The sequence below is a fragment of the Dicentrarchus labrax genome, unplaced genomic scaffold (genome assembly GCF_905237075.1).
Source record: "Dicentrarchus labrax unplaced genomic scaffold, dlabrax2021, whole genome shotgun sequence".
Classification (NCBI taxonomy): Eukaryota; Metazoa; Chordata; class Actinopteri; family Moronidae; genus Dicentrarchus; species Dicentrarchus labrax.
The window spans coordinates 36798987-36918041 of NW_026136719.1; the positions used below are offsets into that span (position 1 = coordinate 36798987).

The window sequence follows — 119055 nt, forward strand, 5'->3', positions numbered from 1 at the left end:
TCTGAATGAGGCGGGTCCTTCCGTTGAAGACAGGGGTGTGTCTAGAGAGGACAGAGGGATGAGAGCTGCCACGCACGAATGTTTTAACACGCATAGATTTAGACGCACCTTCGCGGTGCCATCTCAGGGGAACGTACCTAATATAGCAGCGTTTTATAGAGATGTGATAGGGGTAATTAGAGAACTGTCTGACAATGCTTTACAGTTGGCTAACCGTAATGATGTGATACAGGTGGAGGTGGTGGGTGAAAATGTACAACATGTCTCAGTAGTTGGAGATGATGATGGTGATAATGTTCTACCAGTCTTTGAAGGGGTGCTTGACCAGTTAGTGCAATCTAACAATAACATTGTTCATGATGAGAATCTTGAATTAATCGTGCAGGTTGTACAGAACCCATCAGGGGGTACTAAACGTAACCTGGAGAAAACTTTAGATTGTGAAATAGTTGACAAGAAAAGAGGACACCTGTATGTTGTAGACAACAGGGGTGATCGGCTCTGTTTTATCATAAGCCTAGATCATATATTCGAACCCGTTTTCACAGATAGCCAGTGTGTGAAAATGGCTAGGTATTTGCAGCATCAGGTTGTGTAGAAAAGGCCCCAAAGTTGGGACATATTGTGTTTAGTGTGTGATGTTTCATAGATGTAGTGTTGGTCAGCTCATATAGGAGCGCCCCCCCCCCCGCTGGTTATGTAGTGTAACTGACGGTGCTTGGTCACAGAGGTGTGTGCTCCGGTGAGACGGCAGAGTGAGGGATTAACAGTTAATTAACGTCACGGCAAGTGGTCTGTGCGTGATATATTGTTGATGTACTGTATTTACTTTGCTGCAGCTATAGATTATTTCTGTTGTTTTGATGTGTAGCTTCCACACTTGCCATGTGATCATTGTTCAAGCTAGTTGTAGCATTTAGCTCACCTGCCTCTGATCGAGTGTACGTCACGTCACTTGTTATGTTATTGTTATCGCTCCGACTCGCTAGTGTAATGTTTACAGTGAGCGTTATGTAGGGCCTTGTCCTCGTCTTTCTCTACAAGAGACGCTTTATCCGTCTCTAAATTCAACAATCATTATATTATTTTGATTTTGTTCCACCAGGAGAGGTTTCAAGGCCTTCTTTCCCTTTGACCTTTTTGACCCAGGAGGGGAGGTGAGACTGTGGCGCCGACAGTCTCCTGCACAGAGAGCCTGGTTCTTTTCAGATTCTCAGACGGGATCTCTAGGTGTCAATTTGTTTTATCCTCTTTAACAGAACACTGACTCCTCCACAGATCAGAACGACACCCTACACCTAAAGTGGATCGTGTGTGATAATTTAAATGCCTTTTTGATTGTAAATCAGGGTTAGATATCCCTGAAATGTGTTTACATCTCTTTTAGTCTGACAGGTCCACCTCCAGAGAGAAACTCCTCTGGAATCCACATCTGGCATTCTGACACCCCTTGCTCTAAAGTGTGAATTACGATGTTTTCTTTTGATAGTGGACATTCCAATCTAGGAAGCAGAAACAGCATTTGGACTGATATAGATTTAGTTCTTATTTAGTACTATTGTAAAATTTCATCTTCTCAAAATTAACAGATTGCCATCCAGCATGAGAAGGTCGCAAATGTAATGTTTGTCTAATGTTTCTGTCTTCAGATTGGACTAAGTTACAAAATCATGTGTAAAATGTGTGAATGTTTGATGGAGCCACAGTGCCACCTTTTGGTAAGATTCTGGTATAGTTGTAAGAGGACTTTCAAAACGAACGTTGTTTTATAATTGTGTAGTATTCCAAATAGTAAATGCCTGAAACATAATTTTTGTAGCAAGGATTAAGCTAGCACTATACGAAACATGTACAATCCCTCAGTGCCACTTTATATGCAGGTTGATGATTAATGATTTAATGATTTTAATCAGTTCTACCTTTCCTTTACATTAAGTAATTTCGGTTATGTTACGTGAAAACATGTGAACTATGTATTAAGTCATGGTGGGTTCTGTGAACAGTGAATTATGATCTCGAAACTTTAAAACACGATAGGAGTAAGTTGATAAAGTTACGAATATCAAAATATCACCAGAGGAAGTGACACACGCGGTCAGCTCCTCTCGTCCAGTTCCGCCTCCAGAATAAAAGATATAAGAGATAGACTCCGGTCACTCCCTCTCTCTCTTACTCTTCTGATCTTGTCTTCCTTCTAAGAGTGTTGGATCCACTCGTTATTTATTCTCGTTCTTACTTTTAATTTCCGTACTTTATTTTACTTTGTTTGCGACACGTGTTGAATTTTTCCTCAAGTAATAACTTCCGGTGTTGAAGTACTTTCCTAAGTACTTTCATTTTGAAAGCTCAAGACACAAACGAATTTCTTCTTTTATATTTTTGTAGTCTTATCGTCAAGTATTGTCGCCTGATTCACAGAAAGTGAATTTAATCTAATTCTTGGACTTAGTGACGATGGAGAATTCGCCTGGCCAGCGTTTCATCCTCCAGTTAATTTCAAACAAGAAGCTGAATTAGTTTACAATCAAAGCTGAAGACCAACCACACTAAGACATTTATCATCAGCCAGAAGGATGTCGCAGTAGTTGACTGCTCAAGAAGACGTATAAACGTTTCCAGCCGAACAAAGACATTATTATCCAGCCACCTTGCCCCCAACGCTCACTAGCGCACACGCCACGCTGGGCCTTTTGGAGAGATTGCCACTGGTACCAGGGACGAGACGCAACTTCTTTCGGCCTGTTGGATCAGAGATGCAAAGCCGCAGTTGAGCTAGGAGTAAAGTCGAGGACCTGGAATCCTTCCAAGTTCTATCTACAAACAAAGTAGGCTGACTCTCCGTCTGTCTGTGAGCTTTGATTCCCATCTTTTAAGTTTAAGCTTAGAAGAATTTTCGATTAGGGCCTCGTAGTTTTAAAAGTTACTCCCGTAATATTTTAAAGTTACTGCCGTATCGCATAATCCACCATCGCTCCTGAATCACCTAATAGTAATAATTAATATATTGTCCACATATTCTGTTACTTGTTGTCATTTGTTTGCATTATCATTTCATACTATTTACTCTGCATTAGTTTAGTTAATAAACATATATAACCATATGTCCTTGTCGGTGCAGGTTTGATTTGATGCGGGGAAATCGATGAATCGTGTAAAAGAAATCACTACTTCAGAAATATGAGATTGAAGTTAGATTTTGAAATTTAATAAATTGATTTGAAATTGATTTGATTAAATCTGTGGAATAATTTCCTCCGGATTATTCCAGTAGCTAAACAACGGAGGTGGTGCCCCATTTACGAGTGTATTATTAATATTCAGTGATTAATTACCTTTCTAATTAAATAGTAGTGTAACCCCTACAGTTACGTAAATATTACCATGTGATGTTGTTTATATGTGTGTTAATATGCTAGTAAATCAGGTGAAGTGTGTTTCAGGACTGTTATAGTGATAATTAGAGGCAAATGGGGATGTAGTAATTTCAGTACTCCTTTATTATGTTTATTAGTGATTAAGAGCTTTATTCCTTGTTCATTTGTGTATTTGTTGTGAACATTTAATAGTCTTCCCACATAATCCTTTCCTATCTGACCATTATTTAATAACTTTTGAATTTATATTATTAGATTATAAGCCATTAGGCAAAACCTCCTACAGCAGATGTCTATCTGACAGTGCTGTAGCTAAATTTAAGGAGGAGATTCCTTCAGTGTTTAATTCAATGCCATGTCTGAATTTAACAGAGTCCTATAACGACTTCAGTCCCTCTGAAATTGATAATCTTGTCGATAGTGCTACAGGCTCACTACGATCAACATTAGACTCTATCGCGCCTATAAAAAGGAAATTATTAAAACATAGGACACTCGCACCCTGGTATAACCACCAAACCCGCCAGTTAAAACAAGTAGCTAGGAAATCTGAAAGGAAATGGCGCTCTTCCAAATTATCAGAATATCGCTCAATTTGGCATGATAATCTTAAAACTTATAGAAAGGCCCTCCGTAATGCCAGAGGAGCCTATTACTCAGCACTAATAGAAGAAAATAAGAATAACCCTAGGTTCCTCTTCAGCACTGTAGCCAGGTTGACAGAGAGTCACAACTCTATTGAGCCACATATCCCCATAAACATAAGTAGCAATGACTTATATAATAAAATTATTACTATTAGAGAGAAAATTAATCACCAACTGCCATCAATAGTTATCAGTGGCTCTCCAAGTTCAGGGACTTCTGCCAATGTAAACTTAGATATATATTTAGACTGTTTTTCTGCTATCGATCTTCATCAGTTAACTTCAATCATTTCTTCATCGAAGCCATCAACCTGTTTACTAGACCCGATCCCAACTAGGCTGCTTAAAGAAATTGTTCCCTTAATTGGCACTTCTTTACTGGATATGATTAATCTATCTTTATTATCAGGATATGTACCACAGTCCTTTAAAGTAGCTGTAATTAAACCCCTTCTTAAAAAGCCCACTCTTGACCCAGGGGTTTTAGCCAACTATAGACCGATTTCTAACCTCCCCTTCCTCTCTAAGATTCTGGAGAAAGTAGTCGCCAAAGAGTTGTGTGACTTTCTACATAACAATAGTTTATTTGAGGATTTTCAGTCAGGATTTAGAGTTCATCACAGCACAGAGACAGCTCTGGTTAAAGTTAATAATGACCTTCTGATTGCTTCTGACAATGGACTTGTCTCTGTACTTGTATTATTAGATCTTAGTGCTGCATTTGACACCATTGACCATAATATTATTTTACAGAGACTTGAGCATCAAATTGGCATTAAAGGAACCGCACTAAGCTGGTTAAAGTCATATTTATCAGATCGCTCGCAGTTTGTACATGTTAACGATGAATCTTCAATAAATACTACAGTTAGTCATGGAGTTCCACAAGGTTCTGTACTTGGACCAATACTATTTACTTTATATATGCTCCCTTTAGGCAACATTATTAGGAATCACTCCATTAACTTTCACTGTTATGCAGATGATACGCAGTTATATCTATCAATCAAGCCCGATGAAATTAATCAATTATCTAAATTACAAACATGTCTTAAGGACATAAAATCCTGGATGACCTGCAATTTTCTGATGTTAAACTCAGAAAAAAACGAAATTCTTGTTCTTGGCCCCAAAAACCTTAGAGACTCACTGTCTAAAGATATAGTTACTCTAGATGGCATTAACTTGGCCTCTAGCACCACTGTCAGGAATCTTGGAGTTATCTTTGATCAGGATTTGTCATTTAACTCCCACATAAAGCAGACCTCTAGGACTGCCTTCTTTCATTTACGTAATATTACAAAAATTAGACACATACTATCACAGACAGATGCAGAAAAACTAATCCATGCATTTGTTACTTCAAGGCTGGATTACTGCAACTCTTTATTATCAGGTTGCCCCAATAAGTCCATTAAAACACTCCAATTAATTCAGAACGCTGCAGCACGAGTACTGACAGGAACTAGAAAAAGAGATCACATCTCTCCTGTACTAGCTTCTCTGCATTGGCTCCCTGTAAAATGTAGAATAGAATTTAAAATCCTCCTCCTCACCTATAAAGCTCTTCATGGTCAGGCCCCTTCATATCTTAAAGAGCTCATAGTACCTTATTACCCCACTAGAACACTATGTTCTCTGAATGCTGGGCTACTTGTGGTTCCTATAGTCTCTAAAAGTAGAACAGGAGCCAGAGCCTTCAGTTACCAAGCTCCTCTCCTGTGGAACCAGCTTCCAGTTGTGGTTCGGGAGGCAGACACCCTCACCACATTCAAGAGTAGGCTTAAGACATTCCTCTTTGATAAAGCTTATAGTTAGGGCTGGATCAGGTGAGTCCTGAACCATCCCTTAGTTATGCTGCTATAGGCCTAGACTATCGGGGGATTTCCCATGGTGCACTGAGCTCCTCCCTTCCTCTCTCTTTCTGCACTCATTCATGTTCCATTAATGCATGTTACTAACTTCACTTCTTCCCCGGAGTTCTTGTGCTCGTCTTGCAGGTTCTTGTCGATCCTGGTGGAGCCTCCTGCCATGGTCCTGCTAGATTGCCATTGCCAATACTGTTGTTGCTGTGCACCTGTCTCTCGCTCTCTCTCTCTCTCTCTCTCTCACCCCAACTGGTCAAGACAGACGACCACCCACCTAGAGCAGAAGGATCTGTCCTAGGTTTCTGCCTTTTAACAGGCAGTTTTTCCTTGCCCTTGTCGCCAAGTGCTTGCTTATGGTGGTACTGTTGGGTCTCTGTAATTAATGTTTGAAAGAGTTTGGTCTAGACCTGCTCTATTTGAAAAGTGTCCTGAGATAACTTCTGTTATGAATTGGCGCTATACAAATAAAATTGAATTGAAATTGAATTGAACATAAAGAGGTAAAGTCGGGCGTTATGAACACACGACCGATAAGCCTATGTGATCAGGTGAAAAAATGTCAAAAGTGCCAGCTGTGTTACTACATCAACATGACCAGTGGTAAGAAGGTGCATTGCTGTGGCACACCAAAGTGCAAAATCTGTGGGGGTAAGTTACTGACTGACACTAAAACACATTTATGCTACATTCACCCCCTTCTCAAGGAGACAGAGCATCCTGATCTGGTCTTTTATGACTTTGAAACCTTTGTAGGTAAGAAAGGTGAGCATGTACCCTTTCTAGTGTGTGCAAAGACATTGGAGGGTGTGGAGAAAGTGTTTTACGGGGCAGAGTGTGTTAAACATTTTCTTTTGCATTTCAGGAGCAATAAATACAGGGGAAATGTTTTTATATAATAATTCTAGAGGCTTTGACAGTTACCTGATCCTACAGGGTATGCTGAAAGAGGGTGTAACACCGCAGCAGATTCTCATGACGGGGAGTAAAATTCTCAGTTTTGAGGAGCCTGATTATCAACTTAAATTCATAGACTCCCTCTCTTTTCTGCCTATGCGTCTTAGCGCTATGCCCAAAGCCTTAGGCTTTACTGACCAGTCCAAGGGGTATTTCCCGCACAAATTCAGCTCAGAGACACAGCTTAGGTATGTTGGGCCCTACCTGCCCCCCTCTGCCTATGGTGTGGAACGAATGGGGGCGCGTGAGCAGGAAGAGTTTCACAGGTGGTACACAGAAGCCTGTCAGGGTACCTTTAACTTTAGGGAGGAAGCTCCTAGAGGCCGAGTACAACGTACGTCCTACTGTCATGAGAGAGCATGATTGGGAGGAGATGAAAAAATCAAAAGATGCAGTAAAAAAACATTCTGTGTGATTTTCAACTCCCAGAGCCTCTCAGCCCACGCAAAGCTCTTTATGGCGGTAGAATGAGCGCTTTGAAGTTGAGATACACTGTGGGGCCTGGTGAAAATGTGGACTTCACTTCTCTGTAACCCTATGTAAATAGCACATGTTCTTACCCCCTAGGTCACCCCACCATCATCTACAGAGATTTTGGGGACCCCAGAGACTACTTTGGGTTAAACAAGGCCACCGTCTACCCCCCTCACGGTCACTTTTTCCCTGTTTTACCTTACAAAAGTTTAGGAGGTAAATTAACCTTTCCTCTCTGTCGCACCTGTGCAGAAACCAACAATCAGAGTGGTACCTGTACACACTGTGATGAGGAGAGATCCTTGACGGGTGTGTGGGTCACTGTAGAGTTTAACAAGGCCCTGGAGCTAGCTCAACAGTCTTTGGGGAAAGTTTGTGCAGAAGTTTGTATCGTACCAGCATCATCTCTGATCCTGATGAATTTTTCAGCTTCTTGTTTTCATGGTTATATGAAGTTGACTACTTTAATGTGCTTGCTGACAAAAAGGCTTTAATGTGATGGAGATACCGCGATAGCTGTGTACATCCCCCCGGTAAGCAGAGTAACATATTTGTTGCAGCATTCACCACCGCACATGCACGTCTCAAGCTGTACGAATGTTTGGAGAAGTTGCAAGAGAGAGTTCTCTACATTGACACAGACAGCTTAATATATGTAGTGAAGGAGGGTGAGACGCCTCTGGAAGTGGGTAACTATTTGGGGGATTTGACCGATGAATTGGATGGTGACAGTATTCAGGAGTTTGTAGCTGCGGGCCCCAAGAGTTACGCCTACCAAACTAGATCCAAGAGAAAGGTAGTGATGCGTGTAAAGGGCATTATGCAAACTCAGGAGTGTTGTGAGTTGGTAAACTTTGACAGCGTCAGAGAACTGGTGGAGTTGTACATCCAAAATTCACGACAAGGTGTGATTGAAGTTCCGCAGCACACAATCACTTGTGATAAAAGAGGCTTTGTGTTAAAAAAACTTGTCATTCCGGAAAAAGTTTAGGGTGGTGTCTGACAAAAGGCGTCTCTTTGCTGACGGTACAACTTTACCTTTTGGTCATTAAAACTAGATTTTTTTTATTTTAATTTTTTTCAGACGTTGTTATAGAGGAAATTGATTTTGAACCCCGATTCATATTCATTTTTTCCTGTATGATTGTATGTCCCAGTGGTTGTGGGAAAACCTACTTTGTAAAAAATGTATTACAAAACTGTGAACATGTGATGAATGTTGTACCTGAAAATATTGTATGGATTTATACCTCCTTTCAGCCTTTGTACAGTGAATTGCAAAGGATGAATAAAAAGATTAAATTTGTTCAAGGACTACCTGATTCTTTTGAAGATGAAAGCCTGTTTCCTCCCAATCAAACACATCTGATTATTTTGGACAATGTTATTTTTCAAGCCTCCAACCATCCTGAAGTGGTCAAGATTTTTACACAGTACAGGCATCACAGAAACATGAGCGTCATGATGTTGACACAAAATGTTTTTCATCAGGGCAAACACAGTCGCACCATTAGTTTGAACAGCAATTATTTGGTGATGTTTAAAAATCCCCGGGATAAATTACAAATGAATATATTAGCGCATCAAATCTTTCCATCCCAAAAGGCATATTTTGAAGTTTTGAAGATGCTACCAAAGATCCTCATGGGTATTTAATAGTAGATCTCACGGTCACCTCAGAACGTACAGACAGCGGTACTTCCTATCAACAGTCAACAGTGTGCAAAGTCATCAGCCAGACCATCATGTTGGCGCTATAAAGAAATGCCCCACACGGCTCGTCACGCACACCCAAGAAAGAAAACATTCAAACCCGGTCTCAGACTTTATTGAGGTTGCTCAAATCTTAAGGGTAACATTCCCTGTCCCGTCTCAGTTAAAAAAGAAAAGCAGAAAAGGCCATCAGACCCTGGCTAATAAGAATGCCAGTTTGAAAAGCAAACGCCAAACTCAAAAGAAGCAGTCCGACGGTTTCATTTTACCACTCCTGGCAGCCGTTGTACAAAATGTCTTTGAAGAAGGCGCAGTTTCTCGCCTCACCCCATCAGTTAAAACGTCTCACTCAACCGTCTGCATCTATCAGAGAAACGGCAGAGGAGGATTTGGATGCTAGAATGAGGGATGTATTAAATGAACGGGGATTGAGTTCTTATGAAAAAATTAAAAAGTACAACGCTTTACTGCCAAGATATTTGGCCTTCTCCAAGCAGGATCATAGAGAAGCAGCGGGTGACTGACTCTACAGCGGGGGCAGGAGAATGATCAGTCTTTAGACGCTGGCGTACATCCGTCTCAAGGTGTTCAGGTATCCGACGGCGTGGATCACACGGTCGATGAGGTTTTGAAAAGTCTACCACCGCGAGACTGCAAGAAAGCGGAATATGTCTTAAAGAAATTATCCCAAAGTGCAGATGGATGGAGTTCAAAGGGTGAATTTGTTTATAGGGGAAAGACAGTGAAAGGATCTCATATGATTGATTTATTCAAACATCTTTTGTTACCTTATAAAAAAACAAAACCCCAAACACCACCACCCGCAGGCTGGTTAGATTTTCTAAATACTCTGTCAGAACTGAACATCCCTTTAACCTCTGTGAATAATCCTCATGCTCGTGAACAGTACCGTAACATCAAAACGTACACGGACGGCTCTCAAAATATCAGTTTTGAAACTCCTCAAGACACAGCTCACGTTAAACAGACGAGGAAGAAGAAGAAGAAGAAATACACTACGAGCCCACCGAGGATTACAACCCCGGATAAAGATGAGGAGACAGAATTACTCGGCGCTAAAATGGATGGAAGGAAATTTCATAAATAATTGTAACGCAAAACATTTTTGTCTTTCATCAATAAAGTTTTTATTGAAACATTTTTCATAGTCTACAGTCTATTTTTTTTCTCAAAAACAAAAAGCACAAGAGTAAGCAAAATAATCTGTATCAAAATCTGTAACAATCCTTAAACAATTGTAAAGAACAACTATCCTGTTTAGAGGTAGTGTGGTCTTTACTTTTGACACAACGTTGATATTTTCTCACAAAGTTGAACACCATATCGTCATTTTTCAGAACATCATCGTTGTACAAAGATAGTACACCGTCGAGAGCTAATCCGCAGGCCCTATGGCAGAGATAAAAGATGCAGTGATGGCCGCAGACGTTTGACAGGATGTGTTGCAATTGTCTATCATGGTACATGATGTTTTCAGAGCGTTTTTCCAAAAACTGTAAGATACTTGAAGGGTATCGATCAGTGTCTGGTGAAAAACCATAAAAATCAAAAAAGGTAGCTCCGCCGTTCTTTTCCAGCGTTAAAGCTAACCAGTGCTCCCCAGGCATATGGGCCGGATGTGTGTTGACTAGGAAGTAGGGGGGACGCATAAAGGATGAATTCAACAAGGGAAGTTGATCAGATGCCCACACGCCACAAAATCCATATCCCAGCAAACAGTGTAAAATATTTTCTATTTGAAAAGTATCCATGTTTTTTTTTTTTTTATAATAATCCACCAGAACCTGTCTTTTAGAGTCGATCTCTAGAACAGAATCGCTTGAGACGGGGGAGATTAAACACAAACAACGTATACCCTGCATTAAATTCTTCACGGTTGATGCTCAGGGGTAAATCTTTAAAAAATTAAGATGTCTTCCGGTGGACAAAAACATGTTGTAAAACTCTCTGACGGCTTGTCCGTTGTTAAATTGAGGTTGGAGAGCCTTAGCAGGAATCTGTCTGCCATTCTGACAGAGAGCCAGATATTCTACATCATTGTGGATGAAATTGAAGGGGGACATGTCTCTTCTGCCGGTGAAAGCCTCGTGGTATACCATGGCCAAGACTATATATTTAGGCATGACACCCAGAAAGAGATTATCCTGGTTGCATATCCGAGAGTTCTCTGGGATATAGTAAGTTTTCACGTTAACTCGTGAAAGTGGATAGAGCGCACTGCCTTTCATTAAGGCTGCTGCATGGCCTAAACAGACGGCTGGAGCCACGGTGACTTTTTTAACAAACACAGAGGCCCCCATTATTTTCAGTTGGAAGGTAGAGTCGCGAGCCCCTGTGAGACAGAAAGCATCGCTGGCTCGGGTCAGCTTGATTCTCAAGTCAACAGAGTTTAACAAAAGTCTCTCGCAGAAAAATATGTCCCCATGCAGAGGACCCAGCAGTTGTACCTCTCTGGAAACTGCTGTGAAACCAGCTCTCTTTTTCAAACCTTCATTAGGGCCGTCATCGACGACTATGGAGTTCATAGCCCCCGCAGTATCTTTGTAAAATAGACCCGCGGTGAACTGACTCTTGAGAGTATCGTCTGAAAAGTTGAGCAGAGTCTCAATCATGGCTCTGTAGGGGTGTGTGGCGCTAGATTGTGAAATTAATCTATCCCCAGAATAACGTCGCATTGGCTGAAAAATGTATTTAGAGGGTAATTGATGGGGCCCACAGCCACATCGTTAGCCAGGTTTGAGCCATCAGCGTTGGTGATTTTCACACGGAGATGCAAAAGGGTGTCGTTTGGATCCAGGTATTTTTCACCATCTCCGGGTATGAAAAACTCTATAAGACTCCCCTCCGTGATGGCTGCCACTGGAGAAATTTCTGTATAGATTTTATCCTCGATAGAAAGCTGCGTCATAGGGGCTGAAAATAAATCCAGAGTGTACTCTGGAGATTTCTGATGCAAAAGCCATGTTTTGTTTTTTGAAATGTAATATTGTATTGATTATTCAAATAGATCAGAGCTCCGACCAGGGCTCCTCTTCAACGGTCTGCCACTCAAGACTGATCTTTTCTTATTAGAGCCTGTGTGTTTATTAGAACCGGAACGTGCCCCCGGGGGTCGCATCCTCTTCCTGCGTGACAATACCATAATACAGCCTGACCCCTCTTGCGTCTGATCGTTGGACGTCGCTCTCCCCACAGCACAGATAAACACATTCGTAGCAATGCTACCTGCAGCCGCCTTAAGATGAGGTTTAGCTATAGAAAAACCTCTTTTTACCAGAGGGTCCACAAAGCGAAACAATTTGGAGAATAGAGACTCTCATAATAATTTACAAAACGGTGAGGATCCTCTCTCATGCTTACCAATGCCATTTTTTAATGTGTGTAATGCGTCTTATTACTTGACACTATTACTGTCGCTGCTTGGACAATACTGAATGATGTACATGTAAACACTGCCTTTTTAAGTTTTTGGTCTAAAGTGAAGCGTCACGATAGTCTTCCCGTACATAAATCTTACTGGCTTGTTTTGATCCGTTTTTAGCTCAATCTGAAAGTTTTCAATGTGTTGCCTGGACACCGGTAAATAATAAGCACGGTTGAAGCGCTCTGTGATCATACCGTAAGACCCCTTGATATCTACCACTCTGAGGAGCGGAGCATAAGCATCACCGACCAGCTGGGGGCGTACAACATCGCTATAACAGTACATGTGGTAAAATCCTGCGTTCACATCCGCAGGCAGAGGTGGTTTTTATATATTTTTTAAAACGGAATCCTTGACCCAGCTGTTGAATTTTTCTGGCCAGTTTTTCCAGCGTACAAAAGCTTGTTCTTCACCTCTGACGGTATGTCGTTTCAATATCTCCTCTACAGTGTAGACTTTATACAATTTTACTTTTTGCAACTCTGCCTCGTAAAAGGAACCTTGTATGATCTGATCATCATAATCTTTTAGTTTGTAAACAGGTGGTTCACGAGGAATGCATTCGTGTATTGTGAACACTTCCTCCGTAAAACTCTGTTCATATTTTTTATCAAACACCCCTCACTTTTGATATTCTGACTTGATCCCCCTTTTTAAAATTCATTTTCAATTCACTTCTCTGAGTGGCTGAGGATGTACCGTACAAGTTTTGAAACACTTGGGAGGCATTCTCTGAGGTCACTTGCATAGGCCTCATTTTAATACTGCTGTGATAGCTGTGATTATAGCTGTTCAACAAGTCTTGTAAGACATCGAGGTAGCGCATGGTGTTGTTTGCCATAAAGTATCTCCACATTCTACTTTTCATCATTATATTCTGACAGAGCTTGCATATCACACAGATCTGCTTGAAATTGGTTTTAAAGGGCACTGTACAAAAACTCTGTTTCTAATAAAATGTACTCTAGCTGGTTTGTGTAGAGTGTAAGCATCCTGCTCAGATAAAAAGTCTTTGACATTTTCAACTCCTACCCTCTCACATGTTTCATCTTGAACACTTTTACGTAGCCGTTCTACACCTCCAAAGCTCCCCGGATGGCTAGGATTGTAATACACTTTTTTCATGAAACATCAGTTCTAATAACAAGTATAAAAATTTAAAGAGTAGTAAAAACATGCTATAAAAGTACAAGTTAAACTTTTCCAGTTCTAATAACAAGTATGAAAAATAAGTATATAAAAGTACAAGATCCATGAGAGTGCACACTACTTGTGGAGGAATCCTCCTTTTTTTTTTTTTTTTTTTTTTTTTATTTTTTTTGTTTTCATTTTGAAAATATTCAATTATATATCAGAATCAGTATCAGAAATACTTTAATAATCCCGGGGGTAAATTATTTAAAATCACCAACCCCAAAATCTGGTGACCGAATCGAGCTGCTTGCATATCACTTTGGTACATAAATGATCAAACATGCTGTCAGAGATCTCATCCGCAGCTTTCAGATGGTGTAGAATCATCTCTGCAGCGGTCCTGACTCTAACTTCATCTGATGGAAGGTTGCGCATATTCAACAGACACTGAATTACAGGGATAAATTTAGGCTTGTAAAGCATCTTCCCTTGAAAGCTGGTGTTGTAGTAGGTGTCTAATGACTCCAAACACTGATGCTCTTTCTGGCTGGGGTGGCTGATTTGACATCCGTAGCAGTTGGCAGTGGGGTACTTGCTGACGGTGAAGGCGAGCAGATGCAGCACAGCCGTTTTTACAGTGCCGTAGAAAGCCCTAGATAGCCAGCCGTTGTGATTCTCTCTCCTATTTCATACATATTTTCTAGCCAAGCAGCTAGCAGGATGGCTATCAGAGGCTGACACCGCAGTCTGTATTAAAATACTCTAGGACAAAATCCTCCTCAAGAGGCTTCTCCCTAGATGTTTGGATAGTGGCGCGTATTCCATTGACTGGAACCAGATATCTTCGCCTGCCAGATAGCCCTAGAAACAACAGCGGACGCTGGTACATTGGTGGAAGGGTCTGTTCTCACTTGTTTACAGGGTACCTCCTCATCCGAGGGTCATTCAGACATCACTAGCCTCAACACAGCCCAGTCGCCGGAGGTCAGCGTCAGTACATTTTTCATCAAATTCAATTTTTCAAGATCACCCAGCTGGTACAACCAGAGCTCGCCCTCTTCATCCTTGAACACATACCCCAAGCTTCCAGACAATCCATGCGGCACTAAAGACCATTCTTCTCTCAGAGATTCCTTTGGAGGAGCCTGTGTACGCTGTACATACACCATACTTTTCCTCTGTGCTGACGGAGGATGGTGACAGGTGGCTCGCAAATCACAGACATCTCATCTTCTGGTATATTCTCTTTTTCACAATCGTAAAACTTTTCTTGTAGCATTGTGAACTGGTGGTGAACTCTTTGCTGTCTCTGTACTTAGACACACCTCGTCCCTGGTCAACCCGAGAGGGGTAGGCGGAGGTTCAATTAACCGTGTATAATCTATTGAGGATTTTAAAAAGTTTAACATCTAGAGGGAGGGAGGGGTGGATGGGGGCTAAGACATCTGTAATATCAATCTATTAGACCCCTTAAAAAAAGTGTAGACTTGAAGTGTCAGATTTTGATTGATTGATTTGACCTTTTTGACCTGACACAGCAGGGGAGGCGGGGAAAGGGGCGTGGTACCTGTCACTTTTTATGTTTGACAAGAAGTGTATAGATCCCTCTCTCTTACCTGGCCCTTACTCTCAATTTTTAGAAGAGTTTAAGGTTGTTATTACTAATTCTGATTTTAATATTCACTGTAATAAGTCTTCCTGCTAACACTGGAGAATCAGTCGTATGCTTTTCATTTGCTGTTCCCCCTAGTCTTTCTTGGGATATCGTCTAACCTGGTTTTAGCTTTAAAACCAACATTCCCAAAAAGCTTCCCCCTTTTTCCCTCCTCATGAAACAAAGCTGTTCAGGTTGACCTTTTATGAGTATAGTGTTCCTAACTGAAGTCTTGATCATGACCTGGGCACAGAGTCCACATTATCGAATGGCAGTACGGACAGAGGAGCAATGTTGATTCATGCAACCTCAAGGAAATTAAACCCTGAGTTATTTCAGTCCACCTGACATCAACATGCCATCTTGGCTGCCACATACTTTGACAAGGCTGAATGGTCTGTACGATAACGAAATGTGTTTTGCAGCACTCACGTCTCAGAATAAGCAGTGTCAGGATTCTGAGGGGAACCCAAAAGCAGATCGGACAAGAGGTAGAGTGTAAACAGTTTATTAGACAAAGAGTGAATTAGTGAAAAGGGGGGAGCTGGCAGGTGAGAGTGGGAGTCCAGAGGTGGGGGTGATCCAGAGAGTGGCTGGCTGGCAAGCTTGGAGTGTGGGGATCCAGTGGCTGGCTTACTGGAGGCTTGGGCTGAGTGGACTGGGTTCCAGGGCTGAGTTCCAGGAATGATTCCTGAGGCAGAGAGACACGGTTAGTTACGGACAAAAAAAGACGACAATAGATTGGCTCAGGCAGGCAGAAGCAGACAGGCAACAAATGGTAGCAACGATAAATAACTGGCTGAAAAGCGGTGTAGACTGATTCTTTAGTACTAATACTTTTTTTGAGTGTGTATATACGACAGGTCTGGATCACTCATAAATTTAGCTCATACCCAAGAGAAAGTTCTAAAGACAAGGAAATGCCACAAATTATTTTAAATTGCTCGTGTCTCACTTGCCTGTGTTGCTATCGCAGCCTCTCTGTGGTTTGTTTCCATAGCCAGTTTGCTCCATGTGCAGCTGAGTACAGCGATGAAACAATACGATATGTATCACGATACAGAGGTTACACTTGAATATATTGCAATGTATTTGTAATACTGTAAGCAAGTATATTGCAATTGCATTTCTAAAAATCCCATTTTAAGAAAACTGTCATAGTATAAAGAACACACCACCATATGAATATGTTCACATGTAAATCTGGGAATTAAGGATTTATTTATTTTATTGTTGGAGAGACTAACGAATTTAATTTTTTTTTTGTTTTATTTTCTTTGGGTCCCATTCTTTTGGCCTGAGATGTATGGAGCCAGAACGGTGACTTTAAAATTTGGCATCCAAAAAAAATTGTCATTGAAAACAAAACCAGTACTGAAAAAGGAAACATTGGCATTGAAACATTTGTATTGAAAACAGTTGTATTGGCATTGAAACATTTGTATTGAAAACAGTTGTATTGGCATTGAAACAAGTATTGGCACTGAAAAAAGAAACTAATTAAAATAATTAAAATCTTAAAATCTTATTATTTTATTTTATTGGGAATCTTCAGATTTTTTCTTCATGTCACTTTTCTTTCAGTGACAGATTTTTTTACAATGTCAGTTTGTTTTCAGTGTCACTGATTTTCAGTTTCAACTTTCTGTCACTGTTTTGGCGTTGAGAGGGAGGGGTCTGAGGGGAGGGGCAAGTAGAGCGTGGTTTGCATATAGTTTGCATATTGGCATACTCAGTGGCGGACAGGCCATCGGGAGCACCGGGACATTTCCCGGTGGCCTGGCCGCCGAACTGGCCCGCTCGGCGATTGCCGATGGTCGGGACCAAAGGCTCGGTTCGGGTCGCGCTTGATTTTGAAATAAACAATCCGTCGTCCGGCTCATTAGGGTATCTGCCTCACTAAAGCTCACACAGACTGAGCAGCAACGTTAGGCACAAACACACCTCCTCTTTTTCTGAGGCTCTCTGTCACAGCACAGGCACACACACACACACACACACACACCAAGTTGTGTGTAACTAACATAGACACAACATAATACATTATATGAATATTGAAATCCTTGTATTATATTATTTAATTTAATCTTTATTTAACCCAGTAAAATCCCATTGAGATTAAGAACATATTTATTGTTATATGAACATAGCCAGTGCATATAAAAATGGTCAATTAGTGAACAGAAGCATTTATTTTGTAGGGGAAAGAAACAGAAAAAGCTGTGTGTGGGCGCATTTGGAGCCTTTGCTTTATTATTTTACACTCTTACATCAGTAGGCGCCCAACCTAACTCACTCTTGGTGTTTTGCGTTAATCGGGTGGTGGTGGCCTGGGATGGTGTCAAATTCCCGGCCTGAATCATTAACCCAGTCCGCCCCACTGAAGAAGTACGTCTCTTTTCCGGAACCCGCCGTCCGCTCTGAAGCCTCTGGAATGGTGGCATTGCTAAAATGTCCTGTTCACCGGGAACTTCCAAACGCTCTACTTGCCCCTCCCCTTAGACCCCTCCCCTCAAAAAAGTGAAAGAAAGTTGAAACTGAAAATCAGTGACACTGAAAAAAAACTGACATTGTAAAAAAATCTGTCACTGAAAAAAAATGACATGAAGAAAGAAATCTGAAGATTGTCATTGAAAAATACAAAAAAATCCCAATAAAATAGAATAATAAGATTTTAAGATTTTAATTATTTTAATTAGTTTCTTTTTTCAGTGCCAATACTTGTTTCAATGCCAATACAACTGTTTTCAATACAAATGTTTCAATGCCAATGTTTCCTTTTTCAGTACTGGTTTTGTTATCAATGCCAATTTTTTTTTTCACTTTTTTTTTTGGATGCCAAATTGTCACCGTTCTGGCTTCATAGAGATGCTGGTGTGCTTGTGTGACATTTAGTGGTAAGGATAGGGTGAATAAGAACCTTTAAGAATTAATCTGTTCATACATCTGATTCTTGCATGAAGCCCATAGTTCCATGATAAAATAATATACATTTGTGCGTTGCAAAAAAAGACAGAGAGTTGGGCCCATACAGGGGGAGAAATAATCTTACAGGATTTACATACATGTGTCAGACTTAAATTAAGAGGACCATCAAGCAGTAACAGATAAACATTTTGGCAAGAGCTTTGAGACAAAAATGCAACATTGTCTCTCACATAGACATGACACATTATTAAAAAAAAACAGAAAGGCAAACCGGCAATTGGAAAGGAATTCAATCTGCTAATTTTTGCAGGTTTTGTTGTGAAAAAAAGGTATACCCATTTGCAAAGATGGTCAGGAAGACACGACAAGACAAGAGAAGAAACAACAAAAAATAGTCTTGACGATCTGCATAAAATTCTTATTGTTTTTCACATATGGCCTCATGTGGTTTTTGGACAGTTCACATGTTGAAAACTCCTATAAAATGGCACAAAGGCAGATGTATAAGATTTTAAAGATACAGGCATATGTGTTTTTTAGTGTCAGTTTTAATATAGTCATGATTAATTATCAAAACCACAGTCACAATACAGAGCTGATCGATAATGACAGTTTTACCATCTTGGTTTTATGGTTATTCCTCCCTGTCCAATTATCAGTATAGAAGACATAAACTGAATTAGGTTGTATAGGTGTTGAGATCCCCAGTTAAGGAGTAATAAGGCCATGTGTGCTGACAGCAAATACCCAGATGTTATTTTTAGCCCTGATCCCTACCTTCTTCCATCTCTTTTTCATATCCTCTCTTTTTTTCTGCTCTATCCCTCACCCTTATTTCCTTATACTATAATCCCCACAGAAGCCAGCATAATGTCCCATCATCCCACCTGTCACTCCCACCTCTGCTGCTCAGGCCAATTCATGAGCTATTCAGATGATGCATCTGTGTGGCTGAATCATACTCTTTTTACTCCATGAGCCCTCCAAGGGCCTATGTGAACATGTACTTTCTCATTTCTTTATACTTACTTTATCTAAATCCACATATAGTTTCATAAATATCCATTCCTGTATAGTCCACATGAAGTCTGTTTCTTTTTCATATTACAGTTCAGGAACTGTTGGGTCTCTCTATAAATAGAGAGTATGGTCTAGACCTGCTCTATTTGAAAAGGTTCCTGATATAACTTTGGTTATGATTTGGAGCTATACAAATAAAATTGAATTGAATTGAATTGAATTTAAAGGGCCTTTTGACAGTACATGAAAATCAGTTTCTAGAACAGAAAATAATACTGAAAATCATTTCTTCACAATATTATCAATATGACATTCAAATTAAAGTTCAGAGTCAAGCCTTTTTTCCCTCATGCATATCATGCATACCCATTCTACTCTGCCTCTGATTGGCTGGTTGGTTAGGTTTAGACATGAGGATGGTTAGAGTTACCCCAAAATTCCACCGGGCATGGCTTAATGATGTGTTTCTGTGACCCAGACATTTTCAAATCCCACCAAAAGCATTTCAGAAGTCATCTTGCCTGCCCAACATGTTGTTCACTTGTGTACATGTTATAGCTATATGGTATGATATACACAGAGTAGGTAATATAAGCCCTGCCCAAAGCATTTGAGCAAACTTACAAGGTCAGATAAAAGTCAAAACTCCTAGGGTGACAGTAGCTCAGTTCAAGAAGACTTGGCTCGGGAAACAGAGTGTTGGCGGTTAAGTCCAGCTTGAGAAGGTGCCAGTTTTACCTCCTGGGCACTGCTGAAGTGTCCTTGAGCAAGGCCCTCGGTTAGGCTGAACCCATAACTTCTCGCAGAGTGCCGCTACGTGGCAGTATCAAAAGTCTGAAAAAGAAACTTTTGATGTTCTGTACCAAATTTGGTGCTCAAAATGTGTAGGAGGAAAAACAAAAAAATAGATTTGGATTAAATTCAAAATGTATGAAAAATTAACCTGAACCCACACAATCCAGGTCAAAATTGTTGTTGAGACTTTTGGTTTAAAATTTACAGACCAAAATGTAAAATGTGTTGATATAGCACCTCCATCTGGCCAAATTGCATATAGTGCACTCCCTTGGTTCCTCAACAATACACCTGGCAAGTGTAAACTCAATCGGATGTACGGTTCTGGAGATATGCAAAGGACAGACACACAGACAGGGATTCCTTGCATTATAGATGATTGCATCCAAATCACCATATGCAAATTCCCTTCTTATATATCTCTGATTGATCATGATTATTGTCTTTGCTATCTTTTTGATTTATTGAACTTCATATACATATTAAACTGTTAATGCATGGTGTGGTGGACAGTTTTTTCAGTTTGACTGTGAAGGTATATGTGTGTGATGTATTGTGTGGCCTCCTGTCATGTCGTCTCCATCAGGGCAGGACAGTGGCCTCCACAGCAGCACGGGGGGACTCATGATACGACTGAGCTCAGAGCTTCACACCAGGAGTCACAGAGTGTACATGCTGTGACCTTTACTGCACCTCCAACCATGTAGGAAACATGAGAGAAGCGATGAGGATCCTTCTGCATTATTATATTTACTCATCTGTGGCTGTGGAGCAAAGATGAGATGATACTGTGACTGCAGGAATAGAATATTTATGTCTGTGTTAAACTCTGAAAGCTCTATCTTATGGACATGCATGCCCTTCACTGTACAACACATTGAGAAGCTGTTTGAGTGAAAACAAGCAGGGAGTTTCTCAGAAGGTCAGATTATTCAGGGAACTTAATCCTTATTGGGCTGTACAGTCTAAGTGGATTAGTAAACACTGCATCACTATCACTACATATAGTAGCCATGCACTCTACCACTAATCGTGGTTGCTTTCCTAACTGCACACAGGCCACAGCAAGTTCATTTGTGCCTGTGTGTGTGTGTGTGTGTGTGGAGAGAGGAAGTATCAGCAGACAAAGACAGACTGTAGGACAGTTTCACCTGAGACTTCTCTGTATAAGTCTCATCAGCAGGTAACAGTCCAATTTCAGCTTCAGGGGCCCACCCTGCACTCTGGTTTGTGGAAAAGGATTAAAGTAGCAATAGAGGGACTTCCTTTGCTACATTGAGGTTCGAAAGATCCTTTTGTGGAGAATCCTCAAGTTTGGCATTATGGCCATCACCATGTGAGCCAGCGGAGGTGGGTATTGTGAGTTAAGCTGCTCTCATTGGCTGCGCAGTTTTAACTTGTCTGCAGCAGACAAAAATGGCAGCTCGCCTGTTAAAGAGAAAAGCCTTAGTGACTTTACGAAGGAAATATATGTTGGGTGATGTGGGAAAACGATGGGAACCTATCCTTTAAAGTAATCCTAAAACATGTATATGCAAATTCATAACATTTTACAGTATGAATGGTGCCGCATACCCTGAAAATAGCAATATAAAGGCATTCAGTTAAAATATGATGAATTTGCTAAAAGTCTGTAAATAAATTAAGCACAAAAATGAGTAAAGCTTTAAATTTAATTAAACTAAACTTTAAATTCAACAAATAAATCTACAAAAAGCACCGTAATGATATTTATGTTATCAGAGGAACCGGTAATCTCTAACTGGATCTGGTCTATTATGTAAAGTGTGTGTGGTTGAAATGCTGGGTATATGCTGGTGTATTTGATGTCATTGTTGGATGCTTTCCTCAGCCCTTTCATATGCGGTTCCACATTACTCATTCACCGTTTCACCCAAGCTGCTATCATCCTCATGTTCCATTTTGGTCCTTGTTTATCTCCTCTGTACTGCAAATAACTGGTTGACTAGTCTTTTCTTATTTCAAGAGCTTTAGCAATAAATCTGACGTGTCTGTCCTGAGGTCGCTGCCAAGGCCCCAAGCCTGGAGATACCAGAAGGCAAGTCCTGGCTTCTCACATTGACTTACTGTATTACCCACGGGTACTTTTGCAGAAATGTATAGCTTATTTCCAAGGTCCCTGTCAGAGTGGGGTCTTGATGAGACTTGTGCAATCAATAACAGAATAGCCAGTGCCGCAGGCAGGGTGGAATTTATTGAGGCACTGTACTGTATTTCCTGTGATCCTTTATTGAACACATCAGAAGTTTTCTATTAACACTTAAACAACCACACTGGTGCATCTGTGGTCTACAAGTGATGTGTGTGCATGAATACAAAACCATCAAAGAATGATACAATGATACACATTTTTAATCTCCAATTGCTGCAGTAATGCTGCATTCATTATCCAGCTCCACTAATCCTTCCATGTCGTTCTAATCTGATATATGGAAGAGTGAGGGTCTTCCTATTGAGGAATTAATGTTAAACACAGCAAACACACAGTGTGGACAATATTAAAACCATAGAGTCCTCCTCCCCTCCCCCAGTGTACTGGACCTTTCCGGCAAAGAGACATCATCCATGACAAACCACATGGCCGTCACATCAGTTCAACCCCCACCTCTGTATATAACCCTGTTGATGATGTTGCTAAAGGACAGCAGCCGCTCAGTGGATGTGGAAATAAGAGATAGAGGGCTGCATTGACAGCAGCAGAGGAGTGCAGGAGCACTTCTGTGGTGGCAATTTGTTTAATAAAGCATACAAAGTATGATCTTGTCTTTCTGTAAGGTTTTATTCAAGTCATCCATGAATGGTCTCAACGCAACCGTTACACACTCTTGTATGTGAAAGTCCGAAAGAGCCAAGATTGTAAGAAGCAGTATGGTTTTATCCCTGTTGGAGCGTCACTCTAACACAGTTACACATTCCTGAGTTCTGGGACAGTAAACAGACAGATACTGTGGTGAGATGATCATGTCCTTGGCTTTTTAGTGAAGTCTCAACATCCCGCTGTTTACTTGGACATAGAGTGCAGTTGGAAACAGGGCTAAAGGTTGAATGCATATAATAGCCTCTTTAACAGTTGTGTATGGTTTTACCATGACCAGGTCAAAGGATTGTATAGGTTCTTAAAAATTGCCATTACACTTCTAATCATATTTGTCTGAGAATAACTGAAAAGTCCAAACACCAGATTCAGATAAATCCCCCAGTTTTCTGTGCAGTTTCTCTTGTCTTTGTTTCCAAAAGTAAACGGTTATTGGCCAATTTTAAGGTGAAATACTGAATAAACTGACTTGATAAGTGGATATTTTTGCAGCACAGACAGTTGAGGCGAAGATTAATGTCTGGGCCAGCTGGTGATCCATCACAGGCTATAGGTCTCCATGGAGATATGGGCAACATGCTCAGTACTGTTCTGTCCCACCTCTGACAGATGATCCTTGAGAGTTCAGGGTCCCACTTGACAGGCCCTTTTGGAGCCTGGCCTCAGTGCTGGAAGACATATATTGCTGCGTTAACTAAGGTGCCACATGGCAGGCATGACAGGTACGACTGGCGACATCTTCACACATAACAAAATGTTTTGACCACACAAATATGCACCCAACTGTACCATCACTTTATTTCACTGTTAGATGTGCTGCAAGTCATTGCAGGGCCTTATCGGCTGGTGAACCCATGAAACAAGACAAAGGTTAACCACACAAACACACCTTTTATTCTTTTCAAGTTGATTCATGCACTGTTACTGCTATATGTCCTTGCCATCTGTGCTGAGTGGCTGTTGTTCCTTGATTTTATTTTACTTGGTGCTGATCAGTTCGTAATTGATCTTAAATGTGCCTTGATTACCTCATGTTGGATCTATCCTGAACCTTCCATTTCCTCCAGTCTGTCCAGCTTGGAAACAGATTTGTGGCATTGGGGAAGCTGTAGCAACATCAGTCTATTGACAACCTGGATCCAGTGAGCTACACTTGATTTCCTCTTCCACAGTAACTAGCTCCAATTTCACAAGTCTATGACAATTCACGAGCTTGGTTATAGTTCACTCTATTACCAGAAACCCTCTCACTCCTACCCTCTCACTATGTCCAGAAATGATGGGAGAGGGGTACCTACCACATCACATTTTGTTGTAGAGGGCCACTGATCAGGCACTAATATTTGAAAGGTTGAGAGACAGAGCATATTGTTTCGCAGGTGCCACTGTCTGTGATATAGCCAATAAAGTCCTTGAGATCCTAGCAAATGAACATGATATTACTATTGATATGGTCATTGGCACATTTATAACTTGTGGTAGCAATATTGGGTGGTTGAGCAAGCTATAGTCAGTGCATAACTGGCTCACGTCAACCCAATCAGCCCATAGTGTCTCCTGAATTGAAAACTTAATGTAACACAGTAAAATGTTTATCTCTAGAAGTTTCATTTTATTCTCATTCTTACTTTCTGTTTGCTAAAAAGCGTGTCAGACAAAGTAAGGTTGCTTAGCTTTGGTCCTTATTGACTGTATCAGTCAATACAGACATCTGATTGGAGAGGCAAATTAAGTCCCACCCCTCCAAGTTGAAGTTTGGCAATGCAGTTAAAGCGACAACACGAGCAGACAAGTGTTACTGGAGTTATAAACTAGTTAAGCTGAAACAAGTGAAAGTGGATAACTTAAATTAAGGCAACCTTGAGATGACACGTAGGTGAAGTGGAAGAGGTGATTCGATCTGTGCCAGGAGTTAACTGCTTTGGCAGAGTCTTTCAGAGATTTAAGCGAGTTTTGCTAATGCGGCTAACTATAGTAGCCAGTGCTGTCGGTCTTTTTTTTTTCTTATTGCTGATATGTTAAATTGACATTGTATTTACTGCTTTGATTTTGAGAGTATCAAAATATTAATATTACTGACAGTTAATGCAGTATATCTCTGCTAGAAGATATATAAAATTATGAGTGCAGCAGTCTTTTACTTTGATGGTGTATAAGATAACTTTTGTACTTTTGTTACAGTTAGCTGTTTACACTTGAAGCGTGGCTGCCAAGTTATGCACTAGTTATGCTAGTGCTAATAATAATATGTAGTGTTTGCATTTGCATGTGGGCGGCTGGGCTCAGAGGCAGAGGGGGTCGTCCACTAATTGGAAGGTTGTTAGTTAGATCCCCGGCTCCTCCCACCATGTGTCGAAGTATCCTTGAGCAAGATACTGAACCCCTAATTGCTCGCGATGCTGTGCATCTGTGTGTGAATGTGTGTGAAAGGGTGAATGTGGCATGTAGTGTAAAAGCACTTTGAGTGGTCGGAAGACTAGAAAGGCGCTATACAAGTACAGGTCCATTTACCATTTACTATTAGGCAAAACTTCCTACAGCAGATGTCTATCTGACAGTGCTGTAGCTAAATTTAAGGAGGAGATTCCATCAGTGTTTAATTCAATGCCATGTCTGAATTTAACAGAGTCCTAAAATAACTGTAGTCCTTCCCAAATTGATCATCTTGTTAACAGTGCTGAAGGCTCACCGCAAACAACATTAGATTCTATCGCCCCTATAAAGAGGAAAATATTAAAACATAGGAGACTAGCACTGTGGTACAACCACTAAACCCGCCAGTTAAAGCAAAAAGCTAGGAAATCTGAAAGGAAATGGTGCTCTTCCAGAAATTAGAATATCGCTCAATTTGGCAAGATCTTAAAACCTATAGAAAGGCCCTCCCTAATGCCAGAGGAGCCTATTATTCAGCACTAATAGAAGAAAATAAGAACAACCCTAGGTTCCTCTTCAGCAGTCACAGTTCTATTGAGCCACATATCCCCATAACCCTCAGTAGCAGCGACTTTATGAGCTTCTTTTATGATAAAAATGATTACTATTAGAGACAAAATGCCCTCAACCGGTATCGCTGTCTCTCCAAGTTCAGGAACTTTAACAAATGTAAAATCAGATATATATCTAGACTGTTTTTCTGCTATCGATCTTCATCACCTAACTTCAATAATTTCTACACCAATTCAATTAAATTTTATTTGTATAGCGACAATTCATAACAGAAGTTATCTCAGGACACTTTTCAAATAGAGCAGGTCTAGACCGAACTCCTTATAGCACTTTGATATTCTTTTATGAAAAGTGCTTTACAAATAAAATGTATTATTATTATTATTATTATTATTATTATTATTATTATTATTATTATTATTATTATAGCATTATTTACAGAGACCCTACAATTCCCACCATGGCGACGGGGGCAAGGAAAAACTTCCTTTTAAGAGGCAGAAACCTAGGACAGACCCTTCGGCTCTAGGTGGGTGGTCGTCTGTCTCGACTAGTTGGGGTGAGAGAGAGAGACAGACAGACAGACAGACAGAAAGAGGTGCACAGCAACAACAGTAGCAACAACTACACTAATAGTAGTGACTGATAATGATGAACATGAAGAAGATGATCACAGCGACGACAACAACGATGGGGGACAATGAGCAGTGACTATAGTAATAAAAAGAAAAGCACAGGAACTCTGGGGAAGAAGTGAAGTTAGTAACATGCATTAATGGGACATGAATGAGTGCAGAAAGAGAGAAAGAGGAAGAGAGAAGCTCAGTGCATCATGGAAAATCCCCCTCCTTATTCCAAGGAGTTGGAACAAGACCATTTTTAACAGAGGAGGAGACCCTCCCGCCCTTCATTCCCCATTACTTGAGTAATCTCTCTCTCTCTCTCTCTCTCTCTCTCTCTCTCTCTCTCTCTCTCTCTCACCCCAACTGGTCGAGACAGACGACCACCCACCTAGAGCCGGAGGATCTGTCCTAGGTTTCTGCCTTTTAACAGGCAGTTTTTCCTTGCCCTTGTCGCCAAGTGCTTGCTCATGGTGGTACTGTTGGGTCTCTGTAATTAATGTTAAAGAGTTCGGTCTAGACCTGCTCTATTTGAAAAGTGTCCTGAGATAACTTCTGTTATGAATTGGCGCTATACAAATAAAATTGAATTGAATTGAATTGAATTGAATATAACAGAGCATGGTAGGACTGTTGTAGGACACCTTACCATATGACTTTTGACAGAACTAAAGCACTTTGAAACTGACTATCTGACTAAAGCTAGCTGAATGGACGACAACTAAGGAATAAACTTGAACTTGAGTGGATGAAAGGAATCCTAAACTCTATTAATCCTGAACTCTTTTCCATATAAAAGACATTTCCTGTTGTTGTTGTTGTTGTTGTTGTTGTTGTTGTGAACTGTGTTGAGTACTGCCCTTCTCAGGTGTTTTATGTTCATTTGTACCCTAAAACACTGTAAAACTATATTTTTGTTCCAGAGTGCTGGGTTAGAAAAGAACTTCTGTTATAATACAACTTTCAATACATTCACATTTGAAGTTAAAGTACCCTGTGGTTCCAGTTGCTTATTGTGTCTGTCATTGTCTTCAACTCCTCCTACAAACCTAGACACTGGTCCTAAATATATTTGAGTATTCTGTTCACTATACGTGGTTTACATTAAGCAGTAAAGAGGCAATATCAGTCTATTTTACAGACATAATACCACAAAATAATCCCAAGGTCTTATTTAAGGTGATCATTCTTCTCAATGGACCAACCTATTGAATCTGGTAATGATTTTAGAGAGATTCACTGCTCCTTTTATTGGGAAGAGGCCATTTGGTTTCAAATTTCACCTGATCCTAATCTTGTTTCCCCTCAAAAACTGTTAACAGAAATAAAGTCCTGTGCACAGTATTTGTATGACTTTTATTAAAACTGGACCTCATTGTTGCTGTTGGAGGTGGTTTGGACACAAATTATCTGAATTGTGTGCATTCTGCCTTGAGGTCAGGTTTTATGTTTGTGCTGGTCCTCTGTCAGGTCCGTGGTTTGGTGTGACAGCATTCCCAGCCACCTAAAAGATTAGACACAAATAGCAAAACAAACAAACAAAGAGAGAGCAGTGTTTGTTGTTATGGTTGATCTGTGCATTCTTGAGTTGCAGTGTCAAAGATGTCATCGTGTTCCATTTAACTGACAAATGTCTGCTTTCGATGATTAACAACCTAAAAGGGTTTTGCTGGAACTCCTCTCTAACAGACTCTGTCCTTGTTACATCGGCTCCATCCCTCAATGGAGAGACCATTAAGAATATTTGGGATTGGTGTTATTGAGAGCAGAGAGTATGATTGTGTCTGGCCTCTTTAATCATCCAGCAGCGCAGCAGCATGTGTGGATTATGGGATTTGCAGCTGCCTCTCTGTCTCATTGTTTTTCAGGTGAAGTAGGCCAGTGGTTTGGAACACTGGGACTAAAGCTGGTCTGGCTGCCACAGCCCAGACTGAACTCAGCAGAGTTCTATGCAAAAAATATTGCAACAAATGTTACCACTCAGTCCTTACTTGGCTTCTGTGAGTCTGTAGCCTTTTTATTTGGATCAGTGTCCTCTCTCTATGACTGACATTGTAATGTCTAACAAAAACTCAAAACTAACACAATGTTTGACTGAAAGATGAGCTCATACTACTGACCACTAGGCACCAAAGATAGAGACAAAATATCAGTGATGTTGGTGTTGACATGTCAGAATACTTGGATCCAACCTTTTTTGGATCCAAGCATGCAGACCTGTTTTATTCTGCATTAGCATTTTATTTTGTAATCTCAGTAACAAACAAATTAAATTAATAGTTTGCAATCACCTTTCAAAGGGTTGGATGCTCCAGGCGCAGTTTGGGTAAGGTGCCTAGCTCAACGGCGCCTCGGCAGTGCACATGAATTGGAACTGATACCTCTATAGCTACCAGTCCACCCTCTATACTGTGGTCCCTGCAGGACTTGAACTGGCAACACATTCTGGCCAAGCCAAGTCCCTACAGAGTGAGCTACTGCTGCCCATTTTATTAATGGTATTGTTATTGTTTATTGCTTAGCATAAAGACTAGCGGCAGGGGAGGAAACAGTAGCAGCAGGCAGACACAGCTCAGTCCAAACACATTAAACTCCACGTCGGTCCACTCCATCAATCTGTCTTCCCCTATGTCCTCTCTTACGGAGCCTACAAAGTGACTTGAAGACCTGCAAGCACATTTTGCGTAGCAGGAACACATTTTGACATCATAGTACTCTGGTACGATATGTCACTTTAAACTACGCGAAAAGGCGACATCTAACCAAAACAACATGACCTCATGTCATAAAGGCCTAATTTTTAGACTTTCTTTTTAGACTTTCTAATATTTTATCTTTATGTGTTATTATTATCACTATACTGTCATAAATGGTTGGCTGTCATGAGATCATTATAATTGTGTCATGAATATTCACCACTACTATACCATGCCATTAGGAAGTCATTAAGTGTCATTACATTGCCAGATGCTTTTAAAACGGTGCCATGAATAATAATCTGATCTGAGCTGCAGTGCAGTGCAGTGAACTGTAAAAGTAAGAAACAAGGCTTTCCCCATTACCTACATTAAAATCGCTTTAGGAAGGAATCTTTTGTGTCCAGTCAGGACAGGATCAACAATTAAAGTGATCAGTGACCCGGTCAATGTACACACTATATGGCTTGAAATACCCAAAACCAATGCATAAAGAAGTTAGGATTAGAGCAGCCTTACATGGACCTTCTATACCACCACCTCCAGTTTTTATTTGTATTGCTCTCTAACCCCTATGTCTTACTGCACTAGTTGGGTCCTTTCACAGTGATAGTGTACATTTAGAGACATTGCTGTAAATGTGCCGACTCCTCCTTTCACTTCATTTTTTTTTTCTGCTTTTACTTTTTATTAACTTTATTAAATTTTACTTATTAAACATTATATATTATAAAACATTACATGACCATTTTCGAATGAAGTGTGTCTGAGAATAAAGTGCACCAGTAAACATTTTTAAAGTGCATACATTCTGAGAGTCCAAAGGAGTTCAATGTCTATAAAGTGCTGTATTATAAGCCAGAATGTCCCATGGGAGGCGCTGATTTTTGCCCAGGGTTTTCCTCCTCCAGAGTTCAGTGATTATTTGTTTAATTAGTGTAGGCCAAACTCCTTCAATCTGTCCCAGACTTCCCGAGCTCTGTAATAATCCATTAAAAGATGCTGTTGTGTCTCATTATCATTGCAGTTAATCATTGGACATTTTTTTGTTGTTACATAACAACTCCAAGACACAACAGCTCTAACAGGAAGTCTTCGTATCAGCCACTGAACATCCCGAATGCTCTCTGACAGGTTTCCTTTATCACCTCAGTGCTTTCAATAAGAGTTACATTTTTATATGTAATTAATCATTAATTATTTTATAGATCATTTTGGTTGGTAGACCTCCCCAGTCTATGTGTAAATGTGGATATTGGGTGATAAAATCTACATATATTAACTTATAATATGAACCAGTCCTTTTTTTTCCTCTTCTTTTTCTCCACATTAAAAGGTCTCCTATCCAGAGAGCACTCCTGCTGATAGCTGCAGATATGTTTTTTAACAAAAAGCATTTTTTTATTTGTCACCAAGCTCTACAGAACCTAAACCTCCATATTCTTTGCTTTTCTATTTTAGTGACCTCTCGGGTTGTTCCCCAGATTAAATTCACACACTGTTTGTTGAGTTGGATTATTGGTTTGTTGGTCAGAGGAAAGATGCTTGCTAGGAAAAGGAGTTTGGATAGGATGAAGGTTTTTGACAATATTTACTCTTGATTTATAATTAGTATTCTTATTTGCCCATTTCTTTTCCTATTCTTTAATTTCACACAGTTTGTTTCCCCAGTTTCTGTCATTATATTCACTGTTACAGATTACCGAGTATTTGAATTTCCTTTTTAACTTCAATATTAATGTTTTGTCTGTCTCTCTCCGCTCTGATCCAAACTCCTTCACTTTTGTTGTGGTTTAATTTAGCTCCAGATGCATTTTCACATAAAATTAAATGATTAGTTAAGACATCGATCTCAATCTGATTCTTTATAATAACTGTAATGTCATCAGCGTAAGCCACAGCAGTGACTTTATGAGCCTGGCCTACACATGTACCAGATAATAGATTGTCATTATTGATGCGTTTAATTAGAGGGCTGATTGCTAAAATAGGACAGCCCTTTTTCACACCTCTCTCAACTTCAAAAGACTCAGATAAATAACCATTAACATTAACACACACGGTCCGATTCGCACAAAATTTTTCACGTAGCATCTTGGGACCGTCCTGATAATAAAGTAATTCAAAGAATTTTGATATTTCAAAAAATAAGCACGTTATAAAATTAGCACCTCCTGTGGATTTTTCGTCAAAAAGGAAGTGGACGATTTCTCCACATTGGTATGTCTGATTGACACCAAGCTTGGTTCCATAGTTCCCCATGTCTTCCTTAGGCATCGTGCACAATCTCAGGCCTTTGCCACAAGGTGGCGCTCTTTAAAATGAAGAAGTTTATATCTCTACAACGGCACGTGTGATTTAAATGAAACTTGGTACGATGCTTGCCCATGGCTCCCTGAGGCTCGCTAATAAATGTGTCAACAATCTGCCAACAGGTGGCGCTCTGGTGGCATGATAAATCACTGTGCAGAGACCGTAATGCTATGAATATGAAATTCACAGGGCACGTGTAGAGTAGTGCCTATAGCTCACACACATTGGATTTTAAATACATACATCTTACCATGTAAATAAAAACTGCTGGAAAGCCGTATGCTTCCCTCTCCGTCACATTTGTATCTTACTCTTTTGTTCACATTTTTCTTTCTTCTCTTTCCCCTTACTCGCATTTATTTCCTCTTCTCCCTATTGTCTTCCTCGACTGTCTCCCATTTCTTTCTCCTGTGACTCTTTCTTCTTTTTCTGTCTCTCTTCCCTTAGTTTACTCTTTCTTTCTCTGTATCCTTTTCTATCTTCCCTCCCTTTCCCTCCTTGGTCTTGGCCTCAGGGTAAACTGCTGCTGACCCAAAACCACAGAGCTAAGCACTGCCCCCTGCTATCTGCTAAGGAAAATATATGCGCTGTGTGTTTGTGCGTGTGTGCTCTCTGTATCTCCACATGTGGTTGGTCTATTTTTGGTGGCAGTAGCAGGCTGGTGTTATTCTTCATCCAAATGTAAAGATAAAGCCAAGACCCGAGCACAATCTGTTACAGTAGCCAACTAGAGCAAACCTCTAACTGCAAGTCCTTTCTGAAGCACACATGAACTTATAGCAAGTAGTACATGAAGGGATACCCGGTTAGCTCCGTTGGTAGAGCTAGCATCTCATGTACTGAGGCTGAGTCCTTGCTGCAGCGGCCGAGGGTGCGAATCCAACCAGCGGCCATTTGCTGCGTGTCATCCCCTCTCTCTCTGCCCCCTTTCACTATCTTAAAGGCAATAAAAAGCCCCAAAAATACTTTTTTTTTTAATAAAAAGTGGAACATGAAGTAGTAATTACATCGGAAAAAACTAATAATTTGAATATATTTTTAACAGGATGGTTTTTAACACTAGTCATGTTTAAGTGTTTTGAATCTTTAAATAAAAGTGTCAGAACTCCACATTTAAAGCTGCAGTAGGTCATTTTTACTTTCACTATATCCTGACAGTAGCACACAAGACTTTAAAGTATTTCTGATTCTGAGACAGATGATCAGTGAAAAAATTAAAACAACCAATCAGTGCTACATTCTTTTCTGCCACAGGTGGCTCACACACACTGTGTTTTATTGTTTTAAGGATCAAGAGAACTTTAGTTCAATTCAATTCAATTTTATTTGTATAGCGCCAATTCATAACAGAAGTTATCTCAGGACACTTTTCAAAGAGAGACCGAACTCTTTAAAACATTATTTACAGAGACCCAACAGTACCACTATGAGCAAGCACTTGGCAACAAGGGCAAGGAAAAACTGCCTGTTAAAAGGCAGAAACCTAGGCTTTAGGTGGGTGGTCGTCTGTCTCGACCAGTTGGGGTGAGAGAGAGAGAGAGAGAGAGACAGACAGAGACAGAGACAGAGAGAGAGACAGACAGACCGACAGGTGCACAGCAACAACAGTATTGGCAATGGCAATCTAGCAGGACCATGGCAGGAGGCTCCACCAGGATCGATAAGAACCTGCGAGACGAGAAAGCACAAGAACTCCGGGGAAGAAGTGACGTTAGTAACATGTATTAATGGAACATGAATGAGTGCAGAAAGAGAGAGGAAGGGAGGAGCTCAGTGCACCATGGGAAATCCCCCGATAGTCTAGGCCTATAGCAGCATAACTAAGGGATGGTTCAGGACTCACCTGATCCAGCCCTAACTATAAGCTTTATCAAAGAGGAATGTCTTAAGCCTACTCTTGAATGTGGTGAGGGTGTCTGCCTCCCGAACCACAACTGGAAGCTGGTTCCACAGGAGAGGAGCTTGGTAACTGAAGGCTCTGGCTCCTGTTCTACTTTTAGAGACTATAGGAACCACAAGTAGCCCAGCATTCAGAGAACGTAGTGTTCTAGTGGGGTAATAGGGTACTATGAGCTCTTTAAGATATGAAGGGGCCTGACCATGAAGAGCTATATAGGTGAGGAGGAGGATTTTAAATTCTATTCTACATTTTACAGGGAGCCAATGCAGAGAAGCTAGTACAGGAGAGATATGATCTCTTTTTCTAGTTCCTGTCAGTACTCGTGCTGCAGCGTTCTGAATTAATTGGAGCGTTTTAATGGACTTATTGGGGCAACCTGATAATAAAGAGTTGCAGTAATGTTTTTTTTTTTTTTTTTTTTTTTTTTTTTTTTTTTTACCTAGGTTCTTCATGTGGGAGTTAAATGACAAATCCTGATCAAAGATAACTCCAAGATTCCTGACAGTGGTGCTAGAGGCCAAGGTAATGCCATCTAGAGTAACTATATCTTTAGACAGTGAGTCTCTAAGGTTTTTGGGGCTAGATTTTTTAGTTAAAGCAGGAATTGCAAACTTCCAGGCCAGGGGCCATTTCCGGCCCTCCATCCCCTTCTTTATTGCCCACAACATGATGTCAGAATATTGTATAATCCAGCTACTTATTTTTTATTTTTAGGGATCGAGCACTGAAAGTGCAAGACCCTATTATTCCTGTAGGAATTATTATTATTATTTTTCTGCCCCTAGAAAAGCATATTTGGAGGCTTACCCGTGCTCAAAAACTCATGAAACGTGGCACACATGTCAGGCTTGGCGAAAAATTCGATATTTTATGCGTCAATTTTGGGTTGGCCACTAGGTGGCGCTACTATCATGAAAAGTGCGTTTGGGCTAATAACTTTTGCATAGTTTGTCGCACATTCAAAAACCTTATATCCACGTGTTCGGTGAATGGAGCTGAATCTCGCCATATAGGCCACGCCCATTTCCGCCTAGCCTTTTTTTTTTCTAGAGCGTGAAATGTCCATAAACTACTTTTTTGTGTTACTCCTACACGCTTTGTCCGATTCGCACAGATTTTTTCACGTAGCATCTTGGGACCGTCCTGATAATAAAGTAATTCAAAGAATTTTGATATTTCAAAAAATAAGCACATTATAAAATTAGCACTTCCTGTGGATTTTTCGTCAAAAAGGAAGTGGACGATTTCTCCACATTGGTATGTCCGATTGACACCAAGCTTGGTTCCATAGTCCCCCATGTCTTCCTTAGGCATCGTGCACAATCTCAGGCCTTTGCCACAAGGTGGCGCTCTTTAAAATGAAGAAGTTTATATCTCTACAACGGCAAGTGTGATTTAAATGAAACTTGGTACGATGCTTGCCCATGGCTCCTTGAGGCTCGCTAATAAATGTGTCAACAATCTGCCAACAGGTGGCGTTGTGGTGGCATGATAAATCACGGTGCAGAGACCGTAATAGTTATGAATATGAAATTCACAGGGCACGTGTAGAGTTGTGCCTGTAGCTCACATACCAAAAGTCCTGTTTGTCGTGTTTGCAGCGCCCCCTACAGGATTTTAAAAAAGCAGCCCCGGCGCCACGTTTCACCGATATGTACGAAACTCAGTAGGCACGTTTAAAATGCCGGGTTGCACAAAAAAGCCTCTTAGACCTATACCCCAAATCCCACAGGAAGTCGGCCATTTCGATTTTTAATTTTCATCATTTTGTGGTCATTTTGACTTTTTGGGCTTGTATTTGAACGAACTCCTCCTAGGGAATTTCTGGGATCTGCTTCAAAATTGGTCAGTACAGTCACAAAATGGTGCTGAATGAACGTTGTTCATTTTTTCACTGTACGTTGTCAAAGTTGGCCATTTTGAACGAATGTCACACTGTGATGTCATTTTTGGCATTTCAGGGCTTCTATTTTAACTAACTCCTCCTACAGGTTTTATTGGATGTCCTTCAAAATTGGTCAGTCAGTTTTTTTCGTCCAACATTGTGCCCGTGGCGTCCCATGGCATCCAATTTCAAACCTTCGCCATGAAAGAGGGATTCGTCATAACTTCTGCGTACATGATCCGACTGCAACGAAACTTCACATGTTCGATAAGAGTCCCGCCCTGAACACGTCTACATGACAATATTACGTAAAAGTGAGAGCACCACCTAGTGGTCAAAGGAAGTGTCATTTTTTTATACTTTCATGTTCTACTCCTAGCAGGATGATCAGATCAAGCTGAAATTTACTTATGAAATGCAAAACACATTGTTGATGATATGTGATGAATGTGGTGAGTGGGCGTGTCTGTGGCGTGGTGGGAAGTTTTGATGTACTGCCACAAAACACGAATTCGCTATAACTTGAGTGTACATTGTCCAATCGGCTCCACACTTCACTTGTCTGATTCCTGAACACATCTACATGACAATATTCAGACATAGTGACAGCGCCACCTACTGGCAACAGGAAGCAACCGCTGCGTGGCCATTTTGAGCTGATTTACGTGAGATTTTCATGTTGTGGTCCGCATGTGTTACGACAGCACGTGACGCGGCCGCAACACGCCCCGAGTTGCGTGGATTGAGAGGTCCCGTCCATCGCTGCTTGCAGCTTTAATTTTTAATTGTTGCTTGTGGATTTAAACTACACCTTGATATACAATTAAAATAAAAAACAATTCTAATTTTAAAAATGTGTTTCACTTGGCACAAAATAATGGCAAAGGTCGCAGTTGCAAACAACAAAAATTATATAAAATAATGCTATAATAATTGTACAGAAACAGCAGTTTCTAAGGTGTAGTTCGGGATAGATACAGGTTCATGGGTTAAAAATCAATTGAGTGTGGATGAATGAATGTAAATATGTCTGTAAAGATGAAACTGGATGGATATAAGGGATTAAAAAAAACACAAGCATGCTAAAAGATATACAGCTAGTCATATCTTAATTTTCTTTCTTAAATATATTTTCTGTCCAAAAAAAGTATGAGACTGCAAAATGATTGATGGATATGTGAATGTATTTTACAATAAAAATTGAATTAAAAAAAGAAAAAAAATTGTGTGGCTCTCTTATGAGTTGATCCTAAATCAATCTGGGTTTGAGACCCCCGGGTTATATCCTGTCTCCTGTTTCAAGTTACCGCAGGATTTGCAGACCACCATCTTTTCTTAAAGTGTTGTGAGTCCTGAAACTCAATGAGAAAAGTTGCTGCAGGCAGATACTACTATACAGTACATTATTTGACTTTACTTAGTAATGTTTCCTAATTATGTAAACAATATTACATAATAACATAATCTGGTGCGGCATTACAATTCATTCAAAACATATTTGCTTTAAATTAGTTATATATAACGAAATGATAATTTGTGTTTTTTTCAAAATAGCTGATTTTTTCCTCCCACCCCATGCAGGACACCATCACTACACTGAGCAGCTCCTTCAGCGACAGACTCCTTCACCCCAAATGTGTGAAGGAGAGATATCGTAGGTCCTTCCTTCCTGCTGCTGTCAGACTGTTTAACAACCAGCACTGCTCCCAGTAGAACCTTTTATTACTAAAATAGTTCACCAAAATGTGTAATAGTAATAGTAACAGTACTTTCAACTTGTGTGCAGTTTCTGGCTTTTACTCTGCAGTACATGGTCAGTAGAGAGTGGGGTAAGATGAGCCAGTGGGTAAGTTGACCCACCTACTGTTTCTGGGAAACTGTGCACGTTAAAAGTTTCTGAACAATAAACTTTACTTTGTTGCTGTTAAAAGAAATTAATAAGACCATGTATTATTACATTTGTAAAAAGAGGTGAATTTTTTCATGAAACTTTGTCATATTTGAGATGGATAATCTGTGGAAAAAATCAGGTTCCTCTGGCTCTTGCTAGTGCTCCTAATGGCATTGCTAAAAATCCACTGGGCCAAACAAAAACAACCAATCAGACAAAAGAAAGACAGCTGATTGTTGAGTCTCATTCCCAGTATGTCAAATAACGCTTTGGGTTGGTGGCTTTAAGCTTTGGGACCCAAAGCATTGGTATCTTTTTATTTCAAGAACAATGTACTGACTGATAACCCATCATACCTTGGCTTAATTGCACTTTGATTGTTGAAATATATTTTCTGCTGTTAGCTACATTGTGGCTGCTGGTAGGAAATTAAACATCAGTCAATGTCAAGCAGATGTGACCAGAGCTTCCAGTCCATGACCAGCACACATGAGTGGACATGCTGTCTGCCTGCTCCTATACAAGTCATCCTTAAATATTTGATGACACAGCAGACGGTTCAGATAATGATTATACCACAGATATCCATAGACCAAGAGGAAGCACAATACAGTAAGTGTGACATATGATGAATTGCAAGATGGAGGTCTCAGTGCATGTTTGTGTGTTGTGTTTGTGAGTGTGAGTGTACGCGAGAGAGAGAGAGAGAGAGAGAGAGCGAGAGAGCTTGCATTCCTGTCATTGAAAGGAAAATAGAAAGCGAGCAAATGAACAAGGCACCTGTCATCAACTGTATTTATAATTACTTATTTTTCAGTCAGCACTGGGTTCAACCTCTTCTGAATAAATCCCCTGTGTTCTGTGAGCTGATTGTTTTTTCCTAGGATGGTGAATGCAAGACATAGTTGGATAGACTACAGAATAAGGAATACTTCACTCAAAATGCATAATTATATAGCTGTCTCACCCTTGTCACAGTAAGTCAGTCCTCATAATTTGCTTTTTTGTAAAGTTTCATTTTGTGTGCGTTTCCTGTTTTATTTTGTATTTACCTCTCCCTCTTGTTTCAGATCCCTTCACTTCCTGCCCTTGTGTGTTTTCTCGCCAGTTGTAATTGTTTTGCCCCACACTGAACCCTCACAATATTCAAGAGTAGGCTAAAGACGTTCCTCTTTGATAAAGCTTATAGTTAGGGCTGGATCAGGTGAGTCCTGAACCATCCCTTAGTTATGCTGCTATAGGCCTAGACTATCGGGGGATTTCCCATGGTGCACTGAGCTCCTCTCTTCCTCTCTCTTTTTGCACTCATTCATGTTCCATTAATGCATGTTACTAACTTCACTTCTTCCCCGGAGTTCTTGTGCTTTCTCGTCTCGCAGGTTCTTATCGATCCTGGTGGAGCCTCCTGCCATGGTCCTGCTAGATTGCCATTGCCAATACTGTTGTTGCTGTGCACCTGTCTGTCTGTCTGTCTGTCTGTCTGTCTGTCTGTCTGTCTGTCAGTCTGTCTGTCGGTCTCTCTCTCTGTCTCTGTCTGTCTCTCTCTCTCTCTCTCTCTCTCTCTCTATCTATCTATCTGTCTCTCTGTCTCTCTCTCTCTCACCCCAACTGGTCGAGACAGACGACCACCCACCTAGAGCCGGAGGATCTGTCCTAGGTTTCTGCCTTTTAACAGGCAGTTTTTCCTTGCCCTTGTCGCCAAGTGCTTGCTCATGGTGGTACTGTTGGGTCTCTGTAAATAATGTTATAAAGAGTTCGGTCTAGACCTGCTCTATTTGAAAAGTGTCCTGAGATAACTTCTGTTATGAATTGGCGCTATACAAATAAAATTGAATTGAATTGAATTGAATTGAATTGATCACCTGCACCTGATAACCCCACACCTGTTTAGTATATAGAAACTGTGTTTCCTCCCTTCTGTGCCAGTTCGTGTTTGGTTTTCTAGTCAGGTGTTCCAGCATTCCCTTGTGTTTCATGTGCCTTAGTTTTGGGATTTTTGCCTGCCTTTTGACTTTGCCCATTTGGATTTGTTTGATTAATGGATTTTATGCGTACAGGACTTTGCTAATAAAGGAACTGTTCATTCAACTAAATCCCTGTGTTGTGAGTTGTACGTTTGAGTCCTGTTTCTTGGTGCAGTTACAACAACTGTAGTCTATGGGCCAGTAGTGATGTAAAATATGCACCTCTTCTGAAGCTAATGTTTATTTCATAATGTTCTTTACTGTCTGAAGTCAAGCAGCAGAAGTGACAATTTGTAAATACTACTGGCCCATTTTTGGGTGAACTAAATATACAAGAGTAATCTTACATGACAATCCCACATGTTTATTACACAGGGGGTTATCATGTGTTTGACAGACTAACAAAAAAAAACAAAAAACAAGACAAAAAAATTTGTTGATGTATTGGAAAAAACAAACACCACCCAACCCTAGCACAGACTGACTGATGCTGATGTGGCAAGGATTTTACGCCTCTGTCTGGTGGGGGTAGGAGTGCAACATTGGTCCCCAATCCAAAGTCAAAACACTGAATGTAATTGTAATTTATTACCACAAACTGTATAAAAAGTGTAACAAACTAGAAGTGATGACATTAGGGTGAACCAAGGCCAAAAACAAAAGAGGTAACTATTGTTATAAGGAGTTCGGTGTAGACCTGCTCTATTTGAAAAGTGTCCTGAGATAACTTCTGTTATGAATTGACGCTATACAAATAAAATTGAATTGAATTGAATTGAATGGAATTGAATTGAACTATCTCCTCAAAGAAGCACTGCCAACCTAGGTGAAAATAAAACAAAAGACATTTACTAAACCTGGCTTCCTAAGATAAAGCAAAACAGGTCAATAAACACAGGGAAGAACTAGACAAAGGTCAGCAATATGGCCAGAGCCCTAACAGGAATGCAAACAAAGTAAATGGACCTGTACTTGTATAGCGCCTTTCTAGTCTTCTGACCACTCAAAGCGCTTTTACACTGCATGCAACATTCGCCGTTTCACACACATTCACACAGTGATGGCAAAGTCCATCAAACAGAAACTAACACATTCATAGACATACACACACTGATGCACAGCATCAGGAGCAATTCAGGGTTCAGTATCTTCCTCAAGGATACTTTGACATGTGGTGGGAGGAGCCAGGGATCGAACCAACAACCTTCCAATTGGTGGACGACCTGCTCTTCCTCTGAGCCACAGCCCCCCAAGTGGAAGTGTGGACAAACAAGATGTCATGAGAAAAGTTAGATTCAGCTTTAAAGTGTACCACAGTTACAACACAGTATCTGAACCCAACAATATTACAACATCTGCCTGTGAAGGTTCATCTATAGCCCCATCTATTTATCTTGATTCACCTCATTAGTGGAGAGAACCAAAGGAAAATAAAAACTGTACATCCGTTGCAATGTCGTACTCATGTATCATTTTTCAAAGAATTTTAAAGCAAATAGCCGTGCCCTAGTTGAGTCGGCAGTACCTGCCAAATAGCTTGCAGGGAATTTGTTAAAGAGCAGATGCATAGTTTGCCAGGTAATGAAGCAGAGAGCCTGACCTCGAGCCCATATGGCCTTCTCTGGACTGTCCATTTTTCAACAGCCTGTTTTTCTCTTAGTCCTGTCCATGAACCAACACTCCTCAAATAACCCCCCTCTGACACACACACACACACACACACACACACACACACACACACACACACACACACACACACACACGCACACACACCGCACACACAGAGTGAGATACCAGTTTCACAAATCAGCTCCTGTTAGATTGGGGATGTTCTCTGTAAAGCTGCTTAACACATCGTTATTTACCTCAACCATCCCAGTGCCAAACACCTGGACCTGGACCTAGAAACAAGTTGCCAAAGAAGTCCAGAGATGGTTGGCGTGTAATAATTTACTAAAGAGGCAGAAATGTGGAAAGAAAGATATATCAAAATCCTCACTGAGCTCCCTTTGGCATGAGAAGTATGCTGTATCCATGATATTTTCATTTCTGAATTTCTTGTGTAGAATTTAGATGATGGCCTTTGCTTTGTTCTATTGGTGCTCTGAGATGTTTGTGGTCTCTTATAGATCTGAAGCTCTTTATGACAGCTCAAGGTCAGATTGATTGAAAGGTTGGTAAATAAAGTAATATACAGCATGGATCTAAGTGTATGTAAATCTTTACTATCAGACTATCATTTTCCTCAGGCACCAGTCTATTTTGTTTTAAGTCTGTGTATGTTTTTTGTAACAGAGGTGTTCCTATCTTTTACAGCAAATCTTTAAACGGAACAGATTGTACTGAATCATCATGGTCACTTGATAAGTTGCTTTTAGCAGTGAAGTTCCTCATTACTGAATGAGTACCTTATACCTCCTTGTTAAAGTCTAATAAAAGATCATGTAAGCCACAGAATAAATCATAATTTCATAACTCTTTGCAAATAATAGGCTGCTGATTGATTGATATGCAGTGCTAGTATAGGCTGGTTTAGTACCAGGGAGGGAGCTAGAGGGGTGGCCGGGGTAGCACTGGCCACTGGGTATTTTTAATTTTCTGAATGAATGACGGTGCGCCGGTTTAATTGCTGCGCCAGAAACTGAAAGTACAACTTAGGTCCATTTCCTTCAGCCACTTTCCATTCGTCATAAAGCTATTTTTCCTGAGCTGGTGACCCATGTACCGAGTTGCTGCAGTGGCCCAGGTTCGAATCCGACCTGTGGTATCCCAGGATTTTCCTTTATTAGGCCTAGTATATGGCCCCCCTCATAAAGCCTTGACCACCCTCTGGCCACCCCTTGTATAAAAGTCTAGTTCCGCCACTGTTTAGTACTGAACTGAAAATGACAGGTTAGACCACAAATTGTTATGAGTTATTTTAATGCGTCACTTATGTTACCAAGATCATCACTAATTTTTCTTAACTCGTTACACGTGTTTCATTGTATTTACAGTGTCTTTCTGTGACTCCAGCACAGTGTCTGTGAGGACACGGCCAGACTGCTCTACTCTGGATCTGTCTCTATACAAATTGTGCTGTGTTTGTTTTCTCTTGGAATTTTAGAGGTGAAGCCTCTCTATGAATGGTAGGTGAAACTCACTTTCTCACTCATTCACCCACAGGATTTGGGTTTGCAGTCAGTTGAAATTCAGAATGAGGCAGGAAGTGAAAGGCAGAATGGAGGAGATGGAAAACTGAAAGCCTGTACTGTGCTACTTATTGTTTACATGTGTATAGTCAACATGTGTTTGAAATCTGGAATCCATTCTTACATTTTGGCTAAAAACCTATTTTGAGGTCCCAGTGACCTTTGACCTTTAAGTCAAAAGTGTCACCAATTCAGTGTCTGGCCAACTTTGAAATCTGGTCACAATGTGCCCTTCTGTTCCTGTGTTATGGTATTGGGAAAAAAATCCTTTTTCAGGACATTATGATGTCACAGTGAAGTTGACCTTTGACCTTTTGGTAAAAAAATCACTTCATCTTTGTATCTTATTAAACGTCTGTGAAATGTCATCATAATTACAGCAGTCAGTTCTTGACCTGTTTGTCAAGGTCATTATGAGGTCACATTGACCTTTGACCTTTGATCCAAAGTGTCACCAATTCCTTGTGGACGAACGACCCAAAGACACAACTGTGGCCAAAGAAATGACAGTTCAGTCTTATTATTGGATATTTTTGGTGGTGAGTCCAACCTGTATTGGGCTTTGTGGTAGAGGAATTTGGACCTCAGTGTATATAAAATCCTGACTATTGCAACTGCAGAGTTGGTAATAATTCTCTCTGTGAAACGCAATGGAGCCACAGTCATTTGATCCATTGTTGACATATAAAAAGTAATACAAATAATAATTTTGAGATTTGTTTCATTTAAATCAACTCCCTTGTGTTATTTATTTGAAATGAAACCTTCAATAACTGTCTTTTTGCCACTTGGGGCCAGTGGAAATTAGTTGTGAACACAAAATTGACTTGTGATCACCTCCACCATCTCCTGAGGAAAACTAGCTAGTCTCTAACTGTGTTCTGCCCTTTTTCACAGTGAGTTTTTTAAGCCTTTTTCTCTGAAAACAGCTGCCAGCTGTGGCCGAAAATTATGCTATGAGAGCAGTTAGAGTGAACCAAAACAGTAAAGCTGTGGCCGAACAAACATTCTATGAGGGGAGGTGCAAATTCAGCTGATTATTTTCTTTCTATGCTGTACAGATTGTAAAGCCCCCTGAGAATTATACATCATTACTGCCATTTGGATCATGTTCTCCATTTCTTGTCTTTTTAGCTGACTAAAACAGGTGGTGCTACCAGTCCGCAACCACAAAGACCTAATGCATGTGTACCGTTAACAGCACGAACTGTGGCTTTAAGCTAAGAAAAAAATAATTCTGGAGACGGCACATGCTACTAGAACTCATTCTGTCCTGAACCACAGTACATAAACACAAACACACACTTTCCTGCCTGTCCCACTTTCATCAGCTCCCAATAGTAATGTACATGTGTCCTTAATCCTCCTCCACAGTCACAGCACAGACCCCCACGTGTGTCCTTTTTACAATGAACTGCTTTTTCTGTCTCTCCTTGCACAATGGACCTCAGTCATAAACCTGCTCTCTGTCTGACAATTTTTTTTAACAAACTTGTAAGTTTCTTGTCTTGTTTGTTCCAAAAAGAGAATTTAAAGTTTCCTTCATCTCCTTGTTAGACAACAATGCAAAATAGATGGCCATCCAGATGTTCGATGACAGATGTTACTGTCATGCAAGAATGAACACGTTACTACAATGCAAATAAATGTTCTCTGCTTTAAAGAGATGTCTTTGGTGAGTGTGCGTGCATGTGTGTTACTGTGCCCCTGTGAACCTTATCTACAAGTGCGGGTAACCCAGACAACTGCAGCCCAGATGAAAATGTTGAGTTGTGGTCCTGAGAGGAAGACTCAGTTTTCTTTTGTGACCCACGGACCATTCCTCTAATCCCACAATCTAAAAGAAAATCACAGATATATTCAAATCTAATGGGCCGGTTTTTATTTATACCTGCTACCAAATCACTAATAAAGTTGTGTTATTGTACAGTAATCAACACTCAGAAACGCTCATGCTGCATCTGTGTTTAGAATGTAAGCAAGACTGTGTGTATCCTTGACAAATGTCTCCTTTCACTTGTCACTGACTAACTAGCTATAATGGACAAGAGAAGACAGGCGTTCAATTTTAACTTCAACGTTAGCGTTGAGTAAGGGAGACACTAGGAACACACTGAACTACTGTCACAACCAAAACATGTTACGTACAGACCTAACAACAGTAGTGTTGCCATTTTTGGCAGTTATTTTCTGTGGGTTGTAGAGGGCCTGACAGTTTTTGGAAGTTGGACTAACAAGAGAAAAATCCATGGTTTGATTATTGATTGTCTTTACTTTGTAATCTTGAAATCTAAAAATAATCAATTTATGATGTGCATCTACTGTGGGGGTCTTTGAAACAGTTTGGGATCCTGTGAATTAAGAGTTCCAAACTTAAGACATTTTTCAGTTAGAACAGATCGGTAACAACTAAATTAGGATTTGCAGTAAGTAAATAAGTTTCTTTAATATCAAAAATCCAAAATTTTATCCTCAAATCAGATAAGATGTATTTCTGACTTATGACGTTTTTGTAATGAGCCCTGATCATTCATGTAAGCATGAGCCATGATGAGTGATGAGCGTCGAGGTCAAACCTTCCAGGTCACACTCAGGCTCAGAGATTTGATAATGTTGGTCCGGCAGAGGATGGATACAGGTCTGATGCTTTCACTTTAGCTGTTCCGCCCCTCTGTCAATACGACACACTCCACACAGATGTGACCATGAATGTTAAAATGTATCAACTGGTCTCAAAGTGCAGTCGACGAGAATGTTACAGTACAGTGAGCAGTGCGACAAAGGGGTTTTTGTACTGATACTTCAATATTGCACCCCCCACTTCACCTGTCAGTCAAACCTTGTGGGCAGTATTTTAATTCCTGAATTTCTGTTTCTGTCATGGCCCCAGACATGGTAGTCATACTAACTATTCAGTTCTAGATTTATTAGCTTTATTAAAGAAAACAAAAGCAAATGTGAACCAATATGTAGCTGAATGGTTTCCTCATGTAAAAACTTTCCATGCCTGGGTTTAATCACTGTTGGTGATGACACTGCAAACAATTCCACATGCTTACAGTTTTTCCCAATTGTTTACACACAATTACTGGTACTTGAGACACAATGACCACAACATGTAACTAATGCACCAACACCCTGAACCAATCTGCTAAACCACAAACACAATTCCTGCTTTACACTCAATTTGCAGTTCTAAAACACACTTTTTTTTCAAAACACTAAACACAATTCTCTGCATTTGACACAATTATCTTCTGTCTCCTGAACAGGAAACTGAAATCATGAACATGGTCCTAGAAAATAACACCATAACATTAAGGCAAATACAAAGAAAAATAATAGAAAACAATCAGATATTTCAAAATATTGATAGGGTAAGCTTATCAACACTGGACCGTGTCTTGCGCAGAAATAATCTGAGGACGGAGCAGGTCTACAGGGTGCCATTTGAACGCAATTCAGAAAGAGTCAAAGAATTGAGATATAACTATGTGCAAGTGAGTCCTATACAAGCCCACAATTGATGCATACTCTCAACACTGTATAAATTATTCATATTTCAGTATTGTAATCATAATGATTGTGCTTCACAATAGTGACCACCACTGGTTCGTAACTGGTTCACTGCCCACCCACACTTTTTAGTTGATTATCTCCCTCCATATTCTCCATTCCTCAATCCTATTGAGGAATTTTTTTCTGCCTGGAGATGGAAAGTGTATGACCAAAATCCACAAAAGCATATACCCCTTCTCCAAGCTGTGGAAGACGCATGTGGCGTTATAGCAGTTGATACTTTTCATGGCTGGATTCGCCATGCTAGGCGATATTTCCCCCGCTGCTTGGCCAGGGAAAACATTGCTTGCTATGTGGATGAGGTGCTGTGGCCAGACCAAAATAGAAGAGAGGATGCAGCATAGTTTTTTTTTATTGTTTTACTGTAACTGTATACAGTAAATTCTTTTGTTTTGTATGTGCAAGTTTGTGTTGGTTGGGATGTAAGGTGTAAATTGTTTTTGTGGGAAAAATAAATATATTTGATCGTGTATTTGTGTGTTCTGAGTATAAAAACAATATTCTCAAATATTTTACAACACACTTATGTATGTACTGTCTGTACTAAGTGTAACACTGAACAAAAAAAGGCCTAAGCCATTATGATGAATGAAGAAGAAGTGTTTTCCATTCATCATAGTGTTTTACATTGAGCACATCAGTGTTCAACTGGTTCTTATAAATGTCTATTTATATGATGGTTTGTGTGTGTCATTTGAAAACAAAATACCATTTTGAGAAGAAAATACATTATTTTGAATGTAAAGTTTAATTTTGCAGGAGAATTGAGGGGTTTGGCCCATTGTGCGTGTTATTATGGATTTGTGTGTAGAGTTCTAAGAGTATGAGGCATGCTTTCAGAAAATGTGTGTAAACAATCGAGAAAAACTGTAATACAGTGTTGCGCTTGCTAACTAAAACTAACAACAATTGCATTGTTTAATTCAATGTTCTAGTGTTGTAATTATCTACGAGGTTTTGCAACATGGCCCACCCATCAAAATAAATGCTTTTATTCTTTAGTAAGTCGCAACGTTGTACTACATACTGAACGGAAAAACCAAGGTGATAATTTCCTTCTGTGATTTGACAAATAACACGCTGTAATTCAAGTCCTGGAATGGAATTTGTCAAACCAAATAAACGTCCATATCCAAGATCACTGTGATTGTTTTCTGACTTCAATTACGTCTATTAAATCTACTTCACTCGAAATAGACAGATGAAGTCCGCGTTTCTTGCCCGCCAGGTATCCAGGGTAACCACGTGACTGCAAAGTATGAATTGCGATTGGTCGATGAAACGCTACCAGGAACGCCCAATAGGCGTTCTTGTGTCATGACAGGAACGCCCAAGCCGCAGCTGGACCCTTCTTGATAAAGTGCCCTCAAGTGTGTTAATCCTAACTCTGACTAAGTTGTTTCACCTGAAATGCATCTGCGCGTTGGTGCCCTTTTATTTGTCCACCACCTCTCAATTCAATTAATGGTTGTCAAATACAGATGCTGGGAATGAGCCTCAACAATCAACTATCTTCAATTCAATTCAATTCAATTCAATTTTATTTGTATAGCGCCAATTCATAACAGAAGTTATCTCAGGACACTTTTCAAATAGAGCAGGTCTCAAGGTCTTCAAGCCTCTAACACAAAAGCTTCTTTATATCTTTTTGAGTTCTGATTGGTTGTTTTCATTCAGGCCTGGTGGATTCTTGCAAATACCATTAGGATCACTAGGAGGAGCCAGAGGAGCCAGATATTTTCACAGATTGTGTCTCATGTACTGTCAGGGTATTGTGAAAGTTTCAGCAAATGTGGAAAGTTCTTTTAATAAATATTACCTACTGCAGCTTTAAGGTTGCTCAATGTCCACTGGTATGAACTTTTAATTCTGAATAAATAGATTCCTATTCAGCCTGACTTCAGTGTTTGTCAACCTGATATTTATTTCTTAAAACAAATCTAAATTTCATCAGTTGTGTTTGTGTGGACTGTAATGGTGCTGAAGTGAGTCTCTTTTTTTTGCTCTGCGACTGCCATCTAGTGGTCAAAAGCTGAACTGCTGACATCCTGGATGAGTGTAAAAATAAGGCACAGCTCCGCATTCAGGTCCAGGCTTATTTAATTGGTTGAAAGACTTGATGGGATGGGAGCAAGTAATTGGGTTACATATATTATCCTGTACGCAAAAGCAATAAAAAAGTTTAAATCAGCTTACATAAAATTACTGAAAGATGACGCAAACATGAAGGGTTTCAACTAAAGTCAACATTTCCACCTTCTGAAGCAGTCCTGACATTTCTACACAGACCAGCTTCACTTGGGTTGCTCACTGTGGAACTCCTCAAAGAAAAAATACTCCAACTTACCCAGTCCACCTGATCCACCTTCACTCATCTCTTAAAGACAAAACCTCTAACACAGACTTAAAAACCACAATGACATACACAGAGCAGGAGACATGGTACAGAACACAACACATAAAGTGACATTTAGATGAAGGTCCAGGACACACTGATACAAGATAACACAAATATGATGACATGACACACATCAGGAACACATAATGGTGAAAACACATAGTGTTAACAAACTGCAGAGTAATGTCAGATCAAAGATTTAGTGTGATTAAATTCAAACCAAAAAAATACTATCCAACAATGTAATGAGTGCTGGGTAAAACAATTCATTGACTGTTACAGGAAGGTTGTCAGTGGCTTCAAAATAATTGTAACGAATTATACAAAATATAGTGTTAAACACCTGCAGCTTAAAAAAAATGTCTTTCTCCAAGTCATTTCGGAGAAAGAAAGTTGATTGTTGAGTTTTATTCCCAGGTCATGCAGTGGTATCTGACCACCTGGGAATAAGACTTAACAATCAACTCTCTTTCTCCAGAGTAACTGACACTACCTTTAAATCTACAAACCCAGCTTTCTTTCTCTCATAAAGTACAGGAGATTTATGTGACAACAGGCAAACCGTCAAACTGAACAAAGTGCAGATCATCCTTAGACCTTAACAGAGAGGTGTTTTTGACAAGAAAAGCACAGATCTAAATCAAGTAGTGGAATATTTAGCCATCGCAGTTATAAAAGAAGCACCTCAGCAATGCCTGAGAGTCACTCCTCTTTAGTCTTCTTCCCACAAACAGGCTTTCATGAGTTAGCTTTAATTAGTGTCCAGGTTACACTATTCATCCATTCATCTTCCAACAGATTCTACTTTGAATACTTCAGGGCCAGCTGCATGGGAAATAAAACAATGTCAAATATGGTTATTGTGAAGAAAAAAAACAAATGCATATTTAAATGTGCACTGTATTATCTTGTTTATATCTTTATTACACATATTTTAGTCCTTCCAGGATAAAATGTCACCACAGCTTTTTTTTTTTTTTAACTGTAATGTAAGTTGAGTGAAAATTGTTAAAATAGTTGTGTTTTTTTGTATATAATTCATTAAAAATCATGGCAACTGCACATAGCTTAGTGGCATATGGCTCTACATTTTGCGCAGGTGACTGCGATGATTGGTTAGACTCACAGGAAACTACCAGGATGAAATTTGCAGAAGGTTGCGGTGATTGGACAAAATGCAAGGCTGAACAGAATTCACAGGGATTGGTTGAATTTGTGTTAATTGTTATGATTGCAACATCGGAACTTCCTGGAGGGACTGTTATTATCAATTATTTATCTTGTAGAAAAGGTGTATGTTATAATAACAGCTGTATGTCACCTTGTGAGCAGTGTCTGCAAACTGCTGGGCTTTGTGCAACAGCTCCACAGTCTTGTCCTCGGCACGAGTCAGTCTGTCTCCACGTTCCCCTAGAGATACATTCACCCTCTGAACTACATTACCCATAGGGCTCCCTGTGACACGGTGCCCAGACTGACCTGTCCATACACACAGAAAAAATTAGAGAAAGCATGTAAAGAGAAATGTATTCAAGTGAGCAGTCAGCATAATGAAAGTAGGGAAATACTGTATACAGAACAGAAGCTCTACTGATACATACATTTTCCTCAAAGTATCAAAGGGAACGTTGTCCTGAAAGGTCAGGCTGACTGCAAATAGGTTAGCATTCATCCTCTGGTAATCATCAGTATCCACAGTAAGCACTCTGACCTGGTGGTGTGTCATGTGGACACAGCATTGGAAGCAGAGTTCCATTAATTCCTATGGAAGTAGCACATGAAGCCAAAAAAGAGCACCAGAAACATCTGCCGGCCAAGTGCAGCCGGACTGCTAACTTCTGGTTTAACCCTTTACTTACATGAATGGGGGTAAAATAAATTAATCGTGGTGCTCTTCTATACTTTCCAAAAGTTATCAGACTAAATGGATCAAATTCGGTTTTGTCATTTCACAGTTATAGTGATGCTCAAAAAATGTATCCACCGTTTAACAGCCACTTCTTTCTTCATGTAAGCTTATAAGATAAAGTCTTTAGGAACCCCTCTTTATCATGTGATATAATATTTCTATGTGGTGGTACTGTATGGTATGTTTCTACAGTAGCCCAGAACAGACAAATGGACACACCAAAAACTGGCTCTATAGGGGTGTCTGCGGTTTTCACACATTTTGTGGCCACTGTATTTCCTCCCTCATGCTTGGAAGGGGACGGTGAAGCAATTTGCAACTACACCACTAGATGCCACTAAACCCTCCACACTGGTCCTTTAACTGAAAAACCACCTGTTCAAGCCTTTTAGCATCACCCTGCTGAAGTGCCTGTAAGAAAGAACCCAGGCCCCAGAACTCTAAAGACAATTCACTGGAGCATCATTCTCAGCAGCACCACATGTCACAGGTTGACTGAGGTTAAGCATAAAGTGCTGTTGAACTGTAACTTGGTGACTTGCTGCAGCCTGGCACGTCTCCCACCCATTACACTGCCCCTTAAGTGGGTTCAATGGGGCGCCATGCTCCCTGTCAGTCACAGAGCCCCGGACTTCTTAAAGACCGGCTATTGTACGGGCCTCCCCGAAAATGAACAATGTCTCCTCTCATCTGACCGCTAAATCACAGAGAGGCCTTTCTGCTGCAGAGAGAGGTGCAGGACAGTGAGGACAATGGACAAAAAGACAGAGAGGAAAATAACCCGGAGAGACACAACAAGCCCAGGATGATATGACCTGAGGAGTCATGATGGTATACAGTGAGGGTAGAGAGGAAACCTGTGACAGGAAGTATGTTGTTTAGAATCCCAGGATATATTAGGAAATAGAGGAAGTTTTCTTTTAAAGCTCTAAATGTCCGAGAGAAGAAAGCAGAGACCAAATCAGTCTACCTGTTTAGTGAAGAAAAATGACCATTGACTCCACTGTGTATCTCCTTTCAGGAGTTAATTAATGGATTGGAGATGCTAAAGCACTATGATAGCTCCTCTTCTGCTAAACATCCCTTCCGGAGTGCTGCTAACAATTCTGAGCACCCTGAGAGAAAGAAAGTGTTTCAGCCGTGTTTTTCAATCATCCATCTCACACGTCTGACAGAACAACCTGGCCTCACTCCCTGTTCATGAAATACTAATGCTTTGTCAGTGGCACTTGCTTCCAAATATGATGTTGTAGGTGCCCCTCTAGTGTAATTTCTGGATGCACCGGGCCCTGCTAGACTTTCAAAATAAAGCTTGCATGCTTTACATTTTGAAACAGTCATGGTTTGGTTTAGTTAGGATTAGGAAAATATCATTACGTAACATACCTGACATATCTTAAGTAAGTTAAGAGAAAAGAGAAAGAAGTAAAACAAAACAAAACAAAACGTAAAAGACATGGGACAGAAACAGACGTCTCCTGTATTTGTTTGAGCCATCCATCATCCCCACCTCCATTTCACACTTTTTACACTGTGTCACCTGACTTTGATGGCGATGCATTAGGGATACCAACAGCATTGAAGAAAAAAGCGCTATACCAAGCAACATTATTTGATGACTTGGGAGTGAGACTGGGTGGACAGAACAGACGTTTCTATTTTAATCAGTACAGATCTCTACACAGGCCGTATAATGGCTCACAGTTCACTCGTGCTTCACACTCTAAAAAGTGACTAAAGGGGTATTGTTGTGCTGCAAGTCTATTTTTGTGCATTTCATGCATACAGTTGTATTACAGTGATTGTATGTGGGACTCATCAGTATCTCAGTACAGTCATTGCTCTCTGCTAACATGCTGTTATACACTGCCTGTGTGAACAAAAGGTGCAGCCATAATGCAATGAACTAACAAAAAACCGAACTCATCTGAATGAACTAAAAAAAGGTTATGGATCACATTACTTTTTTTCCCAGGCCTACAAACATTAACATTAAACCCCTCACTACCTGGTGAGTACCCACATATTTCAGTCTCCACACCTCCAGTTTATCACATATATAAATACCTAATATCCCAACCCAATTGGAGATAATCATGACGACACCATCAGGGTTATTTTCTCAGACTTAACAAAGCTCCCCCAGACTTAGACTGTTTTTACAGTCTAAGTTGTACTAACCGTGACTAATACATTTATGATCATGATTAGATGGTGTATTACGAATGTGGCTGTGGCTCAGAGGCAAAGCTCCTCCTGCCACATGTCGAAGTATCCTTGAACAAGATACTGAACCCCAAATTGCTCCCGATATTGTGCATCTGTGTGTGAATGTGTATGAAAGGGCGAATGTGGCATGTAGTGTAAAAGAGCTTTGAGTGGTTAGAAGACTAGAAAGGTGCTATACAAGTATAGGTCCATTTACCATTACCATTTTCCAATACTGTTTTTGAAAATAATTTGACCATAGGGACATATTAAACTAAGGTGTGTCCTGTAATTAGCATCACAGGTGTCTTCAAACTTGTAATCATAGGGACATATTAAACTAAGGTGTGTCCTGTAATTAGCATCACAGGTGTCTTCAAACTTGTAATCAGTCAGTCTGCCTATTTAAAGGGTGAAACGTAGTCACTGTTCTGATTGGTGTCATGGTGTGTACCACACTGAACATGGACCACAGAAAGGTAGGAGAGAGTTGTCTCAGGACATTAGAAAGAAAATTATAGACAAGCATGTTGAAGGTGAAGGCTATAAGACCATCTCTAAGCAGCTTGATGTTTCCTGTGACTACAGTTGCACATATTATTCAGAAGTTTAAGGTCCACAGGACTGTAGCCAACCTCCCTGTATGTGGCCTCAAGAGGACAATGATGACAAATTGAAGAGACTGATAATACGAATAGTAACCAAAGAGCCCAGAACTACTTCCAAAGAGATCAGAGGTGAACTCCAAGGTCAAGGTACATCAGTGTCAGATCGCACCATCTGTCACTGTTTGAGCCAAAGTGGACTGAATGGAAGACGACAAATCATAAAAAAGCGAGACTGGAATTTACCAAAATGCATATTGACAAGCCACAAGGCTTCTGGGAGAATATCCTTTGGACAGATGAGACAAAACTGGAGCTTTTTGGCAAGTCACATGAGCTCTATGTTCACAGACGCAAAAATGAAGCATACAAAGAAAAGAACACTGTACCTACTGTGAAACATGGAGGAGGCTTGGTTATCTTTTGGGGCTGCTTTGCCGCATCTGGCACAGGGTGTTTTGAATCTGTGCAGGGTACAATGAAATCTCAAGACTCAAGGCATTCTGGAGCGAAATGTGCTGCCCAGTGTCAGAAAGCTTGGTCTCAGTTGCAGGTCATGGGTCCTCCAACAGGATAATGACCCAAAACACACAGCTAAAATTACCCAAGAATGGCTAAGAGCAAAACATTGGACTATTCTGAAGTGGCCTTCTATGAGCCCTGATCTAAATCCTATTGAACATCTGTGGAAGGAGCTGAAACATGCAGTCTGGAGAAGGCACCCTTCAAACCTGAGACAGTTGGAGCAGTTTGCTCACGAGGAGTGGGCCAAAATACCTGTTGACAGGTGCAGAAGTCTCATTGAGAGTTACAGAAATCGCTTGATTGCAGTGATTGGCTCAAAAGGTTGTGCAACAAAATATTAAGTTCAGGGCACCATCATTTTTGTCCATGCCAGTTTCATTACTCTTTTTTTTTAAATGATTCTGTTGAACCACAATTCAAAAGCAATGTTTGATTTTCATTAGTTAATTTTCAGTACATTTTTATTTATTATTACTTTTGTCAGTTATTTCAGTGACCATTGTGGGTTTTTCTTTCTTTGATGGAAGGGTACCAACAATTTTGTCCATGTGTGTAGAGACAGTGATTGGCTCGTTATGTTTTTATAGAGTCCTGACCTCAGACCCTGCACCCTGACAAAGGTCGATGCCCTGAAATGTCCCGTACACTTTAAGTGGCTCATAAGTGATAATTGAGATGATTTAATCACTGCCTTACCTCGACCTGCTGATCTTTTGTTTGCGACCATCATATTCTTCATACGGTTCAAGAAGGCTTTGCAGCGGTAGATGATCAGATTCATTGTGCAGGCATCTGAAAGGACAACACATTACAACTGGGTTCATTCACATGAACTCAATGATTTCCAGAGTATCATAAACCTCAGTAATGATGTGACACTACCTCCTGTGAGTTTGGATTGGCAGTTGATGAACTCTGCCTTTTTGGGAGGAACGTAGCTCTTTCTCCGGGCCTGCAGGGTTCTGGATGCAGATCCTGGCAGGGAGTCACTGGAGCCAGGTCCGACTTTGTGAGGACTTGCTCTCCCCTGGCGGCCCACCTTGTCCAGCTTCCCAGGCTTTCCCAGACTCCCTGCTTTTCCCTCCCAGTAGGTCTGGCAGGCGTGGTACAGGATCTGGACAAAGATACACTTCTCTGCTGATGAGCTGGCCACCCACTGGTCCACAGTGTTGTCAAACACTAGGTCAAACTCTGGGGAGTCCTTCAAGAGCGGAGCAGAGGAGAACAAAGTTACAAACTGTTACATTTGCTTAGCTGTCGCTTTTATCCAAAGCGACTTACAATAACTACATTCAACAATGTGGTGACAACCCAAAGAATGCAAGAATCATCAACTACTTCAGATAAAATGGACTGTTTCAAGTGCTACATTTAAAAACAATAAAGAAGGGCCCAGAAAACTTTTGACTGAAAACTGCAGTCTGTGATAGATGTGCAGAGTTTCTGCAGTCCAGATGTCAAAGGGGAGGTCGTTCTACCATTGTGGAGCCATGACAGCAAATAGTCACCCTGTATATGACTTATTATTATCATAGAGCTGCTGATAGACCACTATGGGTAAAAAAAGAACATCAGAATTTTGCTGACCTTGTTTGGGTTGATACCATTGACCTGTCTGAGCTGCTCCACCGTCCACTGGGACCTCCTGGTGAAGGAGGAGGAGCCACCGAACCGCTTCACCTTTGTAATGAGGAGCTGATGGGGCCTTGTGTTGGTTACTAGGTAAACAAATCATTCATAAAAAATTACTATAGCAAACTAACAAAGCATTTATATTTGCACTCGGGAAACCCTGAGATGTATTGTGATGAATTTCCTTTATGGTAACAATCGTGAATATCCTCACATGCTCATCTTTGACATCTTTCCAGTCATTCCAAAATCCTAAGCCTGTCATGGCTGAAGGCTGTTGTATCCCCCCCCAAAAAAGTTAAACCAGATGAGTGGAAATAGTAGATTTCAAAAGGAAAGTTGATTATATCACATATAGCAATTATGTGAGATAATTGTGACATCAGATTTTCATATTGTCCCATGCCTAATTTCCACTATATTTTATAACACTCATATTATACATATCAGTGAACCTCCAGCCACCTAAGCCCTTTCTTACCAGATGAAAGTGGCCAATTAGAGCTTCAATCACTGATCTGAGGGTTGGACCTCCTCCTCTGTAAATGACAGGATGGGAGTGCTTCACCAAATAAAGAAAGCCAGATTTAACCTGAAACACAGATGAATGTGGCGTAGTCTGCTTTGGCTCCAGTAGGCAGGAAAGACATCCTCTTCCTCTTCCTCCTCCGTACCTCCACTGCCACCAGCATCCGCTCATTACGAGGGATGAAGACCTCTTTGTTGATGGCAGACTGAATGTTCATTGTAATCCTGAGACCTACAGGTGATAGATGGATGGAACTGTGCTTGGTACAAGTCCTGTGCAAACACTGGGCTAGGCTGTGTAGACGAACAAAGAGACTGAAAGAGCTGCAAGCTCAAAAGTCTGTGTGATTAAAACAACTGTAGGAGAAACCAAAGCTGACTCTGGATCAGAGCCCTCACAATATAGAAAAAGTCAATGAATTATCCTGTAAGGGTCACAGTATGCATGAGCTGACAATGATTTATCATACTGTACTTCATATGTTTGTTTTTCACATATAGTGACTTAATTTGTAAAAAAAACATTTTTCTGTTAGTATTTTCATGTGTGATAAGAAATATTAGTCAGTAACAACACATGACTTCCTTCTAGTATAAAATCTAGTGCTGAAATAATTTGTCGATTGATTGATTTGTCAACAAACGTTCATTCATTTTGGGAATAATAATTTAACAAAAATATGTTACAAGATTAGTAATGCTGTTCAGCCACGAGTGAAATTTAGTCATCCTAGGATGTTGGCTTTAGAGCATGATTTTTTCCAGGCAACAATTATGTTTTTCCGAAATGATATACAGATTTGTAGGCATTATATTATCTCACCTGTCTCAAAAAATGGTGCATATAACAAAAAAAAGCAGTGGTTTGGGTTAAGCACTGAATGTTTACAACATCTGGCTCCGCCCGTCTCACTCACTACCTAACCATCGCATTCTAGCTCCTAACTAATCATGGATGTATGTGCACACTACGTGCACAAACGTGACCAAGTAACAGGATGATATTGAAACTAAAAAACTTAGGGAACGCATACGTTTTTTAAAATCAGTTTTCAGTGATCTTCAAGTTAACACTTTTAAACAGTATTATGTTTTTAAATAAATGTATTTAATCTCTTAAAAATATTTCAGATTTCTCATCATACCACTGGTTTAAGTCACTTGTCAAGAACGAACAGCAATCTTTTCGAGCTGCAGCTTCTCCTTTTCTCTGTTTATATCTCAGTAAACATAATGTCTTTGCGCTTTGTTCTGTTGGTCAGAGGAAATAAAACGTGAGGATGCCATCTTGGGCTCAGAATGGCATCCTTTTGATTACTTTTCAGCATTAATCAAATATATATGATGAATTACAAAACTGGCCATAAAATCCCTAAAATGTAAATCTTTCTCCTCAGTAGAAGTAGCAACACCAGCATCTACAAATCTCCATGAAAAGTCCTGTGCTTAAAACATTTTCTACTAAAAATGTTGTCTCTGATTAATTTATTTTTTACTTTTTGTAGAGGGTATATTCCAGAAGTTGCTGCTAGGCAGAGCCAAGTGATAGGCTAAAACACACATTTCAGTACTTAAAGAGGCTAAAAAGAAGCTAATGATGTATTAATCTAGTAAATTAATGATTACAATAACAATTATAATGATAAGGATAGTGATCTACCTGTTTTTGTCCTCTTCTCCTCCCAAAAGCTTGACTCTTGTAGCACACTCTAGTTAGGTTGCAGAGACTGTATTGTTAGTTTAAAACTTGAATTAGTAGGCTGTTAAATTTATGAAATATTTCCCAGAATCCCGTCATGGATTTATACCCCCGCACACCAAACGGCGTGCCTTGCTGTGAAGGCGCAAGTAAACCACAGTCCATCCCATTTCAAAAGGCTTACATGCACGTGGTTACAGTCAGAGAACAGTCAGCAGCTGTCTCACAGGCAGAGCAGTGGCAGGGGCAGACCCAGAGGGTTGGCATGGGGTGGCACCTGCCACCCTAAAAAATGCCTGGCCACATTTAAGACTGAGTGATAGGCTTAAGTTCAATGAAAAAAGACATCTATTTGAAAAAATGTCTGAAGATTTGGAAATAAAAGATGTCTTAGAAATATACAGTATGCATCTCAGCATTTAGAAACTGCATATGTTGGACAATTAGCATAATTATCATTATTAATCATAATCACCTATGAACAATATTTCAGCAACTGCTTGGTTGATTTGGAAAGTGGTTTTGAGGGTTATTGAGGATGCTGTATCAGTTTCTGACATTTTCAAAGTATAAAATGGAAGTATCCATATGTTTAAAAATATATGCTTATTACACTGGACCTGTATTTTAGAATGAAGAGGGCTCATTTATTTCTGATATTTATTTATATTCCGCTCACGTGTTCTTGCTGCACAACATTGAGTCCGCTAGTTACTGCTACGGGAAGAATAGCGGCTACATGGAAAGACAGAGGAAACACAGCTCCTTACATACAGTTTACTGTCTCAGTGCAAGTGAGTTGATAAAAAAATAAAGTAAATTAAGTAAAATACAAAGCAAAACCTAATCCACATTAATTAATAAATCAACAATTAGTTTAACTACCAAGAGTTAGAAAATATGGTGAAATTTTAAATATCTTTTGATAGGTTACGTAAAAAGAAACCTGTTAACAACAAACAACAAAAATGCCATGGTGAATCAGCAGCTCATACTGGATTTGCTTATTAAGGGTTATATCCAGGGGAATTTAGAGCTTCTTTTGGTGAGATACAATGTTTTTCTCAAAATGACACTGTATCAGCCACGTGTCTTATTATTAAACAAAGTACAAAATCAAAAATGTGCTGGATTGATTTTGACAATGAGGTTCCAGAGAATGTTCTAACAGAGATGGAAACTAAATCAGACACCAAATGTATTATTTAGATTTGAAATATAAAAATAAAATTAAAAAAAAAAAAAAAAAAAAGATTAAATCTAAATGATTCAAAATCCACAGTGCTGCAGGACAGCGGAAATACTGAAATCTTTCTAGTTTGAATTTATTTTCCAGTCTCAAGATCATTACTGAACCGCAACGGTGCAACTGGCATCTGCATATTTTGGGAACGTGTTTTTCTTTGGGGCCTGTGCAGTCTCCTCACAGATCAGATTGAACAGGTTTCAACTATAAAACTGTACTTGTATAGCACCTTTCTAGTCTTCTTACCACTCAAAGCACGACATGCCTTGTTCACCCATTCACATACATCCATACACCAATGCACAGCATTAGTGGACAAGCTGTTCTACCTTCTGAGCACACAGCCACCCCTGTAGTGTGTTCAGTTTATATTCAAAAGTGTTAATCCTACACCAAACTTCTATTTCTATTTTGACCTCTCATAACATTCCATATAAATTACAAAAAACAAATCAATTAATCATTATGTGATTTGTAGTAAAATGAATAGTATACATTGAATAAATAATGCATTGCGAAGTTTGTAATCACAGTTATTGCCCAACTTGTTGATTGGCAGGTGTTTTTCTTGTTTAAAAATCAATGCAGAGGCAAGGGAGGTTTATATTAAGTATCTGATATCTTGAGTGTCTCATAACAAGAGGGTTCATTTTCATATTATAGACCCCCAGGACTTTGTCCTAAGTATTTTTTAAAAATAAAATAAAATAGGTTTGAAGACAATAGTCTTCATAGTCAATCAATAATCAAAGTAGGTTCACTATAAATTATCAATCAAAACAGTCAACCCTATTTCTTCCCTTGTTATTTCTCCTCCCAAAAAATTGCTAAGATTTTTTATATTTGAATCCTCCTTTTGCTGAGGACCCCCTACCACCTACTCAAGGACCCCTGTTGGTCCCTGGACCCCAATTTGAAAGTTACTGTCATAAACCAGGCTCATGAACAGGCCTGCTGTGACACACTGAACCTGAGTTAAAGTGTTTTATGAAGCCAACTTCGAGCTGATGAGATCAGACTGAATGAATGAATGGAGACCAGAAGGGAGGTGTAGATCCCCTTTATTTTAAAGAAAAATCAAAGATCTATGAAGGTAAAGCAACACATTATCCTGGATGGAACAGTACAACCAGGGTACAAAGGATAAGCGTGACGACAGAGTGACAGTGTCCTTGTGTGCAGTTGGACTCATTTAAGGAAGTGGACCTTTCTCCAAAAAAATGAAAAAAATGGCACAAAATGTAAACAGTATATTGTCATGTCTAATCACAGTATCTAATTAGGATTGGTGAATTCTATATGGAAACCCTTTTTCTGTCCAGAATAAATTGCTTAATACGTATTTAAGGTAGTGAAGAGAGTGACCTCCAGCCACAGTTCAAGGCAATACACATCACAGCACTACCTCTGTTCTCACAGGGCACACTACTCTGACCTAACAATGGATCTCTAGAGCATGCATTCATGTTGCTTTGATACAGCAGTGAAAATCCTACTGCAACCCAGTCTCAATGATTTAAAGTCATAAGCAACATTATGCATCATTAATTTATGTTTAGGAAGAACCGTTATCCCACTCATTATATATATATTTGGAAAGGCTATGCAAAAAGTAATGAGACTATCATACAGTGCAGCAAAGAGTGCTATGTGGCTTCTCTTTCCATCTCATAATAGTATCCCAGAATTGACATTTTACTATTTAACTAAACATCCAGCCTTTTTTCTACTGTTACCAAAAAGCTAGCTAACGATTGGTGAAGATTAGCTAGCTAGTTACATCTTAAAGGTAAAGTTAGAAAAACTTACATTAACTAACGTGCTAACTAATTGACATATTATTGGTATATAGGCATTATGTTTCCCCTAAAACTGCTACTGCACAATGGTGCAGTGGTTTTGTAGTTAAACAACCAGTCAAGCTTTGGAGATCCACTGTTGTTCCAGTAGCTGTCCATTAGAACAAAATGAAGACTGTGAGTGCAGTTGGTGGCCAGAGGGGAAGAATTAGACTATCACAGAATTCTTGGAGGCAGAGCTGACTGAATTGAACCTCACTGTGGAAAGCCAAGATCTCTATTCTTTCCATATTTCTGTGTCCAGACGCACTACCTCCAACAGACAGATGTGTTTATGCCTCCTCAAGAGATGTGAAAAACAGAACTGTAAATATGTATAACAACAAAACAATGAACATACAGGTCAAAATATAAAAGCTTCATTCATGGCAGGTTTGAATGTTTCTCAGTTTGTCAATGAAGTTATTTAATTGTAGAATCAGCAAGTTCTAAATGTTGGTCTGCATGCTCGTGTCTCCATGTCTCAGTTAAATCAAAACAAATCAAAGCCCATAATCTATGTACATGGCACATAACCGTATCATGCTTTGTTTGAGCCTTAAGTGTGGCTTTAATTCCTTAAAGAAATTCAAAATGCTTAAAGTTCACTTAATGAATGTGAAAAATATATTCTCAGATGATCCTTTATGGATACCCAGCCAGTATTCACAAACACTAAGAAATACTAGAAACTAGGTGTTGCTGTATTACACAATTTTAATCTGACTGTTTGACTCTGATCTGAGATATGAGTGATCATTTAAGTTGCATCAGTAAAAAGTGCAGTAAATTGTAGTATGATATTTTAGTTTTGGAGCACTGTGTGTCCAATGTTGGACTGAGATGGCAGTCAGCATCATGCCCTCATCTTGTCTTGCAATGAGTAAGAACTGTAACAGCTACAAGAACAACTGGTCTGTTGGCAAATCACAAATATTTGGCCACCTGAACGTCAGTATTGTCCTTTACTGCTGACAGGAACAACAATTCAGTTCATGTAAACATGATGATATGGGATGATATGAATAGAGTTAGAGTATCTCGGTAAAGTGATTTTGCTTATATTAAAGGAGAGTTTCTAGTTCTCATTCCTTCTGTCCTTAACGGCCAATGAGGTGGTCTAATCCTGAAGCCACTCCTCATACAACATCAATGCTGCAATGCTCTTGTATCTTATAGTGCTAGCTGAGCCTTTCTTACTCCCGCTCTTTTTTGCTCTGTGCTCAAATAACAGTTAAGGAAAGCCTTGGTAATGACCTCAGTCAACTTTATCATTTCCTGCACTTATGCTATGTGCTAGGCTAATCTGTGTTGAGAACACAACCGCATTTTGTAGATGGTTAAAAGATAAAAGTTAGACAATTAACTAGGGCTGGGCGATATGGCTTGAAAATAAAATCGCAGATTTTTTCACACCAAACCCGATTTACGATTTACATCGATTTTTTTGTACTGTTTTTTTAGCGGGTGTTTGTGGGCTGCGGTCCTGTATATCTCGCAGAGAGCAACATTTCTCCCACTCGGCTGCATGCCCTCTGCTTGAGGTGCTGGAATAAATTGGTCGTACTGCTACCTTTGGTTGCAACAGCTTTCAAACTAACTTTGCAGTGGGTCGTGGTTTGTTCGCTGTCAGACGCCACAAAACCAAACCAGTTCCAAACAACCGACAACACTGTGCCTTTTTTGGGGAGGAGCTCATCCTGGCTTGCTGCCATGTTGTGTGTATCTGTGGAGAGGCGGGGGGAGGGGTCAGCACACTCTGACCTACGGGAGCCCAAAGGGAGCGCCGGTGTTGTGGAAGTTCAAGAGAAAACCGATTTTAACTAAAAATAAATTGTGTTTAACAACAAATTTGAATTAATCGATAAAATCGATTTATCGCCCAGCCATACAGTTAACTAGTGTTTTGCCAAAATTAGCTTTCAGATATAACTAGCTAGTTAACGATTGATGTAGATTAGCTAGCTAGTATCTAGCATTTTTCTAACATTAGCTAGCTAACTTAAGCTAAAAGATATATATATATATATATATATATATATATATATATATATATATATATAGATACACAGACATATAGAAAAGGAGGAAGTTGACTGAAGTTCTGACTAAGGCTTGCTCAACTGTTATTGGAGCAGAGCAAAAAGGGGCAATGCTTCTGTCTTTTCCTCCATGTAGCATTACTCTATTACACAGCTGGTTATATTTTGTGCAACAAGTACCAGACAGTACAAAAAGCTCTATGTGTGTGTGCACATCTTTTGTCTTGTTATGATCAATTATACAGTCTCGACACAACTGTTCACAACTGGCTCTTCAACATGTTCGGAAAAGTGAATTCAACTTAAAAATGTGGTCATGAAGGGGAGAGCCCTGTAGTATAACGTGACTGCCTGTGATTGGCCCAGCCTCTAACATGTAATGTATGATATCCTTTCTGCTCCCACCTCCAACACACTGGACAGGGAAATGACAGCCCTTTGTCTTAGTTTCAGTCAGACGTTGGATTGAATTGATCCCTCCTGAGCTCAGCCCCTTTTTTCTCTGTGCTCAGACAGTTGAGTCTATGTTGAAAAGACAAACACATTGAAGATGGTTAACAGATAAAAGCCACATACATACATGGTCACATCTTACATACATAGGCACTAGCTAGCTGTTGTTAGAAAAGCGCTAGCTAACTAACTAGCTAATCCATATAATATGTATAAAAATACATTATTAAGAAGCTAGTTAGCTAGTGTTTGACTACAGAGCAAAACACTAGTTAACTAGCTAACTAATCTACATTTGTTAGCTGGGTAGTTACATCAGATAGCTAATGTTAGCAACATGTCCTTTGTCTGCAAACAGCATCGGAGAAACAGTGATTTTTATGGTGAAACTGCTTTATTCAGTGTTTTTACTGGTTTTAATCAGCGGGTCTGTTTGTTTTGGAGAAAAGAAGACCTCTGAGGAGGAGAAACTGAACTGAATGATGAACACAGAAGGAATCCTAACCAGGAGAAGAGGACTACAATGACAGCAATGGTGGTGAAGATAACAACTTCACCACGTGATCAAACTTCATCTTTTGTCATTTCTTTAATGTGAGAGAGCCCCTAGCAGCAGAATTTACATATTGTATGAAGATGTATATATACTATATATATATATGTCTCTTTTGTCTTTTTGTCATCTTCAAAATTTGGTTGTCTTTTCAACATGGATGAGCCTAGCACATTACAGGAAGTACAGGAAGGAAAGAGTTGGCTATAGTTCCAAAAGGGGCGGGACTTAGGAAGGGTTTGAAAACAAGGATGCTCCTTGTAACGATCCCTCCTTTCATCCAGCTGCACTACTGTCAAACCCACACTTGTTGTCATGTTAACCCGGCGTACACATTCCAGATATCATTTACTTGCAGTATACGCCCATAAATGCAGCATATTTTTATGCTTTAAGTCTATTTTCTTCCGTTTTACGCATGTAACCACAGTGACTGTGTGTTGGGCACTGAGTTCAGCCAAAACATGGGCAGCCTATATTAAATATTGGGCCTTAAAGGAGGACTGAAGCTGCTGCTGCTCACACTAGGCATCCTGGGTAGACAGTGTTAGGGTTAGGCCTAATGGTATATCAAGGCTCTGTTGCAGGGAGTTTGTTCTTTCTGCCCTCCACTGGTCAAAATAACTTAATGCTACTTACAGATACTGTTTCTGATAATCTGTATCTGGTTTTAAGATTTAATGTCTGTGTAGTGCATTGCGTTGGAAAAGAATTCCCTTCAGCCATCTCTATAAAATGACCTACTATGATCGCTTGTTCTCATCTGAACCATGAGATTATAAAGATTATTGAACATATTTCTCACGAGCACTGGCAACAGTTTCACCAGCACACAGCCAGTCACGGACCAACACAGCTTTTTGGTGAGTACAACCTTCAGCAGGACTTCACTGACATGGTCGAACACAGCAGGGTGCTTTGCACAGTAAACAGCTGCTGTTGAGAGAAGACCAGGAACCCTCTGAGGGCAGGGTCTGGGCACAGTGTCCACGAAGTCTGGGGCACATTGAGGTTTGTGTGTGTAAAGTGGGAGGAGTTTAAATGTTGTGTAAAACAGGTAAATGCTTTGTCTGTTGTTGTGTCTGTTGGGTCAGTTCATTTTCAATTCACTCAGTTATAACAGTCATATTAGTTAGATTGCTCTGCCAGTGGCATATGGAAGTCACCAAGACCAATTTTAAAATGATCAAATTTCAATCAGATTGAAATATAATTTGCCATTTGTGGGTGCAAATGAATAAAATTGTGTCACAAGTGTCACAATGTATTACAGCCAAAAGTAAAATTAAAACGCTTTAGATTACGGACCTCTTTTCTAAAGTCAAAATACTAATATAGGTATTTAGGAACTATGTAGTTATATCATATATGATTTTGTTATCATCTGTACTCGTCCATTGTTGGTAAGTTACTGAAAATTAGTAATTAGTTACAGTTACTTACAAAAGTAATTGTATTACCAATTACTGCATATGAAAGTAATTAGTTTTCTAGGGAAAGTAACTTTTGTGTTACTTTTAAATGCCTGATTTATTTTACTTATTAATGCACACAGATACTACTTTAGTGTTGCTGTGGGACAAGACAAATGTATTCAGTTATTAATACTCCTGACCACCAGAGGGCAGCAACAACTCGCATTCCCTCCTATGTCCACTTTATATATTACTTCATGTTGTTTACAAGGTTCATTATTAGAAGGTAGGTTAGCTCAGATAATGTGAATTGTTAAGGTTAAAATACCCTCTGCTCTACACTGTTGAACCAAACTCTATTCTAAAAGCAGCTGTTTTATGGTAGGGCCATATTTTTTACAATAAAAACTTTATTTACACCATCACTAAGATTCTTTTCTTATCGGCTTCGATCTACAAGCAAAATCAGCACACATGTAATTTACTCACTTAACATCATTAACTAACCTGTGATGAAGTGTTTTCCACAGATGGACACATACTGAGGTATGGTCCCACAGTTTACCCCTTTCATATTGAAACCACAGATCTCTTCTTTTACTGTCCTTCGCTAAACTGTTTTTTTTCAACTGTTTGATATACAAAATGTGACACTGCTGGGGGCAGCACTTCTACACAGCTTGTTTTCACCCATAAGGGGTTGTGGTTGATCTGAAGACACAAAAGTTAGGTATGCATGCTCTCATCTATTGCCTGACCCTTGGTCACTGTGAGGTCGGGTGACGTTAGATCATAAACCAGAAAATCAAGGGATAGGCTCCGATGAGCTGCGTTTTTCTGCCATCTTCTGCAGTTTCAGTAATACTGATTGCATTATTTAATTGTTAATCAGTATCCGTTATGGCCAAAAGTAGTGGAATTACACTAACATTATTTCCAACAAGTAAGTAGTATATGGTAATTTATAAGTCACTGCAGTTTCATAAAATCCTACACTGAGTTTATTATGTCTGTCATCTTCCCCCAGGTACCTGTTAAAAAATACTACAATATAAATTATTTTGAAAGGTCCAGTGTGTAACATTACTGAGGATCTATTGGCAGAAATGTAATATAATATTCATAGGTATATTTTCATTAGTGTATAATCACCTGAATATAAGAATCATTGTACTACCTTAGAATTAGCTGTTTTTATCTACATGTTAAAGCGCGATGTTTCTCCAGTAGCTAAGAACGGACAAACCAAACACTGGCTCTAACTAGGGCATTTATTTTGTGAGTTTTGCGGCCACCGTAGCTTCTCCTACATACTTTAAAGACGAGTGGTATTCAGTTGGTTGAATCCTACACACTAGTCCTTTAATTTCCCACACTTCACATGTTCTCTTGTACCTATGTACCTACCTTGTACGTATCTGTGCATACAGTACTAGTACACCATCAGTACAAATAATTACAAGAATATTGCTGTACGGTGAAGGTCGTAATCTAAAGCGTTGCCTCAAACATGAACATTGCAGCATTCAGGATACTAGCAGGACTTTAAGTGTAGCCTTTAAGTAACCTTTCTTCCAATCAAATCAACTAATAGTAAAAGAGAATTAGGTTGCATTAATCATGATTTGATCAAACAATATCTGACATTTCCAAAATGTATAATTAATAATATATTAAATAATCTTTTTATACTCTGTATTTCACGCGGACATTTTGTGAAGCAGGAAACCGTTTTATCTGAATTAAGAAATCAGAAAATGAAGAATGAAGTATGTTTCAGAAATGTAGCTTTCAGTTTGTATTTCAGAAGGTGTGAATAGAGAGTGAAGTGACCCCAGCTGTGATATGTCAGGTTGCACTTATGTTACGAGGTGTCAGGGTTGTCGTCTGCAGGTTCAGGCAGTTCCTGTGGTCTGTACATGAAGGTGAGGAGGAACAAAGCCACATCATAAGAGCACCAATAGGCCGTGTGTGACGTCACTGCTGACCAATAGCGGCTCTCCACCAAGCCCTCCCGCAGCTCAAAGTCAATGCGCCTCTCCAGTTCCACTGGAAGAGAGAAAGTGACGGGTCAGTAACACGCAAGCTGCCTCTAGTGGTACACAGAGGAATCTCGGAAATATCTTTTTGACATGTAAAAAATTAAAAAACAAAATACTATAAAAAAAATTTAATGAAAATACTATAACACTGAAATACAATTTCATATAGGTTTTGCATTTCCTGTCAAATTTGTTTCAATATCAGCCTGCTGTGGGCATACATCCATAATTTGTTGGGAGCTAAAATGTGATGTAAGATAGTAAGCAGAGGTAAAATGAATAGTTTGAGAAAAACACTGTCATTTACAGTGCTGTGAAAAAGTATTTGCCCCCTTCCTGAGTTCTTATTTTTTTGCATTTGTCACACTTAAATGTTTCAGATCATCAAACAAATTTTTATATTAGACAAAGACAACCTGAGTAAATACAAAATGCTGTTTTTAAATGATCATTTCATTTATTAAGGGAAAAAAGCTATCCAAACCCACCTGCCCCTATGTGAAAAAAAAAAGTATTTGCCACCTAATAACTGGTTGTGCCACCCTTAGCAGCAACAACTGCAATCAAGCGATTGTGATAACTGGCAATGAGTCTTTCACTTCGCTGTGGAGGAACTTTGGCTCTCTTCTTTGCAGGATTGTTTTAGTTCAGCCACATTGGAAGGTTTGAGCATTAACGGCCTGTTTAAGGCCATGCCACAGCATCTCAATCGGATTTAAGTCCGAACTTTGTCACTCCAAAACCTTAATTTTGTTTTTTTCAAGCCATTCAGAGGTGGACTTGCTGGTGTGTTTTGGATCATTGTCCTGCTGCATAACCCAAGTGCGCTTGAACTTGAGGTCACAAACTAATTTTGTATTTACTCGGGTTATCTTTGTCTAATATTTAAATTTGTTTGATGATCTGAAACATTTAAGTGTGACAAATATGCAAAAAAATAAGAAATCAGGACGGGTGCAAATACTTTTTCAAAGCACTGTATTAGTATGATTGATATCTAGTTTCAGGTGAATTTGGTAAATGATAAATGGACTGTACTTATATATACCTTTCTAGTCTTCCAACCACTCAAAGCACTGTACACTACAAGTCACATTCACCCTTTCACACACATTCATACACTGATGGCAGCAGCTGCCATGCAAGGTGCCAACAGCTCATCAGAAACAGAAACAATTTCTCACCAAAAGCACGGTACTTACACGAGGTATTGTCCATGACAGCTGAGGTGGACTGGGACATGGCAGGCTCCACCTCCCCCCTCTCCTCCTCTATCTGTTTGTCCTTGTCTTCGCTCTCTGTCACCGTTACCCCTTCCTCTCCTGATGCCACATTTTCCACCTCGGAGGCTCCGCTCTCTGAATCTGAAGGCTCCTCCTCCACTCCCCCTACCTGGCCACTGGAACGGGAAAAGCGGGAAAACAGGATTCCTCCGATTCCCTTTCCAAGGCTTGCAGCACCTGAGGGGCAGAAAGATTCATGCATCAATATGTGATTCATTCACTTCAGTTATCAATACTCTCCTATCACTATCAATGCATTCCTATTGAAGCCTAGTATTCATGTTAAATTAGGTTTTGACCTATCTCTTGGCCCTGCAGTGGGTATCAGGCTGTGCTGTCAGAAATCGACTGAGACCTCTGACAGACGACACCATCCTTTAGCCCTGACCTGAACCTTTAAGCCACCTTTAACTCCTACTGTCACCCAAGCAAAGACTGTGGCATGACCCGGCCTTATATCTACATTGTATCTGCTCAGGTTAAACTTCAGTGGCCTGATAGGCAACTTCAGCTCAGTTGTCCATCCACCATCTGTGTTTAACTGGTTACACGAGTCCAGGGATGTCAAACTGTCGGCCCGTTGGCCATTTCAGGCCCTTCATCCCTCTCCCTCCTGACATGATGTCCAAAATATAATATGCTATATAAGATTTTTATTATTATATGACAGCAGGTAGGTTTGGTAGACGGCTGTGGTTTACAAACGTAAATATAGTAAGATTGTTATCCACGTCGGCGGTAATGACACCCGTTTAACAATTAAAACCAACTCCTCAGTAGCACAAAATAAGAGAATGAAATGTGTCATGTCCAGGAAACTTTGTTAAGTTTATTTATTCTGTTTTGTCACGTGCCTATGTTGTCTTGTAATTTCCTGTTTTATTTTGGTTCTACTTCCTGTCTGTCTCTTGTCACCAGCTTTACTTTCTCCCTTTGTCTCTTTTCCTGCTCCTGGGATTACCTGTCTCCGCCCTGATTGTTTCCACCTGTGCCCTTACCTTGTGTGTGTATATATAGTCCGTGTCTCCCTTTGTCCTGTGCCAGTTTGTCTTGTCCCATGCACCAGAGAACCAGCGCTTTATTGATCCATGTCCAATTGTCAGGTCTTGTTGTTTTGTTACTTTGTTTGCTCGTGATCTTCTGTTTGTTGTCTTAGTCTTAGCATTTCCTCGCAAGAGTGATTTTCTGTTTGTTTTAGTCCTAGTATTTCCTCGCAAGAGTGTTTATTGTTTTGTTAATAAAACTTTATTTTGATACTTTTGTCTGAGTTGTGCAATTGGGTTCTAGTCCATAGTTCGGTCGTGACAGAACGAACTGGCCAGCATGAACCCAGCCAGCTCAGACCACCTGTCGGCAGCCATACGCTCACAAGGCGCCCGCCTTAATCTGCAGGAGGACCAGATGTCCGCCCTGCAACAAGGAGTGAGAATGCTGGGAGGCAGTCAAGAAGAATTTAGGTCTGGCATGACTGCCCAAGTGACTATCTTGACTACCCAGATTGAGCAGGTGCTTGCTCACCTGACCAAGAACCCCTCAGCCACGCCTTCCCCGGCGACCGCCGCAGCACCACCAGTTCCGGCTACCCACGCCCTGACTCCTCATCTTGCTCCACCCGAAAAAATTTCTGGTGAGTCTGGAGAATGCCGTTCATTCATTGTGGACTGTGAAATGCACTATGAACAATTGCCATCAGCCTTCCCCACAGAAAAATCCAAGGTGGCTTTCATGATCTCCCATCTCACTGGGAGAGCACGGGATTGGGCTACGGCAGAATGGTCCCGTGGATCACCGATCTGTCAATCCGGGGATTGGTTCATAGAGGCGTTGAGAGTTTTCGACCCTACCACGTCAGGCAGAGAAACGGCACGCAAGCTGAGCAGCATCAGGCAAGGCAAGGACTCTGTTTCTGATTATGCCATCCGCTTCCGCACCTTAGCCACAGATAGCGGATGGAATTCCACAGCACTGTATGATGCTTTTATCAAAGGACTTGCTGAGTCCATACAAGATTTGTTGGTTCCTCTCGATCTGCCTGAGGATCTTGACTCTCTGATCGCATTAGCGGTCAGAACTGACCATCGCCTGACAGAGCGGAAGAGAGACAAGTCCCAAGCTACAGTTTTCCTGGACCACGCCAGAGGTCGTCCTTCGCCTGCCTCACACGGATGGAGGGATTCTATCCGTTCGTCATCGCCAGTCCCGAGGAGAGCAACACCCCCCAGCTACTCGGAGGAGCCCATGCAGCTAGGAAGGGCCAAGTTGTCTGCAGAGGAGCGACGACGACGTCGCCTACAGGAAGGGAGGTGCTTCTATTGTGGACAGGGACATCTGCTGGCAGCATGCCCAGTCAAAGGGAGAGCCCACCAGCTGGAGAAGGGATTCTGGGTGAGTCACTCCTCCACCTCTGACAGCCCCTCCCACTCCCTGACTGACATCCAGGTAAAACACCATGACATTACGGTTTCTCTGGGAGTATTAATTGACTCTGGGGCAGATGAAAGCTTCATGGATTGGGATTTTGCTCAAAAGCTAAATGTTAAGACTGAACCTTTATCGCTGCCCTTGGAGGCTAGTGCCTTAGATGGCAGCTTCATTTTTAAAGTAACCCATGTAACTGAGCCAGTAGAAGTGACCATTGAGGATCACCATGAACTGATGTCTTTTCACCTGATGCACTCTGCCCAACACCCTCTGATCCTGGGGTTCCCCTGGCTCAAGAGACATAACCCCCACATTGACTGGTGTTCAGGGAAAGTTATGGGATGGGGAAGGCCTGGGGTAGGAGCAGGGCTTGACCTGAACAAAAAGGTGGAAATTGGGGTGGTTGCTGACCTTAACTCTGCTTCTGTTCTGCCCCACACAGACTTAAAGGTTGACCGGCCTGACCTGACCTCCATTCCCAGTTGCTACCATGATCTCGGGGAGGTATTCCTTAAGAGTAAGGCCATGTCTCTACCACCCCATCGACCTTATGACTGTCCTATTGAACTTATCCCAGGGGCATCGATTCCAAAGGGAGGTTATATTCCATTTCGGGCCCTGAGAAGGTAGCTATGACTATATTGAGCCCTCATCCTCCCCAGCAGGGGCAGGGTTTTTCTTTGTGGGTTAAAAAGATGGTTCCCTGAGACCCTGTATTGACTATGGACCTCTACATGACATTACCATTAAGAATCGGTACCCTCTGCCTCTCATGTCATCTGCCTTTGAACAACTGCAACAGGCCAAGATTTTTACAAAGCTTGACCTGAGAAACGCGTATCACCTGGTCCACATTAGAGAGGGGGATGAGTGGAAGACTGGTTTTAACACTCCTTCAGGGCATTATGAATACCTGGTAATGCCATTTGGACTGACCAATGCTCCTGCAGTATTTCAGGCCCTAATCAATGACGTACTGAGGGAATTCCTCAACCAGTTTGTTTGTCTATGTGGATGACATCCTGATCTTCTCCCCAGATAAAGATTCTCATGTTGATCATGTCCGCCAGGTTCTCCAGCGCCTGCTGCAGAACCAGCTTTATGTTAAAGCAGAAAAAAGTGAATTTCATGCCAAATCTGTCTTTCCTGGGCTTCATCATAGCCCCTGGTCAGATACAAATGGACCCGGCTAAAGTTAGCGCTGTGGCTCAGTGGCCTACACCTGATAATCGCAAGAACGTCCAGCAAATTTCTGGGCTTTGCTAACTTCTACAGGCGGTTTATCAGAAACTTCAGCGCAATAGCTTCTCCTCTTCATGTTCTCACGTCTCCTCAAGCTCCATTCCTGTGGTCTCCTCAAGCTGAGGAGGCCTTCACCCGGCTCAAGGAGATGTTCACCACCGCTCCCGTTCTCACGGTTCCAGACCCCAGTCGGCAGTTTGTGGTGGAGGTGGATGCCTCCAACGAAGGAGTAGGGCCGGTTCTCTCGCAGCGCTCTGCCAAGGACCACAAGCTGCATCCATGTGCCTTTCTGTCCAGGAAGCTTTCACCAGCAGAGCGGAACTATGATGTCGGTAACCATGAGTTACTTGCTGTGAAGATAGCATTGGAAGAATGGAGACATTGGTTAGAGGGGGCCCAACATCCATTTGTGGTCTGAACCGATCATAAGAACCTTGAGTATATTCGCAAGGCCAAGCGTTTGAATTCCCGCCAAGCCAGATGGACTTTTAACCGTTTTGATTTTACCTTGTCTTACAGGCCGGGTCCCGGAACACCAAGCCTGATGCCTTGTCTCGTCTGTTTGACCCCGAGCCTGCTGCCAAGGAACCTGAGCCCATCCTACCACGACACCGTGTGGTAGGAGCTGTAACATGGCAGATAGAATCAGAGGTGAAGCGGGCTAATGGTGAGAACCCTACACCTAGTGGTTGTCCGGCAAATCGCCTGTTTGTCCCTGTTGCTTTGCGTCCACAGGTGATTCACTGGGCTCACACCTCTCGGCTTACCTGCCATCCGGGAATCAAGAGAACGATGTACGCCATCCAACAAAGGTTCTGGTGGCCCTCCATGGAACGTGAGGTCCGGGAGTATGTGGAGGCGTGTCCTGTCTGTGCCAGGAACAAGACCTCCTCCCATGCTCGGATGGGACTGCTGCAACCTCTCCCAATACCCAGTCGACCATGGGCTGAGATTTCATTGGACTTTGTCACAGGGCTCCCAGTCTCCCAAGGTAACACCACTGTTCTTACAGTGGTGGACAGATTCTCTAAGATGACTCTTTGGCTACCAACCTCCCTTGTTTCCAGAGACAGAGAAAGAGGTCATCGTCCCGTCTGCCCATGCCATGGTCCGGCGTTGCCACCGCATCTGGACAGCTGCTCGTAGGGTCCTCCTGCATAGTGCGGACCGCATGAAGAAGGCTGCAGATCGGAGGCGCCGACCTGCTCCTGCATACCAGCCAGGCCAGAAAGTCTGGCTTTCAACACGGGATTTGCCACTCCATGTCGTCTCCCGGAAGTTAGCTCCCAGGTTTCTGGGTCCATTCCCTGTGTCCAAAGTGATTAATCCTGTCTCTGTCCGTCTGCGCCTTCCCAGGTCCCTGAGGGTGCATCCTACTTTTCATGTTGGCAAGCTCAAACCGGTTAAGGAGAGTCCCATGGTTCCCGCAGCCGTACCTCCTCCACCCCCCCGAATGGTCGACGGTGGTCCAGTCTTCTCAGTTAAGAGACTCTTAGCAGTTCGTAACCACGGAAGAGGACGCCAGTATCTGGTGGACTGGCCGGGCTATGGCCCGGAAGAACGCTCGTGGGTACGCTCAAGCTTTATTATGGACCCAGCCCTCATCAGAGACTTCCACAACCGTCATCCTCAGGTTCCTGGTCCGTCAGGAGACGTCCCTAGAGGGGGGGGGTACTGTCATGTCCAGGAAACTTTAAGTTTATTTATTCTGTTTTGTCACATGTCTATGTTGTCTTGTAATTTCCTGTTTTATTTTGGTTCTACTTCCTGTCTGTCTCTTGTCACCAGCTTTACTTTCTGCCTTTGTCTCTTTTCCTGCTCCTGGGATTACCTGTCTCTGCCCTGATTGTTTCCACCTGTGTGTGTGTGTGTGTGTGTGTGTGTGTGTGTGTGTGTGTGTGTGTGTGTGTGTGTGTGTGTGTGTGTGTGTGTGTGTGTGTGTGTGTGTGTGTGTGTGTGTGTGTGTGTGTGTGTGTGTGTGTGTGTGTGTGTGTGTGTGTGTGTGTGTGTGTGTGTGTGTGTGTGTGTGTGTGTGTGTGTGTGTGTGTGTGTGTGTGTGTGTGTAAAAATTAGTCCGTGTCTCCCTGTGCCAGTTCGTCTTGTCCCATGCACCAGAGAACCAGCGCTTTATTGATCCATGTCCAATTGTCAGGTCTTGTTGTTTTGTTACTTTGTTTGCTCGTGATCTTCTGTTTGTTTTCTTAGCCATAGCATTTCCTCGCAAGAGTGTTTATTTTGTTAATAAAACTTTATTTTGATACTTTTGTCTGAGTTGTGCAATTGGGTTCTAGTCCATAGTTCGGTCGTGACAGAAATGTGGACTGTTAAATATCAGGTCTCTGTCCTCTAAAGCTGTTTTAGTGAATGAATTAATATCAGATTATAATATTGATTTACTTTGTCTTACTGAGACCTGGTTGTCCCATAAGGAGTATGTTAGCCTTAATGAATGTGGATGTTAACAATGACAGCCTTAGTAACACATTTATATCATTAATAGACTCAATTGGCTTCTGTCAGAGTGTAAATAAACCAACTCATTGTTTTAATCACTCTTGACCTTGTATCATATGGCATTGATATTGAACATTTAATAGTCTTCCCACATAATCCTTTCCTATCTGACCATTATTTAATAACTTTTGAATTCATACTATAATCTTAAAACTTATAGAAAGGCCCTCCGTAATGCCAGAGGAGCCTATTACTCAGCACTAATAGAAGAAAATAAGAATAACCCTAGGTTCCTCTTCAGCACTGTAGCCAGGCTGACAGAGAGTCACAGCTCTATTGAGCCACATATCCCCATGAACTTGGGTAGCAATGACTTCATGAGCTTCTTCTATAATAAAATATTACTATTTTTTTTTAGAAAAAATTAATCACCAACCGCCATCAACAATTATCAGTGGCTCTCCAAGTTCAGGGACTTCTGTCAGTGTAAACTTAGATATATATTTAGACTGTTTTTCTGCTATCGATCTTCATCAGTTATCTTCAATCATTTCTTCATCGAAGCCATCAACCTGTCTATTAGACCCGATCCCAACTAGGCTGCTTAAAGAAGTTGTTCCCTTAATTGGCACTTCTTTACTGGATATGATTAATCTTTCCTTATTATCAGGATATGTACCACAGTCCTTTAAAGTAGCTGTAATTAAACCCCTTCTTAAAAAGTCCACTCTTGACCCAGGGGTTTTAGCCAACTATAGACCGATTTCTAACCTCCCCTTCCTCTCTAAGATTCTGAAGAAAGTAGTCGCCAAAGAATTGTGACTTTCTACATAACAATAGTTTATTTGAGGATTTTCAGTCAGGATTTAGAGTTCATCATAGCACAGAGACAGCTCTGGTTAAAGTTAATAATGACCTTCTGACTGCTTCTGACAATGGACTTGTCTCTGTACTTGTATTATTAGATCTTAGTGCTGCATTTGACACTATTGACCATAATATTCTTTTACAGAGACTTGAGCATCAAATTGGCATTAAAGGAACCGCACTAAGCTGGTTTAACTCATATTTATCAGATCGCTCGCAGTTTGTACACGTTAACGATGAATCTTCAATAAATACTACAGTTAGTCATGGAGTTCCACAAGGTTCTGTACTTGGACCAATACTATTTACTTTATATATGCTCCCTTTAGGCAACATTATTAGGAATCACTCCATCAACTTTCACTGTTATGCAGATGATACGCAGTTATATCTATCAATCAAGCCCGATGAAATTAATCAATTATCTAAATTACAAACATGTCTTAAGGACATAAAATCCTGGATGAGCTGCAATTTTCTGATGTTAAACTCAGAAAAAAACTAAATTCTTGTTCTTGGCCCCAAAAACCTTAGAGACTCACTGTCTAAAGATATAGTTACTCTAGATGGCATTACCTTGGCCTCTAGCACCACTGTCAGGAATCTTGGAGTTATCTTTGATCAGGATTTGTCATTTAACTCCCACATAAAGCAGACCTCCAGGACTGCCTTCTTTCATTTACGTAATATTACAAAAGTTAGACACATCCTGTCACAGACAGATGCAGAAAAACTAATCCATGCATTTGTTACTACAAGGCTGGATTACTGCAACTCTTTATTATCAGGTTGCCCCAATAAGTCCATTAAAACGCCCCAATTAATTCAGAACGCTGCAGCACGAGGGAACAGGAACTAGAAAAAGAGATCACATCTCTCCTGTACTAGCTTCTCTGCATTGGCTCCCTGTAAAATGTAGAATAGAATTTAAAATCCTCCTCCTCACCTATAAAGCTCTTCATGGTCAGGCCCCTTCATATCTTAAAGAGCTCATAGTACCCTGTTACCACACTAGAACACTACGTACTCTGAATGCTGGGCTACTTGTGGTTCCTATAGTCTCTAAAAGTAGAACAGGAGCCAGAGCCTTCAGTTACCAAGCTCCTCTCCTGCGGAACCAGCTTCCAGTTGTGGTTCGGGAGGCAGACACCCTCTCCACATTCAAGAGTAGGCTTAAGACATTCCTCTTTGATAAAGCTTATAGTTAGGGCTGGATCAGGTGAGTCCTGAACCATCCCTTAGTTATGCTGCTATAGGCCTAGACTATCGGGGGATTTCCCATGGTGCACTGAGCTCCTGTCTTCCTCTCTCTTTCTGCACTCATTCATGTCCCATTAATGCATGTTACTAACTTCACTTCTTCCCTGGAGTTCTTGTGCTTTCTCGTCTCGTAGGTTCTTATTGATCCTGGTGGAGCCTCCTGCCATGGTCCTGCTAGATTGCCATTGCCAATACTTTTGTTGCTGTGCACCTGTCTTTCTGTCTGTCTCTCTGTCTCTCTCTGTCTCTCTCTCTCTCTCTCACCCCAACTGGTCGAGGCAGACGACCACCCACCTAGAGCCGAAGGATCTGTCCTAGGTTTTTGTATATAATGTGCTTTTAGTCTTCACTCTACATTTGTTGCATAAAGGGAACGTAACATCATGCTGCCAGTCCAGGAGACAGGAGCTAATTGCTTCTATTGATCTGTTTAGACCGTGCTTAGTGTCCACTGCTTGCCTTGCTACAATATCAGCAGCGCAAGCAGCTCCTATTTCCCTCAGCTAGGATCAGCTACACAGGGAGTTTGTGGCTGTTGTTAAAAAAAAAAAAAAGAAATGCCACTTATATTCCACTGGGCATGGCATTATGATGTTGCAACAGGGTTTGACTCCATCATCCACATGTCTTTAAATCCCACCAAGAGCATTTCAGAAGCCCAATGGCCCGAAGTTGTTGACTAGTGTATTTTGTCTCTGTTTATTGTGTTTTTTTACTTTTTTGATGCAGGGTGAAATATGAACCGTAGTCCACACAAGGTATTTTTATTTTGAAAATCAACTGGATTCTCTATGACATCCCTGTGCCTGACTTCCTGACAATGGAAACTGCTCTGTGCTGCTTCAGTCAAAAATAGACCAGCCTCGTAGTCTCTGTGAAGCAGAGCGGAGAGATGCTTCTAGGATGCATTGCAGCACTTCTGGTGGAATTAGAGGCATTGTCTAAAGCGCAGCCGGAACGTGTCATGCCCACACTCACCCATGATGCTGGCCTTGCCCAGGCTGGTGATGGACTCTCCGTAGTGCCGTCGGGCCTGGGGCGGGGAGGTGCAGGGGCTGGGGATGCTCTCTGAGTCTGAGACTGATGTGGTGTCCTTCAGCAGGTTGAGCAGTGTGGGCCGGATCTGATTGTACGGAGTTGGGCTGGTGGTGTTATACCTGCACATCACAACCATATCAACATCAGCTCACTGAAACATCATTCAGTGAATATGCCCAGTTTAGGATACTGTATCTTCAGTCAAAACTGGGTTTTATAATAACAGACATGATACATGGTACACTGATACATGGTACACTGATACATGGTACACTGATACATGGTACACTGATACATGATAATTATCTCCACCATGTAGGTTATGTTTACGGTGCTGTTTGTTTGTTTGTCAGCATGACCATGGAAAAACTATTGGCCCTTTTTCCATGAAACTTGGTGGAAGGAAGAACCCATTAAATTCACAGCAGGATGTTTTAATAGTTGTACATATGACTTGTCTTACCAGTGGATTTGAACAGGCGTAATGTTACTGTAGTGCTTCAAGATCAGGGGCTCCAATCTGTACGCCTGAAACACAAACAAATACAAATTCTTAGTCTCCCTTGCAAAATTACTTCTTACAACTGTTTTATCTGGATGTAACTGCCAGCTTGTCATTTCATTTTCATTATTTTGCCTGACAGCAGGCTGATCGAGGCTGCTCACCACGGGGTCTGTGGGGTGGAATAAGTTGAAGAGGCGTTTGCAGATAGACGTGGGGAGGATGTGGTCCTGCACACCGTTGTTTCCAGGTCGGATCCCTCGCAATGCCAAGAAAACAGCCAGAGGAGAGCCCATACAGAAGAAGTTTTCTACCTGAAATACAGACAACAGGCTGAATACAGCATGTAAATACAGCATGAGAGAATTAAAAAGAATGCTCCTACAAGGCTCTCATTGGCCAGTTCCAAAGTCACTACTGAATGCTTTGACAACAATATGCTCAATATAAAGGTCAACAATAAGGATGTTCCCACTTGCTAGTAAGTCTAGCAACTCACTTGCCCAAAGAATTAAAGATTTTTTCCGGAGTGGATGATGAAAGTAGCTAAGGAGTGAGCCATCTCTCTTCCTTCTCATCTCTGTTGAGAGCTGCACATGCTCAGTACAAATGGTTGAGCTGAAGCGAAAGTGAGCGTTTCAATTACCCTGGAAACGGCAGTTTAGTTGGCTGGTGTTAGAAGATGCACACGGCAAGTTTGAAAAAAGGGCTCCAGTAACAAGAACAGACAGCATCTTGCTTTCATGTCAGCCAAGAGATTCTTTGTTGTATTCTGATGACTGCTTATTAATAAATAAATTTTAGAGGGGCAAGTAAAAATTGACTTTGGGCAAGTAGATTGCTAATGCACTTGCCCAACCGGGCAGAAACATTAACATTGAACCATGCTTTGAAAGTGTTAAACAGTAATAACTAAGTTCAAACCTATACATCATACCCTGCTAGATACCCTGTACCAGTTTGTGTTCATCTTACTGTATGCTTGTGATGCTCCAAGAGATAGGTTTGTACAGTCTAACACTTCTGAACTTTACCTTGAACTTCAAGGCTGGCACTGCCACACAAGACAAGGTCTGCAGACCCTGGAACTGATCCTCCAAGTCCCTCAACCTGGGATGACATTATACAGGTAAAAATTATTCCAGTGCAAGGCAGCTGCATGCTAGTTTGGACGTTTCACCAAGGTTCAGAAAAAGTATGTTTACTAGTGAATATTACCTCTGCTTAAACATTAGAGAAGCCCTGAAATCTTCATTACCTTTAGGTACAACAGGTGGAATGAAAACTATTGACCTGTTCCTGAACAATAACCTGTGCGGTACCTGAGGCGTGTGAGTCTTAGCTGCTCCTGAAGGTGGCGTTCCTCATCACTTGGCCAGCGGACCTTTGTCTCCTCCGGGTCTGGCGCTTCTTGGTGATGAAAGCGAACGGGGTCCCAGCCCGTCATGATATCGAAGGTGATGACGCAGCCCAATGAATGCGACACGATGGACACTTTCCCGTTCTTCTCAAAGTCAGGATTCCGTGAGCAGAAGAGTGAGTAGAGACGATTCAGCTCCAGAGTCAAACCCCTGGTAATCTACATACAAGAACCACACATGTGCACATTTGTAAGGTATTGGCCGCGGCCACTGTTTTCAGTTGTGTCAATAAGATTCTAACAGGTTAGGTTATGTTTGATGCATTACAGTCTTGGTTAATCATGGCAGGCAGTAATGCATAATGCAGTGCTACATATACAGCCATGTTGGATTAAATCAGCTTAGCCAGGATTTAGTTGTGCCTGAGGGGAGATGATTCGGACTCATGGGACTAACGCTCCCAAACTGCCAGCAGGGTGTCAAAGTGCAGCAACACAGCTGTGAGGAGACAGAATGAGGCTGAACTTCAGGGTGGATGTGTATCGCAAAAGGAACTGGAAAGCTGTAGTGCAACATGGTCTCAGTCTCACCTCATCTCTGTACAGAGGGCTGGTGTAGTACATGATGTCCATGGCGCTGCTGTTCAGCATGTCTCTGAGACCTCGAACTTTGTCTGGAGTAATGGAGTCCACCGTGTCTGCAGGACCAACACACAAACACATCCAACACAGCTGCAACACACTCCCAGGGGAAAATAACTTATTTCTTTATACAGTTCCATGTTCTTTTTTTTGATAAGTGGACAGAAGTTCTGGGTCTGTGAAGTAAAGCCAAGTCAAGTGTCTTAAAGGTCAAGTGTGTAATGTTTGGGAGGATCTATTTTCAGAAATGCGATATAATATCTATAGGTATGTTTTCATTAGTGTATAATCACCTGAAAATTAATGAGAATAAGCCGATTTCATCTATAGAGGGAGCAGGTCCTCTTGTACAGAGTCCGCTAATTTGTACCGGCATGTTCTCTTACATACTTTTCAACACTAGATGCCACTAAGCTACCTACCAATGCTACGCACGAAATTCAGATCGAACTGTCAAACTAGGCAGTGCTAATCAAATATGAATCAAGATTCTGTTACCGCATTGACTGTATTTCTTTTTACAAATATATTTTAGTGTGCTGTATATTTGTCATTTAACTCCCACATCAAGTAGACCTCCAGGACTGCCTTCTTTCATTTACGTAATATTACAAAAATTAGACACATCCTATCACAGACAGATGCAGAAAAACTAATCCATGCATTTGTTACTTCAAGGCTGGATTACTGCAACTCTTTATTATCAGGTTGCCCCAATAAGTCCATTAAAACGCTCCAATTAATTCAGAACGCTGCAGCACGAGTACTGACAGGAACTAGAAAAAGAGATCACATCTCTCCTGTACTAGCTTCTCTGCACTGGCTCCCTGTAAAATGTAGAATAGAATTTAAAATCCTCCTCCTCACCTATAAAGCTCTTCATGGTCAGGCCCCTTCATATCTTAAAGAGCTCATAGTACCTTATTACCCCACTAGAACACTATGTTCTCTGAATGCTGGGCTACTTGTGGTTCCTATAGTCTCTAAAAGTAGAACAGGAGCCAGAGCCTTCAGTTACCAAGCTCCTCTCCTGTGGAACCAGCTTCCAGTTGTGGTTCGGGAGGCAGACACCCTCACCACATTCAAGAGTAGGCTTAAGACATTCCTCTTTGATAAAGCTTATAGTTAGGGCTGGATCAGGTGAGTCCTGAACCATCCCTTAGTTATGTTGCTATAGGCCTAGACTATCGGGGGATTTCCCATGGTGCACTGAGCTCCTCCCTTCCTCTCTTTCTGCACTCATTCTTCCCCAGAGTTCTTGTGCTTTCTCGTCTCGCAGGTTCTTATCTATCCTGGTGGAGCCTCCTGCCATGGTCCTGCTAGATTGCCATTGCCAATACTGTTGTTGCTGTGCACCTGTCTGTCTGTCTGATAACTTCTGTTATGAATTGGCGCTAAACAAATAAAATTTTATTGAATTGAATTATATCTGGAATACTAGACAGTGTCTGACCAGGCGTCGATGCTGGCTGCAAAAGCACAACATGGCGACAACCATAATGCAAAACTCGAGGCTTCAAAACTGTATTCCACAAACTAATGGTAAATGGTAAATGGACCTGGACTTGACCACTACATGCCACATTCACCCTTTCACACACATTCACTCAGTGATGGCAAAGTCTATCGAACAGACACATTCACACAGGATCAATTTGGGGTTCAGTATTTTGCTCAAGCATACTTCGACATGTGTGCAGGAGCTCGAACCAACAACCTTCGCATTAGGGGACAACCCGCTCTGCCTCTGCACCACAGCCGCCCGTAATAATTATTTATTAACAATAATAATGGGCGACTTCACGATTCTCACGCGATATATAAACATATAAACACATATATTTTCGTTTTTTTTTTTTTTAATGACCATGAACAGATGTTGATGATCAACACTGGTCTATGTCTTGATAACTACTGGCCATGAAATATTGAACTGACATTTAATAGTCACAGAGGTTGAGATATCCCCTCTGTTCAGTCACCTTGATCAACCTGTTGGTCAATGAAAAGGTAAAAGAAAATGAGCAAATTTCAGTGGAATCAGAGGTGAATATTCATGGATCAGTGTTTTTGGTGATCCTCTAACACTTCACAGATTTACCAGCATACTGGATTAATCCCATGTGGGTCAGTATAGAATAGTGTTACCAGGCTTTACCACATATTACAGCACCTGCATAATGCTACTGCAGCTTTCCTGTGTAATGGTTGTGTAATGTAATGTGTATTGATGAGCTAAATTGAAGCGCACCTCCATCCAGAGCCAGTTTCGATCTCCACTCCACAGGAAGAAACTCTACATGCTCCGTGGTGCGATCAGAGAAGTGCTTCTCCTCCATCTTCCTTGCAGCATCTCTCATCCTGCACACCAGCCGAGACAAAACAATTACTTTAAGAATGAGTCTGATTCCACTATCAATCTTTTGCACTCCTACTGGAAACCTCCCCATATCTCACATGCAGGTGTTCCTGATGATGCGACCCTGGTCCATCTTCTGCCCAATGCCATGCACCACGAAGACGATGTGTGTGGTTTCGGGTGGGGTGTCCTCGGGTGCTGCCTCCTCCACGTATCCCCGATGGAGACGTGTCCCGCTGCTAGAGGCTGAGGACATGAGAGGGGACATGAGGTGATGTGTTTTACAGTAGTGTGTGTAGTCACTTTTCTGACACTGCCTGCTACAACAAGGCACACTTAACCTTTTTTTGGAAACCCCTCTACATCACCTCTTGAGATGGGCCATTTATGCAGGTCACATTGACAGATTAGGCTCCTTGGGGCGCGGTGTCTTCGGTAACGGGACCACACAGGAGGTCTTCCATAGGGCTGGGACTTCCTCCAGAAAGTTTTTTGTGCCACATTAGCGAACATAAAATATGACTATATATAGGGTATGTCACTTTTATCTTTTAACCATCTTCAAAATGAGGTTGTCTTTTCAACATAGCCTAGCACATAGCATATCTAGGTACAGGAAAGGAAGAAAGTGATGGAGGAAGGGGCGGGGCTCAGGAAGGGTTAATTGTGGTGAGAGAGAGTGTGTGTGTGTGTGTGTGTGTGTGTGTGTGTGTGTGTGTGTGTGTGTGTGTGCATCACTGTAGTGTAGCAGTGGTGGGTAATCAATATACCCAGTGCAGCTTCTTATTATCAATTTTGTTAGTGACAGAGAGCAAGTGAATAGTGCCATTTTCTGTTGACCACTATTTTTTGTCCAGGTTTGCTGCAATATCGCATCATGCAGAGCATCCTCTAAGGAAAAGGTGATTTTTTTGTTTGTTTCTACAGTAAACAACCACATCACAGTTACAAAGTCTCTGAGAGGGAGAGCCCTCCTCACATTTATCCTCTCAGTGGCTAAAAACCAGCAGAATCATCAATCGGGAACACTGATGTTACAAAACTATTTACGGCAAATGTGCCCTTGCATTGATTTGATTGGCCAACACAGTGTTGCGACAAACATATTGGAAAAGGATGTGTTTTTTTTGCTGCATTATTGAAGTCTGTCTGCACACAGCCGTACTCGGAATAGTCGACAGTTTTAATAGAGACTATTTCATTCAAAAGTAGATTCAATAACGACTGTTTACAGTGACAAGGATGCTGTTTCTGGAAAGAGATGTTGCTGTTGAGTTTTACAAGTGTAGATTTTTTAATGTTGTGAGAACCACAGTTTGTTTAAGCCCGTTTTCAGCTCAGAAAGACACCTGTAGCCAAACTAGTTTCAACAGCCACTAGGCTCGCAATGGTAGAAAGGCTACAATGTAAAATAGAAATCACTGTCTAAGGTAATTAATATGTGAAAATACAATACATTCTGGTTTATTCCTGTACAGGGACACATTTTTAAAGTCCCCTCCAGTCAGAAACCGGTGTTTCTTGTTCCTACAGTGTGATTTTTGAATAATGTATATGCAGAGTTTGACACTAGATGAATGTTTTCACATTTATCTGCTGAAAGTGGAAAGTTCCAGTATGCAACCGCTACAGTGTGATGAAGAGACTTGAAGTCACCAGTGCACATACACTGAAAATGGACTTTACAGTGAAGTAGGAGACATCTTGTGTCCTGCAGGAAAACTTAATAATTTTAGTCCCTTGGTAACCTTGGACCTTGTGTTTGACTGCTGCTGTATGAGACATGTAACACTGTTCACTGTTATTGATAGTGTAGCTCATGGGATTGTTGGGCCAAACAAGACATCTCATCAGAGCTCCCCTCTTTTCCGTTACCTTTAGAGAATCCCAATTTCTGCGTGACTGTGCGTGCAATCTTGGAGGTGGTGGCATCGCTGTACAGGTACACCTCGTCCACACTGTGCCAGTCCACGTGACTCCTGCTCAGCTTCAGACTGTGGATAGCTGGGAGACAGTCACACAGTTATTAACATCACGTGACACACTTCATACAGCATAATTAATTTACCATTCCCCACCTGGGGGTGTAGAATGTGTGTGTGTGGATATGGGTGTGTGTGTGTGTGTGTGTGTGTGTGTGTGTGTGTGTGTGTGTGTGTGTGTGTGTGTGTGTGTCTGTCTGCGTGTGAAACTCCATTGCATTGAAGTCCATTTGCAAAAGTCATGATATAGTCTGTACACATACTCAGTGCCGCCTCCTCCTCTCTCAGGTGAGCTTCCTACTGGTTCAGCTGAAGTCAGCTAAAATAATCAAAAATCACCTGACTTGTTTTGTGGTCTGCTCTGAATGGCAGAGTTAACCCCCCACACACCACACACACAAGGTTGCCCTTTCACAGCACTTGCAGCCTCTATTCACACTCAACACACCACTCAGTTGGATTTCCATCACTTCAGAGAACATTACATTGACTAACATTAATTTCTTGGAGACTTACACCTAACCCACTACTTGGTAAATGGTAAATGGACCTGTACTTGTATAGCCTTCCAACCACTCAAAGCGCTTTTACACTACGTGCCACATTCACCCTTTCACACACATTCACTCAGTGATGGCAAAGTCCATCGAACAGAAACTAACATTCATACAGATTCACACACTGATGCACGGCATTGGGAGTAATTTGGGATTCAGTATCTTGCTCAAGGATACTTCGACATGTGGCATCAGGAGCCGGGGATCAAACCCACAACCTTCCGATTAAGGAACGACCTGCTCTGCCTCTGAGCCACACCCGTCCCCCTAACCCTAACCTTAAAGCTGCTGTAGGTAAGTTTTATGAAAGTAACTTTTTGTCATAATGGCTGAAACTTTCACTATATCCTGACAGTAGTACATGAGACAATCTCTGAAAAAATTCTTGGCTCCTCCTATGCTAATAATAATAAAATGTTAATTATAATTAACATTTGCAAGAATCCACCGTGGCTGAACGAAAACAACCAATCAGAGTGGAGGAAGATAGAAAGACGCTTTTGGTTGGTGGCTTGAAGGTAGTTGACAGTTGAGGCTCATTCCCAGAATCTGTATTTGACAACCTGGGAATGAGACTCAACTATCTTTCTCAGCTCTGATTGGTTGTTTACGTTAGAGCCTGGTAGATTCTTGCAAATGCCATCAGTAGCTCTAGGAGGAGCCAGATGAACCTGATTTTTCAGTACTACTGTCAGGAAATAGTGAAAGTTTAAGCAAATATGACAAAAAGATATTTTTGTAAAAGTTGCCTACTGCAGCTTTAAACCAAGTCATCACCCAAAATTGAATGATTTACCTTATCAGGATTTGCATTGTCCCCAAAAGCAAATTTACGTCCCCACTAGTGATGTGTCGGTCGCGAACTAGCTGGTTCAAAGAGCCGACTCCTTTAAGTGAACGATGGGAGCTGGCTCTCGACCATGCCATTCCTTTTTTTCTTATTTTTGTAAAGTAATACAAGGCAGAATGATAAGATGATCTCCGCACTACGGGTGCTCCATGCATGCAGTTGGTTTTATTTGTCCAGATGTCAGTGGTGGACATTAACAAAGCACATTTACTCGAGTCCTGTATTCAATTTACTTTTTACTTTTAGTACTTTACTTGTTTTGTTAGCAGTGTGTGATTAAATAAAACTTGAAAATGTCAATAGCTGTCCTAAATTTCTATGCTTCAGTTTTTATAGGTGTTTCCATCTGCTTCGTGTAGCAGAGTGGTTTACTTTTGAATACTTCAGTACAAAGCATATTTTGAATAATTTAAGTGATATATGTTACATTAATTCAAAACGCTGCAGCACGAGTACTGACAGGAACTAGAAAAAGAGATCACATCTCTCCTGTACTAGCTTCTCTGCACTGGCTCCCTGTAAAATGTAGAATAGAATTTAAAATCCTCCTCCTCAACTATAAAGCTCTTCATGGTCAGTCCCCTTCATATCTTAAAGAGCTCATAGTACCCTATTACCCCTCTAGAACACTACGTTCTCTGAATGCTGGGCTACTTGTGGTTCCTAAAGTCTCAAAAAGTAGAACAGGAGTCAGAGCCATGGTGGTACTGTTGGGTCTCTGTAAATAATGTTTTAAAGAGTTCAGTCTAGACCTGCTCTATTTGAAAAGTGTCCTGAGATAACTTCTGTTATGAATTGGTGCTATACAAATAAAATTGAATTGAATTGAATTGAATATGTGTACACATACAAATCATAAGTCAAAACAGCACTAAATTTGGCTGATTTATAAAAGGTATAGGTGGTAAAATGAAGAGTCGTTTGGAAGCTCTTCTTGGTGAGCTGAGCCAATTGATCTGGCTCACTAAAAAATAACCGTAATTCCCATCACTAGTCCCCACAATATGAGTACACACACACACACACCTTTATCTTCGATCTGTCACACACAAATACTGTTATCTTTCTTTAAGTATACCCTCATCCCAGAGCTTACATTGCTTACCATCCTTGCTGTCCACTGTGGTGGTCACCACCTCCATCTCGTAAGTGTCCTTCATCTGTTGCCCCCGGAAACGGGCGAGGTGCTCCATCTCGATGAGGTCACTCTCGTCCTCCTCTAGAGGAAGCCACGTTCCGTCGATGAACCACTGGCCCCTCATCACAGGAATACGGTCTTGCTCTGGAGGACACCACATAATGTTTACCACACTATGTGAGGGCCTGTGAAGACTATGCTGGATTAATTTACTGCCCTATCTTTAACAAAGTACACAAACACTCTTTCTCACTCTTTTTAAGAAATAATTTTCCAGGAAATTTTCCAGGAGTTTTTATTGACAATACAGGACAGAGCCTAGTACTGACTTCTAAGTCTTTTTTACTCTGTGTGAAATCTAGTGCAAATTGACTACAGTTTTCCTCTCAACATAACATTATGGCCACAGCCTGTAAGTCACCGGTCAAATCAAATTGGATAAATCTTGTTTTACAGAAACTTGGCGATGTGAGGGAGGAGTTAAAATACAATTAAAACTTTCCAGGACAATATAAATTATTATTATTATTTTTTTAAAATGTAATCAAAGTCATCCCCTCTCTCCCCTCCCCCCTTTCCTGTCACTCTTCAGCTGTCACTTTCAATTAAATGCAATGAAAGCCTTAAAATACATTAGAAAAATAAATAAAAAAGAAAGAAAGAACAAGATCATTGCATTTGCCATTTTACGTTGAAACAACTTCACAAATGAATTCATTACAATTAAGTAAATACAACCAAATTTTTTGTAAACTTAATGAGTACATATGACTTAAACACAATTATAGATAATAGATATAAGACTAATAGCTATTTCTATTTACTTTAATCGGTTTCCTACATTTGTTTAATCCACTTTTCTGATTTTAAAGTGAATGGAACATCGACTTTATTGGTCAGCTATCTTTTCAGTGGAATACGGAATCTATATTCCATATTACCAATAAAATATTAATAAATTGTGTACATGATTCATCGATTAGTCAGTCGACAAATAAATAATTGGCAACCATAATAACTAATTGTTTAAGTCATTTTTAAACTCAAAAATCTTCTGGCTGCAGCTTCTCCAGTCTGAGGATTCTGAACTGAAATCTTTGGACAAAACAAGACATTTGAACATGTGCACCTTGAGCTCTGAGAAATGTAGATTTTTGTCAATTTGATGACAATTATTAGACTATTAATTGAACAAGCAGATTACTTTCATTAATTTAATTCATTCTGGTCAGTGTTTACATTCTACCGAAGGCCAACATGCAGGGGACACGCTTGCCGACCAGATACTGTATGTGGAGTGGACTATCCCGGACTCTTTAGTTATTGTCCTTGGTGACTACAGCCACAAACTCCCCAAATACAAACAGTTTACTAAATGCCCGACCAGAGAGGAGAACACACTGGATCAATGTTACACTACTGTCAGCAGAGCTTATCACGCTGTCCCCTGTACCGCACTAGGTCTCTCTGATCACATCATGGTCCACCTGATTCCTACATACAGGCATAAATTAAAGCTCTGTAAACCTGTTGTGAGAACATCAAAGCAGTGGACCAGTGAAGCTACAGAGGATCTTCAGGCGTGTTTGGACTCTACTGACTGGGATGTTTTCAGGACTGCTACCAACAGTCTGGACGAGTTCACAGAGGTTGTGACATCGTATCACTTATCAGCTTCTATGAGGACTGCTGTATACCATCACGCACCAGGGTGAGTTATAACAATGACAAACCCTGGTTCACAGCCAAACTCAGACAGTTACGGTTGCAGAAGGAAGAAGCGTTCAGGAGTGGGAACAGGGACAGATTTAAGGAGTCGAAATACAAGTTTAGCAAGGCGGTGAGAGAAGCTAAACGTCGGTACTCTGCAAAACTTCAACACCAGTTCTAAGCCAACAACTCTGGTTCTGTCAAGAAAGGGCTCAGACAGATAACCAACTATAAACCTAAAACCCCCCACTCCATCAACGACTTGTGCCTAGCAAATGACCTGAATGAGTTCTACTGTTGCTTTGACAGACACAACTCTCTGCCTCCAAGAGAGAGACGTCAACAGAGTCTTTAAGAGGCAGAACCCCTCTAGGACTGCCTTTTTTCATTAACGTAATATTAGAAAAATTAGATACATCCTATCACAGACAGATGCAGAAAAACTAATCCATGCATTTGTTACTTCAAGGCTGGATTACTGCAACTCTTTATTATCAGGTTGCCCCAATAAGTCCATTAAAACGCTCCAATTAATTCAGAACGCTGCAGCACGAGTACTGACAGGAACTAGAAAAAGAGATCACATCTCTCCTGTACTAGCTTCTCTGCACTGGCTCCCTGTAAAATGTAGAATAGAATTTAAAATCCTCCTCCTCACCTATAAAGCTCTTCATGGTCAGGCCCCTTCATATCTTAAAGAACTCATAGTACCCTATTACCCCACTAGAACACTACGTTCTCTGAATGCTGGGCTACTTGTGGTTCCTATAGTCTCTAAAAGTAGAACAGGAGCCAGAGCCTTCAGTTACCAAGCTCCTCTCCTGTGGAACCAGCTTCCAGTTGTGGTTCGGGAGGCAGACACCCTCACCACATTCAAGAGTAGGCTTAAGACATTCCTCTTTGATAAAGCTTATAGTTAGGGCTGGATCAGGTGAGTCCTGAACCATCCCTTAGTTATGCTGCTATAGGCCTAGACTATCGGGGGATTTCCCATGGTGCACTGAGCTCCTCTCTTCCTCTCTCTTTCTGCACTCATTCATGTCCCTTTAATGCATGTTACTAACTTCACTTCTTCCCCGGAGTTTTTGTGCTTTCTCGTCTCGCAGGTTCTCATGGATCCTGGTGGAGCCTCCTGCCATGGTCCTGCTTGACTCCCACTGCTAATATCACTGATATTATCAATATTATTATTATTATTATTATTAATATTAATATTTATATTATTATTGGCCATTGTCCCCCATCGTTGTGGCTGTTGTCATCATCATCAGTCATTTCTATTAGTATTATTGTTGTTGTGCACCTTTGTCTCTGTCTCTGTCCTTCTCTCTTTAGCCCCCCCCCCCCATTCCCCTCTCTCTCCCACTCTCTCTTTCTCTCTCCCTCCTTTCCCAACTTGTCGAGGCAGACGACCACCGGGGTCTGTCCTAGGTTTCTGCCTCTTAAAAGGAAGTTTTTCCTTGCCGCCGTCTCCAAGGTCTTGCTCATGGTGGTACTGTTGGGTCTCTGTAAATAATGTTATAAGGAGTTCGGTCTAGACCTGCTCTATTTGAAAAGTGTCCTGAGATATTTTGTGTTGTTAATTGGCGCTATACAAAAGAAATGGAATTGAATTGAATAAAAAATGCCTCATAGAAATGTTTGGTCATACCGCCCAGCATTAGGGTTGTTTCTAATAGTGGTAATAGTAATTCTGGCAGTACAAGGTGGTGTTGCTAATAGCAGCCTAATACAGACCTAATTAAATGGTAGCACTATATTGTGACAGCTTTATTATTAAACATAAACCACTGACTCACGGTTCCAGTAAACAGGGTAGCATTCCTTCTCCCGGATATCCACTTCATACAGCCCCCCTCTGACACACACTGCCTCCACGGTGATGCTGATGTCGTCCGGGTCCTTCGTCTCCTCCGACACCGAGCGCCGCTGCCCTTCTCCCCGCTGCACCTCCGACTCTGCCAGGACACCTCCACCGTCCGCCGCCCCGCTCTCCGGCTGCACCTCGCCGGTCCTGACCGCATCCTTCCCCTCGGCCTCGGCAGGATCGGTGGGGCGTTTGACCTTGTCGGGGTTCTGCTCACAGAACCTTCGATAGACGATCTCGATTTTTAAAGAGTCGTGTCCCACGAAAGGCTTCCACGTCCGCTTGTCCTCTTTGTAGAACCACCTGACCTCCTCCGGTCCCAGCTCCGTGACGATCTCGCCGCGGTGCCTGGAGCTGTTGGACCGTATGCGCTTCTTGGTTGTGACATTCCCGTCACTTTCGGTATAGTTTGGGTCGATGGAAAGATACGACGAGTCCGAATATTCTTCCCCAGCCAGGCCCAGCATCATGCCATCCTGTGATAACGAGTCCGCCCGTAACAGCGGCAGGTGTCTGTCCAAGCCGGGCTGCGCTGGGTCTGGGTCCCCAGCGGCGACACTGTCTCCCATCGGATTGTCGTCGTAGCCGGACACAAACACATCATTTGCCATATCCCACTCACTACTGCTGACAGAGTTATTCTCCGAGCTCTGCTGGCGGATAGTGGCTTTATCCTGCATATTGCTCATGGTTCAGTCGGGATTTATTGGACTCAATACATAAAATAGTCTAATACAAAACACAGACAATGATACCAGACTGAGATACCAGATCAACGGGTTCTTTCTCCTCAACTACGTTAGGAACATCTGTATGCCGAGCTGTTCTGACCCCGACAATATTTCTGAACATTATACAAATTTAAAAACATTTGCCCGGACTGTTTAAACGACACACAAACCTCCTGCTTTCCTGTCTGTATGCGCTCCCGTTCATGTCCCCGTTTTTTCGTGATAAATGCTGGAATAAATCCATGAACGGTACCAACTAGGATGACTGTAATCTCAGTCGCCCACAATGTCAAGCACACGACGACAAGTTTAACTTCCTGTTCCTAAAATTCATAATAAACTTCACGAAAATGAATAAGCGGATTTTCAAAAATGTAATAATACAACGCAAAGTAAAAATATAAATGTAATACATATTAAACGAAAATGAAACTGTGCAAGTAGTCTTTAGTGTTGTTCAATGCGTAATTTTCAAAACATTGTTTGCAGTCTGCTCTTTCAATTGTATTTTTATATATGCGCTTTTAATTTGAAGGGAAATTTGCCATATAACTAGCTTTGTTCTACGTTAGCTTTCTTGGCTTGCTACCTTAAAACACCAAACATAAAGAGCAAATTTCTATAAAGTTAACGTTAGTGAGTACAATATTTAAAATAAAGAAATTGTTATGAAGTTACTATCAAGTTGATGTGCGGTTTAAATAAAAACGTTAAACATTGTGAAATATTTGGTGTATGCTTTGTATACCTTTTAGGCCACCGTAGGTCTAGCCTAGGAGTTCCTGTCATGGCCGTCATGGGAAGTGTTTATCCAAGGATCTTCTCATAACCTGGCATATTCTCTGCCATTTCACACATGATATGAAATGGCAGCGGTTTTCCTTGTGACGTTGTACGAGTACTCCCCGCTGTTTTACATCAGTGTGGTGTCTCTGTGCTTCCTGGTCACCGCCGCCATGGTGCTCGGCTGGTGAGTAAAGTGTAGTTAACGGTAGCTTAGCCACTGTCATGGCAGCCAGCCTGATACTTTATTTTCACATATGAACTTAACGTTACCGCCACACGAGAAGAAATGAGCATACTTTACTTTATAGGTTTATCTTAATGAGTTGACACGCAGACTTTATCAGCTCGAATGGAACCATACCATAATAATAATCAATGTAATACCACAGCAAGTCTTTGCCATTGGTTCTGTTTACAAGCTTTCCCCACCAATATGATGGTATGATATGATATATATAATATGATAATTAACAAGTATCAAATCATTGAAAAGTACTCATACGCCTAAAAGTATAGGTAAAAACTAGGGATGCTCGATATTGGCTTTTCTGCCGATATCCGATATTCCGATATTGTCCAACTCTCAATATCCGATACCGATATCACCCGATACCGATATATGCAGGCTTTTTCCACCAAAACTGTTAGGTAACAACATAACATATCTCCTATTGTGGAATTAACACATTATGCCTCATTTTATTGTGATGCCCCACTGGATGCATACATAAATGCAACATGGCTTTCCGAGTGTAAACACTGTCTGTGCAAAATAAGAGAACAACTTCAACTTTCATTGTATTAATACTGAAAAGCACTAGCTTTTGTTAATGTGTTTAATTGTATTATGCACCTGAAGGAGTGCTAATGTAAATTCTAACCAATTGTTAGTTTGGTTAAGGAACAGCTCATAGCAGGGTCAAATATTTAAGGTGCATTGCACTTATTTTGTGTTAATATTAAAATCATTCAGCTTTAAATTGTTTGCTTGTTATCCACGGTTAGCAACCAACCAGTCTAGCGTAGTTGTTGTTGTTATACGTCATCTAGCGCGCGCCGGTAAACGTTCCATGCTGCGTTCATGCAGGCTCGGGAATGCTGAAGCCTACAGAACAAACATCGGTTATAAAAACCCGATACCGATAATTCCCAATATTACATTTTTTAGTGAATATTGGCCGATAATATCGGAGGGCCCATATTATTAAACATCCCTAGTAAAAATGTAAATGTATATGAAACAGCAACATACAAAGTCTGCATACAAGTCCAGTGTTTCTGTAAACTGTAAACAATACAAATGGTGCAAAGGAAAGGAATGGGAATATGTAATGTAACAGATTACTTTATTCCGTAAGGGTTGCAGACATACTGATTCCATGGAATATTGTGATATGAAAATTGACAGTTATCGTACCATGTACATTTATTTATCTACTTTATTTAATTCTACTTTATTAGTGTTATTAAAAAATATAGGACATCATATTTTGTGAAATTAAAATAGTTTGTTCAACCAAAAAAGCCCTTCTGTTTTCATTCCTTTAACAGTGGTTTTCAACCATCTTTGTGGGGGGGGAGGGGTCATGAGGCCTTCTTGATTTTAAGGGGTGTAAGAAAACTTTAAAAATATGCAATAGGCCTTTATCTCAGCATCTGGTAAATGTAAAGTAAGTAAATTCTAAAAGAACAATGGCCAAGCTTTAGGGACAAAGAAGCTTATTAAGTATCTATAGTTGTTAAAAATTAAAAAAAATACATCATACCAACAGGATTTTATAAAAAGTTCCCTAAACAGGAAATAATCTGCTCAAAATTCATCCAAATCACTCCTTTTACGCAAACTGTCTGCAGTTACTGATTTCTCTGGATTCATTGTACAGTTTTGAATATAATATGAAATATCCATGAAATATGTAACTTAGTTAGGGGTCATCAGTTTACTAAATGATAGAAAGGGGGTCCCTTAAGAAAAATGGTTGTGAACCACTGCTTTAGGAGTCATTGTAACTGGTCATGATAATAATAATTGTGTGATATTTTTTGAGACCGTTGCAACCCTACAGCATAAAACAGGATATGTTTAAAACGTTGTTAAAAGTGTGTATTTTAAACTGCAAATATATTATTTATAATTTGGAGTTAAGCAGATGTTTTTGTGTAAGAGGGTTATTGACAATGTATATATATTCAGCTTTTGTCTTTAAGCCTCTCACTGTCATATAGACTGATAATTGAGAGTTGATTATGGGCGATGGAGAAAATATTCACTTTTCGCTCTTTCACTTTGCCCACTCCTCCTCCTGTCCTTCAGGTTTGGCTTTGATGTCCCAGTGATCCTTCGCAGCTCTGATGAGACTGAGTCCATCCTGCCCACCCCTGAAAAGCTCATGGTTCAGGTGACCAATCCCTTTGCCCTGGAGATGGGCTCTGGGCCAGCATCTGTCACTGGTGAGGACACCCACTGTCAGTAATATAACACAGTGACCCCTCCTGTCCCAGCCTGTATGTACCAACCTCACCAAGATGGAGCACCCTTATCTTTTGTGTCCCTGCCATGATAACATTAGCGAACCCTCCCTTGCAGATGGTGTGTCAGTAAGGCCCTGCTGTCTGGAGCCCTGCGTCTTGAGCTTTTTCTGGGGCTGCAAGGTTCGTGACCTGAAGGGAGCGCTGCAGGCCCACCACCATGGCCCAAGGCTCAGCACCCCCCAACATTTCCAGCAGGCCCTGCAATTCTGCTACCGCCACTACCAGAGCTTCCAGTATCCTTTCCAGTATTTAATTGTATTGTGCAGGTTAATATCACATGGTCTGACTCGCATTCTCAACCTAACCTTCCAAGCCCCTTTCTTTTTAATGGATGGAATCTTGGATTTTTGGCCCTAAAATATAATAGTCGTGACTTATTGAGTTACTGAGTTGAGTGATGAAGTTTCACTTTTGCTCCGGTCAGATGTTGGAGTTCCCTGATTGGCTGTTGCTCTTTCAAAATGAATAGGCGCAAATGAGCTTTGCTGCTTTTCTAATCACACATACAGCTGAACTTTACCTCAGAAGTTCTAGGTGGTAATGGATAAGTGTGCTGTTACAAGGACAGGCTTGTGATGATTAATATGTGGAATAAGTATGGACTTTAAACTTTTTTTTTTCGGGGGGTGGGGGGCTACAGTAGCACCTGATGTTATATTCTTTGACCCCACCCTCCCAGTATTGGCAATGAAGACAGAGAGGAACGACACACACAGATCCCTGCTGAACAGGGGATCACAGATTTTGGGCCGTTGCCGAGGGAACGCTACCCTCTTGTGGCGGTGTTGACGCTGGCAGAGCCAGAAGCCAGAGACACGTACAACATCGTGAGTCCATCTCACATTCACAGTTTGCAGTTGTGCTTGTTTTTGACTCACATCCTCTGTATTTTCGGCGTAAAAAAGGAGAAACTTTAAGAGAAGAAATTCAAAAAAAGTTGCTGTCTTTCCTCTTTCAGGTGGCCAGTGTGACTGTTATTCATGTTCCTGATGACAAATACAGCCTTTCTGAGAGGGTTCTCTTTCAGTACCTTCTCACCTCACAGGGGAACATGTACGAGTTAAAGGTAAGTCACCTGTTCCAGCCGGTCTTTTTCTCTCTTTAGGGTGCTTTCACCTTTGACCAGTTTGGTTCAGTTTACCTGATTAGTGCGGTTCTGAACTGAATGCTGTCAGATTAATGTAGACCACAACACTAAGATCACTGTCATAAATGTATTATTTCTATCGAATTGCTGATCATTATAGGCCAAGTCAATAAAAACAAGAAAGCCAAAACTGTTGCATTTCAATATGGACATCACTATGACCATACCATGATTATGTTTGAGTAGTAGTCCATGTGAACAGTGAACATATCTTGATGTGTACAGTTGTGATGTCTGCATTCCATTTAGGGTCCTGGTATTGCCAATTGGGCTCCCTGTTATGGCAGGGGGTCATCAAAACTTCACGGTGGGTTGTGAGGCCTTCTTGATTTGAAGGGGTTTAAGAAAACGTTAAAAGACATACAGTTGGCCTCTGCAGGGTACCTTTCTAGGAGTTTTTATTGACAATACAGGACAGCGATTGCTCCCGAACAGTCATATCATTTAGCAGTAGGCCTAGTATTGACTTATGTCTGGGGGCTCAGGGTTTTATGTGGGACACACGTTAGCGCGCACCTGGCTTTTCTTACCAAAGCCAATTTTTTCCATGTGAGCTCTGCTGAATTGACTACAGTTAACTACAGTTTTCCTTTCAACATAACATCATGGCCACAGCCCAGAAGTAACAGGTCAAATCCAGTAGAATGTATCTGGTATTACAGAAAATTTGGAAATGTGTGTAAGGAGCTGAAGTACAAATTACGAAGTAAAATTTCTAGGACAACATATATTATTTCCAGGATTTTTGGTAGTTTTAATCAAATTACAGGCATTTCCATGACTGGAAAGCTAGTCCCTAAATTTTGTCTCCAGAGGTTATCCAGGATGTGTGGCAACCCTGCTGTATCTCAGGAATGTATGAGTGACATTGTTATTTTTAAAGTTAAGATAATTTTTTTTACACTCACAGGATAAGGGCAGACCTGAAAACAAGTTATATTCACAGAGCCTTCAGTCTGATAAACAGCCTCATACTGCATTAGAAAAGATCAAACAACCAAATAGCTAATGGAATAATGAGCGGAAACACTGAATCTGTCAGAAACAAGCCTATTAAGTATGTATGATTGTTTGAAAGTATGAAGGTGGATTTACACAGACCTCCCACAGGTAGTGTTCACTGTACAGTTTATCAGTTGTTATACATTGACTATAATATGAAAAATCCATAAAATATCTAAGTTCAGTCAGTTTAGTGATAGAAATGGAATGGAGCCATCGTAAGTCTAAAAAAACGTACCTCCTGTCTCCTGCAGCCTCTCTTCATGTCAGCCGACAGCGGGGTGGCGTCTGTTTGCCCCGACTCAGAGCAGTGTACCCAACCCAGCGAACCCAACGTTGAGGCCAGCAGAGTGGAGCAGGGTCCAGTGCAGGAGGAGGACTGGTCCGAGGGGAGGGGCAGAGACTGCGTGGTGTGTCAGAACGCAGCGGTGAACAAGGTGCTGCTGCCCTGCAGACATGCCTGTGTGTGCGACAGCTGCGTGTTGCACTTCCAGCACTGCCCCATCTGCAGGGCCTTCGTCCTGGAGTCCTTCACCCTGACACAGGAACCGGCTGCAGAGCAGTGACTGTGCACTGAACCACAGGGTGTTATCGAAGAACTAATATGCAGCAAGATAAAATAATGCAAATAATGATACATAATATCATTAATTGCACTGTAGGGGGCGCTAACAGCAGAGATATCATTGAATGTGATACACTGACATGAGCCATATGCTGTTACCCAGTTCATTCTACAGACTAACTGCTGCATGATTTCCAGTCATTTAAACCTCTGTGAAATTAGTCACAACACCGCTCATCAGTTTGAGATCATGGAGGAAGAAAAGAAGTTTCCATGTTTGGAAGGATGTAAAGATTTTGGGATATTTTCATGTACAGATTATTTATGTTTACACCATTTTTGTGTGTATTTGTTTTACAATGTGACCTCTTTTACAGCGCAGTATTTATTGACCACAGCCAATCAATTCCTCAGCTTTAACAGACAACCATTAACTATGAACTAAAATGAAGAATTAAAAAGATTGATTGTGTGTGCACGTGTTCCTGTTTTTATGGGCAGCGGACAGCAGCAGCAGAGGATGCCGAGCCGTCACACAGGAGATCAGGGTTTGATGATCCATGTGGGTTTTTAAAGGCTCACAAATATTTAAGTTTTATATTTCAAAAGATTTGTTATTGAATTGTGATCCTGATCTGCCTTAGGGTAACAATATCAGGGTAACCCAGTCAGAGTAGGGTGGGTCATGCCCTCACCATTCAAAGGGCAAAAATTGTGTTCTCTTGGCTCAATAAAAGTTTGGTTAATTAGCTGTTAGCAGCTCCTGTTTGCAGTGTACCAAATAAATAACCACCACTGGATCTTTGATACTGAAGAAAGCTTAAAGCTGATGATTCTAAGGCAAACTTGTAAACATGTTTTGTCCACAACCATAATCACAAATAATGCAATGAGTATTATTTCTGTTGATGTTACATTAACTACTATTATTGTTTTCTTTCTTTCTCTCATGAGAACTTCCAAGTTCAGTACAAGATTTATTTAGTTTTTCCAAAATGATTTTCAAGGTCATGAACAAACAAACTCAGAATGTGTTAAATCAGTTTTTTGACAATGCAGTAACTGAGAGTCCATCACACTCACTTTCAGGTAATGAGAGAAAATGAATGGTCATAAATTGACATATAGTATATTTCAGTACATGAAGATAGAAGTGTATTTTACATGTGGGATGCCAGGCTGATCAACCTTCGATCAGGAGTTACTAAGTGAAAGTCACTTTGTTGGCAACTGTGAGGAAAGTTGACTTTTTCTGTTGCTTCCCACAAACATAAACAAACTTTTTTTTCTGGCCTTGAAGCATAGAACACAGCAAATCCATGAGAATGCAATGAAAAAGATCAGAAAAGGACTATGACACAGAGGATTTATACAGGCTTGTAGTCCAGCTTGGACTCCAGCTTCTTTGAATCTGCCACCTTCCTCACAGCTTTCATGAAGTCTTCCTGAGTGACGTACTCACGGTCGGAGCGGATGGCAAACAAACCTGCAAACACACATGAGTGAAGAGAGCTGTCCATGGACAATATGGAGTGAGGACATGTAAGTAATGAGGATAGTGAATGAGTTTGTCCAACCTGCTTCCGTGCACACATTTCTCAGATCAGCTCCGTTGAAACCATCAGACAGCTTCACAATGGCTTCATAATCTGAAAGAAAGCAAAGGCAACACAGCTTGAGCCCAAACCTTTGATGAATAACAACAATGTAATGATTCTTTTTCCAATTTATCATTGACTATGAAATATCCCCCCCAAAAAAAGTTGTGAGAGTTTTAAGTGTCTATTACAAATCTTTTTCTGTCAACCGACTAATCTAATTATCTAATTATTAATCTAATTATTTTCCAAACATTCAATGTCTTGCTCAAGGACACTTTGACATGTAGACAGGAGGACTTAAGGATAGGACCGCCAAACTGGCAACAAGTGAACGAGCCACTCTAGCAGGGTTTCTACAGCTTGGAGAAAAAGGTACACTGTGTAGGGTTTAGGGGCATCTAGGTGGACTTGCAGATTGCAACTTGCTTGCTTCACCTTCCCACTCTTAGTGTGTAGGAGAAACTATGGGGGCAACGAAACAGGCGAAAAATGCCAATGGCCCTATCTAGAGCCAGTGTTTGGTTTGTCCCTTCTGGGCTACTGTAGAAACATAGTAGACTCTGCAACATCTTTATGTAAAAAGGGCTCATTATAACACTGGACCTTTTTAAGACAATTATGAATGCAATTTAAGACCTATTTTCATGTCCATCACATTTTAAGAACTGATCTGATCAAAATCCTATTTAAGACCTGAAGTTGAGATTATGGCATTTTAGACTTTAAGACCCTGAACCCTGTCTACCTCCTAATACATACACAGCAGTATGTGTGCAACTAGGAGCCAAGACTGGCCAGCACGGACAGGTTGGAGTGTCGAGGGGATGAAGACAATATCTGGATTGTATTCATTTGAGGAGAATTGATTCAGTAATTGGAAGGCACTTTTTACACTGCTCTCAGGTAGTGAGTTCACACATGATGGACTTCAGAGAGTGCAATGCTAGGATAAAGCTGTAGAGTCCCTACATGACAAAGTTCCAACCAACCAACCAGTATCACAACTACTACACTCTGATCTTCTGAACCACCTCTGTGACCTCGTGCTGGTGAGCTGGTTGCACATTGTGCAAACAGGAGCACAGCAGAGCTTCCCTGAGGATCAGTTGTGCTCACTGACCTATCTCTCCGTGCTTGGTGATGGGACTGGAGTGGATCTTAAGGATGTCCAGACGAGCCTGTTCATTGGGCAGTTCGATGTCTGAGGAATAGAAGAGGACATTAGATTTGCTGTGTGCCGTCTCACAGAGCTGACACGCAGGAGACGTACAGGAAGAGAGGATATCTTACGGATTTTACGGTCCAGTCTGCCAGGCCGCAGCAGGGCCGGGTCCAGAGTGTCAGGTCTGTTGGTGGCCATGATCATCTTGACTCTGTGCAGTGTGTCGAAGCCGTCCATTTGGTTCAGCAGCTGACAGGACACACATTAAACAACTCAGTGGCTGCTTTTAATCCTCTATCCACTGTGCTGACTTACAGTCACACTGCAGGCACACAGGACCACAATGGGATTTTTTTTTTACTTTTTTGGCCACTTTCATATCCAAATCAGATACAGTTCGGATTTTTTTTCAGTGCGGCCAGTCGCCAGAATTCATGTGATTTTACATCATTTGTCACAATTGTGTGCTGGCGGGAGTCGCTCAGCTGTGATGGAGGTAGTCAGTGGAGGGACAGTGACAGTGGGGTGACACTTCAAGTAAAACTTGAGGTTAGTGTGTGCTCAGACTCCACATCCACACACACCTGCACATAGAAGCAGCAGCTGTTGCTACACAAAAAGACTAAATAAAAAATGTGTCTCTTTCTCCATCCTCATTATTGCTGCTTCCACTGCACATCTACTTATAATGAGCCACAAAAAATGATGTATATGTAATATAAAATTAATATACTGGTCATGCTTTGCAGTTATAAAGTGTGTACATTCAACCTTTCTTCAGTGAGTAACAATAAATCAAGTGATGATAGGATCATAGGACATTCAGCCCTGACCACTTCTACAAGTGAAAAAAACCCTAAACTATCATTTTAGCATTTCAATTTGTTTGAAATGAAAAATTGTGACCAGGAGATGTAGTGTATGGGAGATTTGTTTGAAAATCAAACATCAAAACTAAGAGAATTTAGCACAGAATATAGTAAATATTATGCAGTTAACTAGGGTGCAGTATTAGAGCAACCAAATCTGACATTTTGGAAATAAAATCCAAATACTCGGGGTCAGGGCACAGAATTAGCACCAGCCAAATGCTGGCAAATATGTAGGTGCCTGTAGATTTGCTTCACTCACCAGGTGAAACACAATGGTAATGTATTGAGTGGCTGGTAAAATGTGAACATTCATTAGCCATTTGGCTGGTGGACAAATATATCATTTTGCAACATGTTCAGGATTCAATGTAGACGCTTTTTATTCCCCGATCAGGCAAGTGGGCCAGAAATCTAAATAACGTCTTCTTTGTTCAAAATATTTCCACTTCATTCTCAGAATTGTATTTTGGCCTGTGTATTTTGCCAGTGACCCTAATAAGGTGTTGTACAATACAAGAAAACAATTAAATACGTGACAAATGCAGCATATGAAAGTTGAAGAACTCTAACTGCATTATAACAAACATATGATAAAGAAGTGTGTGGTGTTATGAACATTAAATACCTTTTTGATTATAATGAAATATACATTTACATCATAGAAAAGTAGAAGGGCACTCAGACTTCTGCCAGGCTGTTCTGTCTGTACTGTGATGTTTGAGGTGGCTGTTATGTTTTAATTAGAGTGAATGGTGTGCTGCGAACATACAACGGGTTCAAGCGTCTTCCTTGCCGCATCTTTCCGAGTTTCATTAAAGTAAAGTAGTCTCTGTCTCTCTCTCTGTATCTGTCTCTCTCTCACACTCTGTGGCTGTTGTGTGTTTGTGTATTGGTCCTAGGAGCCTAGGATACAGTGACTCAGTTACCTCCATCAGAGTCCTCTGGATCTCTCGGTCAGCAGAGGTTCCCTCCGAGAATCGACGGCCACCTACAGGGAACAACACACAAACATGGCAGAGGAAATACAGTGAGGACTCGCACTGGGTGGCAGGACCCAACGCAAGACTTGAGTGGGGAATCTGAAATAGAGGACTGCATTGAGATTGGGATCCTGCAACGGGTGGTTTTGACATTGCTGCAGGTGGTCAAAATTTAAAGACCGTTTGTAATCATAAAAAAACATGTTTATTGGTGCATATTGGGGTAATATAACTAACTCCAATATGCATTTTTGATATTGATACTTTTGATAATTTATATTTTTTTCAAGCACAGTACTGGAGGGGGCAACAAAGCATTTCCCTGTACAATGCAGATATGTTGAGTATGACAAATAAAAACTAGGGCTGGGACTTTATCGCATTAATTACTTTTTAATCGCAATTAATTTTTGCACTCCAAACAGCGCAGAACGTTGCTCGTTGCACAAGTTCCCGGCAAACCCGTAATACTGATGCACAGTACACAACACAAGAAATGGAAACCGATGAGAAGTTGTTGTTGGGTTCGGTGGGCGGACAATTAAGTTTTAAAAAACTACCGGGTGGAAACCTGGATAAAAGCACAGTTGTGTGCAAATTGTGCAAGAAAGAATTTGCCTATCACCGGAGCACTTCCAGCCTCCGCTACCACCTCAATGCCAAACATGTTCTGGAATGTACTGTACTAAGTGCTGTTTTTTATTTTATTAAACAAAAACAAATGTGTTTAAGACAGAAAGTTTACAAAAAGTCCTGAAAAAGCTTGAATATAGCTAACTTGAATTTAAGTTTGTGCCTTGTGAACAATGCAATCATAATATTCTTTATTCATATTGCACTTTAAGTTAACACTCAGTGATGAAAATAAACACGATTTTGTTTGTTTAAGCTCATTTGTGTCTATTCATTGATTCAGTCATATACCAAAATCCATTTAAATTGAAAAATGTTGCTTCTCGTGTCAAATATTGATATGCGATTAATTGACATTAATGAATGACAAAGCCTCTAATTAATTAGATTAATTTTTTTAATCGAGTCCCACCACTAATAAAAACGTGAAACTTGACTCTTCTAAGAGAAAAAATGAAACAATATTTATAATCTAAACATTTTGAAATAAAGGTTTTCAAAAGTAGAACATGATTATGGAAAATTTCCAAAAATATATCTATTTTCCTACAGAAAGATGGAAAGTGTACATACAGTATCTTTATTAGTCAGGGCTACAAAAAGCTTCATAATAAAAGCTTTACATCCGTTTGTAGATATCTAAAGCTTTGACTGCAGCTTCAAGCAGAGTACATGAGAAAATGCACTTTAAAAATCTAAAGCCCTAGGAAACCACCCCACATCCTCAGTGTCACTCACCGATTGCGTCAATCTCATCCATAAAGATTATGCATGGCTGGTGGTCCCGAGCATAGTTGAACATCTCTCTGATCAGCCTGGCACTCTCACCGATGTACTTGTCCACAATGGAGCTGGACACCACCTGCAACACACGCACACGCGCACACGCACACGCGCACACACACACACACACACACACACATACATACATCAGCTGACTGACTGACTGACTGACTGACTGACTGACTGACTGACTGACTGACTGACTGACTGACTGACTGACTGACTGACTGACTGACTGACTGACTGCAGTGTCAGAACACCCTGACATCCGAGCAAACGCTCACCTTGAGGAAGTTGCAGTCCAGCTGACTGGCAACTGCTCTGGCTAGAAGAGTCTTCCCAGTGCCTGTTACAGAAGGAATCTCATCAATACCAAAAGTGATCCAACCACACTGAATTTACAAACTTACATATGTGTATCATGAAATTAATATGGATCCTACATAAATAAGATTCACAAATAATGTCTCACAACCAAACCTGCTTCAATATGTCTTTGTACTCAAATGTGACATGTATGCATGGATTCCAACCTGGAGGTCCGTAAAGCAGACAGCCTTTAGGGGGGATGATGCCCACTCTCTGGAAGAGCTCAGGGTTGGTCAGCGGCAGCTCAATCACCTGCCACAAAATAACAGCGTCACTGTTTTTGCAGCACGGACAGAAAGTAAATGTATCATTTGGTCTTAATGCTTAGGTCTTAGTCCATTCAATCAAAGCCCAACCATACTAATGTCATCTCATAAAAACACATCGCAGCCTCTATCTTTATTAGAATGTGAGTAACATAATCCACAGAACAGGCAAAAATGAGAGTCTGTCTGCTATGATTTCTGAGTGGTTGTTGAGCTTTGTTGTACCTCTCTCAGCTCACGGATCTGTTCAGACAAGCCTCCAATCTCAGAGTAGGAGACGCTGCCAGGGTCCTCGTGGGACATGTTGTACACCAGAGGGTCCACCTCTCTGGGCAGGTACCTTTGAAAGAACATAAAAGATGCTGAGCACACACCCAGCTGGATATATTTTTTGCTCTTTATCAAACCTCTATACACTTCCATATTTTGTGGCACATTTATAGCTTGAGGGGTGTAACACTACACAAAGTTCACATTTTTAATACATGCTGCATTCATTCAATCACTGCTTGATATGTTTCTTTCTTATACACATAAACACTAAAAAGTGGTATCGTGTAAATCTGCAAGAAGACACTACTTTTTCATACAATTTCATATGGAGAGGACATGTGCCAAGACCACAAGTTTAGTGTTCATGTGTACTGTTAGATCCTTATTAGTCTGACACATTTTGGCCAATTCTAAGTGATGACTATATCCAGCCTACCTCATTATAGTGAGTGTAGTCATGTCCAAAGCCACTCTGGTGCCTGGCTTCAGCTGCGACTTGTCCAACTGGGATAGAAAATATTGGAGATTAGGGTTCACATCTAAACACTGAGGTCAACATTTACTGCACAGAGTACATTGAGTTGGCAAATATAGAATAAATATGTTTCTGCCCTAAATCAACTATTTTGTAGCTTGAAACACATAATAATAAAAACAAGATATATTTACTCCATTGATACAAATATCTATGAAGCATTAACAAATGTAGTGTGTACATAAATAATAAATGAACAAATGAGTATGGACCAGAAAGGGAAAAAAGAGACGCTAATACATCACAGGATGCCTGACACATCTGTTCAGCACCCACCTGTCTGCGGCATCCAACCACATATCGGGGGCCGTTGGTGGCCTTGACAATGACTGAAATCAAACAAAAAACACATTTCTGTCACCTGTCTGAGCTAAGCACAGTTTAACATGTGTCACAAGTTGTCAGTCATTTCTCATTCATAGCCATGCTTCAAGAGGTTGTTGGGAGAGAAGCAAGAGCAGAGGAAAGAGAGGACAGTATCCATATGTTACAGTATTAAGGCACCACATAAAATGAATCAATGTAAACTCAACGTGGAGAGCAAAACTAACTAAATTACTTTTCCCAGATCTAATGGTTGTTGTTGGTCCCCAGTAGACTTCTCTGGCAGCTTTTGTCTTTAAGCTTTTTTGTTGTTTATGTGTTATCTGTTATAGGGTTCCAACTTTCCAACTACTGATTTGAATCATCAACTTTTCAGGGGCAGTCCTACAGCTGGGCTCACCAGGTAAATTCCTGACACTTGTAAATGGGAGACATCTGCCAATGAACTTACATTTCTCCTCTGTCAGCTGTTTGAGCACTTCTCCAACAATCTGCAGGGTATGAGGCACAGATTTAGTTAGTAAAGACAAAATAAAATCAAAGTGATTGTATATCAATTATGCATTTAATACTATCCTCACCATTGTCAGAAATTTTATAAAACCAATTTGTTTCTCCCCCAAGGACAATGTACAATCATAAAGGATTTGCTTTGAATCTTAAATAGCACTATTACTTCAAAAATACATACCTGTAGCTTCATTTCATTGTAAACTACAGTTACAGATGATAAAGTCAAAAGAAATAACACATTATGAGATGTCTTTTTTTTTTAATGGGCAGCTGTGGCTCAGAGGAAGAGCAGGTCGTCCTTTAATCGGAAGGTTGTTGGTTCGATCCCCGGCTCCTACCACATGTCGAAGTATCCTTGAGCAAGATACTGAACCCTAAATTGCTCCTGATGCTGTGCATCGGTGTGTGAATGTGTATGAATGAGTCAGTTTCTGTTCGATCACTTTGCCATCACTGAGTGAATGTGTGTGAAAGGGTGAATGTGCCATGTAGTGTAAAAGCGATTTGAGTGGTCGGAAGACTAGAAAGGCGCTATACAAGTACAGGTCCAGTTACCATTTTGTTGTTTTACTTTACTTAATAAATACAATAATAGTAGTTTCTTTATTATATAAAGAAATATAATCAATGCAATATTATCAAAATTGCAATGTGGCCAATTGCAAAATCCAAACTGTATAAGCATATTGTTTTCCTGGCCTTTTTGTCCAGGCCAGTTTCATTCGTTTGTTTTTTAAATGATTCTGTTGAACCACATTTCAAAAACAATGTTTGTTTTTCATTAGTTCATTTTCAGTACATTTTTATTCATTATTACTTTACGTTATTTCAGTGACCATTGTGGGTTTTTCTTTCTTTAACGGAAGGGTACCAACAATTTTGTAAGTGTATATAAACACATACACATATATACATATACGCATATACACATACACATACATATAATTATACATATATATATATATATATATATATATAAAACAACTGAGAAATGTCTCAAAATGCCAGACTCGCCTCGCTTTGCTGTTGTTTTGTAAAAAAACCCACTTTAATCTTCATTAAAACTTCAGTTGCTGACTCACAAGCCTGCTGATGGGCACAAGATAAAGTCCGGCACTCACAGGTTTTTTATAAAAATCCCAATCCCAATGCAGCCCTCTACTACTGAGGGTCTCTGGCATCAAATACTTGTCCTCCAGATGTAAGAAAACATGTATTTGGACAAAGACCACAATTGTGATTGCAAAAATGATCATTACCACTCATTGTAAATCATATCGCAATGACAGTATCTGTCAAAATAATCACAATATAATCGTTTTACCGTATCATGTAGCCCTAAGCATTAACCTACTTACATGGTCACTTTTACTCTGTGAGCAATCAGCTCTTTCTCTTCACTGCCTGTACTTGTGTTGATCTACAAAATTCAACTTCAGTTTACAGTTGCAGCCACTTGATTTCATCCACAAGAGCCCCAAAGAGCTCAAATATAAATAAGTAAGACAGTATTCTTACCTGACCAACACTTTGCAGAGCCTTGAGGTCATTCTCTGATTTCTCGTACTGTTTAGTTTGTTCTCTCAGCTGCTCTCTCACTGGAAAACAAGCAAGAAACAGATCCACAATATAACGGTGCTGTTTCTTTTCCTCATCAAACACAGCCAAGAAGATATTTGTTAACACAAAGTTTACAAGCTCACAGTGTTAAATCCTTTTTTAATGTAACGTTAGCTGTCAGTTAGCTACCGATACGGTTAGCATAAGACAAAAATACAATATGTAATATAGCTATATGCTAAAGTGATGGTTACACTGGTAAAGCGAACGTTAGTTGACGTTTAGAAGTTATCAAACAACTTACTGTAAGACATAGCATTACCTTATTGTATGTTTACTAACTACTCCTTCGTTAAGATAGCACTGCTAGCTAACCGGTTGACTTCCATTCATTTCAACGAGAACGGTAACTGCATGACAAAGCACTAGGTAGCTGGCCAGCTAGCTAGCTAGCCAGCTGGTGCAGGTTATCCAATAATATGTATCTACTTAAAAAAACAACATGTATTTCAGCCACACCACAAACGTCCACTTTAAATAGTCTCTTACGTTCTTTTAACCGCCCGTCAACTTCTTTGTGTTCGAGTAATTTTTTCCTGTAGTCCTGCAGCGCTTTCTCCCTGGTGTCCGCCATGATGCACTACTGAATGCTGGGAAACTGCAGCGTCACTACAGTGTTTACCACGGCGTTCTGACAGCGGACACACAATGTGTACATTTTCATTACATAGTGATTTTAAAATGTACATTTTCAAAAGATATTTAGTCCCTTTCTCAACAATATAGTTTCAACCATTTAGTTAATGGGAAAAGTATCTTGCTAACAGTAAAACTACTGCAACATGTTTGTTTTCCTGTCAAATTTGTAATTACAAAAAAATCTTAAACAAAGATATCAGGTCAAACAGAAATAGTTTTCCTAACTTGTGAAAATAGTTATTTTTTATACACTGATACCAAAGTTTATTGTCATAAAGAAAAGTGTTGTTTGGTAAGATGCTTCATAATTTGATTAAATCACATTATTTACTCATTGTGTATAATGTAAAGATGTGTAATAACACTGTGTACACTAGTGCTCAAAGGTTTGGGGTCACCTGTGATGTCGTAGGGGAGGAGCTGGACACCCTGACGACCGTGGCAGAGAGGAGGATGCTGTCCAGGCTTCAGTCCATCTTGAACAATGTCTCTCACCCTCTCTACGACACACTGGCCCAGCAGAGGAGCACCTTCAGCAGAAGACTCCTCTCACCCAGATGCACCACAGAGCGCCACAGGAAATCATTCCTGCCTGTGGTCATTAAACTCTACAACGCCTCCCTCAGAGAGTCAGACTCTGTAATCTGACCTCAAACACAGATAATCAGAAACTGCACAAGGTCTATGTAACTTTAAACTGTACATTTTATTTTTCAACCCTCATATTCTTAATATATTGTATGTCTATTACATCTGGAGTATATGTAACAAAAGTAATTCCCCCCTGAAGTATTTCTGATTCTGATTCTGATTCTGACCTGTTACATTGGTGTTTTTCTTCTTTCCTTTAATAATATTTGAACAGAGATAGAAACAGTACAATTCACCCCCAAATGTATTATTTACATTTGAAATAGTTTTGGCCCCCAAAAAGAATAATAAAAAGATTAAAACTTCCATTTAGTCGATGTCCCAAAAGTGCTGCGTGACAGGGAAGAATACTGTTGTAAGCAATTTTGAATTTATTTTCCAGCCAATATACCAAGGAAAATTCCTTGTATATGAAAACCTACTTGACAATAAAACCGATTCTGATTCTGGTTCTGATCTGTCAGTAAAGTATGTTCAGCTGATATTCAATAGTGCTACACCAACCTACTGTTTTCTACTGTGCACAGATTTTGATGCCATACCTCCAATCTCTTCAGTGACTGCTTATTTCTTATATTCTTATTTCTACGTACTTCTCTTTCTGCCCTTTCAGTTGTCAATCTGGTTGAACCATTTTACAGAGTTTTGTTCTCTATGTACAAAATATTATTGTATATATAATATAATATTGTGTTCGTGCAAATACGACAATATTTAAGTCCCATAAGTGAAGTATTTTGTGCTTTTAGGTTGTAGAAAGTCCTTTTAACACATATATGTTATTTTGTATTATAGGTTTGCAAAAAGCTCAGTTTGATGTCTTCATTCACCCCCTGGTCCTTCAGCCTCTGTTTGAGCTGAGATACAAAACATTTATCTCACTCACAGAAGGCGAAACCTCTTTGCTGTCACAAATACCAGTGTGCACATGTAAATCCCAAAGGACAAAGTCAGTTTAAACATTTTATTGAACGAATGGTTTTCATTATGCCAGATTTTAGGGAGTGCTGCAACCTCGTCAGCACCCCAACTTCCAGCACCCATACTCTAAGTCCTTTCTGGACGCCTCAGAACGGACAACATTAACTTAGCTTTATTTTGACAGTCTTTTGGAGCCCTGCGCTTCCAGAAGTGATGCTAGCATCATCTTTTGAAGCCACTGACCAAACTGCTTTTAAATTTTTATAGTAATATTTAACTAAAGGTGTGTAGGATGTAGTGGCATCTAGTGGTGAAGTTGAAGATTGCAACCACTTCCAAGCATGTATGAGAAACTACGGAGGCCATGAAACTCGTAAAAAACATCAAAGGCCCTATAGTCAGTGTTTGGTTTGTCCAAGTCGTTCTGGGCTATTGTAGAAACATGGCAGTCTCCATGAAAGATTACTCGCTTCCTCTGTAGATATAAAGGGTTATTCTAAGTTAATGAAAAAACAATTCTTATTTTCAGGTGATTATACACTAATGAAAACATAGCAATGAATATCATATTCCATAGCTGACAATAGATCCTTCTAAATATTACACATTGTACTTTTAATCATCACTGCTTTATTGTTTACTTTCAGCTAAATCAGCTACCTTCAGCACTTGCTTTGAAACAGCCATGCCTTTAAAAAACATTATCAGTTACAACATTACTGGTTGGATCATAATTGTGATATTTTTCCAAATTTCACACAGGAAAGAGAAAAATATGGTAGTACATTTTCAATCAGCTTTATCTTCAAAAAATACCTTAGCTTAGCTTAGCATGGACCTCTACTGCTACTGTTTTATTGCTGGTTACTGTTGGTCTTGAATGAGGCTGCTGCATATTAAATGGTGAATGGTAAATGTACTTGTACTTGTATAGCGCCTTTCTAGTCTGCCAACCACTCAAAGCTCTTTTACACTACGTGCCACATTCACCCTTTCACACACATTCACTCAGTGATGGCAAAGCCCATCGAACAGAAACTAACGCATTCATACACAATCACACACCGATGCACAGCATTGGGAGAAATTTGGGGTTCAGTATCTTGCTCAAGGATACTTCGAAATGTGGCAGGAGGAGCCATGGATCAAACCACACAATCCCTGGGCAAGATACAGAACCCCAAATTGTGTGTGTGAATGATTAGTTAATGTATGATGTCCAGTTCGCATCACTGTATGAATGTGTGGTACTGGGTGAACGTGACATGTAGTGTGAAGCGCTGTGATTGATCCGAAGACTAGAAAATCACTATAGAAGTACAGTTAATTTACCATTATGGATGTTAAAATTAATTTTCTATCCATGTTTATGGATCGCAAGTGCCCAAGAAATGCAGTTTGTTCAAGTATCTTTGTTTTTCTTCTTTTGAGAGGTGATATATATTCATGGCTTGAAATAAATGGATTGTTCGCATGCCTCTTTGTGTCCAGTGTATGTAAATTGCCATACTGGAACATTGTTTTGCCCTCCAGGGTTCTGTGCCAGTCACTTAACTGAAAACTATGAATCAGAGCTAAGAAAGAAAATTGATTGTTGAGTCTCATTCCCAGGTTGTAAAATGCAGATGCTTTCGGTTATTGGCTTGAAGATATGGGACCCAAAGCTCGTTATTTGAAATATTGAGAAAGTTATAGCAAATATGACAGAAAGTTGTTTTCTTAAAAGTTACCTGCTGCAGCTTTAACTTGTAAGTATTTTGTTGTATACAGCTCATTTCTTTAATCAATGTGCATTGGAATTGCTGTCAGCCTTATAGTATTAATCATTTAGTAGGCTGGGAAAGAGGAGTATGTTGTTGATATAAATGAATGTAGTAAGGGTTCTCACCACTGACATCAAAGCAGACTGATTGAATGGTGTTTTCACAATGGTCATCGTACCAAAGTCCACTATCCAATATGGCAGCACAATATTCGCTCTCTCTGACATTATCTGGTCGCCCAACCTCCCAGTTCTTGAACTCTGCCTCCCCGTCTTTGTTGAATACTTGATCTGTCAGTGACCAGCTCCAGCTGTGTGCGCCGTACAGCCCAATCCAAGCTCGCTGAAAGCCACAGCATAATGCATAGCCTTGAAAAGACCTTAGACTTAGACTTAGACTTCGACTTCTCTTTATTGATCCCTTTGGGATGACTCCCGCAAGGAAACTGGATTTCCAGCAGCTTACAAAACACTTAAAGAGGTATAAAAAATACAGTATAAGATAAACAATAAACTCTTAGCTAAATATAGAAAGTAAATAGGGATGTCTGATAATATCGGCCCTCCGAAATTATCGGCCAATATTCACTAAAAAATGTAATATCGGGAATTATAGGTATCAGGTTTTTATGAGCTGTTCCTTAACCAAACTAACAATTGGCTTAGAATTTACATTAGCACTCCTTCAGGTGCATAATACAATTACAGCTTTTCTCAGTCGCTTTGGTGCATTTCTCACATCACTATTAACATTTGCACAACAGTTAGTTCAACCTCCACAACATTTAGTCTTTTGTGCACATCATAGTAGCAGTTTCTCATTCCTTCCAACAAACTGCAAATGCCTTTGGACATGCATCAATTGCTTTCATACAACTCTCTGCTGTTTTATAACATTATCATTTGCTTATGTCATGTCAGTCAAAAACTATACTTGTGAATGCTGAATAGTCATTCCATATAAAACTAATAGTCCTCATTTCATTGCTTGAGTCATTACATACAAAAATGTTGAACTAGTTGTCAAAATCTGTCAAGCAAATTTTATAAAAATTTTTAAATCTTTTTTTTCCTGAAAATGTCACCTAAATTGAACAATTTCTCTCAGGTGAACCTCAGCTTTCACTGATGAGAAGGGGTGTGTGAAGCATTAGTTGCAACCAATGATAAGCCACTTCTCTACAATCACTCAGAGCTGAATCCCATAAACCCCCACTTCACAAGCATATATGAACCAAGCAGGACATAGTGTGTACCATTTCTACAATACTGTGACACAAAAATGGAAGGTCAGCCTCGTGGAAGAGGGGTGAGGGTGTGGGGAGGAAGGGGAAGGGGACAAAACAGGGGAAGAGGAAAAAGAGGCCAAGTACATATGCGGATTCCTAATGAAATCAGGGCTACAATTGTGGATCATGTTGTTAATCACGGCCTCACAATGGCTGAGGCTGGTCGAAGGGTGCAGCCAAATGTTGGGAGAACCACTGTAAATTCAATGATTCAAACATTTCGTCGGGAGAACAGGTGTGTATAAACGGACAGTAATTCAGCACCAAACAATCTGCACTGTGCTACTGTCATTGTGTCATACATGAAGCTTGCAGTGGGACAAGAACTTGTCACTTTTTACATTTTACATTTAGACTTACAACTTTACTGCATCACAGATTTAGTGTATTGTAGTGTAAAGTAGTGTTACAGTAAAGATTTGCCATATTTACTGTAATTTTACTCTGCACCACATAGGATTGCAAGACAACCTTGCAGAGGTGGAAGGGGGCCCCTTTTTACTCCGCAGCAAGAGGAAGCCATTTGTGCAATGGTGATTGCAAACAATGCCATAAGGTTTAGAGAGATACAAAGTGCTGTTATAGAGGATGACAACATCTTTGGGAATATTGAATCTGTTTCAATCGCTACAGTTGACAGAGTGCTCAGGAGAAATGAAATGCGCATGAAACAATTGTACAATGTGCCATTTGATCCGTCACCAGTATGTACAGGTAAAACATGTATGTGTTCTATGCATACTCTAATGTTCAGTGCTGTAAACTGTTTACTTTGTGTAAATGCACTACACTTACATGACAGTTCTATACAGTGTATTCACAGTGCATACTGTACAATATGTTGTCCAAAATGCATTATGTTACACAGGAAAAGTTGTTATAGTTTTTCTCGCTCCCTCTTCTGTAATAAAGCGTGTACTGGAGCTGGATTCCAGGGAACCGCTGCACACATTCATATACCTTGATGAGGCGGGTTTCAGTCTGGCAAAAGGTAGAAGACGTGGAAGGAATCGCATTGGACAGAGAGCAACCATTGATGTCCCAGGCCAACGAGGAGGGAATATTACTATGTGTGCAGCCATCTCAGAAAACGGCGTCCTCACCCATATCCCCCGTCTTGGTCCATACAACACTCAACATCTGCTGACTTTTTTAGACACTCTTTACAGGGACATAATCCCTGAGAATGAGAGGGGTCTAACTGGAGACCATCTGAATAAGCATGTTGTTGTTTGGGATAATGTGCGTTTTCACCACTCAGATGTCGTCAGACAGTGGTTTGCAGCACATGATAGGATGCTGGTGGAATATCTCCCTCCCTACTCACCATTCCTAAATCCAATAGAGGAATTTTTCTCTTCCTGGAGGTGGAAGGTGGAAGGTATATGACCGGCATCCACATACCCAAATGGCCCTGCTAGTGGCCATGGATGCAGCATGTGATGACATCACAGGATTCGCCACTCGAGGAGATACTTTCCTCGCTGCATTGCAAGAGATGATATTCGCTGTGCTGTAGATGAAACTATGTGGCCAGACAGAGAGGAACGTCTGGATGTGCATGAATGATTTACAGTACTATGTATGTTGTATGTTCAGTTCCAATATGTACTGCGATATTGTTTACAGTTGTGCACAGCTCTATCCAAAGGGAGTTTATGTTTGTTGTAAATAAGGGTGTATTTTTTCTTTTGCACAATGCTGTGAACAAATTAGAATTGCAAAGAGCATATGCAGTAAAAATGTGAAACATACATATTCAGTGTCTTGTACTCAGTTACCTCACTAAATACAGTAATGTCTAACTTTACTGTAGTTTTCAAATGGCTGTGCAAATAGTATATAGTGCTGTCATGAGCATTTTCAGGTAGTGTGACCAAGATCTGACTTTTTTGCATTGGAAAACATTTACAGAGTAAACTGTCATAATGAGAACATGACAAACCCATTTGACTATCTTGTTCATAAACAATGGTGTCAGGATTTTTCATCTTGATGACACTGACACTTTCATTGACATGAATACATGCTTTTGAGGAATGAGCTATCCATTTTGAGCAAGTGACACGCTTTTGCAGGTTATCAACTAGGTTTTGCAGTTTGTACTAATTGTTTTGAGGAATGCATTACCTGTTGTGCAAATGTAAATAGTGATGTGAGAAATGCACCAAAGCGACTGAGAAAAACTGTAAACACATTAACCAAAGCTAGCGCTTAGCTAGCAATTAGCACGTAGCTAGTGATTAGCGTTAGCGCTCTTTTCAGTATTAATACAATGAAAGTTGAAGTTGTTCTCTTATTTTGCACAGACAGTGTTTACATTTGGAAAGCCATGTTGCATTTATGTATGCGTCCAGTGGGGCATCACAATAAAGAGGCATAATGTGTTAATTCCACAATAGGAGATATGTTATGTTGTTACCTAACAGTTTTGGTGTAAAAAGCCTGCATATATCGGTATCGGGTGATATCGGTATCGGAAATTGAGAGTTGGACAATATCGGAATAGTGGATATCGGCAGAAAAGCCAATATCGAGCATCCCTAAAAGTAAACAATAAACAGTAAAACAATAAACTCTTAGCTAAATATATAAAATATAGATAAGAATAAAAGTAAAATAAAATTCACAGAAAATAAAATCAAATAAGATAAATGTAGAGAACTGTACAGAGGATAAATATAGATAAATAAAGATGTTAAATTAAATTATTGCACTTAAGTGGTGGATTAAGTTATTGCACAAAAAAAGAAGAAGAAGAGTGTCCAGGTATGTATGAGTAGATTATTAATTGCACAGTGAGTGGCTACCACTCCTTCCCTTCTCTCCTCTTTACCCTATTTATTATTTACCCTAAACTTAAAGCTGCTCAAGATGATCCATCTTTTTTTTGTTTGTTTTTTGATCACTTTTTCTACGGTGACCCTCAGGGTTCAACACTTGCAACTAAAGGAAATAAATGCAAATAGACCAGGGTTGGGTGATATGTTCAAATTTGCCAACTGCCTTAATTACTTTTACAGGGCCATATTTTTAGGGGTATTATTATTATCATTTTATTCCCCAACAATTCACATTTTTGGCAACCACAACATGCTCTAAAACTCATGAAAGGCAACACAAAATTTGGTGGTGGTTTGACATACTCACCAAAACCCTCTTTCCACTGTACCATCAGTCACCAATTCTGGTGTCTAATTGAGTTAGATGTTAGTAATACCAACAAGTTAGCAGCTGATATCAGTTCCACAATTTGTGATTGTCTCCAGGGAATTTCTGCATTCTGAATGAACTGTATTCTGCTAAATGTTTATTTTCCTCATATTTTATGCGGATTACATGAATAAATTACTCTTATTTCCTTCTTGTTTGCAGGGCTTTCTTTTGCACTTACAGTGACATGGTGAGCGTCTCTTAATTGTGATCTGTGCAACATGCAACACATTTCTGTACTTGGTTGTGTTTTCTCATTTTGATTTTGATTTTGAACTCTCAAGGCCACAGTACTTAAGTCTGACTACAATCATTTAAAGTAGCTGAAATTGAGAATAATTCTGCTTTAAACATCTACTTATCATTAAGATAGCTATAATAAAAGAAACAATTGTTTGCCAAGTATGCTTTGTTAGGAAGGAGTCTGACTATTCTCTGTATTAGTTACATAATAATAAAAGTGGTTTTGATCAAATTGTAGTGAAAAGTGAACTCACATAGCTGTATTTAGGGTAGATCATTTTGCTTAAATTTGCCATGTTTATCAGGATGTCCATGTCCTCCATGTTGTCTATAGTGGCCAGATCTGTGTATTTTTCTCTGCAGTAACTCTGGGCTTCAGTCATGTTCTTTGGGTCATAAACAAAATGGTACCGACATCCAACATGTGCTGGGACAGCACACAGCCCTGTAGAGACACACATATTGATCAGATAGGGGATAAAAAATATTTTGAATATATACCAATCAGCCATAACATTATGAGCACTGACAGGTGAAGTGAATAACAGTGATTATCTGGTTATCATGGCACCTGTCAGTGGTTGGGATAAAGCGGTGAACAGAGACAGGATCATGGGCGACCAAGGCTCATTGATGCATGTGGGGAGCGAAGGCTGGCCTGTGTGGTCCGATCCAACAGACAAGCTACTGTAGCTCAAACTGCTGAAACAGTTAATGCTGGTTCGTATAGAAAGGTGTCAGAACACAGTGCATCAGTTTGTTGTGTATGGGGCTATAGGTAGTCATAATGTTATGACTGATCAATGTATCTTGAAAGCACTTCCAATATGGATGCCATTAGGGATGTAGGACAATATCGACAAATGTCATATTGTGATATTGTATCGATTCTCAGACACACTATATACATTTTTATACTTACTACCCCAACAGCTAGATAGCTGTTCGATAGAATTTTAATTTTTTTATTGTATCTTGTATTATATATGCTGTAACAAGTGAATTTCCCCAGTGTGGGATCAATAAAGTCTATCATATCTATTATCTTATCTTATAAAGCAATTGAATGGCGTTACTTCTGACATATTGTACCCTGCTCTCCATTAAAAACCGCCACCACAATCCATCTAAAACAACACTAAGACAACCATGTATATTACTATGTATAATGTGCATGGAATAATGACTTTTGATTTTGGTTTGCGGTTATTGAAAACCCCATATTGGTAAACCGCTACTGATAACATAATATATATTTATATATATATATATATATATATATATATATATATATATATATATATATATATAACAAAAATAATTGAATGACATGATAAAAAAATTAATGACAAGTATACATTGTATCAATCAAGGACAAAGTATTGTACAACCAAAATAATAGTGTTCTCACAAGTTCAAGTCTCAAGTTCTCACAGTGCTGTCACAATGAAACCACAATTCATAAGATTAAATCATAAAAGAATAAATCATTTTAAGACTTGCCTGATGCTACAGCAAGGATGCTCAGAAGAACATTCTCCATCCTTGTCTGTTCCGTTTCTCTCTTTTAGTCTGTGGCTGTAGATATGCAGCTTTTGAACTTACTCATTAGGTTATACATTAACTTCTGCATTGTGTCGTACTTCTGCTTTTTGCAAAGGGGCACAGTGGAGCAATCATTTGTCTATCAGGCTTTTCAGATTCGTAATTTTTGCTGATACTGATACTGGCGTTTTGTTTTACGTAAAAATAGTAATAGCACAATATACATATAAATACTCAGTTACTAGAGTAAGTCCTGCATTTTGTTATGCAGAATGTGGCCCATGTCAGAAACATTTATATGACCGGATAATCATTGATGTGTAAGTATTACTTCCAGCTAGTAAAAGTGGGGCTTATTTTAATAATTTATTCATTAATTTAATTTTTTAACACTTCAGATGAAGGTACACATATTCACTATAAACTAGTTGCTCATTAGCATGCATATTAATAGCATATTGACTCTTTATTAGTCATTATGAAGCACATTAATGCCATATTCTGCATGACCTAATGCTATAACTTTTAGTTGAATACAAGTTTTTCCTCAATAACCTCCTAATTACTGCTTGTTGATAATAAGTTAGGAAGTTGTTGTGAATTATATGTCATGCAGAATGCAGCATCAATAAGTGCCTTATAATGACTAAGAGCCAATATGCTACTAATATGCATGCTCATAAACAACTTGTTAATGGTTAATATGTGTGCCAAAAGATCTGAGTCCTTAACTGTCAAGAAAAATACTTTGAACTCAAACTACTAATAATTCATACTTAATTACTTTTCTTCTTGAAACTTGAATCTTTACGTTTTGGAAACATTTGGAGAAATATGTACTTAAAAAAATTGTTAAAGTGTTTCATATTTTCAATTGCAACTTTTTTTTAATTTATTGCCCTCCTCCTAGTGCTCCTAATGGCATTTTATCTGTAGTGAAAGGATATAGTGAAAGTTTCAGCAAATATGACAAAAAATTATTTTCATAAAAGTTGTGTCTGTCTAAAGGTGAGAGAAGCATACCAACAGATAAAATAAAAGGCAAGAAATGACTCTGTAACTGACATGAAACTGGGCCAACCCTCTCAGAGAAGAAGCTGCTGGTGGTGTATATCAGTCTGTAGAGCAGAGGGGTAGGCCAGTGAATCTGGAATGATGGAATCAGTTTCTGATATTGTTTCTCTCTTGATAGCTCATGCCCTAAAATAAAGTTTGTGTTAAGAAGCACAAGTTTATATTTCCCCCCACAATGTCTCCGCTCTGAGTGCATGGTAATAGCCTGTCTTGGATGACTGCCCTGCTCCTCTTGCTTCAAGTAGTGTGTAAACTTAAACTGGCAAAAAGCTCAGAGTCAAAGGGACATGTAAACACTGGTCTGGAATCAGCGGTTTGCGTATCAGATGATCTGAGATGTGGTCATCTCTGGGGCCTTGCTCTCATCACATCCTGTTACTGAGCATGGGAAATGACTTCATAAAATATGAACAAGACATTGCTGTGTTCACGATCGCTCATCTGCTTGTTTCTCTGTTTAGAAACATTCACTCATTTGACTTTCTGTTATGATAACACCACAGACACACTGCCAACAGCTTGTGTTAAAGGATAACTTTACTATTTGGACCTCATTATTGGAGCAAGGTAGG

The 119055-nt window shown here is 40.4% G+C and overlaps 4 protein-coding genes across 7 annotated transcripts; 1 reads left to right on the plus strand and 3 right to left on the minus strand.

Moving 5' to 3' along the window:
- Positions 1–47909: 47909 nt before the first annotated feature.
- stxbp6l (syntaxin binding protein 6 (amisyn), like) lies at positions 47910–57524 on the minus strand. 2 transcript variants are annotated; one of them, XM_051378602.1, is made up of 7 exons: positions 57293–57512; positions 55697–55864; positions 55060–55190; positions 54355–54673; positions 54169–54264; positions 49547–49704; positions 47910–49050 (listed from the first exon to the last, which is right to left on the minus strand). In XM_051378602.1, exons 2-7 carry the CDS (start codon positions 55848–55850, stop codon positions 49027–49029), a joined length of 882 nt encoding a protein of 293 aa, XP_051234562.1. In that variant the 5' UTR covers positions 55851–55864; positions 57293–57512; the 3' UTR covers positions 47910–49026. The 2 variants fall into 2 exon arrangements, with proteins under 2 accessions (XP_051234562.1, XP_051234563.1); XM_051378603.1 differs by lacking the exon at positions 47910–49050 and adding an exon at positions 53341–53411 and having other exon boundaries at positions 49574–49704; positions 57293–57524.
- Positions 57525–59621: 2097 nt separating this feature from the next.
- Positions 59622–91810, minus strand: ddhd1b (DDHD domain containing 1b). 3 transcript variants are annotated; one of them, XM_051378556.1, is made up of 14 exons: positions 90385–91810; positions 86834–87019; positions 84224–84352; positions 82447–82594; positions 82241–82350; positions 79939–80045; positions 79310–79566; positions 79022–79097; positions 78152–78301; positions 77949–78013; positions 77426–77604; positions 68123–68380; positions 66867–66927; positions 59622–62979 (listed from the first exon to the last, which is right to left on the minus strand). In XM_051378556.1, coding segments are annotated over exons 1-14 (2484 nt in total). In that variant the 5' UTR covers positions 91142–91810; the 3' UTR covers positions 59622–62978. The 3 variants fall into 3 exon arrangements, with proteins under 3 accessions (XP_051234516.1, XP_051234515.1, XP_051234514.1); XM_051378555.1 differs by having other exon boundaries at positions 59622–66927; positions 86843–87019; XM_051378554.1 differs by having other exon boundaries at positions 59622–66927.
- A 144-nt stretch (positions 91811–91954) lies between these two features.
- cgrrf1 (cell growth regulator with ring finger domain 1) lies at positions 91955–97687 on the plus strand. The gene is made up of 6 exons (XM_051378596.1): positions 91955–92153; positions 94284–94420; positions 94557–94734; positions 95181–95328; positions 95460–95567; positions 96905–97687. The coding sequence occupies exons 1-6, from the start codon at positions 92050–92052 to the stop codon at positions 97214–97216; spliced, it is 987 nt and encodes a 328-aa protein (XP_051234556.1). The 5' UTR covers positions 91955–92049; the 3' UTR covers positions 97217–97687.
- A 492-nt stretch (positions 97688–98179) lies between these two features.
- Positions 98180–107770, minus strand: psmc6 (proteasome 26S subunit, ATPase 6). Its single transcript, XM_051378586.1, has 14 exons — positions 107636–107770; positions 107045–107124; positions 105465–105504; positions 104966–105018; positions 104591–104658; positions 104107–104221; positions 103780–103867; positions 103531–103592; positions 103202–103325; positions 101777–101838; positions 100107–100227; positions 99937–100017; positions 98793–98864; positions 98180–98701 (listed from the first exon to the last, which is right to left on the minus strand). Exons 1-14 carry the CDS (start codon positions 107718–107720, stop codon positions 98583–98585), a joined length of 1170 nt encoding a protein of 389 aa, XP_051234546.1. The 5' UTR covers positions 107721–107770; the 3' UTR covers positions 98180–98582.
- Between the last annotated feature and the right edge of the window lie 11285 nt (positions 107771–119055).

What these genes read in the sequence shown, in the direction of transcription:
- psmc6 (XM_051378586.1), bottom strand. Translation starts at nt 107,720, where the DNA reads ATGGCGGACACCAGGGAGAAAGCGCTGCAGGACTACAGGAAAAAATTA. An exon ending in ACAGCTGACAGAGGAGAAAT is followed by an intron (nt 105,019 to 105,464) that starts GTAAGTTCATTG and finishes GTTTGATTTCAG; the next exon opens with TCATTGTCAAGGCCACCAAC. An exon ending in TCCAGAGGACTCTGATGGAG is followed by an intron (nt 100,228 to 101,776) that starts GTAACTGAGTCA and finishes GTGTCCTGTCAG; the next exon opens with CTGCTGAACCAAATGGACGG.
- ddhd1b (XM_051378554.1), bottom strand. Translation starts at nt 91,141, where the DNA reads ATGAGCAATATGCAGGATAAAGCCACTATCCGCCAGCAGAGCTCGGAG. An exon ending in GAAATTGGGATTCTCTAAAG is followed by an intron (nt 82,595 to 84,223) that starts GTAACGGAAAAG and finishes TCATGTCCTCAG; the next exon opens with CCTCTAGCAGCGGGACACGT. An exon ending in TCCACCCCACAGACCCCGTG is followed by an intron (nt 78,014 to 78,151) that starts GTGAGCAGCCTC and finishes TTTGTGTTTCAG; the next exon opens with GCGTACAGATTGGAGCCCCT.
- stxbp6l (XM_051378602.1), bottom strand. Translation starts at nt 55,850, where the DNA reads ATGAACATTCAGTCTGCCATCAACAAAGAGGTCTTCATCCCTCGTAAT. An exon ending in CCAATCCAAACTCACAGGAG is followed by an intron (nt 54,265 to 54,354) that starts GTAGTGTCACAT and finishes TTGTCCTTTCAG; the next exon opens with ATGCCTGCACAATGAATCTG. An exon ending in TTGCAGACACTGCTCACAAG is followed by an intron (nt 49,051 to 49,546) that starts GTGACATACAGC and finishes TTTCCCATGCAG; the next exon opens with CTGGCCCTGAAGTATTCAAA.
- cgrrf1 (XM_051378596.1), top strand. Translation starts at nt 92,050, where the DNA reads ATGGCAGCGGTTTTCCTTGTGACGTTGTACGAGTACTCCCCGCTGTTT. An exon ending in GCCGCCATGGTGCTCGGCTG is followed by an intron (nt 92,154 to 94,283) that starts GTGAGTAAAGTG and finishes CCTGTCCTTCAG; the next exon opens with GTTTGGCTTTGATGTCCCAG. An exon ending in TGGGCCAGCATCTGTCACTG is followed by an intron (nt 94,421 to 94,556) that starts GTGAGGACACCC and finishes CCTCCCTTGCAG; the next exon opens with ATGGTGTGTCAGTAAGGCCC.